At 38.3% G+C, this 121,423-nt stretch overlaps 1 protein-coding gene and 1 non-coding gene across 2 annotated transcripts; one reads left to right on the plus strand and one right to left on the minus strand.

Annotated features, from left to right (window-relative positions):
• The first annotated feature begins 21,352 nt into the window (after positions 1-21,352).
• Ddx60 (DExD/H-box helicase 60) lies at positions 21,353-115,406 on the plus strand. Its single transcript, XM_051169803.1, is given in 37 exon segments — positions 21,353-21,377; positions 21,934-22,024; positions 22,279-22,468; positions 24,406-24,747; positions 26,641-26,757; positions 30,278-30,439; positions 32,140-32,298; positions 36,168-36,309; positions 37,220-37,375; positions 41,603-41,708; positions 42,135-42,250; positions 43,375-43,535; positions 47,363-47,615; positions 50,614-50,780; positions 51,264-51,422; positions 53,997-54,146; positions 56,475-56,594; positions 58,465-58,560; positions 61,119-61,234; positions 62,508-62,650; positions 62,760-62,869; positions 66,835-66,939; positions 67,643-67,771; positions 71,311-71,435; positions 77,184-77,342; positions 83,745-83,892; positions 86,458-86,610; positions 88,512-88,616; positions 90,238-90,438; positions 100,747-100,851; positions 101,279-101,420; positions 105,879-106,000; positions 107,361-107,508; positions 109,108-109,250; positions 111,261-111,412; positions 113,123-113,185; positions 114,684-115,406. Coding segments are annotated over 37 exon segments (5,181 nt in total). The 3' UTR covers positions 114,784-115,406.
• Positions 85,286-85,392, minus strand: LOC127210381 (U6 spliceosomal RNA). Its single transcript, XR_007833291.1, has one exon. It is a non-coding gene; the product is annotated as a U6 spliceosomal RNA (small nuclear RNA).
• Positions 115,407-121,423: the final 6,017 nt, after the last annotated feature.

The raw sequence follows: 121,423 nt of genomic DNA on the forward strand, positions 1-121,423 counted from the left end.
TCTGTTTAGATCTGCTGTTAGGTGTAACCTGTCAGAGGACAGCTATGCTGGGTTCCTGACTGAAAGCATAGAAGAGTATTGTTAATAGTGTCAGGTGTGGGCTCTCTCTCTTGGGGTGGGTCTCAGGTTGGGCTAGTCATTGGTTGACATTCCCTCAAGAAACCCTGGTCTTAAACGATTTATATTTCTTTAGCTTTTATCTACTACCATGTATGTATGTATGTATGTATGTATGTATATATGTATGTGTGATCTATCATATTATCTGTCAGTCATCTATCTATCTATCTATCTATCTATCTATCATGTATGTATGTATGTATGTATGTATGTATGTATGTATCTATCTATCATCTATCATCTATATATCTATATGTATATCTATGCCTACTATCTATCTATTATCTATCTATGCATATTTGTATCTTCTACAATCCAATCCCTCTATTATTATTCTATCCATTGTCTAACTATACCTGTTTCTCTATCAATGTATTCATTCTTTATCATCTGTACATCTGTAATTAATGTACGTTTTAGACATCTGGCTTTATGCTGATGTACAACATGACTTCCACATTTGACTTATTGGTACACATTCTTCTCACTTATCAGTCCATGTATGCTGTCTGACTGTGTACCATATGATAAATATTTGTGCCTCAGATTTGACCACGTCCCCTGGATGGGGAGACCTGATGGCACTCAGAGGAAGGATAACAGGCTACCAAGAAGAGACTTGATACCCTATGAGCATATACAGGGGGAGGAGGTCCCCCTCAGGCACAGTCATAGGGGAGGGGAATAAGGGGAAAATGGGAGGGAGGGAAGAATGGGAGGATACAAAGGATGGGATAACAATTGAGATGTAATATGAATAAATTAATAAAATATATAAAAAATAAATAAACGAAAGCTTAAAAAACAAGAAAAGGATAAAAAGAACAGAAAATTATGTCATTTAAAAATAAAATACCATGGTGTTAGAATCCTTGATGATGCTCAAAGGTGAAAAAAAAAAGAATCATAAGCATCTCTCAGAAAGAAGGCACCCAAGGTGTGCTATCTTTCTGAATAGTGGTGAAGTAGGCTTGCACCATTAATGTATTTCACTTTTACCTAGAAAATAAAGTACTACATTTGTTAATTAAAAAAAAAACAATTGTGTGTGTGTGTTTTTTTTTACAGGCAGATTAGAGGACAATAAAACAAACCAAACACCCTTCTCTTAACTTCCCCTCTGCAAAAGCATGTAGGTTTCACTTCAAATATATACTGGTAACTCTATTTTTGGTTGCGTATACATTATATACTTGAAATTACATTGGTTTACTGTCTTAGACAAAGGTGGCTGACTTCCAGCTCTTAAATTTCTCCATTTCCTCTTACAATACTGGTTTCACACTTACAAAATGCTTCCTGTGGTTAGCCTTCTGGCTTTTAGCAATGCAGTAGATCTCTCATTGCTTATCCTCCAGTGAGCTTGCTATCTGCGTTGAAGCCTCTATCCCTCTCCCTCCTGCAGGCTCCTTTCCTGCTCCTCTGAGCATGGAGTTCTGAGAGTCACTCTACACACACAATCCTTTTTAAGGCAGTATATGGTTATGCTGGAAATATTATTTGAAGATGTGTGGCATCTGACTTTTAATTTAAAAATTTAAAAATTATTTTAAGTTATGTGTTTGTGTCCCTTTGGGGGTGGGTGGGTGGGTCTGTGCATTTAAGGGCAGGAGTCTGTGGAGGCTAGGAGCACTGGATCTGCCTGGAGCTGGAGTTACACGCAGTTGGGAACCACCTGATGTTGGCACTGGGAACAGAATCCTGGTCCTCTGGAAGTGTAATAGTTCTCTTAACCGTTGAGTCAACTCTCCAGCCCTTACACTTTTGTTTTTATTCTTAACTCCATAGAATGTGTATCAATACATATTACTAAATTGCCATGTATGATATGGGCTGAGTAGCTGACCCTGCAAGTAAAAGTGTGTTCATTCTGCATTTCAAACCTAGTTATATTCATCTCAAGGCATCCTGCAAGGCCTTGCCTGAGGCTGAGCTGGTCCATCCAACTCTGTGACAGGGAGGGAAAAAGTGCAGCAAGAAAACTGTACCCTTAGCACAGTTAGAAGGTGAACTGTTCCCAGCTGGTGAGACTGTTGTTTATTGCATGAGATTAAAGTACCTGCAGGTGGCTGGAGAGATGGCTCAGCAGTTAAGAGCTCTTGCTGCACTTGCAGAGGACCCAGTTTGATTCCCATCACCACCGCCAGAAAGCTCAGAATTTTAACTTCAATTCCAAAGGATCTGCTGCCCCCTTCTGGCCTCCACGGACACTGCACACATGTGGTGAGCATACAGGCAAACAGATCTATACATACACACATAAAAAATAAAAATTGATTGCAGTGTGTAAGAGAAGTGGGAAGTTCAGCCATGGGATATTCAGCCTTTAGAGGCTCAACCATAGAGACAAGGCTCAATTGGGAGCTCCAACTGTTATTTTCAACTGCATGCTGTGAGCACCCAGTTAGATGATATGATCTCTATTTCTTGCTGTTTGTTATTTCCACTTGACACCTCACCCCATGGACACCCTCTCTGCCTGGGGACTCTTTCTCCTGGGAACTCCAGCTGCTTGCCTTAGATAGGACTTCCTTAGTTGATTTTTGCTGGATGTTTTGTGCTCCCGCTTTGATGATAGTTCGCTGTGTTTCTACTTAACCTATTTGCAGTTACTCTTTTAATTTGGCTTCCTGTCCTCTCACTAAGCTCACTTATTCAAACTGAAAATATGACAACTGTACACTGTCCGCCATACTGTACAGTACACCTTGCCTAGAGTCCACCAAACCTTGTTCAGTTCCATTGCTTTGCATGGTTAGATTTTAGGTTTTTGCAAGGCTGTTGTGTTCTTACTAAAGGGTCTTAATCTGAAAGGTCTGTTCTTTGGGGATTCTCTCTTTATAGGCAAGATTCTTGGTATATACATTGTCTAAGTGCAGGAGACTACTCTTGCTCCCATAGTATGCCTATCCCCAAGCACAGCACCTGGCCCATAGCAGATGCACGGTAGCTGTTGATTTTTCTACTTTCTCCCCTTTCTTACTTAGCAGTCTTGCAGCATTTTTGAGAACTAATTCTATTTCTTTTAAAAAAATAATAAATTTAATTTAATTTATTTTTATGTGCATCGATTGGTATGAGGGTGTCAGATCACCTGGACCTGTAGTTCCAGACAGTTGTGAGCTGCCATGTGGGTGCTGGGAATTGAACTCTGGTCCTTTGGAAGAGCAGACACTGATCTTAACCATCACTGAGACATTTCTCTAGCTCCAAGAGAACTAGCTTTATTTCACATTCTATCTATCTATCTACCTACCTATCTATCTATCTATCTATCTATCTATCTATCATCTATCTATCTATCTACCTACTTATCCATCTATCTGGGGGCAGGGTCTCACTATGTAGTGATAGAAGGCCTGGAATCTCTATGTTGAACAAACAGGCTTTTCACTGGGAGATACGCCTGCCTCAGCCTCCCAACTTATTTAAATTCCTAGTGGTATTTGACATGTCCTATTTAAAAACTCTTTCCATTTTAGTCTTAACGCCTCTATCTTCCAGTCTCACTGATTCTTCTTCCTCTATTTGGATCCTAAAGATTGTTTTACCGAGGTAGAAAGCAAGTTTGAAAGAAAACATTCTACAAATGAAGCCTGATGCTTTTTTAAAAACAGTTAATTAACATTTTTATTTAATTAATTTATTCAGATTACAACTAAGTTGTTATCCCATCACTTGTATCCTCCCGTTCCTCCCTCCCTCTTTCACCCCATTCCTGTTTCCTGGGTCTATGACTGAGGGGGACATCCATGCTTTTAACCAGAGTTATTACTGAATTTCTTGTGGACTGAATGCATGGGTGAAGGACTGAGTGCGTGGGTGAAGGACCGAGTGCGTGGGTGAAGGACCATTGCGTGGGTGAAGGACCAGTGTGTGGGTGAAGGACCGAGTGTGTGGGTGAAGGACCAGTGAGTGGGTGAAGGACCGAGTGCATGGGTGAAGGACCAGTGCGTGGGTGAAGGACCGAGTGCGTGGGTGAAGGACTGAATGTGTGGATGAAGGACTGAATGCCGATGCCACCACACACGTGGAACTGTGATGATATGCAAAACTACAGAAGTGATTGTTCTGGAAGTGTTCAAGTACTATTATGTAGGTTCTTCTCTGCTTCTTAACAACTCGTGCATGCCACATGAAATAAAAGACATTGCCTCAGTCTCTCTCCACTTCCAACTCTGAGTCTCAGATACAAACAAACCTAGGAAAACACGACTTTAATTTTAGGCCTTTCAATGATATTCTGACACATTCAGTACAGGGTTTCCAGGTAGTTTTACTGCGTCAGACGGTAGAAAAACTTTTATCTTGTTTCCTCTGCTTAAGCTGGTTGAAGGCAAATTCTCTCTAAGCAGTGTGAGTACAGTAGCTTGGGGAGGACTTGATGAGATCATCATTTTGGGTCATGTGCTTCTTCTCTTCCCAGTAGCTATTAATGGAGTAACTGGAAAGCAGCAAAGCCAGTGCAGTGTGTTCTGACCCGGAATGACACCCACAGCTACAGCGCCGTGCTCCTAGTTCCACCTCTGCTCTTGTGTGCTTGGGCTAGACACAGGGAATGGTTTTCTACAATATTTAAACAACTGGCTTTATTTATGAGGTATGCATCTACTTACAACCTCCATGTGTGTCATTCAAATAAGCAAATTGATCCTGCTCTGGTAGAGACCTAATCAGATTACATTGAATATATTTTTAGATAATTTTTTTTTGATTTAATACATTCTGTTCACTTTTCCTCCTCCCACAATTCCTCTCAGAGCGTCCTCCCCACTTTCCTACCCACTCAAGTTTATTCAGCCACTCCCCCCCTTACCCCAACCCCTGCACATGGAGGTATAGGAAAGACAAGCTAGAAGCATGTACCCTTTTCTGGAAAAGACAGAAAAGTATCATACCTAAAGTGAGTGCTGTTCAATGTTGTATCTGTGTCATAGATTAAAGATGTAAACAAGGTTTTAAACACCATTAGGAAGCAAAAATAAGTGTAAATATTTACTTATCTAAGTTGGCCACTAAGAGCTTAAAATAGTACATAAAGCATTTTCTTTTTTTTTTATTAATTTATTCTTGTTACATCTCAATGTTTATCCCATCCCTTGTATCCTCTCATTCCTCCCTCCCCCCATTTTCCCATTATTCCCCTCCCCTATGACTGTTCCTGAGGGGGATTACATCCCCCTATATATTCTCATAGGGTATCAAGTCTCTTCTTGGCCACTTGCTGTCCTTCCTCTGAGTGCCACCAGGTCTCCCCCTCCAGGGGACATGGGAATAGGGCTTCCTCAAGACCCAGCTATTCCACTCCTTGGAATATACCCAGAAGATGCTCCAGCACACAACAAGAAAATTTGCTCAACCATGTTCATAGCAGCCTTATTCATAATAGCCAGAACATGGAAACAGCCTAAGTGTCCCTCAGTAGAAGAGTGGATAAAGAAACTGTGGTACATATACACTATGGAATACTACTCAGCTATTAAAAACAAGGAATTCCCGAAATTTGTGGATAAATGGATTGAGCTAGAAATGATCATAATGAGTGAGTTAACCCAGAAGCAGAAAGAATCAAATGTTATATACTCACTTATATCTGCATACTAGCCCAAGGGGCATGTCCCACAAAAGCCTTCACTTACCAGGAAACTGGGACAGAGGGGAAGGCATCCTATTGGGACTCTAAATGAGAGACGCATGGGAGAACAGCAACATAAAGCATTTTCAGAAAGGAATAAAGACACGGATTTCAAAGAGATGTTGGAGATGTGTTCTTGTGGGAGAAAATGTGTCCCAAGGGGGCAGGGTGGGCTTTGAGGTTCAGAAGTATGGAAGCTCAAGCCAGGCCCACTGTCACTCCTTTCAGCCTGGTCTACAGAATGAATTCCAGTACCACCATTCTTAGCAAAGGGAACCGTTTAAAACAGAACACGGGTGAAAGTGTGTTTGAACAAGGGGGCCGTGTTCTAGCCCCAGCGAGTAGCAGAACTTGGCAGCGTTGGCCGTGTGCTTCTGGCTTTCAAGTCAAGGGACCAAGAAAGGAGTTGTGGGATCTCCCACTGCACCCAAGGAAAGCAGCTGAAGCCAGGTGTACGTCAAGAGCATTCCCTCCATGGAGGCCTAGAGAGGCCATTGTGTGTGAAGCTGTGAAGGTGAAGTCTGGATTGCCATAAAGACCCCAAGATGTTGGTGATGCCAGCCAGAGTCATGGGATACCTCCTGAGAAAAGATTCTGACAGCCAATGGGATCAGCCCGAGAGGCAGAAGTGTGCTGCAGTCTACAAAGCTGAAAGGAGCTCCGCGATCTGAAGATCATTTCGCTATCAGACATGGAGATGGGAGGTTGGAGTTTAGGCAGTTGGTGTTTTGGTTTGCTTCGGTCTGGCATTTCCTTATTACGTTCTTTTTCCTCCCATTTAGGATGATGGTTTATATCCTGTGCTGTTACATGTTGGAAGTATGTGCTATACTTTTAAATTTTGATTATATAGGAGATTGCAGTTAAGAGGTTACCATAAGCCCCAGTCTTCTCAGCCTTGTCCCTTTAAACGATGTTGAGACTGTGATAGACTATGGGGGACTATGAGCTAAATGCATTTTGCATTATGATATGGTTTCAAACCTACGGGGGCCAGGGAATGAATAAAAATGACCCTCATAGGTTCATAGGGAGCAGCACTGTTACAGGTAGGTCCTTGTTGGACTAGCTGTGGCTTTGTTGGAGGAAGTGTGTCACAAGGGCGGGCCTTGAGCTTACAGGAACTCAAGCCAGGCCCAGAGTCATTCACTCTTCCTGCTGCCTGCTGATCCCAAAGTCGAACTCTTAGTTTCCTCTCTAGCACCTTGTTTGCCTGGTACCACCATGCTTACTGCCATGATGATAATGGACTAAACCTCTGAACCTGTAAGCCAGCCCCCAAGTGAAATGTTTCCCTTTATAAGAGTTGCCATGGTCATGGTTCTCTTCACAGCAATGGAAACCCTAACTAAGTAAGACACTGACTGCCTTGGTTTCTGTCCTTGGTATTTCTTCTTATCTGTTATTTTCTGGTACGTTTCCTGTCCCAGGTTCATCTTCTTCCATGTGATTATCACAGTTACTGCTATGATATTTCTAACATGTAAATTCCATTATATTTTCACATCTATAAAACACTCACTTCTTAATTAGCTAGTATATATAACACCGTCCCTGATCCCTCCAGGGCATTAGTGCCGTTCCCTGCTGCCCTCTCTGAAAAGACTCCATCTTCCTTCAAGTGATCACTTCTCTATGGATTTCCGGACTGAGCTGCATTTACCTCTAGGGCTAGGCTTTCTGTTGGCATGTATCGCTGGTACTCATGATCTGTCAATTTGAAATCGATGTGCCCTCTGGCTTGTAATGATGTCCCCCAGGTGGCTTCTTGCCTGTTTCTTTCATCATCACTCCACTCAGCAGCATCAGAACACTGGACTCATTTAAAACACTGCGCTGTGGCTGTGTAGACTTTGCCTTCTCCTGTTGAGGTCTTCTACAATAAGAACTAAGCACATTTCTTCCTGTATTCTCAGTGCTAGCATAGTTTCCAGAAAGTGGTAGTTCTTCGCATAGAGAGACTAATTGAACCTCCTCCTCTTCACAAACATTTGTTTCAGTGTGTTTAGGGTGTTTAGCAAAGCAGGCTAGACTGAAGCAGCCCATAAGCAGCACACATTTATTTCTCATAGATTTGAAGGCTGTGGAGTTCTCCACTTCAGGGCACCAATGGGCTTGATGTTTGTGAAAGGCCCCCCTCCCAATTCATAGGTGGATATCTTCTGTGTCTGTTGTAGTGGAAACCCTAAAGGGGTTCTCCCTAACATCTCTTTTTAAGGGCACTGTTCTCATTCATGTGGGCTCCATCCATTTTGGGAGACATGAATACTTGTCTGTGCCCAAATAAGCAATTCTTGTGTCTAGGGTGGTAATGTAATAAGATTATTAGAGTTCTTACAGGATCATGGGTAAAGGGGTCACTGAGAAGAAATGTGAGTAACTCAAACAGCTGTAATAGTCTCCCATAACTTAGCACAACTGATGACATGATAGAAGTATTCTTCAGGCAGTGGAACCCAGCACCTAGGAAGCACTACCTGTTAAGACCACAATGAAGACCTAATCCACCAAAGCCTGTACTTTTCAGGGAAAGTTCCTACATCTACTAGCCTTGTTTTTTGGCTTTTGTAGTTCTGCTTCTACCTAACTGTTCTCACTAGCTGAGGTGTTCCAACCCATGATATTATTTTTGTGTGTGTTGCACATGTGTGTGTGTGTTACCTGTAAACCCCATGGCCAGCAGAGTAATGATCTCTCTATGGCAAGAAGGAAGTCCAGTTCAACACAACTCAGTAGCCAGTGTTGATTCCAACGGCTAGAGTCTGACACTAGGCAGTTTATTTTTGCTGTACATAAATACAATGCAATTTGGACAAAACGTTTCCCAGTGTACACAATCCTATGTGCACAGTCAAACTTAAGGGATAATTACATCAAAGCTCTTTTTAAAATACTTGTAACCTCTTTCATAAAGATGGGTTATGTAGATAGACAACATGTGTTGTCTTATAGGCCTGGAGGAGGATCTAATGTGGTCTTGTTAATTTAAATAACACAGAGATCACCAGGCTATTAATCATCTCCAGTCCTCTTCTTAAGGGTCTTGATTGGCTGGGGGGGGGGCACAGGACATGTGTGGCCTGATGCTATAGATAGCACAGAGGTCACCCACACTATTAACTACCTCTGGCCTTGTTTGTAAGACTAGGGGAGCCCCTATCTGTTGGCATAGTTTAAATATCTGTTTTAATGGGTTCTTATACTTCTACCTCCCTTTGGACCCTTTTTCCACCCTAACCTCTTCTAACCCCCCAACACTAGGTAGGAGAGAAAGATTAGAGGGGAAAGGGGGTTTGGACCTCTATAAGCTACATCTTGCTGATTCGACATGTAGAGCTCCTTGAGGCACGTCCAGTCTTCATCATCAGAATCTCCAGCAGTTCAGCAAACCAGCCATCCGGGAATCCAGCAATAGTAAACACAATAGCAAATAGCAGCGGGGGACAGTAGCAGTGAGAGCAGCAGCTGCCACAGGCCCTCTCAGGCCTCTTCTATCTATACCTTGTCCAGAGTCCCCAGAATTAAACTATCTGGAGCTGGCAAAGATCATGCCCCTGCTAGTGCACAAGGCAAATCATAATCGCCTGCTATGAAGCAGCCTCTTATCCAACACTTGGGATTAAAATAAAAACATATTCACACCACATAACTAGGTTTTAAAAGAAACCAACACTCTCACTATACCTAGCCATGCAGACATTGTAGAGGCCACTAGGCTACTGACCACACCCATTCCCAGGTCTCCAGGTGAGAAAAGGCTATATATCTCGTTTGAAGAGACAACCTGTGTCTTTAACATTCCCAGATTTCCTAGTGCTTGTCTGTGAGCCCCCTGCAGTTTTTGTGCTTAAAAGCCCACCCTGAGAGAGGCTCGGGTCTACACTGGGGTCCCAAACAGTGTGGTCCCTGGGTGGCTAATAAAGTGTTTCTATCAGCTTGAACCTGTGTCCAAGTGATCTTCTCTGGAAGATAGCCCACAACCCAGATGCATTACCAAAAAGCCCACTCCAGTATGGGTAAGGACCCACCATCTCTGTAGCTCTTGTGTGACTCCCTGTGGTCTCTACTCATGCCTTCTCGCCCACACAGTTGTTTATTGCATACCTGCGCCAGTAGTAGCTTTGTGAGTCTTTTAACTTCAGTGAGATTTCTGACCCTTCTAAGTTGTGTTATTTTCCTCAGTCTTTTTCTCTCCCCTCAACGCCCCCAGGAGATGATGCTTCAGATCAGAGGAAGTAATTACACAACCACACCCTAAAGACTGCCCACTGCTAACATCAGTCTCCTCAGGTTAGTTTTAAAGCATATTAACAGAAGATAAAGACATTTAGCTCAAAACGATGTTGGAATAGCTTCCTTGCCCCTTATACTACCCAGCTATTTCTTAAATATCTTCTCTAGAGAGTCAAATCAGCAGCAGTTTCCATAAAGAGGGCTAGATCTCTGTCCTAGTGAAAAGGAGAAGAGATTAATAATTGCAGGGAAAACGGGGAGGGTTTCTTTTTTTCTGACGAAGGACCATGGCTTACAGAGTAAAGATTGGGCACACAAGCGAGAAAGACTGCCAGCCCTGTGAAGGGTAGGGCATCAGGCTTTCATGTAGGGGTCCACTCCTTAGAGATGAAAGATAACATGAAAGGCTGTGACTTCTTGTGGTGGAATATTACTTTCTTTCTCTTTTGTTTTCCTTGTGATTCTGGCATCGAACTTAGGCCTGATGCATGCCAGTGAAGTACTTTCTATCTGGGCTATATTGCCAGACCTGAACATGAATCCCTATTGTTTCAAAATCTAGTCTATGTAATTGTTAAAGAAAAATTTATTTAGTGTGTATGTGTGTAAACATTTGTGCACACACACATGCTATGGCATGCACACGGAGGCCAGAGCATAGCATGTAGGAGTCAGTTTTCTCCTATCATGTGGGCTTTGTGGATTGAACTAGGTGTCAGGCTTTATGGCTGACCTTTGCCTACAGAGCCACCTTGCTGGCCTATTATATTTTTTAAATAATTTATTTGATGACATCCAGTAAATGGCTGGAAAACTGGAAAGGAGATTAGTGTATGAGGTTGAATTTATTAATTTCTTACTTTCTGAAGCTGGGATTGAGCAGGCTTTGGTGTCAGATAAGAAATACTTGTTTCTAGGAAATATGAACAACACACAGTTGTTGCACAAATAGGTTTCTCCTCTTTATCTGCAATTGGAATAATTTGGTAAGTTTTCTATAATTTTATCAGTAGATAATTTACCAAAAGAGCTCTCTTTTTGACTTCTTGGGATGTTTTTCCCAGTTCTTTTTTAAATGTTTTATTTGTTTAAATTTATTCTCATTTCATATAATACATTCCAACTGTATTTCCCCTCACTGGACTCCTCCCAGTTCCCTCCCCCACCTTCCCTCTCTCCCGGGATCCACTCCTCCTCTGTCTCCCTTCAAAAAAAAAAAAAAAAAAAAGAGCAGCCCTCCAAGGGATATGGTATAACAAGATACAATAAAGCCAGGCACAACCCCTCATATCATGGCTGGGCGGAGCCACACAGTAGATACAATAAAGCCAGGCACAACCCCTCATATCATGGCTGGGCGAAGCAACACAGTAGATACAATAAAGCCAGGCACAACCCCTCATATCATGGCTGGGCGAAGCCACACAGTAGGAAGAAGAACAAGCAAAAGAGTCAGAAGCTAACAACCATAACATATATGCAGAGCACCCAGCTTCAGTCTCTGTGAGGCCCCTATGAGCCTTCCTTGGTTGATTCTGTTGGCTGTGTTCTCCTGGTGTCCTTGACTCATCTGGCTCCTAGAATTCTTTCCCCCTTTTCCCTGGGGTTCCCTGGGAAGAACCTAAAGGAGGTCTCTGATTTGAACTCTCTCTACTGTTTGGCTGTGGCTCTCTCTGTGTCTACTCCAGTCTTCTCCCATCAGTTGCAGGAGGAAGCCTCTCTGATAACGACTGAGCTAGACACTGATCTTTGAGTATAGGAAAATATCATTAGGAAGCATGTTATTTATTTTTTCCATCTTAATTGTTACCACTCTAATTGAACCTGGGAGAGCGGAGTCTAAGAATGAGGCGGACTAAAGTCTCATGCAATAACCATCTTTATTCAGGAAACCAGACCATTTATATGCTAAGGGTTAGGCAAAGTCATATGTGCAAGGTTCACTTGAGTTCAAGCTGAAGCTGGTCACTGGGGAAGGTCACACAAGTTTAGGCTATATACAGTGAGGAGGACAAATGATGCTTAGAAACATGTTTGAATAAAAAAGTATGATGATGGATAATCTGAAGCAAATATCATTCCTGTTTACACCTCTGAGGGACACTTTCCAAGAATAACCCATGGGGGAACACACGTTATAAGACTCTTGCCTTGTTTACTGCGAGTTTTCTCTCAAGCTTTCTGAAATCTCTGCACATGAAGAGTGTTCTGGCAATGGCCAGATAAACTTATGGAGAGGCGTATTTACTATATAGTAATAATTTAGGGACTGGAGAGATGGCTCAATGGTTAAGAGCACTGACTGTTCTTCCAGAGGACCTGGGTTCAATTCCCAGCACCCACATAGCAGGTCATAACTGTCTGTAACTCCAAGATCTTACACCCTCACACAGACATACATGCAGGCAAAACATCAATGCACATAAAAGTAAAGAAATTATTTTTTAAAAAGGAGCTAGCATCTGTCTTTTAACTTCCTAATCTCATGGTGACCACATAGTGATAGGTGTTTTTTGTTTGTTTGTTTGTTTTGTGCTTTACTTCTTGAGATTTTTCTAGACAGGCTGCTACATTGTCTTCTGTAAACCTACATTGCAACTAGTGATTTTACTCCTTAAAAGAGCCCTAAGAAATGCACTTAGGGCTGCTTTATTTAACCAGGCAGTTACTGGTCACCTCTTAGGCACACTCCAATAAATATCAAGCTTGTTTTCAACTTGGTTTAAAATTGTGGTGGTGTTCTAATTCTTGCCTGGTGGAACCAACATGACCTATGTTTGGGTTCCCAGAATGCATATAAAAGCCAGACAAGGTGGGACTTGTCTCTCCAGCACTCCTACAACAAGGCAAGAAGCAGAGACTGGAGAATTCTATGGGTGTTCACAAGCCAATGCAGGAAGAGGCGTATTTGTGCTTATACAATGAATGCATTACTTAAAAATTGTCATTTTTTTTTTTTATGGCTGAAGCTTTAATGTTTAAAATTGGAGGATATAAAACTAAGGAATATATTGGATGGGATACTTGGGTTTTCCTTCAACAGAGGAGAAGGATAAACCCACCAAGGCAACTGGCTCTGTACAAGGGGCTTTGGCACTCATTTGACTTAAATCAAACCTAATGGTTTCGTTTCTCTTCCAGTTTGCTTTTCAGTCTCCTCATGGATGGACTTGGCGAGGGAATAGCTAACTCTTGGGCACGGTGGTGGTCACTGTCAGACAACTGCAGACAGCTGTGTGGGCATTTCAGTGGCTGATGCTCCCTGTGAAACCAGAAAGGAAGAGAGCGGGACAAAGAAGAAAATCAGCTGTGCAACCAAAAGTGGATTTAGATAGCAGCGACAGAGTGCCCGCCGCCATCTGGGACAGTTGCTGAGCCACGCAGCAGGGAGTCTGCCCACCCTGCTGCTTCTTTTGGCACAGCGATTTGATAAAAAACCTATTTTGGGATGGAATGTCCACAGAACTGGAGTGTCTTCAGCTCCCAAGGTTTTCTCTGAATGACTGGCTAACAGGTGTCAAAAGGGCCCTGTGGCAGAAATATTCCAGACCCACTGTCATTGTTCTAATTTTACACCTGGCCAGGTTGCATATCTTGGATGTGTTCCCTCTTAAAAAGGAAGCATTTTATTTGTTTCTGCAGGAAAAAAAGAGGCAAATAAAATGTAGACACAGTCATGTTTCCATAGATACATACATGAATGCATTTTGACTAAAGACTTTTTTCCCTGATTTTTAAGTTAAATATCGAAGTTATGTTTACACCATTCAATACTATATGAGTTTTGTATAGAGTGGGGTCTCTCTGGATGAAAAGATGTTGGCATACCTTAATTTGAACCATGTGTTGGAGATATCTTGGCTTTCTGAAAACTTGTTACAGATGCAGATCTCAATAGTATTATTATTATTTTATTTTAGTTGTAGTGCATGCCAAGGTAAGCTCCTGAAATGACAATCATCTCAGAGTGAGAAAAAAAGCAAATATGAAACAATACGGTAGGAGGTGATTAAACTCTGCAGTGCTTATAGACCTAATGAGTTTAGAGGTGGTTATCCCCCAAGTGGATTATCACCACTTTGATGCCATGGACCATGTTAAGTCCTTGTGCTTAATTCTCAATTTTCTTAAAACACTTGCTCTCTATAATCAGATCTCCTGCCAGATCACATCATGACATTGAACTACAAGGCCTTTGAAAACTAGGAGAAATTTGCTATTACAGGTCTGACTAACATATGCTGTTCATTGCCTGCTGCAACAGTCTCCCTGTTTCAGTTTGCCTTATCTGTAGAGGGAGTCAAAGAGGCCTTGATTGGATGTCTAAGGAGCAGACAAAGAAACGAGCGAATGTGTTTGTTCACATTGGTAGAGTCTTATCAAAGACTGTCAGCCCCATGATAATGGCAACCCACTGTTCCCCATCAGGCTCAGAGGGATGCCAAAGCCTTCCTCTGGTCTGAGTGCCAACCTTGGCAATGTGTGCAAAGAGTAGTACTTACATACAATTGACCAGTATGTGCAAAATCTACACCTGCGACTCCCTCCTTCTGGTTCTTTACAGCCTGAGACTGCTCATCCACACACACCTCTCACCAATCTACCAAGACAGAGCAATGATAACACCTGCAACATACCTAATAAAGGTGCTGAGGTCTGCCTTGCTTGCATAGTGGTTCTAGCTGCATCAGCCTGCACATAGCTCACCTAATGCTCTTCTGCACCTGTTTGTGTGTGTTGGTCCTTTCTTCATTCCTTTGCCATCTCTAGTCAGGATTCCAGAACCAAGCAGGGTGGGATATGCTACCTCTGAAGGGACACAAAACACATTTAACATGGGCAGTTGGCAGCTTGCCATCACACACAGATGCTCAGGCAAAATTACTGTATCCACCCTTCTCTGTAAATACACATGATATCTTGCCAACGACTTCATCCTTTAAGGGCATCAATTTGAAATACCCTTAAAGGAAGCATAATTATCTACCAGTATCCTTGCAAGGGGCCATGTTTCATACTTGTCTTAGGTGGAGTTTCTATTTCTGTGATGAAACAGCATGGTCAAAGCAACTTTGAGAGGAAAGGGCTTATTTCACTTACTCTTCTTTACCACTGTTTAGTATCAGAGTCAATCAGAGCAGGAAGATGGAGTCGGGAGCTGATGCAGAGGCTGTAGAGGAGTGCTGCTTACTGGCTTGCTCCTCATGGCTTGCTCATCCTGGGACCACCAGTCCAGGAGTGACACTACCCACAATAGGCTAGGCTCTTCCCCATTCCTCACTCATTAAGAACACGGCCTGTAGGTAAGCCCTATAGGCTTGCCTAGAGCCAGATCTTATGGAGGCAGTTTCTCAGTTAAGTTTCTTCCTTTCAGATTGTGTCAAGTTGACGTAAAACTAACCAATACAACACACAAGTGCAAGGTACTGCCAAACTGCCTACATTCATGACATTTATTTACTAAAGTGAGGGCTGTTTCATTTCTGGCACTCTCAAGATCTCACTGTTGTCTGTCTTGGGACCCACAGTGTGAAAAGTCAAGCACTGTTTAGTTATTTGATTCTTGGAGATAGTATGTTCCATATTTGTAAATCTTAGCTTATTTTACTGACAGTAGTTGTGAATCTGTTCAGGTTAAATGGGAGCCCTGTCCAACCAAATGTTATGAAAACCATCTAAACTGAAACCAGTGAGCACTCCTATTAGTGCCTTCAGAGGGTCTGTCACTGTAATGCCACTCACGGCTTCCTCTGAGGTGTCATTGAATATGCCAGAATTTGACCATGGACTTCGATAAAAAAATATGGCCTTCAACGGCCAAGTGTTACACCTTCTTGAGGGACATGAATTGGTAGTGTACTGGACGCCCCTAGACAGAAGCTTTACAGACTACAACTATGTCACCTTCTGTACCACTTGCCTATGATAATTATGAACAACTAATTTGATGGAATATAAATCAGATCTTTTTCCTCAATGGTCAGGTGTGGAAAAAAAATTGACTTATCCAGAGTACCAGATTGTAGAGAGGGAAGGTATAAAGCACAAAGTGTTGAAGGGGCTAAGTAGAGGATGGTTGAAATGTTAGCTTGTGTTATTTACCCTGACAAGACAAACACTCAAGAATTCAAGGAAGCTAAAGCACAAGACATAAAGTAAAGTCAAAATGGTATGTGTGCTTATCAAACCCCTGGGGAAAAGTACAAGGTGTGGCAAGGAGCAGATGGTGGATGTGCAGCAAAACAAACAGAAATCTCAAAGACCATGACGTAAAACTTAGTCCTTAGCTCCTATTGGGCATGTATATACTTTGGGGGTATCCTATGGTTTAAATGTGTCACCTGTAACTATGTGTTATAAACACATTTATCAGTGCAATCAAGTGGGAGTGTGGGCCCTCAATGGGAGGCGTTTGTTGCATGAATAAAGGTTCTGCCTTCAATAATGGATTAATAACAACTGAAAGGTTGTGAGTTGGGTCTCCACCCGACCCCATCAGTGGTTCTCAACGTGTGGGTTGTGATCCTGTTGTGAGTCAAACAACCCTGTCACAGGGGTTGCATTTTAGATATCCTGTATCAGATATTTACATGAAGATTCAAGCAGTAGCCAAATTACAGTTATGAAGTAGCAATGAAGATAATTTTGTGACTGTGGATCACCACAGCATGAGGAAAGTACTAAAAGAGTGTAGTTCAAGGAAGGTTGAGAAACACTGTTTCAGTTGCTACCGAGGAGGACTTTTTGTCAGATGGTGGCCTCTGGATTTCAAAGTCTCCAAAACTTTGATAAACACATTTTTCTTATAAATTAACCAGGTTGTGGTATGTTATTATAGTAACACAAAGCCGACTAAGACTAGAAAATCGAGGAGTATGAAACACAGTTTATTAAGTTCTTACCTGAAAAATTAGAAGTCACTAAAAGTCAAGACGACTAGAGAATGCCATAGTTTGCTTACCCCCCCAAACCCCCACAAAACTCTAAAGTGATAACAACAGCACACAGTTTAATAAAAAATTAATAAGTAAAATAACTAGTCTATTAGCTGGAGGAATTTCAGTTCTAGAATGAGAATCACTTGTCAAAGATTACGTAACTGAAAATTCTGTAAGCAGACTTTTAGTTTACATTAAGTTTTGAAACTTGGCACCATTTACTTTCTCTATATCACTTTAATCCTTATTTATCTAATCTATAGTGCAAGTTGAAAGTGCCCATCTTGTAAAATTGTGGTAACAATAGGATAATAAATACAAGGATAGTCTCATGTCACGGAGCTCATAGTAGCCTCCTTAGTGGTAACAATCTGTAAGTTTTCTACTAGCAAATATGTCATGGGTTTCCTACTGCATTAGCTTACAGTACTGTATTACATTTTGTTAGTTAGCTTGTTCATTTTTTTTTGGTCCCCTGTAATGAATTATTATACACTTAGTGTCTCAGAACAATTTATTCATAGACGGTTCTGAAGGCCAGATTTTACTGGGCGCAAACCAAAGTGCCATCAGAAGTGGTTTCTAGAAGATCTAGAAAAGACCATGTGTTCTGTAATACTAACTAATAGCATGACTGTTATGGAGGGAACCAGCCATGCTCTTATTTTAGGATTTTAGATCTGTTCTACAGGAGGGATTTATGCCTGGTCCTGTAAACTTAGTCCAAAGCCCATGGCTGGGGAAGGTGTAGGCCCCAAGGGGAATCTACTTCTGTTGTTTTGCTACATAGATACGATGTTAAGCTTCTGTATATTTGTATCTATACTCATGGTTTTGTGCTGCTCCTTGCTTTGATCTGAGAACCATCTATCTTCAGTGGGTGATGGTTAATGCAGAGACTAATGAGTGAATAAATGACGGCAGAGTGCTTATCATGAAATGAAAAATCTGTTTCCTCCCATCCAAGGCTAAGGGAACATCATGGAAAAGTGTGGAAAGAATGTAAGATCCCCAAATGGAAAGAGCGCTAGGAAACACTGCATTCTGGACACTACGTGGTTGTCACACCTGTGAACTTACTGCGGCAGTGCCTATCTGCTTAAGACAGTGCCCATCAATGTCCCATCATGGGTGAGAGTGGGGCTCATGAGGTTTCCCCTCTTCCTGAGGACCCCAAGCAGTTGATATTGGCTGGTAGAGTCATATTCCTCAGTTGTAGCCACAGATGATTTGTCCTTGCTCAAGCAAATAGCCTCAATCAATGCTCATGCCAGCAATCCTTGTTAAATCCCATGGGACAGGAACAACAACAAGAAGAAGACATTAAAACATGATGGAGACTTGGGAAGAAGAAAGGGTTCAGTGGGAGGGGGAGGGATTAAGAGGACAATATGATCAAACTAAGTCACATATATTTAATAAATTTGTGAAACAGTAAGTTAAAAATAATAATCATAATAGCAAAAATGAAAGAATTGACTCTGGCTGTCTCAGCAACCCAGGGCTGTGTCTCCCGTCTTCTAATCACAGGGATTTTTGTCTTCTGTAAGCCAATTAAAAGAGTCAAATAAACAATGAAAAGCAGAAAAATAAGATTTATCCAATATGGCCATAATGAAAAATTTGGCAGGAAGGTGCAGGGAGTCTCCACCTGCACCTTCAGGGTCCTTGTGTGAGGGTAGGATTGAAGCAGAAGGCAAGAGATAATGCTTAACCAAGGAATTTGGCCAAAGAATGGTTCCCTGACTTTTCTACCCTTCTCCTGCAAGCTGTCTCTTCTACACGGTCTCTTATTTTATAAGATTTAAACCTTTGGAAATCCCTGGGGACATTTTAAATTTTGGCTTCTATCTTGTTTTAATAGTCTGATAGCTTTACCCAGCACGTAAACAAATGGTAGCTCCTATATTCTAAACAAAGAAATTCCTTCTTCATTGTTGGGACCAGAGTTGGATGGATCTCAATGATCACTCCAGGATACACTCCTTGTATGGTGTTTTACTGATCCAAGGGTCCCTCCTTCTATGCTGTGGAAGGGCACATTGAAAAATACCCTGAGCCTGTGCTCTGTGTGGTGTGATTGAAGCTTTTGGACTTTCAAATCCTACCCTGATCTGTTTTCTTTACCAAGAGCTTTTCTGAGGTGCTAGCTTACTCTCAGTCAGCCTAATAAGCATGGCAGTTTGTAACTTCCAGTGGGTTATTTCAATTTGATTCCTTGGTTTGTGGTCTTTCTATTATCTTCACAGGTTATTTCTAAATGACTCCATTTGTAATCAGATTACCTGCCTGGACTCCTGCCTCTGCCATGCTAAGACCCTGATTATGATTGGTTTTGGCCCACCTGGGACAATCCACTTATATCATGATTCCTTGGTTTAGCCTGTTCTGTATAGTATCTGTTACCACAGTTACCATAACACCAGGGAATTAGGACACCGACCTCTACTGGAGGAAGCAGGAAAGGGCGGCATTCAACTTACCAATATTATTGAGAAATATTGCTTTAGAAAAGGTTGGATGTTAATTTCAAGTTCTTTTGTTTTCTTTCTCAATATTACCATGGATAACTCTCCACAATTTCCATTAAACAAAAATAAAAAATAAACATATAAATGCTTGACGGACACCATTCCTACCTTTTATTTTTTATTTTTTGAAAGATTGACTTGTCATTCACTGGGGATCCAGGCTTTTCTTTTGTGGGATTTTAATCTTATTAGTAAAGACATTTTACAAATACACTAGAAAGGAAGGTCAGTAACTATTTTGTTAGATTTTGAGAGAAAAACAACAGGATAAATGAGATGTAAATGTAGCCACGGTGGAGAGAGATGACAAAGAAAAGATGTGTTGCTCTTTTGAGTGAGAATCTGGGGGTTCAGAAGCTGCTTGAGTAAGGACTGTGAGAAGTCCAGATTGAGAGCCAGCGTGCTTAGCAGTTGAGTTTGTTTCTAAGTAGACAGAAAGGCCAAAAGAAAAACTTCAAGCGTTTGAATTAGAACACAGAAAGGCAGACACTTAAAGATTTATGAGCAACTATATAAGGATGGGGCTGTGAGAGGTACATTATCTTACGAAGGGGATGGTTACTCCCCATCTCCCTAGAATGCCCTTAGCCAAGTCAGCTCTATTGAGAGCTGGTCTTCCAGCCAAATGATACACACACACACACACACACACACACACACACACACACACACACACACAATTTTACTAATTCTTTATTTTCCAATCTTTGAGGTAGGTCAGAGCCTCACATCTCCACCTAAGGTCAGAGGTAAACTCAGCTCCCGTTGTCTCAACCAAAGGGACATAGGCTTCTGTGAATGGGTGTCAAGGAAGCCCAGGTACATCCACCTTTTCATGTAGTATTTTAATGTTAAGGGGGCTCTAGTGTGACAAAGCAAAGAGGGGAGAAGTCAAAAGCTGACCACGAGGGAGGTGTCCATCCTTAATGGCCTTCAAAGCAGTGCATGTTTGTCAAGCTTCCACACACATTTATGACTTGAAAATTTATTCTTCCCTGCATTCTGTTGCTCTTTCCTCATGGAATCGAGGTCTGTTCATTCCTTACCTAGCTGACAAAGCAGCCTTTGGCCCCACTGTGGTCAAGATCACACACATGCAAGAGTTCCCCACTTTGGAGAATTCCAATACATTTTCATAGTCCAAACCTTCCTAAAATTAAGCAGGGATACTAAGAAAGTGAGCTTTCAAATCCTAATCGCAGGAATCAATAGGTTATATATAAAAAAGAAAGAAGCAGAAAGGAAAAGAAAAAAAGAAAGAAAGAAAGAGAAAAGAAAAAAGAATCACCAAAGCAGAGCTCCATTTTCAGTTTGTTTAGTGGTGCTAATCAGCCAGAAAAGGTCCCAAATGAATCAGTTACCACTTTAATAATAACAAACTCATGTATTCTCAAATTCCTTCTGACTCCAGCTAAATATCTATGGGAACAACAGGGACCACACCCAGTGCTCTGCGTCTATAGTCTCTCCGATGTTGCCTTGCTTAGATGTTCCCAGATTTCCCTGTCACAATCAATTCCCTTCTGACTTACCTCAAGAATCCAAAAGCCTCCGTTTTCCCTAGCTCTGACTTTTTAGAAGGATGCTAATAGCCACACTTCCCAAATCAGCCTCTTTGATTGGTGATGAATGGAAATCGAAACTTAAATCTTCAGAGAGGAGAAAGGAAACTGAAAGTGTTCTCCAGGCATAAAAGGCAGCCTGGGAGGCTCAGATGCTCCCCACTTCCTGGAGCAAGTGGATCCTGCATTTCCCTGTGAGACTTCAGTGCATTCTAGGCTCCAGGAGCGCTATTTAGCCTCTCTCTGTGTTCCCAGTCTGGACTTCACGGTGAGACCAGGCTTCTGAGTCCTCCAGGGGACTGTAGCGTCTGTCAAGGTCAGAGGTGTCCAGAAATGGGGACTGGAGCAGAGCTGAGCAGTCAGGACTAGGAGGTGGTGTTCCAAGGGCTTTGGAGCACAGACCCACCTACCTCAGGGGTCAGCGCCTGGGGAAGGGGCATCAGTGGAAGCAAAAAAGAAAATGTATGGTGCAGGGTCTTGAGGGCTCTTCTTAAAGGGGGATCTGGGCTAGGGATCAATAAGCAGAGATGTTGGATGTGTGCACAGCCAATACAAGTCCAGTATTGGCATTAGCAGTCTTTCTTCTAGGTGCAGAATTGGGCGGGATCCTACTCCAGAATTGGGGAGTAGGAGCCTGAATGTGAAGATCACTTTTTCTCTTTCTTTGCAGATATCCCATTTCAGTAACAACGACCACTGAAAGGCAACAGAGTAAAGGATATTTGTATTTTTAAATATTTCCCATTTCAGGTTGGAGGCACAAAAAAGCAGCAAGAATGGGTCATTTTAAATTAAAAATAACATTTATAACATTATGAAATATATACTTCACAGTTTGAATAGTTAAAACAACTGCATTACTGTTTCTTATTTCTCAAATGAGCATGAGCTCTCTTAAAAAGACTGACTAAAAGTATTCATTGTCTTTCCCTTTTTAGAAGAATCCTGCATGGAGTTTTTAAAGGATATGTCACAATTAATCTTGGAAAAGATGCCAAAGGCTGAGTGAGTATTTTTGTGGTAATCAAGTGTTTTGAAATCATGTGTAGTATTTTTCCTTTCTGTAGAGCTACTTGGCCTTATATGATTATAGTAGTCAGCATGTGCATCTGTCTTTATGTTTAGAAAAGTAATTATATTAAACTATGTATTCAACAATTTAGGTTATTAATGATGATGAAATAATAACAACGCTCCTGTTTTGGGGTTTTATATCATCCGTATGAATTTTGTTATAATACTTTTTTGTTTTGTTTTAGCTATTCCAGCTTGTTCAATGATTTTGTTGAATCTGAGTTTTTTCTGATTGATGGAGACTCATTACTTGTCACATCTGTGTGTGAGATGTCGCTTAAGCCAGGGCAGAGTCTCCACTTCTTCTACCTGATTGAACACTGCCTCTTGGACATGATTAACAAAGGGGGGCAATTTGCCATCGTTTTCTTTAAGGTAACACAGACCAACTGATCTTTCTGTTCTCTGATGAGTGGAAGTGTAATTAAGTTAAATAATTTCTCACAAGGTCTCTTGTACCTGAAGCTGGCTTTGGACTTATGATCCTCTTGCCTCTACTTGCTAAGCGAAAGGATTTCAGGTGTGCACTGCCACATCTGTTTGTTGGAAACAATAGGCCATATGGCCAATGTTCAGCCATCTTGTCCAAGTCTGCACCTTTAAGTCTCTGTTTTTCCCAGAGCTTGCATTTCACAAGAAACTAGCTGACCCTTTTGTGGGTCAACAGTTAGACTAAAGGCAGATAGAGATGGAGCAACCCTGGTATGGTTTAGCAGTTAGACTAGACAAAGATTGAGCCAGATACCCTGTGTGTCAGGACATTATGACCTTGCCTGGAATTCCCTGTGTTTTGAGAAAAGCCTGCAGCTGGGTTGCTATGGCCATATGCTTCCCTGCCTTCTGCCTTATAAAAGCTGCTCCCTGACTAATAAAGTTTGAGAGTTTGATCAATCAGACTTGCTCTCCTTCTTTGTGTCTTTCATTTCCAACAGGTGTCCTTCCTCCCGAATTTTAGTCAAACCCTGCAGGCTGGGGCATCTGTCTATAACTAAAATTGTTTTATTTTAAGTAAAATGTTATGAATGTTTTGGCCTCTGATTGTAAAGTAAAAGGTAATTTTTAACAGTACTACAAGTGACATGGAGCCTAGGGCCAGGAGGATTGAAGTCTGAAGCCTGCCTAGACCTCACACATCGAGTCTAGCCAACCTGAAAAGATTTCTTAAAAGAAAAATAAATCCAGAGACGCATCATAAGTAGTAAAGTAGTGCACCCAAGGCTGTGCATTCAATTTCCAGTCCAAAAAAAAATAAATAAATAAACACGACAAACCAAAACAGAAAGCAGAAAAGAAAATAAACAAAAAGTCAGAATATTTAAAGGGAAATAGAGAAAAACCAATCAGCTGGAGTTGCAGTGTTCAGGAATAGACAGAATTAGATCGTTTTGTAATGTGCAATGATGGGACTTTACTAAACCAACACGGAGTCGCAAGAATGGGTGAGCCTCTCAAGAGTGGCCGTACTGACCTCAATTCTTGTCCTTCAACTCCAAGAACTACTCTGCTTTCACCACCCAGCATGCAGTTTATTAGAGCACATTGTTAGGTGTGTTTGAGCCCACACAAATTCAGTAGCCCTACTGTGGTATGTGTGCGGTGTCACAAACGCCTATGAGAGAATACCATATTTGGTCTAATTAACACAACTTGACAATTTCAAATGGACTGTATATATACCTGCCACCATATCTTCCTCTTCTTGTACTGAGAGCCTCTAATGCTCTACTTGGGGAATTTGTGTGTGGGTTTCATCAATGAGTTTGCCATTTACGTTTGCTTACATTTCTGAGCACTGCTGGCCAGCAGAACTTTGCACAGGGAGCTAGGGCTCTCACTCTGTGTTTACAAGTAATTGTACAGACCTTTGGTAGGCTGAGAAAAACCCATGCTGTTTAAGAGCTGCCACTGCACCCTGGAATCACCCTCTAGACTAACCTGATCCTATTCAGCTCCAAGATCCAGATAATTTACAATTACAAATGACTATTTTCATAGTTTTTTCCCTGTCCTTTGTCTTCTTGAAGTGAGGTTGGATGCGAGAATGTTTAGAAAAATGGAAGGCAAAGAGTGGTGAACTCTGAGAACTATGGGCTTGCTTATGGGGCTTGCATCCATGCTTTTAAGTCCAAAGTGTGATTTATAGCATTAATTCATGATACAGCAAAATTCCAGGGTCAATTTACTGATTATAGGATATAAAAGAACCTGCTGCATTATATTCCTCCAGTGACCATGATAATATGTGTTATCTGAGTGTAAAATACTAAACGATACTTTTCAAGTAACACCCGTGACCTCCTCCTCCTCCATAGGATGCTGAGTATGCATACTTCAATGCCCCTCAACTTCTTGCACTGAGAACTGCTCTAATTCTGCATCTTCAGAAGAATACCACCATTGATGTTTGGACTCAGTTTTCTGGCTGCTTGTCAGAAGAGTGGAATAGTTGCTTGGACCAGAATTGCCCGTATTTCTTGATCCTGGCCGATGAAGGCCTGAATGACCTGCAAACACACCTTTTCAACTTTTTAGTCATTCAGTCTTGGGCAGCAAAGGTCAATATTGTGCTTTTCTCAGGGCAAACATCTGACATCCTCCGGCTTTATGCATACTTTATGCAAAGCTCACATAGAAAGCAGATGTTTTTCAAGAAGGTAATGTAATTTTTAAAAACAGCTATCTTGATTCAATATTGGCTCTACCTGCAATATAGTAACTATTATAGATTTAATGGAAAGACATACAGGTTAACAGTAACAATAATTAATTGTGATAACTTTTAGTGCTTTGCTGAATATTTCTTGTCATATAGTAGTTCTTAACACATTAATTATTTACAATTAACATTCACAAAAATCAGGCTGGAGAGATGGGTCAGAGATTACAAGCATTGTCTGCTCTTCCCAGCAACCACATGGTGGCTCACAACCATCTATAAAGATATCTGGTGCCCTCTTCTGGCATGCAAGTGTACATATAATATAGGGAAAACACTGTATACCTAAATAAATACATCTTTAAAAAACATTCAGAGAAATCCCATGAGGCATGCATAAGAGTCAATCTATAATTGAAGGTTATGAAATAGATGCTCTGATAAGTAGCCTGTTCAAAATCAACACCAAATGGGTACTAGACCAGAATGTAGACTTTATGAGAAGCAGTGTTACCCTGTCCCCTGTGTCCTTAAACATTGTGTAGTATGTGAAATTCAAGTTAATGAAGGCCAGGAAGACATGAGATTGGAAGCAAAAGCATGTCTCTGTTGCTGAGATCTCCTACTGAAATGATAGGTCTTTAATGTGAATACACCAGAGCAGGTTAAAGAAAGAAAAGACAGACGGATTTATTTCTTCATAAATAACTTCAGTGGGCAACTCACTGGCTTTTCAAACAATCACAATTTAAATTCCATGATGGTATTAGTTTCCTATATTGGCATATTTGAGAACAAATTTGTTGAAAATTTCAGAGTAAAGCATGTTTACTGACTATAAATACATCTACCCTGCATATATGTTTCAATCCATATCTCATCAAAGTAGCTTTAGAACCAGTTAACATGTGTTCTTCTTGGCGAATTACATCATACCCATTGTCACACATTTGCGTGCATGCAAATGGTTGTTGTGACATGACAGGGTAGTTTATTTTGCTTTTGTTAGGATTCCTATCATTAAAGTATTCCTAACTCTGACTGGCAACTAGAAGCAGAAGCAGGCCCGGGCTTCATTTTAATACCTATGGCAAATGTTAAATACTGAATTTGTGTTGTAGTTCTTTCTTCTTTTAATGGACAGTGTCTTAGTGTATAGCTCAGGCTGGCCAGCAACTCACAGAGATCTACTTTCTTCTGCATCCCTGAGTGCTGGGATTAAAGGTGTGTGCCACCATACCAAGCCCGAGTTTACAGCATTCTATTGACAGCATTTTCTATATCTGAGTTCAGAAAAATCTTGCAAACATTATGCTAGAAAAAATTTTTACTGAGGATTTTATTTATAAAATAATTTATTCCCTAATTCATTATAGTTCTCCTTAATTATTCTTTTTTCCCCTTTCATTAACCAATTTGAGGACTACTTGAAATAGAGTAGTGGAAATGCCGTTGGAAGGGTTGGTGATGACTGTTTCCAGTGCCATAGATACCTGTGCAGAGATGCTAGTCTCTCCCTTAGTGCTTGGTTGAAATTTGTCATAATGAACTGAATTTTTTTAGAGGGGACATCTACAAGTACATTACATTATTATCATGGGTGACCAACCAGATTGATTTAGTAAGTATGTTTAAAGTAACTACATTTTATATTATTTATAACTTTGTGAAATTGATAAAAAAATAAGGTCTAGTCTAGCAATTTTGCTAGAAAGGACAACCAAGTATTGAATGAAAAGGCTTTTAAATATTGCTTACTATCTTCAATTACATTAGCGTAAAATTTAAATTGAAGACTGCATTGGATCATGATCGTATCTTAAATGTCTGAGCTTTGTCATTGGGAAATAATATTTTTATTTATGGCAACATATCACACTTTGTTTTGCAGAATAAGAGCATAATTATGACTGTTTATAAATCCCTGATCCAAAGGTTGGAAAAATATAGAGAGATGGCTATAACAACTCTGTTTGGAGATATAAAATTCAATAATATGGTGGGAGAGGTAAGAGAACTGGAAAAACACCTTTTAGTCAAACTATCTTTTAAAAAATGTGTGTGTGTGTGTGTGTGTGTGTGTGTGTGTGTGTGTGTGTGTGTGCGCGCGTGCATGCACTGTGTGTACTGTGTGTATGGATGTCAGAGTATAACATTCTGTATCACTCTTAGTGTTTCACTGTGTTTGAGACCAGCAAATTTCCAGGGATTCTCTGGTCTAATGGATATAGCAATAGGCCTATTGTAGCGGGAGAGAGTAGGAGAAATACTGGCCACCTTTCCCCTGCTCTGGGTCTGTGTAGAAATGTCTATATATCCCCCTGTTATGTAGGACTAAGAGATAGATATGTCTAGAGTCTTATGTAAAGAATATGACCCCCATGGAGCTCTGATGTCATAATGCTGAGCATGCTTGGAGTGTTTCTTTATAGAATTCCTTGGGTAGGAATGAAAGCTCGTGACAGAATGCTTGCCTTTTCTTCTCTTGGCAACATCAACACCAGTATATTGCTGGTAGCTATTGTATTAAGAAAAATAAAGATATTTTCACTATCAAAAAAAATAACATAACCCTGAGCTTCTCCTATTGTTTATATCATGAATGTACTAGTGTAAATGCACCACAATACTTTTGTTTTGTCCTTAAATGCCTTGTTGTCATGCTGCCCTGACACATTTTCAAATACCGCCTTCCTGGTATACAAATACATCATCTTTGTGTATTGTTTTGTTAACTTGGTCCTCGGTTCTGTTGGTTGTATTGGATGACATCAGTGATACTTTAATTTTCATTCTTTGTATTGTCTTACATTTATTTGTAAGGCTTTATGTACTTCATATATTACAATGTTAGCAATTCCTTTTTAATATTCTGAAATACTGTCTAGATCAGTGGAATTGTTCATTCTTTGAAAAATTGGAAGAGTTCTCTGGCTGAAAGATGGTGTGTATTTGTTGGAATGATTTTGATGACACCTTACCAACCTCATGGATATTGGTTTACTTAAGTCTAATAATTCTAAGAGAACCAGTTTTATGATTTGTCCTGGAGTATTAGCAATTACAGTTTTCCATGTTTGTTTCCATAGAAGTTTCTGAAGTAGACTTTGAAAAAAACTATGAAATGTTTTCTGTTTCATTGTTATTCTCTTATTTTTATTTCATACCTTTATGACTTTTATTTGTTTAATAATGTTTGTAGAGTTTCAGCTTGAGTTTGGAATTAACAACTAGATCTAGACTTTTATTCTCTTAGGTTATGATTTTATCTTTTATTTTTTATTTACTTGATTCTTTTATGTGTTTGAGCAGAACATTTTCTCACTTTTGGTGTTTAGTATGATGTAGTTTTCTCCGAACACTGCTTTCATTGGATCACATAGATTTTGATATAGAGACAACAATTTTCAATGTATTCTATTGGTTATGGTATTTAGTGGTTTTATTATAATTTTTAAAAAAGTATATAAATTGAGTCTACATTTTTTTTCACATGAATGACTTAATAGAAGAATGAAAATCTGGGACTGGAATTATGGGCCCATGGTTAAGAGCATTAGCTACTCTTGTAGAGGGCTTGGGTTTTATTCCCAGCACCCACATGGTGGCTCACAACCATCCAATCTTCCAGTTATAGGAGATCGGATGGCCTTTTCTGATATCTGTGGGCTACAAGAATACATGAGGTATAATAATATATGCAGGCAGTACACTCACTCTTAAAAGTAAAATGAATAAACCTAAAATTAATAAAGAAAATTAAACATTTTAGATTAAAAGATTACTTTTAAAAATGGCATTTGCATATCTAGGGCAGATTCAGCATTTCTTGTGATGGTTCTAACTCTTTAATAATACTGATCCTTTATACTTCTCACAAGATTTTAGTATCTTTCCTTGGTCACTACAAAGTCTTGAAGTGGAACAAGTATGACATGGGAGATTGACGCTATGTTATTTTTCCCTTCCATATTTTCAGCATCGCTGTTTTCCAGTACTACTATTTTCCTTTTTAACTAATGCAGAAGAGGTATTTGGTGTAGAATAGTCATAAAAACACCCCACACCTTCAGAAAGTTGATGCTTATGATATGTGTTGCTTCTAATCATGTGAATTACTCACAAAACTATGTGTGCATGTGTTTGAAGAAAATGCCTGGAGTGTTTTGGGTCAGTGATAAAAGAACTTACTTGCTTGTAGAGGATCCAGGTTTCATCTTCGGTACCCACATGAGAGCTCACAACCCATCTATAACTCCAGTCTCAGGGCATCTGTTTCTGACCTTGGTGGGCACCCAACACACTCATGGTTCACATATATACATACAGGAAAAACATGTATAACCATAAATTAATACAAAATCAAGTCTAAAAAGCATAAAAATCTCTTGCGAGTAATCCAGTGCCTTGGTCCACATGGGAATACGGGGGACAGTACCGCTAACTTTCATGAGTAGATTTGTAGTATTTAGATTCAAGAAAGTGACAGTCTTGTTACTCTGAACAGCCTTTCTTTCTCTTATGTCTGGGCTGCTTATAGTGGCAGTACTTAGAGGCAAGACTCACACATTCTGAGTGTATCCTTTAAGGGACATCAATGCATTTTGCAGTATTGAGGTGTGCTGGATATTCACCCTTTTCATGTTTTAAACATTGCTACGTACATGTTTTCTGACTTCGTTAGAATTCTTACTAGTGTGATTTTGATGGATATATAACATTTCTTGAATGATGAACTTTTATATTGTTTGGAAGTTTGCTTTTACAAATAATTCTGTGACAAACACCTTGGTGCATTTGGAGCAGATTTTGGATTGTTCCTCTAGGTTAGATCTCTAGAACTTGAATGAAAAACATTAGTATAGTGAATGTCAATTAAATATGTTGTCATATATCTCTGCTTAAGCCTTTGCCTATTTATAATATCATTAGCAAAGCGTTAAGAGGAATGACATAGCATAATTTCTGGTACCACCTGTTATTAAAGTATTAAAAGATGAAAAAGCACTTTGATAACATGAAAGTAAAAAAAACCCCACAGTTGTTATATTTCTGAAGAATATAATTTTTTCTGTTTTCTCATTATTTATGTTTCATTAGAAAATTACTTTTTAAAGTATCATGAATTTTTTCATTGATTTACAGATTTTTATATGCATATTTTAAAAACAGTTTTGTCAAAAAATCGAAACAATTTTACCATTCAAAATTTTTGCTCATAATTGCTTTTTCAGTGGAAATAAGCTATAGTTTTCATATGGTCATATCAACTCATCACTTACTATACAATCACTTATGAATAAATATAGTTTTATAAATATTATGATATGTTATAATTTTCTTTTTTTAATATATTTTATTAATTCATTCATATTACATCTCAATTGTTATCCCATCCTTTGTATCCCCCCATTCTTCCCTCCCTCCCATTTTCCCCTTACTCCCCTCCCCTATGGCTGTGACTGAGGGGACCTCTTCCCCCTATATATGCTCATAGAGTATCAAGTCTTCTTTTTCTACCATGACAGGCATGTGAGACTATATCTCTGCTTAAGCAACTCTGGCCAGAAGGATCTGACATCTGACGTGTCCTTTGCGTCACTTCATGCTCTTTGTCCTTGGAGATGTACCACTGCTTTTTAGAAAACAGAGATAAGGAAGCATCCCAGCAAGCACCGGAAGTCAAGCAGGTGTAGTTGTTACACTACTGCTTTCCCCCATTGCTATTATTATTATTATTATTATTATTATTATTATTATTATTATTTTGGTTTTTGTAGTTTTTTTTACTTTTTTTTTTTTTTACTAATTTATTCTTGTTACATCTCAATGGTTATCCCATCCCTTGTATCCTCCCATTCTTCCCTCCCTCCCCCATTTTCCCCTTATTCCCCTCCCCTATGACTGTTCCTGAGGGGGATTTCCTCCCCCTGTATATGCTCATAGGGTATCAAGTCTCTTCTTGGTAACCTGCTGTCCTTCTTCTGAGTGCCACCAGGTCTCCCCTCTAGGGAACATGGTCAGGGTCCTGCTCAAACTATGGCATCAGCCAAGGACAATACAGGCCCTATTTTATTATTTTCACCTACCATTTCTCCCATGTGGCACTGGCATTTCCCCTTGTTTATATGAACTTCAAAAAAAAAATAGGGAAATCCCTACAATCACGGGATAAAGAAGTGTGCTGTTCCATGGATTAGTGTGTTACCTACAGGTGTTTCACGTAGGATATTTTTAGCCTCAGCCACCCACAGGCAGGCCAATGGAGAACCACCTACAATCCTACTGTGCTTTGGCCTTTTTCTGTGCACATGGCATGAAATGCTCACAGACACTTTTCATGAAAGGCTTTGTGATTTCTATTCCACCTCTTAAAGCACTGACTTTCAACTTTTGAGAGTAACTGTCCTCCAACCCAAGGTATTAAATAGTAATGTAGATTGAATTCATGGTTATCTATTGCAAATTTGTCCGCAAGCTTAAAGATACTCTCACATTGTGGTGTCTTGGTGTCCTACCAGCTTGTAAGAGACTGCTGTTCTTAGGTTTCTTTATTGCAAAAAAGGTCAATAATCTGGTGGCCAGTTGAGATTTAGCTATGACAAATACTCCTCTCTGCACACCTGTGTTCACGGCCACATAAGTACACTGCGCACATATGTGTACATAGACTGTTTTATATATAAACTGAGTATTATGAAGACTCGGCTAAAGAGTTCTATTAACTTTCTTGATTCCAGAAATGGACAGACTAGATTTTAATATTTTGCTTTTCAGTATCTCCTTAAATACAGTTTTTAATAAAATCTTTATACATGATTACACACCCTATTTTAAATAATCCCCAAATCACGATGGTAAGCCAAACTTTTCTCTCTGAAACTTCTAACTACTAGATCCTGTCTGACATCCTAGAGGTGACCCAGGGAAGTCCTCTTGTTCCCCCAACAAGCCACGATGTCCTCTTCCCATGATGCTAACTACATCTACTTGTGTATGCCTGTAGTCACTGTGCAGTTACACCATTTAGATACACGGCTACCCAGTTGTGCCCATGCTGGAAGTTCATAGTATCACCTTCAGTGTATGCTACATGGACAGAAGGGAGTGTTTAGCATATAGCTTCACATACCCAAGGCCTGCAAAACCATCCATTCATTACCTGGTTTATTAGCTTAAACAAAGCATCCCCAAAATGCTGAATCATGCCACACACCAACTACTACAAAGCTAGAAGCTCCCTTTTCCCTTTACCTCAAACATGTTGAAATTCAGTCTAGTTTCTGGGTAAACTATGATACTGTCTCAGAATTAGAGACTGTACTTCCAAAAATTGAGTGTGTAGTCCCCCAGTCTGCTGTCCTCTGCTCACCTTTTTTCTTTTCTTCAGAAAGAAGATAGTTGCTTAACCCTGAAGGACATGGAAGACTTTTGTAGGCTACATTGCCTCAGTGTGAGTTTTCTGCTCCATTTGCCTCTCTCCCAGAGAGCTCGCTCAAGATTCATCACTTCTAACTGGATTAAGGGCCTTAAGACTGTCTTTAAAGTGGTAAATATCCTCTCCATTCGTCTATACCTTTGCTTTAACTCCATGGCACATAAAAAACCACAGTTACCTTCAAGACAGATTCATACAGGGCAGTGTTAGATGTTGAGCTCTTCAGAGGTCTCCTTGTTTCTATCAGTCACCTGGATCAGTTTCAACAATTGCATCAGGTAGCAATAGCGAGCATCATGGTATGTATCCAACCCAAGGAGCAGCTTCTAGAAACTATCCTTCTTAAAATTCTTAGGGTCCTATGTTGTTAAGTAGGAAGTTCCAGTGACTGCTACATTACGCTGAGAAAGAGATGAAATCGTTGCAATGCTTTATTATTTTTTTCCCATTACTGATTATGGATAGGAGGAATCTGAAGACCTAAAGAAAACAGAAAATAAATATTTCTCTAGAGTCTTTTATGCAAACCAATGCTGGAACCTGTTCATCCTTCAGTTTAATCTTAATTTTAAATGCACAGATTTTTCGGTTGGAAAAGTGAAGCATTCCATAAATTAAAAATTGATTCAAAGATGAATTTAAGCTGGATGAGGTCATGCTATAATCCCAGCACTTGGGAGGCTAAGGCAGGAGGACAGCTGCAAGTTTGAGGCCAATAGATGCTACACAGTTAATCTCAGACCAACCGGGTTTATACAGTGAGACCTTGTGTCAAAATATTTCTTTTTATTATGAGTTATAAATATCTATGCACTTACTATTGATTGTTTCCTCCCATTGTGGTCTAATATCTCAAAAACTACATATTTCCTTAGCCTTTGAATGTGCTTCTGTTCTTTACTTAGGTTGTCAGGAGTAGGACTGCTAAGCGTATCGATATATGTTTTCTTCTTTTCACACTTTCCTATTTTTCTTTCCAATATTGGATGGCATTATCTTTAATGACTTCTAGTTACATTTTAAGATAATGCACATGGATTAGCCTTGTATAGTTTTTTTTAGCATCATGAGATAGTCAAGGAAAGTGTCTTTTTAAAAAATATTTTATTAATTTATTCATATTACATCTCAATTTTTGTCCCATCCATTGTATCCTCTCATTCCTCCCTCCCTCCTCTTTTCCCCTTACTCGTCTCCCCTATGACTGTGACTGAGGGGGACCTCCTGCCCCTGTATATGCTCATAGGGTTTCAAGTCTCTTCTTGGTAGCCTGCTGTCCTTCCTCTGAGTGCCACCAGGCCTCCCCATCTAGGGGACGTGGTCAAATATGGGGCACTAGAGTTCGTGTAAAAGTCATACCCCACTCTCCACTCAACTGAAGAACGTCCTGTTCATTGGGTAGATCTGGGTAGGGGTTTGAAGTTTACTGCATGTATTGTCCTTGGCTGGTGCCATAGTATGAGCAGAACCCCTGGGCCTAGATCTGCCCATCATAATGTTCTTTTTGTAGGTTTCTAGGACCCTCTGGATCCTTCTATTTCCCCATTCTCCCATACTTCTCTCATCTAGAGTCCCAATAGGATGTCCTACACAGTGACATATGCTCAACCATGTTCATAGTGGCCTTATTCATAACAGCCAGAACATGGAAACACCCTAAGTGTCCCTCAGTAGAAGAATGGATAAAGAAACTGTGGTACATTGACACTATGGAATACTACTCAGCTATTGAAAAAAAAAAAAAGAATTCCCAAAATTTGTGGGCAAATGGATGGAACTAGAAAGAATCATAATGCATGAGTTAACCCAGAAGCAGAAAGAGTCAAATGGCATATACTCACTTATATCTGGAGACTAGCCCAAGGGGCATGTCCCATGAAAGTCTTCAATTACCAGGAAAGTGGGTCAGAGGGAAGGAAAGTGTCTTATTCCCACTGGAATTAGGAATGTATTCTTCCAACCTGGAGACAGAGTGAGGAGAACACTTGTCATTCCTAACCTAGCTCTTTCAGACAGTCACATTTTATAGAGAAGACACATGGAATTTTAACAATTATGGTGAAGGAAGAACTAGATTATTTTATAATCTGATAACGAGGAGATTTAACAAAATTTGTAAGGTGTTTTCTTAAGAAGTTATATGACCCAAGTCCTGAAGTAGGAATAACAGAGAATGGAAACCAATTCTTGAAGAAGAAACCATTTGTGTGATTGTCCTGAATATAGACAGCATGGCCAAGGAACTGAGCTCCATCAAATGTATCAAGGATAGAAAGATTATGGGGCTAGTGCAGAAGCTGATGAAGTCCATGAGAGACAGGCCATGTAGCATCCTACAGGTCAGGATAAATAAGATCATCATAGGTTAATTGGAAACCTACTAAATGAGTTTAAGCAGGCTAATGGTACTTCTTTTCTTTTTTTTTTTTAAATGTGTTTGACTTGCAATGTAGACCAAAGAGTGTAGATACAGAACTGGATTTGGGGATTTGGAGGACTATTTAGCTACATAGCTGTTGATGGTGTTAGACACTAAGGAAGGAATTACTGAGGGCTCTTATGGCTCCAAGAAGGCTTCTATAGTATTCTTAAGAGTGGTTAAGCTTATGGAGTTAGGTCACCTGCATGGTGAGTGTCTTTTTCTTAGTCAAGGAGGGATAGTCCTTGCATACATGCTTCTGTGAAAGTCCAGCCTGGACAATGTGGAGGGAGTTCATGAAGTGTATTGATTTGAATGTGAATAAAGAGGTCATTAGGTTACAATATTTTTACTTGATAGTGCTTGCATTCATTACATTTACCATTTACAGAAACTTTTCAGTTTCATGAGGTCCCATTTGTTAATTGTTGATCTTAGGGCCTGAGCTGTTGAAATTCTGTTCAGGAAGTTTTCTCCTGTGCTTATGAGCACAGGAGTTTTCCAAGAATTTTCTTCTAACAGATTTAGTGTGTCTGGTTTTATGTTGAGGTCTTTAATCTGTTTGGATTTTATTTTTGTGCAGGGCAATAAACAAGAATCTATTTGCATTTTTCTATGTAGCCATGCAGTTAGACCAGCACCATTTGTTGACGAGGCTATCTTTTTCCATTCTATGGCTTTGGCCTCCTTGTCAAAAAATCAAATGTTCTTGGTGTGTGGGTTTATTTCTGGGTCTTTGATTTGATTCCATTGATCCACCTGTCTGTTTCTACGCCAGTTTTCATTACTGATGCTCTATAGTACAGCTTGAGATCAGGGATGGACGTAACTTCAGAAGATCTTTTATTGTATAGGATTGTCTTAGCTATTCGGGGTTTTTTGTTTTTCCATATGAAGTTGAGAATTGTTCTTTCAAGGTCTATAAAGAATTCTGTTGGTATTTTGGTAGGAATTGGTAAGATGGCCATGTTAATCTTACTGATCCATGAGCATGGGAGATTTTTCCATCTTCTGATATCTTCTTCAATTTCTTCAGAGTCTTGAAGTTTTTCTCATACAGGTCTTTCACTTGATTGGTTAGAGTTACACCAAGATATTTTATGGTTGTGTGTATGTGTGTGTGTGTGTGTGTGTCTATTGTGAAGGGTGTTGTTTTCTTAATTTCTTTCTTAACCTATTTGTCTTTTGTATAAAGGAGGGCTACTGGTTGTTTTGAGTTGATTTTGTATCCAGACCCTGTGTAGGCCAAGTTGGTCTGAGACTGACTGTGTAACATACACTGTCCTCCGATTTGCAGTGACCTCACACTTTAGCCTCTCCAGTGCTGGGATTATAGCATGGCCACATCCAGTTTAAATTCCTTCTTAAATCACTTCTTATTTTATGTAATGCCTCAATTTTCAAAGAACAAAGCACGATCCTTATTTGGTCTAAATGGGTTTACACTGCTAATGAGAATTGGGACATCCCTGCCATTTGTTATAAATGTGTATGAAGTCACTCTACATATTACTGTGGACATGAAAGCTGTCAATATACTTGTTTTATTTTTAATTTTCAGAAAAAGTGGTGTGAATATTTCATCCTAAGTAACGTGCACATGTTTGAATTCTGGAGTCTGAATTTCCTTCACCTTTCTGATTTAAGTGATGAGCCTTTGTTGAAGAATATTGCTTTTTACTATGAAAATGAAAATACAGAAGGTATCAGTTTACCATATAATAAACATCACCTTTCTTTAGAGAGAAATCTCATAAAGAGTCCACCGCTTCAAAATAATTTCTTTAATGTTTGTTGTATAAATAGAAATTATTTTCTGCTTTCACAGTCTTTGTTTATAATTTTTATATAGTGGAAGACAGAATGAATATAACAATTTAAAATATTTTTCAACTTAATATTAGTACATAAATATTATTGCTAAAAGCACATGTTTATGTGTTTGGCAATGCATAGCAGCTCATTTTCACATGTGGTGCATGTTTATAAATAAAATTGCTCCTTTTAATAGAAACATTTCACCATTATCTGATATTTTAAGTTTTTCCAAGAGATAATCCCTATATTTTCTTTGTATAAGTTGGTTTTTATTTTGTTAGAATATTTTTTCTTGTGTTTTTATAGTCAAAGAAAAATAAAATAGTACTTGAGTATTATGTAAATGTCTCTGACAACAATATTTGTCTCCTTCATAGTGTACACATTAGAATAAATTAGCTACTTATAAACTAATGATTCTTTGTTAATTTTTATTTTAGTGTTATTCAGGGTTAATATTTATCAGGTTATATGTGATATAAAATTTTTATTCTCTTAATAATTAAATCTCCACTGTTGGTTATTATTAATATATTCATTCTTAATATTAAGTCATCAAGCAGAAAAGCAAGACCAGCTTTAAGGTGTTGTGGGCGTTGTCTATGAAGTGACCATTTTCCTTTAGATTCATTGGGAGGCCTACTGAAAATTCTACTGTTTGCCTCATCTTTCAGAACTTGATGACTTAAGTGAAGATGTGTGTGTGTGTGTGTGTGTGTGTGTGTGTGTGTGTGTGTGTGTGTGAATACATTGGCCAGTGCTTCTTAATACTGAGTATTTTTAATTCTGACCCAGGCCTGGATTTGAATGTAGGAGATGCCATCATGAAGGAGTATGACCATCTCTGGAGCACTGTGTCAAAGTTGGTCACAAAATTTAATGTCGGGAATCCATTTCCTTTGAGAACAACAAAGCTTCATTTCCTTCAGAAGACCCCATCACCAATCAAAGGTAATTTATTCCCAATTTAATTTGATGGAAAAAAAATGTGAAAACTCCGAGTAGAAATTATTACCTGGCATTTGTGTGTTTAAATAGTCGTCATGTTCACGTGGTTGTGTGATTTGAATACTACTGAAACTTTATATATATATATATATATATATATATATATATATATATATATATATATATTTGTAATTTATGTTGCCAATTAAATAAATCAGATCTGAGTGAGTTTTATTTCTAGCAATGTGACAATTTTCTTTGTGTAATAATGGTTGACAGAAGATACTCAATATCCTATAGCATAGTGATAGTTCCACTCAAAGCAATAGAATGGGTGAAGGCTGCAATGCAACTCTGGGAAAGCTGAGAACCACGGAAGCCATTTTAGGACTAGTGTGGTGTCATATGCACATAGGCATGTGTTAGAGGGGGAGTATGAGATGCCAATGAATAAAAAGAAGCCAGAAGTCTCTTTAGAAAGTCTTTTGCCCAATCACTGCGTTGGCCTATTCTGAGCTTCACCTGTATAGGTGATTGTGTCTTTTCTAGGGTCAAGCACAGGAGACAAGGCCAGAGCCAGGTGGTAGCAGGACTAACAGTTGCCACACAGCCTTTCAACAAATGGAAGTGACAAAGGAGTCATCTTGGGTCTGGTGCACAATGCAAAGCTGCTTTACTCCAAAATATGAAAGTGATTGGAGAGATCTGGCAAATTATTATGAGGAACAAATTGTAAACATTTGTTTTATGAGATTATATGTCAAGATGAGTACTGATAGAATTTATGAAAGAGCCAAAAAAAAAAAAAAAAAAAAAAACCAAAACAAAACTAAGAACACAATTAGCTGCATACAGAACTGATAACTTCTGGTTTTTAAATCATCACAATTACTACATTCTTTCTGAATAAAATTTGAAAATATTTAAGATATTAAATGTGAAACTTGAAATAAGAAAAATAACAAAAAACTCTAAAACAATATTTACTTCAATAATCAATTTTGTAGAGAATCAAAATACTGAGTGGGTTTAAACGATGATTGGATATTAATAATGGGGGAGTTGTGCATAATAGATAGAAATAGGATCACATTTAGAGTTGAAGACTTGCCTCATTGGTAATGTGTCCTCGCATGTGTGAGGCTGTGGGCTCCGTTTCCAGTGCAGAAAAGCAAAACAGGTGGAAAATACTATTATGTCAAATAAAATAAGCTAGTTACAGAAAGAAAAACACTATGTGACACTATTTACACACACAGTCTAAAAACACATAGAAATAGAGTGAAATAAATAGGTAGTTATTGCAGGAGCGGTGTTCGGAGAAAATGTAGGCCAAAGGGTAAAATTTTACACCTATGGAAGAAAATAGGTCTAGATTTGATGTACAAAAAGAGGGTAACACAAAGCATGAAGGATAACATTCATTATTCTAAATATTCTATCATATACACTAATGATTTGGAAAAATAAAGGATTGTAGGTAATCTGAACACCAAGGTCAAAACACAAAAACATACAAGAGAAGCTACAGATAATCATTTGATATAGTAGGCATGTTAATTTTCCTGACTGTGTCTCTAGTTTTCTCTGTGTATCCTTTTTGTTTTAATGTGTGTGTGTGTGTGTTTCTTGGGATAAGGTGCTATGTTGTCTGGGCTAGCCTTGAATTCACTAGGTAGCTGAGGATGATAGCTCCTGAACTTTGTGCATCCGCTTTTCCAGTGTGATATTACAGGCATGCACCATGAGGCCCAGCTAACACCACACACACACACATACACACACACACACACACACACACACACACACACACACACAGAGAGAGAGAGAGAGAGAGAGAGAGAGAGAGAGAGAGAGAGAGAGAGAGAGAGAGAGAAGAGAGAGAGAGAGAGAGAGAGAGAGAGAGAGAGAGAGAGAGAGAGAGAGACTAAACAAGGTCTAAACATATAGAAAGACGTGGAGAGTGAAAGCCAGCCTTTGGTTCATTTGGAAACAGAAGAAAAGAATGAAAAGATGTGAATGGCATGATTGAAAAAGTAATGACCTAACATTTACCTGGATTGATACAAATTTACAACCTCAAATGTGATAAATCAAATGCAGGAACATATTTATCAGACAAATACATTCCCTAGACACACAAAGTCAAATTGTAAGATGAGAAATAAGAACATCACAAAAGAATCAACCAACTATAAAGGAAGAAAAATTATGATTAATTCAGAATGTAACAGAGTTATTTGTAGTTCATAAACTGTCCAAGGATGGAGGGTAGTATGCACATTTGCAGAAGAACAAAAATTTGTTTTATATAATAACATTCTTGATATTACAATGAATTTCAGAAAAAATTATTAAGAGGAAGTATAAAAAGAAAGTTTACTGAGAACTTAGCATCCATCCATCCATCCATCCATCTATCCATCCATATATACATTTAAACATACATACATGCAGTGTGTGTGTGTGTGTGTGTGTGTGTGTGTGTGTGTGTGTGTGTGTGTTTGTATTCTTGCCTTCTATGACAAACCATAGACCACTGGTACAAGGAGTTTATTGGGCCAGTCTGGGAATTGTTAGAAATAGATTAGGGCAGAAAGTAAAGAGCACTTTACAGATCCTGTTAATGAGCAGGTTTCTACTTGGGAGACAAGTGGTGAACTGCATTGGAAATCTTGGGGTGGAGTACATACTAACTTCTGTGAGGAGCAAGAGAGCTGGGGTACTTATTCTTCAGTTACTATTATGACTTTGACTGAGGGTTATTCTCAGTGATTCTGGATTCATCTCTGTAGATGATAAGGAGAAAAGTATTTACAGTAGTTTTTTACAGAAGGCATTTGGGAAAACACAGGAATAGAGAGCACCAGGAGGCTTGTGTACCATATACTAATTAAAGAATATTCATTTTGCCAGTTATCACAGCTTTAAGATGTATCTGATCTCTTCATCTATCTATCTATCTATCTATCTATCTATCTATCTATCTATCTATCATCTATCTATAATCTCATTGTTTTTAAATTATATGTATTATCAGTATCAATATGCCCAGCTAGCAATCAATTAAGACACTGACATTAGTTATATTTTAAAATAGTCTTAGTTAACCTGGGGCAGGGCAGACATTAGTCCTCTAAACTATTTCCCATAGTGTGGCAGGTATCCCATGCCATCTGCTTCTAATACCTTCTATCAAGCTACCTCCCATCCATAATCCCAAATACTTATTAATGTTCTTTATCTGGGCAGGATTCTCCATCCATGCTGGCCATGTGCTGCTTCTCCTCCATCTAACCTATGGCAGCCTTCCTCTCTTCACTTCAGGTCTCTCTCCTTCCTCCTTGTGGCCTTTCTTTCTTTCTTTCTTTCTTTTTTTCTTTTCTTCTTCTTCTTCTTCTTCTTCTTCTTCTTCTTCTTCTTCTTCTTCTTCTTCTTCTTCTTCTTCCCAGGATTCCTCTCTCTCCTCCTTGAGCCCCGTAGCCACTCCTGTCTCATCTTCCCTGCCTAGGTGGGATGGCTTTTCATTAATTAGCATCAAAGTACATTAGACCATCCACCCAAATCATATCTATCTATCTATCTATCTATCTATCTATCTATCTATCTATCATCTATCTTACATCTGTTTGTCATCTATTAGTCTCTGACCTACTGTTTTTGTCATCTATACATGCTTGTTTATAGACCAAAAAGAAGCTCAAAGTGAGTATTGTAATAATATCAGTCTCTTCACTTTTGTTTTTCTCTATTTTTAAGTTCATTTTTGACACTGTGTATGTGACCTCTCAAATTTCTGTCTTTAGATTATTTATCTCTTAGTAGACAACAATAAAAAGATTAAGTATTTAACAATAAACACCACAGGGTTTATCTATCTGCCATCTACTATTTATCTGTCTATCATGTGTTATCTGTCATCTTTACCATCATCATGTATCTATCAATTCATCTACCTAGCCATCCAGGCATGTACTTATTTAATCTGTTCACTTACTTGCTTAGATATTGCCTGTCTGTCTGTCTGTCTGTCTGTCTATCTATCTACCTATTATCTACTATGTTCCAAAAGACTCCATGTTGGGAATAGCTTTATATGCAGGATTGGAATTAGATTACAAATGAAGTGAATATAAAATATTTTTAAATGTGAAATTTTGGAAAACAATGTATTGTCTTCCTGTCTGAAAACTTCATATTTAAATTTATCCCATTTTTTTTTATTTACAGAAAGTTCCCGGGAGACAATGCCAAATTTGGGGTTTATTCCAATGTCATGTACTTTGGTTGATGACTTTACTGGAGACATTTTGAAAGACTTGCCTTTCCTAAAGAAGTAAGGCCTACATATGTTTCAATAAAACCTTGTTTGGAATAGATACATTATTTATTAAAGGTTCTTTTAGAAAACTTTTTCTGAATAAACTCTAAGAACATGGTACATTTAAGACAGTACATCACATGCAGCATTTTTTGTAACATGTTAATTGTTTACCATCATCATGACATTTGTATGATTTTAATTGGAGAAAAAAGTATCCCACCACTATTTTAAAATTAATAATACAAAGAATGCTTGAGACTTGTTGGAGACATGAAGTGGTCTGATATGTAAAACTCCTAATAAAATGTTCTTTAGATCCTATCACTCATGTTGTATTTAAGAAAGAGGAGAAGGAACTATGCCTTTCAAAATTTGAAAATGTGTTGGATTTGGAGGGATGGAATTTGAAATATTTTTGTATATTATTTTGTCTCCCAGTGATGATCCCACTGTCACCTCACTGGTCAAGCATAAGGAATTTGATGAGCTTGTGCACTGGCATTCCCACAGACCCCTCAGTGATGACTATGACAGGACAAAGGCCAATTTTAATGGTGAGCATGCTGATTCAGTTGAAATCATTTAATTCTACTTTATTCTGCCCTTTATTTCAAAGTGAAAAAATATTATGAACACAAATGAATACTTTTGAGGAACAACAGTTAAGAAGATATTCAGATGTACAACACGAAGGGTATTAATAGAGAATTCTCACTTTATTTCCTGGGGGTTATTCATATAGAGCTTGTAGGTGTCTTAGGTAGAGGAATGCACATATAATCTTTGTCTCATGAGCTTGACACTGTGTTGGGGGAAGATGGTTTGTAGTTTAAGGAATTGGAATGTTCTCTCAAGCCTAATATAGAGAGATTAAGCTCTCAGTTCTATGCCAGTGGCCCAGGATAAGGGCTTTATATTTTCCTACCCCTTAATTCAAGGGAACCAGAATATCTTAGGTAGTTTTCTTCTTTATTCTGCCTTCTTAGGCTCATTCACAGGGTTATGCTTAGAGTCTGTCTCAAGCAAACAAACAATGAAACAAAACAAAACAAAACAAAACCCAACCTCCTGGAAGGGTACTCATGGAGTTCTACTCATCACTGCTAAATGATTAAATACTGATGGATCCTAGATGAGGGATAGCCATTCTCTTCAGTTGTGTACCACTGATAGTTGTTTCAAAACCAATAGCTATGATTAAAATTCATGAGTCATGAATTAAAACAAAAAGTTATGAGTTTGAAAAAGACAACTTTATGGAGGTAGGGGAGATGACAGGATAAAATGGATATAAAAGAGAATGACAGTTGTCAAAGAACACATTTAATCAACACAATTAAATAACATTCTTGGTATTTCTTTTGGAAATAGGCCATGAAAATTGCTTTGGAAGTGTTGGAGCAGCTGGACGTTATTACCCAGTGGTAGAACCATTGATCTGGGTCCATGACATACTAGGTTTAATTCCATAGGAAAAAAAAGTTTAAAAATTTACCACTTTTATTCTATGGATGAGATAGACTAATTTAAGATACAATCTCAGGTCAAACAGATTAGCTAAAAATAACGTTCTATACTAGAAAGAATAGTGCCTATATGCAGAATAGTGTGAACAGTTTGAGAGACGCTACTGGGAAATCACAGTAATACTACATTTTAAGTTTTTTCCCTCCTTCAGAACATTCAAGAGACCCCAAACATCTTAGAAGCGTGCAGAAGTATCATGTTTTTCAGCGATTTTATGGGAACTCATTAGATTCAGTCTCTTCAAAGGTCATCACAACTCAAAGCCCTAAGCCAAAGAAGGATTGTGTCAAGTCCAAGAGCACAAAGACACATGTAAGTTTCTGTAATTTTTATTATCATAAAAAAGCTTCTGCTTCTATTTTTTTTATTATATCGATGCTTGCTCATTCTATTGATGGCTTCTTTCCATAGATGTCTTCCTTTCTTACATATGTGGGTACAGCATGTTGAAAGTGGTGTATCCATAGTCACAGGTGTTTGAATGTGAGGCTCCCAGTTGCAGTGAGTAGGATGGCCTTGTTGGTGGAAGTGTATCACTGGGGGCAGGGTTTGAGCATTTAAAGACTTGCCACTTTGAGTTTGCTGTCTACTTCCTGTTTGTAGTTTAAGATGTAAACTTTCAGATTCTACCTCTAGGTGCCATGCTTCTGCACTGCCATCATTCATTGCCTTTAGTGTTTTATTGCAGCACAAAAAAGTAACAAACACAAAAAGAATCATGTTTATTATCATACCTGCTAAGAAATTCTAACATGCATATACATTGTTACATATGACCCACTCTATATAATGACATAATCCTTATTTAGAGAAGCAAATGAAATGTTAAGGGTTGACTTAAAATTCACATTAATATTAAAATATAGTTTATCAGTTAGTAATAATCAGAATATTTTTATAAATGCAACAAAAATAAACACGAAACCCATGGATTTCTTTCCTTGACTTATGTAGATTTTCTGCACTTTTCCTCAAGTATTTAAATAGTTAATTCATTCATCATTTTCTTCAGCTACAAAGTTAAAGCTGCTCATTTCCTTTTCCTGTACAGACTACAACCCCTTAATTTTACCACTGATATTACTGCTATTATAATTACTTTTTAATCAATTTGTTTACAAAGAACATTAATTAACAGTAAAATACAGTGGATGAAAGCTCAATTTATCTCTAGAATAAAAAATGATATGTGAAAATTATATGTTAGCATTATGATAATATTACTCTGCAAATATAGATTATTTTTAAAAACTAGACTTACTAATTTTATGATGTTAGATGAAGGTCATACTTAAAAATTTTGTCTACATATTTGCATTAGTGGACCCCAATGCTAAAGATTAGAAGGTACTAATTTCATGGGAACTCGCCTAAATACCAGTTGTTCGAAAATATAACATGTTAGCACACCCAACTGCAGCGGAACTGTGACAGCTCTCGACCTTGTCCAAGGAGGTTAGCATGGCAAAGTCATCAGAAGTGAAGCCTGTGAAGACCCCATACAAAGATTTTAAAGTTTTTATTTCTGGATGCGAATGGTTGGGAGAATTTTAGCAAAATTTTAAAACAAAACAAACAAGCAAACAAATCAAAAACCAAAAGACATGCTATTTCTTTGCCAGGTATACAACTAATTAACAAGCAGGGGGTTCAAGCTTTACAACTCTCAAGGACAGCTGCCAGCTGGGTGATTAACAAACAGCGCTCCCAAATAATAGTTAAAATAACACGCAGCATTGCAGTACCTGATGTTGACGCCAGGGGGAGTCCTCTCTCCTCAAATTTCTTCACAGGTCCACTGAGGAATGGATACAGGCTGTTTGCCCTGCTTATGAAAAGCAAGCCTAATCAACTCCTGTTTGACATTACTGCCTCTTTGTCATGGTCAGGACCATCTCAGTTTTTATCCAAATCAGTGAAAACTTTGCCTGATCATTTAGGAACATCCGGAGGAGGTGGAGGAGAAAAGGAAGAATCCTCTCTTCCTATTGCTCTTTATTTATCTCTTTCACCTTCTTTTCCTCCACTTCTTCTTCCTCCTTTCCCTTCCCCTCCTCCACTTCCTCCTCTCTTTGACGGTCTTCCTCTCTGCTCCAAAATGGCAAACTGACAAAAGTTCTCACCATACAGCACAAAACAGCTAAAAAAAAAAAAAAAAAGTATAAGCTTCAATATTCCTCATATTAAAAATCTAATGCGTCATCAAAAATTCAACACCATAAGTGCTTTATAAATGCACTGTAAGACCAACAGGGTAACGAGTCTTTACATTTGAGATAAAGGGAACATGGTACCTGACAAAAGTTTAGGGCTTCCCATTGTCTTATGTAGAAAAACTATGGCAAATGGACCAATGGGAACACTTACTTGCAAGTTTAAATGATGGGAAACTGTAAAGGTTATTGATTGTAATTAATCAGTTTGAGAATGTGACCGTTAATGTGACCTTATTACAGGTAAATGTTTAAACATTACTTCCGTGACAAACCTGAAAATGGAAAGCCTTTGTCAGAATTCTTTTGCTAACACAATTCTCTATTTTTTCTTTTAAGATTATTTTATTATTTCTGTGGGTTTGCATGATGAGTATGTGGGGGTGCTATGGTGTGTGTGTGGAGGTCAACGGGGGCCTCTAGGGTATGCATGCAGACCTCAGTAGTGGGGGAAATGCTATGGTGTGTCTGTGGAAGTCAATGGGGGACACTGTGTTGTGGGTATGAAGGTCAGAAGAAAGTTTTGTGGAGTCCTCGCCTTGCACATTTACATGGAGTCCAGGGACTGAACTTGAGCATCATACTTGCAAGGCAAGCACCTTTGCTTGTTGAACCATGTCACTGGCCCTCTAATTTGTCCATGTAAAGTGAAATAAATCAGGGTAATAAAAACCTCAGTAAAAATAGGTCCATATTGTATTTAAATCAGTTGAAAATATTTTTTAAGTAAAGCAAATATATATATATATATATATATAGTTTATGTGTAATATATAATCTCTACATATACATACATAATATGGTATATATTTGTATATGTAATGATTTTTATATGCTCCTTGCTTTCAACCCCTTTTTATTATTTACTTATTAGACGTTATGGACTAAATGTCTTTGGCCTTAGGTAATCCAGGCAACTTTCTTGCAGTTTTCATCCCAAGGACCTCGGTATAGAGAAGAACACTGATGCATGTAGGAACAGATATAGTAATCCATGTGTAGTTTGATAGATGCTTGGCAGAGGAATGACACATGATACAGGCATGAGGTTTGGAGAGGGATCATGATAGAAATATCATGGTCACATAGGGAGAAGGAAGTTTACTTGGTAGGAAAGGCAGCAGAAAGTCCCACAGTGAATAGCAAGTTTCACTGCATAGAGTCATGAACGAATCTTTGCAAGGTCACTTTGAGTTTCATTACACTTTTCTTTATATTTAACTCTACCTAGACATTTAGGAAATTATCTACAGCAAATCCTTATATTCACTGAGTTGAATTATTATATTTTCTCAATCAATAGAATCTTTTTTTTTTACTTTTTTTTATTAATTTATTCTTGTTACATCTCAATGTTTATCCCATCCCTTGTATCCTCCCATTCCTCCCCCCCCCATTTTCCCATTATTCCCCTCCCCTATGACTGTTCCTGAGGGGGATTACCTCCCCCTATATATTCTCATAGGGTATCAAGTCTCTTCTTGGTAACCTGCTGTCCTTCCTCTGAGTGCCACCAGGTCTCCCCCTCCAGGGGACATGGTCAAATGTGAGGCACCAGAGTACGTGAGAAAGTCATATCACACTCTCCACTCAACTGTGGAGAATATTCTGACCATTGGCTAGATCTGGGAAGGGGTTTAAAGTTTACCTCCTGTATTGTCCTTGGCTGGTGCCTTAGTTTGAGCGTGACCCCTGGGCCCAAATCTGCCTATCATATTGTTCTACTTGTAGATTTCTAGGACCCTCTGTATCCTTTTATTTTGCTATTCTTCCATGTGTCTCATTAAAAACACATTTTTTTATGACTGTTCAGTATGAGATGATGGTAAAAATCATCAATGTACTTGAAATATCATTCCATTTATGAAATGTCAATCTGGGATAATTCTATCTTGTCATAAGATGCGTTTCTTTCCATTTGGGCAGGAGACCAAGGCTGACATAATTGCTAGAGAGAATAAGAAAAGGTTACTTGCCAATGAAGAACAGAAAGAAGAACAAAGATGGAAGGTCCTGTCATTTTCTATTGAGCAGGAGATGAAAAAAAACTTAAACTCTGGAATAAAGAAGCTGGAAGAGTTCTTGAAGTCATGTAAAAGTAACTCAGTCAAAGTTCAGGCTGAAAAAGTAGGGTTAAAGGCTTGCTTGGCAGTGTGGAAGGAGCACTGCCGAGCTGAAGGTATGCTGTGTGCAATTAATCCTTGTGGCTTGATGAACTAGAGATATAATGACAGTGGTTTGTCACCCGTTAACTAGACACGTGTATTGTAAGACGCACAAAGGAACATTGCCTCCATTTTTACCAATGAGCAAAAAAATCTCAACAAGATGGCAAGAGCGAAGACATAGACCATCCATAAGCACGATTAAAGATAGGTTTAAGCCAACTGCTAACCAGGTACAGAGCACTGTTAATAGGACCAATAACAGCGAGGCACTTTTGCATTCCCGAAGTAAACATTTTCTTTCTGGATAAGTTAGTGTTTGTGCTTGCCTACTAACTTAGTTTTCCTTAGTCGCTGTGATATAATACTTTGATCAAAGCAACTTAATCGAGAAAGGGTTTATTCTGTCCATCAGCCCAAGGAGGATGTATCAAAGCAGCAGGAGCTTCAAGCTCTTGGTCTTATCATATTCACAGTAGGAAGGCAGAGAGTGATGGAGGAAGACATGCTCAGCTTAGTTTCTATTTTATATAGGCCAGGATTCCTGCAGAGGCCATGGCTCCACCCACAGATAAGATGGGTCAATCAGTCTAATAAAGATAGGAATCCCTTACAAGCATGTTCAGAGGCCCATCTTCCAGGGGAGTCTCTAGATCCTGTAAGACTCACAGTCAACGCCAACCATATAGTCTTCGGCGCTCATCATCCCTACTGTACAGACTTCTTCCAAAGTCAGGGAGGTTTCCACATATCCTCCTTTACAGTTTCTATGGAGGGAAAGAGGGAAAACATAGAAAGAGGAAGAGAAGGATGAACTAAGGCTGGGTAGGTAGAGACGTATACACTGGTTAGAGGTGTATGGCTTACCTTAGCATATATTTATCTTTCTCTCCAACCAAACCACTGAATCAAGATTTATAGGTGAATGCTGCCAACAGAGAGATCAGAATTTAGAGTGGCTTAAAGGATATACAACATGCTTTATTTAATTTAGAGATTGCCTAAAAGCACTGTAGATTCATATCAGAGTCCTTGGTCGATTTCCAGGTTCTTCTGTCTGGCAACAAAAAAATTGTACAGGGCCCATGGTTAGTGGTAGAGGCAGAGGCAGGTTGTTAAAGAACAAAGTGCTTCCAGGAAAGGTCATAAGTGCAATGTTCTTGTTCCCAAGGCCAGAGTTGTGACCTTTAGTATGCCACTTACATTCCAGCTTACTCTCCATTGGCATGCTGAAGCTCTTTCAGATTGGTTTTTTATTTGTGTGTGTGCATGTGTGTGTACGCATGCATGTGTGTGCATGTGCGCACATGTGTGTGTGTGTGTGTTGTTCACAGATGCAGAAGAAAACATCAAGTTCCCTGAAAATGGAGTTCCTGATTGTGAGGTTTCTGACATTGTTTCTGGGAATCCCATTCTCTTAGAGAGGCAGCTCTCTTACCACTGAGCCATCTCTTCAGCTCCCTTTCTCTCCTTTAATGTACTTTCATGGCTACCAAAGTCTTTTGATTAGGTATCATTAGAACTTAGTCATACGCCACTTTAACCCTAAGGGGTTCCAGTAAACACATAATTTTGCTGAGGTATTTGGAATTCCCAATACCACAGAGACATAAATAAGGATTTTCTGGAACTACACGGTGGACAGAGAAATTAAGAATTGTAGCTGCCACAAATGCCATTGTTTTTATTTTTCATTCTTTTTTTATTGGTGTTTATTTTATTTCATTTTTATTAAATATTTTTTATTCTTTACATAAACCTTTATATTATTACACATATTACAATAAAGTACCTACATCAAGAAGAATCATGACACAATCAGGAATTACATAAATTTTACATTCTTAGTGTTTTGCCTATTTGTATTTGGCAGCCTTGAAGAGAACATCTTTCCTATCTTGGTGAGTCTAAAATTCTGAATGTTAATCAATATCTATCACATCACCTCATTATCGTCTATCTAGACCTAAAAACATCTTAACCCCTAAACAACTAAGCTTAATTGCCAAACTAAACTATCTGGTCTTCAACCCCATCAGAGACTTGGGAAGGAATAAAATTAATTACTTGAGTATACAGGGAGTGCAGGTCAGCAGCTTCCCAAATGAGAAGATGACAGAGATGTTTTGCTACCTGAGCAGTCACCCAAAACTCTATAATGTTGGAGCATCATCTTTAGCCTTCTGGCCCAATATATCTAACAGATGTATTTATGAGGCAGGAAATATTGAGGACTTGCTTATTTTCATTTTTCATACAACCAAAACTTACTTATTCTCTACATTCAATTCATAAAATATCTTTCCATGAAGGTTTCCTTAGGAATCAGATTCATAACAACTATAGTTTCTAAAGCTCAGTGTGAACCCATCACATACTGTATATTCTGTAAGTGAACTGAACGCTCCTGAGGAGGTGAGGTAAGACCTCTATTAAGTTTGCTTGGTAGGCTCTTGTATAATATCTTTCAGTATAGGGTTGGCAATACTATACTCTAACTAAAAGAAAAGGAGAAACAAAGTAGATGTGAGAATGAAAAGGTTAGCAGAGGGAAGAAATAAACAATGTAGATGATTCTAGGGAAATTGACAGGTTTTTGAAATTTGGCTTTGACAGCTGGAAGGGATGGATTGAATTGAATAAATGGACTCAGGACATACATTCAGTATTTCTGTGGACTACAATAGAGCTAAATAAATTTTGCTAAGATTATAATTTGATATTTAAAATTATACAATATTTTCCTTGAACAGAAGAGACATGGCAATATGAGGCACAGAAAAGATGTATAATTCACTATAAAATTGTACAGTGGAGTTTTTAATAATATTTTAATTTTGAACGGCAAAACTTTTATCTAGTCTCTTCTACTCTAAAATTCTCATTAATGGTGATAAAGATAGTGAGTGTTATTAAGTGTAGAAGATTTATGAACTTGATAATTGAACTTGGTTAACATTTGTTAATTTGATTGCCTTTGTAACAATTTTAATATTTATATTCTGTACCAAGGTGAAACTATGAAAGACTTAAGTGTAGCTGTTGAAATGATGAAGAGAATCCATTCCTTGTTGGACAAACATTCTGAACTTCTGCAAGAAGCAGACAAGAAACTCATAGCCAGATGTCTTACATATTTAGGATTTGATGAGCTAGCAAATTCTATATATCCAACTCAGGTACGCCTTGTGATAGCTTCATTTTAACTAAGCTGTTATTTGCTACATACAAAGCAACTGTCAAATACAGTCATCTCTTTTAGGTGAAATTTTAATAGAAAATAGCATCTTAGTTACTCCAACTGCCAAAAATTGAATTAATCAGCAATAAGAAATATTTTATAAAACTTGACGATGCACACTAACTATCAGATGGTTTATATAGACTTTTAAAACTAACCATATACTTAAATCTAGCAAAACAACTCAAACCTATAATGGTTGTTTACTTGTTTTAAATATTTCATGTTGTAGTCATTAGAGTAAGCATTTGAAAATCTTGAAATATACTGATTTATTTGTACCCCATAAAAGTGGTAATGCCTTCATGATGTTAAAGGAGATTTAAACTGTTTTCATATAGAAGAAACTCAGTCCTAAACATTTTAATCACTGAAAGGCCAATATAACGTACATTGCTTTCAAAATAATCTTTTAAAACAGAATGCAGAAGATGACATAAAAATGACAAAAAAGAATAAATATTCAGTTGGGATTGGGCCAGCTCGCCTCCAACTACAATATATGGGTCACTATTTGATACGAGAAGAAAGGAAAGATCCAGACCCCAGAGTTCAGGATTTTATTCCGGACACATGGCAGGTAAAATATGAATAAAAATAATTATTTTATTTTTTACTCCAGTGTGAGTCAAAGAGTATCTTATTGTTCCAGTCCTCTATTTTTGTATTCATATTTATATTTATCATGAACTTCATAATATTGAGTTATTTCATTTAAGGTCATTTCACTTAAAATACTTTGCTATTTAAAATGTCTCATTTGAACTAATTTTTTTTTTCATTTAAAGAATTTAAAATTTTCATTTACTATGTAGACTACTTCCTTGGAAAGGTATTGTGAGAATTCATACAAATAGAATCAACACTTGTAAATGTTTGTGCTAGGCAGCTAATATCATTTGGTACCAGCCTCCAGGTTTTCTCTCTGTCAATAGAATTTTATATGTAAACGATATAAATACACATGAAGAAATATGGGTAGTTTAAAAAGTGATAAATTGCTTATTATTTACAACCTGTAAACACTACCATTCTAGCTATTTTTGTAACATACATAAGATAAATATTAAGGCAACAAAATTAGGAAGTAACAACTACTACACACATTGAAATATCTATCTATCTATCTATCTATCTATCTATCTACCTGGGCTTAGATTTCCCAAAAACCTACTTTACTTAGGGTTCTTAGATGCTTCTACCTCCCTTTAAACCCACTGACCACAGGTAGAGGAGAAAGAAGGTTATTAGGAGAAAGGAGTTGTAGAACTGTTTAGATGTAATTCTTTGGGGGCAGTTCTGCCCTTCATTGGCAGGATACCAGCAGTCCAGTCAAACAGCAAACAGCAAACAGCAACACAAATCAGCAGCAGTGGCACAATTGAGCAGATACAGTCTTGTCAAAGCGACAAGACTCAGCTGGAGGGCCAAGAGAAGTTCTCTGGAGTACTGCTCTCTGTGAAGTGCAGTGTAGAAAGATGAAGACCAGCGAGGCCATGTGAACCATTGCAAAACTTAGCAATGAAAAAGCATTGTCTCCCTGTCTGTAGGCTCCTCTTTATCTCTTCTCAGAGTCCACACAAGGATATTTTTCAGCTGGCAAAAACCATGCCCCTCTAATGAGACAGCTTCTAGCAAAACACCATGTGCCTACTCATTAGCCTAATTTCTCACTTTTTAGCTTAAAAAGGCAAAGAGTCTGTCTTGTGTGGTGGAAAAATACTCCCACATCCCACACTTGGGACCAAACAAAAAACACATTCATATGACACAAATGAGTCTTCAAAGAAACCACAAACTTCAATATAAATACATACATACAAAATGTGAAATGCTGATAATTTGAGCATTATTTACTTAAAGAAATGCAATTTTTAGGTTCAGTCTGACTAGTTGTCCCGTTCACTTCAGATTGTGTGAGCTATTTCTCATTAGTGTTATGAGAAACTTGAGGCAGCCTAGCTTTAAGATGAAGATGTTTACTTACTTTTCCATTTCTGGAGTTTCAACACAAGACAGTTAAAATATATCCTACCTTCCATGCATCTTCTAATTATTTCATGCTGTTTTCACTCTGAAGCAAGGGAGGAAGACTAGATTCACAGGGAAGGCAGGTTGAGATTTGGGAATAGTTTGTATCTTCTGTACTTCACAAAGGTCTTCCATTCTTTTGACTAATCATCATCTCGATTCTTTTTTTTTATTTTATTAATTTATTCATATTACATCTCAATGGTTATCCCATCCCTTGTATCCTCTCATTCCTCCCTCCCTCCCATTTTTCCCCTTACTCCCCTCCCTTATGACTGTGACTGAGTGGGACTTCCTCCCCCTTTATATGCTCATAGAGTATCAAGTCTCTTCTTGGTAGCCTGCTATCCTTCCTCTGAGTGCCACCAGGTCTCCCCATCCAGGGGACATGGTCAAATATGGGGCACCAGAGTTCATGTGAAAGTCAGACCCCACTCTCCACTCAACTGTGGAGAATGTCCTTAGGGGTTTATCATCTCGACTCTTGATGAATAAAATCACAGGGTTTGAGATGACGCCCTCATATAGTCCTCCATAGAGGGTAACAAGCAAAATGAAGACTCTTTGCTATTTCAGCTCTTCATCCATTTGCTTATTGCCAAAAAATATGGATTGGCTGGTTCCACCAATTGTATTCTCAAAGGCACTCTGGACTTGTAACCATTCAAAACTATCTTGCTAATAATATCTTAATCTGGCACTATGTTTGACTGATTTATCTTTTATTATTATATATTAGTTGCACAAAACCAGGTTTAATTGTGGTCTTTTCTTCCAGGTATGTTGTGTACTTTGATCATATTTCTGTAATAGACACATTTGATTCACTGCCCTCCTCAATGGTTCCTTATTTTTCCCGATTAGTCTTCCTTCTCTGTGAAGCTCATTTTTTTATACTCTATTTTCACACATCAAACTCATCTCTTGTCTCTCAAAGGCAAAAAAGAAAATGGCATCCTTTGAGAGAATGAGTAGTTCATCAGATTCTACATTTAATTTTTCTGTGTGTCTGCAGCTTCTTTATTACTGTGACTCACAAAACTCAGAATGGAAACAGACTGAGCTGTCTGTCTCAGTAACACGGCTTATTTGAGTGATACAAACCATGCTCACACCCTTACAGAGAGAGCTCCTGGATGTGGTGGATAACTATGAGTCTGCAGTCATTGTTGCCCCAACATCCTCTGGCAAAACTTATGCTTCCTACTACTGCATGGAGAAGGTGCTGAAGGAGAGTGATGAAGGCGTGGTTGTGTATGTTGCACCAACAAAGGTAGGGATTTAGTGAACGTAAAATTTTTCTTCATTCTAGAACATAATCAGAAATATTTAGGCATGGCCATGTGACAGATCTAGTTTCCTTTATTTATTTTCAGTAGCTATATATTAGTGTACAAAACAATGGGGTACATAATAGAATGTTCATGTGTGGTGTTCAATTTTTGGCCCTCCTTTACCACTACAGTCTCCTATGCTATAGTCCCCCAATACTGCCTCCTTTGTTCTCCGGTAGCCCCCTTTCCATGTATTCTATTAAATTATATTGTCACATATATTCTATTACTTTTTTCCTTTCCTCCCTTCATGGCTTATTTTCCATCTCATGATCTCCGTTCTAGATGTTAACTGTACTCATTCTCACCCACATAAATAAACATATATTTTACATATATAATTATACATATACGTATACATATATACATGGATATACATCATAGTCATAAAACTAAAATTTTGATAAAATATAGGAGAAAATATGTGGTATTTTTCTTTCTGAGTCTGTCTTATTTTGCTTATGACAATTCCCAGCTCTATCCATTTTTCTGCGAACATGTTTTCATTTTTTAAATAGTTGAATAGAATTATGTATTTGTGACACATTTTCTTTATCTACTAATGTGTTGATGAGTGTTGAGGCTGTTTCCATTTCCTAGCTATCCTAATAGTGAAAATATGAACATGGATGTGCAAGTATCCCTGTAGGAACACCTTTGTGTACATACTCAGGAGTGATATAGCTAAGTCGTGAGGTAGGTTTTTTTTTTTTTTTGTTTGTTGGTTGGTTGGTTTTTAGTATTTTGTGAAACCTCAGTAATGATTTCTATAATGAATATAACAGCTTACACTCTCACCAGTAGTGATTAAGGATTCCACTTTCCGCATATTTTCCCAGAATGTTAACATTTGTGTTCTTGATATAACCATTCTAATTTGAGTGAGGTGGGATCTCAATTTTTTTCTCATTGTTCCTGCTGCTATTTTTTTATTACACTCAGAGGTAAAAATCTGTTTGTATTTAGATATGCATTTCTATGATTAGTGATTTGGGTTATATTATTATGCATGACTTTTGATCTGTGATATTTCTTTGTTCAAGATCTACTTGAGGATATATTTGCCTACTTCTATAATAACCTTTTTACTAATTCATCAAAATTTGTGCAATGCATAATACATCTTTTTCTGAACAAGAATGAAATATACATTCATGGATCAGGTTTTTACTCTAGCTTATTAGGGTTATTTATTCCAATGATAATGTTAAAATGTCTGTGCAATCACAACTATCCATGTTTTTATATGGGGTTATTCCTTAGTGTTCCTATTGCTGTGATAGCATACCATGAACACACAAAATAAACTTGGGAAGCAAAGGGTTTACTTCAGTTTAAACTTCCACAACATAGTCCACCACTGAGGGAATCAGAGTAGGAAGTCAAACTGGGTAGACCCTAGACGTGGGAATTGATACAGAGGCAATGAAGAAGTATTGGATACTGGCTAACTCCCTCATGTCTTGCTCATTCTGCTTTGTTATGGCGTCCAGGACCATTAGACTAGGACGACACTGTCCACAGTGAGCTGTGTCTGGCCCACATCAATTATTAATTATGAAAGTGCACCATAGGCTAATCTGAAAGAAACCTTTTCGCTGTTGAAGTTTCCTCTTCCCAAATGACTTAAGCTTTGGGTCAAGTTGGCACAAAACTAGCCAGCACAAGGGGGGTGTGTGTTCAAATACGTTAAAACAACTTAAATGTCACTTTTAAATAATATCATGGTTATATTATAAATTTTACATTTTCATCTCTATTGTGTTTACACTTGGGGGTTATAAAGCGTGAAATGGATGCTTGAAAGTTTAGAGTCCACTGACCACACTACCTGATTGGCCTAAGTGAGACTGTACAGAATCATATATGTATTCAAACTTCTGACACCTGGAGGAGGTTCTAAAATATGAGATACAAATCTAGTTGAACTTTCTTCTATGATAGACTAAGATTGTAAGTGGCGATCATTCAGTTGTTGTGCTATGCATGTTAATTTTTCTGTTATAAAGGACATTTTTGCTATTTTACTTTCAGAAAAGTACTTTCCATTTCTGTTTTACTTAAGATTGTTGCTAATCAAAGAAGTTCAGATTTATAGTTCAGTTGCTCAAAGAGAAAGCCTATTCATGTGGAGTGGGTAGGGGGAAGGCCTTGCTAAAATTTCTGCATTCATAGCAGAACAGTTTTTGACATCGCCAGCATTCCATTAAAATTTGATGATATACACTCTGTTATGTAAGTAATACATCTGTGTCTTTGTCAACCAGGCTCTTGTTAACCAAGTGGCAGCAACTGTTCAAAGTCGTTATACCAAAACTCTGCCAGCTGGTGAAGTTCTGTGTGGTGTTTTCACGAGGGACTACCGTCACGATGCCCTCAACTGTCAGGTTTGACGTGCTATTTAATAATTTCTTATTAAGTTAGATAACAGTGTTTTATCTTTCTGACTACAGATCTAACATCTTCACAAGGCCTGGAAAAATAATTCCCTTTAATTTGTGAGGAACAAAAGTGCTTCAGAGAAAATATAATCGTGTTTCATTGTAACAAACGTGAAAAATAGAACTCATGTTTTGTAAAGACGCCTTCATTTTGATTCAAACTTTCGGTTTGAATACTGTTAGGTTTATAGCTCACTCATCGTGTTATTTTACAATGAGATTCAAAATGATCTAAAGATCTTTACAAACTACAAAACTTAGTGAATAACAACATATAATCATAATTATTTTCTCTTGGTAAAGATACTCATTAGTTAAAAATGTTGCATTGTAGCAAATAAATTTATGTTCATAAAGTCAGAGTTTTCTTTCTTACTGAATTTTCAGGTTACTAACTAGGATAAAATGGAAAAAAACTTAACACCTGGTTTTAGAACATTACATGGCAGAACATGTGCTGCCTGAATTGCCTTTCAAAGAAGCATCTTTGGACACAAATTCTGCTAGTGTTAGATTGGAAAACAATCAATATGGTTAAAATGAATGACTTTGATTTTTATATCTTTTTCTTTTCCAAAATATTCATTGAGTTAAAACATTTTTGTTTATTCTTTGATACTTTCCTATATGTTTGAGGTGTTTTATGAACATATCTTCCCACTTCCATTTTCTTCTTCTAGCTCCCGTTTCTCCCTCTAACCCATACCCCCTCCTACAGCCACATTCTTTTCCCAGCAGCTATCAACTGCCAAGAACTACCCTGCTGGGGTGGAGTCTTGGAGCTGTTTCCTCATTCTTGCTGGAAGGTTGATTGGTTTGATTTTCTGCAGGTTTTGCACAAATAACCACAGCTGCTGTGAGTTCATGAGCAGGACTGCCCTGCCTTGTTCAGAAGATGGCAGTTTGTTAGTGGTAATTTTAAAAACGGTGTTATGTTGCAATTCAGCCTTCACTCAAATAATTGAGACTGGACTATTATTTTATTTAATATGCTTTATGGCAAAACAACTGAGTAGTTATTACTCTATATTTACCCTCTAAGCTAGTCTGAGTCCCTGTTTGCTAAAATTCCTGAGATACTTGCATTTTATGGCTATCTCTGCTTAGCCGCTCTCTTCTGATGTCGCCATGAGCTCTGCCCGTGGCTGAATCTCTGCTTTTTCTCTCTATCTCCTCCTCTCCTGGCTGGCAGGAAGTCTATCATTGTTCTCTTGCCTGCTCAGTGATTGGCGGTAAACTGCTTTGTTGGAATATTGGGGTACAATTGGGAAGCAGTGTTTATACAGCAGTGAGACAGGAGAGTCTCAGAACAAGGATTGCAAGCAGATACTGAGGGAGTACAGAAACCAGCATCTGGATCTTTCCACTGTACAGAATAACGTCATGCCTACAGCAGTCCAAAGGACTCTACCCTGGCTTTCATGCTCTTCCCGTCTCCTTTTCTGATCACTTCCCAAAGGGGTTTGGAAATAGGTCATTATAGCTGTTCAATTTAGTGTTGGGCACAGTTGGAATGTCCATAAACAAGAATATGCACTTCAAAATTTATATTTTACTCTTTTGTCCTATAAAGACAGAAGTTTCATACATTTCAAACTGATAAATACATCACAAGGGTAATGAAACCTATTCTTAGAAATAGTCTCAGATCTTAATTATGAGAAGACACATTCAGGACTCCTTACCCTTTTGATGTATTTACCAGTTTGAACCATGTGAAACTTGTATTTTCATGGGACAAAGCAATAAACTATCATGAAGTTTTATAACTGTGTGAATACTAAGGATTACTTCACATAATACTGTTACTTTTTAGGTGCTCGTTACCGTGCCTGTCTGCTTTGAAATTCTTCTACTAGCTCCTCATCGCCAAAATTGGGTGAAGAGGATCAGATATGTTATCTTTGATGAAGTAGGTTCGATCACTTCGCAGGCTAACTTCTGAGTGTTTATAAACTTGTATGAAAGTCTTTGCAGCTTTGTGACATCTGTCCCTTGGGTGGAGTTCAGATTGGGAGGCAGTTTTCTTCTGAGCATTTCCTCCAGCTCAGTTACCCTTCTGGCTTGCTTCTTCTGATGTGACTCAACAGTGTTTATTGCTGAGAGTTCTGGATATGTAAAGAACGGGTCTTCATTGGGGATGCTGTTGTAGAGGGAACAAAGTTAGATAACCTCTCATGAAATTCAAAATCCTATCTGATTCCCAAATAAAGTTTAAAAAACATTTTTTTGGTAAATTTCACATTGTGCACCCCAATTTCACCGTTCTCTCCACCCCCTCATACCTGCCCTCACCCTTGCAACCCACCCTGAAAGGACAAAATAATTATTGTGGAAGTTGGGGTGTGTCACAGTGTGTCCCACAGTATACCCTTTTGTCTCCCACCCCCCCTTTTTTTTTTTGCCTGCAAATGTTCAGGAATAGGCCTATGGCTTGTGCCACACCATAGATACTGGAACTTCACTGGGTTCTTCATGGATATCGTGTTGTTTCATGTGTCATGCAGATCATGTAGTTTTGTATCTGTCTCCTTCATGCACTACAGTAGTTCACCGGTGTTGGGGCGGGCCGATTCAAAGCCCCGGATCTGGGTCTGTTCAGCCTCCCAGCTCTCCCACACCCACACCACCAGAGTGAGCTCTCCTGCTCTACCCTGGATGGCCCCTCCAGTGCTGCAGCTGGCAAGGGGCAGAGCCATCTCTCCCAGTCTCATGCCCTTGAGGCTGGCTCATTCATACCCACACCAGTCAAGGCCAGCTCTACTGTGCTGCCCAGGCAAATTGCAGGGCTCCCCTTCCCAAGTTCTACAACAGGTGAGGGGGCAGGGCAGTTCTTCTGCTCTCACACTCTCTGGCTGACTTACTGCAACCTCTACAACTATGGAAGTTTCTACCCTGCTGTGCAGTCAAGGGGCAGAGCCCCACTCCCAAGAGTGTTGCAGTTGGTGAGAAATAGGGTAAGTTCTTCTACTCCTTCATGATACAAACTTGAAATTACCAGACAAGCAGTGTTTTCCAAAAATTTGTTTGATACTCATTTATTATGTTTATTTTTAGTTAACCTGTATATTTTGTATCCTGAGAGTTTTGCAAAGTCTCATTTAAGCAATGCAAGGCGGTACACACATGTATGTAAAACATTCAATATACATAAAAATTTAAAATATTAAAAGTACAAGGCAACTTAAAACACCAAGTTGTAGCTTGGATTCCAGCTTCTGAAATGATATAACACTGTATACCTCAGTTGTGCCATTTTGTATGAAGACAACCACTAGAGGCTTTGAAAGCTAATATATATTCTGCCAGAGTCAGGTAAAAATGTTACATATTGCAAATCTTATAGTCAATATTTAACAGAGTGGTTTGTTATCTGACCAAGGCAAAGTCAGACAGGCAGAAGAAAAAATATCTATACATCCCTTTATACATGTATGTAAAGCTCCCTAGCTGATATCTTCAAGGTGTCAAATTTAACCTGCTTACTTAATGTTATATTCAAGAATCTTTCTTGTATCTAATTTAACTTGGTCGTGCATTCATTTACTCAATCTCCTCTGAGAAATGCCACCTTAGAACCAAGCATTGTGACAATGCTAGAATAATCCAGATTTGAAGGTACACATTAAGTGACAAAGGTAATTTAACCCAGAGGACACAAATGCTTATAAACTGACACTAGTGCTTACAGTGAAGACCAAGAATGTCAATCAAAATTGCAACAATAGCAGAAGGCAGGCTGGAGGACCACTCACTCCAGAAGAGATGGTCAGCAAATCTTTTTAAAATAGCAACGCCAAGATGAACTTCAAAGATTAATAGGCCGTGGTTGTATTTTTTCTGGCTTTGTGTTTTATTGGTAAGAATACTGTGTACAAGAGAGACATCCTTGTGAAAGCTGTATGGTGGGAGGTGTGTGCCGAGGAACAAAGAAATGGCTGGTGTGTATGGGTGGAAGTAAGATGGGTTGAGTGACCTTACATGAAGCTGGACCAGCAGCAATGGCTAAATATGCCAAGCATTATGTATCCCATTAAATGCTTAAATTTATTCTACAAGGAATGGGAAAACACTGACTAGTGACGTGGCTAGATAAGGCTTATATTTGAAGCACGTCATTTTGTGTGTGATGTCAAGAATGTAGCTGTCCTGTTAGGGCAATAGTCACTGAATTGTGACTCAGATGTGCTGCTGGTTTGATTGTCAGTAGACATGGCTAGGAACACATAGGTCTGAAAGAAAGCTTTGAAAGTGAATCAAAAGGAGTCACAAGTGTTTGGTTAAAATATTAAGGGAAATTCAACCAAATATGTCCTCCATCTGGATTTTTCCCAATCCTTATTTAAGCTTGGCATGTTCCATTAAAGGTGATGGAAAACACCTATGGTCAATTTAAGATTACATTTGTCATTTAAAATTTGCCATTCTTAAAACTAACTTGTCAATTGAAACCATTCCTTTCTTTTATAGGTTCATTGTCTTGGTGGAGAAATTGGAGCAGAAATCTGGGAACATCTCCTGGTCATGATCCGCTGTCCCTTTTTGGCCCTGTCAGCTACCATAAGTAACCCTCAGCACCTCACCGAGTATGAATTCGGTTTTGTTTTGGATGGAAAGTTTATCTGTTTTGAAAGTCTGAATTTCATATACATCTTTTATGGGTTTTTGAGTTACCTAAATTTCTGGTTAACTGAATGCAATCCCTGAATCTTTAAGTTACTGTCTGTTTAGCTCTTTCCGATAAGTCTTGGTCAGATATGCAGTTGAATAGCAAGTATCATGTTATAACTCAAAAAATAAAATGAGAGCTGTATATTCCTTTTCTTTTCACCCCTCCCTTTACTAAAAAAAAAACAAAAACAAAAACAAAAAACAACAACAACAACAACAACAAAAAAAAAAACAAAAAGGAAGGTGATAGAATATAACATTCGCCCATAGTTTCCAAGATCAACATTTTGATGATGCATTTGGAAAGAGAGCAAACCTTTATTAGTTGTAAACCACACATCTTCTTGTCACTGGGCTTGACTGTTGAATACAGATAAAAACATATTCCATAAGACTGTTGATTACAGATAAGAACATATTCTATAAGCTCTATCACATATTACACTCCTTTCTAAGTACCTTGCATATAGTAATTTATTGGAAATATAATCAAGATTTGACGCACCACTACTTCCATTGTTATCATTAGATACAATACTTTTACTTTTATATTAATTTTTAAACATGAAAGGCAAAGCATGGAAATATTAAATGATTCATTCAGGATCAGAATTAATAGTGAGGAGGCCAGAATTTTATTTCAGGTTGTGTGGCTCTAGAAGTAATTCTCTTATGAAAAAATTTTAAGACATAAAAATTTTCCTTCTAATTATTTAATTAAATAAATAGCAATTAGTTTAATTATTTCCTTTTATGTAAATTATTTCTGTTTTCTGTTTAAATTATGTATGAGTTATTTTTGTGTCGACGTGACCAGAAAATACCTTCTGAGAGGAATACTTTCATTTAGATTCATGGTTTTAGAAAGATTTTGGCTCCTCATCGGGGGAAGTCAAGGAGGGGAGTGGGAGCCTGAGGTGGCAGCTTGCTCACATGGCAACAGACAGGAAGCAGAGAGCACTAGGTGAGAAACAGTAGCGGATATAACCTCAGCAGTAGCTGATGTTGGTTGTTTAAGTATGCTTTAAAGTCCCATTGCTAGAGACTGACCTCCGCTATTCAGTTCCCAGCTTCCAATAGCTCCTCAGCTTTCAAAATCATACCAAAGGCTGAGACCGTGCACTCAAACATGAACCACTGGGGGGCACTGATGATTAAAATCATAGATAATATGTCTGTCATTCTAAGGTGGCTCCAGTCAGTAAAGAGGTATTGGAAACAAGTAGACAGTGCCATGGAAGAAAGAACTTTTTCCGAAAGAAGTGCTGGCTCCCGTGGCAGTTACCACAAAGACCGAGTGCGAGCCAGACAGTCATACAAAGTTAGACTTGGTATGTGTGCTCTGTGTATTTGTATGGCATTTTTGTCTACTTTGGCTTGGTTAATCACCTTAAAATTATTCTAATTACATTTCTGGTAATTTGGAATATCCCTTTGCAGTGCTCTATGAGGAGAGATACAATGATCTGGAGAAATATTTGTGTTCTGTGAGAGAGGACGATGTTTGCTTTGATCATTTTCACCCTTGCGCTGCCCTAACCATAGATCATGTAAGTAGCCACCTTTGCCACAGCTGTTCCAGGTAGCAGCACTGTCTGGCTTATAACTGTTCAGAATGTCACTAGGGTGAAGGGCTGATGCTGGAATACAGAGGAAGGACCACAACTTTGATTTTTAACATGAACAGCCGTGTGATAGCTGCCTTAGTTTCTCCAGTTCATGATGTTCTCGGGACCTTCAAAGCTTAAAAACTACTAAATATTTTAACTTGATGACTTTGTTAGGTTGGCGACATTACTTTTGCCCATTTTCCTCTCCTTCCTTTCATTAATACCTATGTCTGCCTGTCTCTCTAAACTAGGTCACTACTGCATCACCGATGAAGTGTCAAGGAGAAGCTTTAACCTCTCCTTTCATTGTAGCTACAGCTTTCTGTGGCTAAGATTCATGCGTGAGAACATGATTAATGTGTATGATCTTAAGCCAGGAGCAGATGCTTTCCTTCACCATAACAATCAAGTCACGACTCGACAGATACCTTGAAACAATGGCAGCAGGGCCTGTGGAATGGTTAATGGGGATAATTTCTTAAATATCTCCAGCATATACCTCTCTTCCTTTCTCCTTCCACTCCCTTGGAGGGCTCATTTAAACTGCCACTGGCCATCAAAATGACAGCCATTCTTTTCTCTTCCTCCCAAAAACCTGAAAAAAAAGAAGTATATTCTACATTATTGTACTATAATAATCGCCCCTTAATTATAGTTCTGTTCTTTAAATGACTTTATTGGACTTCTTTAAAAATGGCTAAGTACACAGCCTGTGACAACTAAGGATCCAGGAGCTTGTTTTACATTGCATTTATTGAATGTGTTTTGGTTGGAGGCCTTCATGCTCATCCCAAATGCCAATGCTAATACCTAGATCTTCATTTTTCTTTTGCACCTCTCATAATGTGAAGCTTTTTAAAGAATCCTGTGCCCTTCCCAACTGTTATATAAACTTCTCCATAGCACTTTGTGTTCATGTGCCAGTAAAGTCAGATCATCACTGAACCTTCACCCATGTGCCTTTCAGTGTTCTGAAATAACCACCTCAGGACGGATATCATGTGCTTCCAGCTACTAATGCATTGTGTGAATACTACTGCTTACTGGCTGTTTTTAAAAGATAGATGACTAGAGGTTACCAAGAAGAGACTTGATACCCTATGAGCATATACAGGGGGAGGTAATCCCCCTCAGGAACAGTCATAGGGGAGGGGAATAGGGTAAAAGTGGGAGGGAGGGAGGAACAGGAGGATACAAGGGATGGGATAACAATTGAGATGTAATATGAACAAATTAATAAAAAAATAACTAGAAAAATAAAAAAAATAAAAATAAAAAAATAAAAAGAATTCACACGCTTCATCTCTTTTAAGCACCACAACAATTGTATAATGGAGGTCCTACTACAATTTTTTTAAAGTTTTTTCCTTATTTTTTATTATTAATTTATTCAAATTACATCTCAGTTGTTAGTCCATCCCTTGTATCTTCCCATTCCCCCCCCCCGCCTCCCACTTCCTCCCTACTCCCCTCCCCTATGTCTGTGACTGAGGGGGACCTCCTCCCCCTGTATATGCTCATAGGGTATCAAGTCTCTGCTTGGTGGCACTCAGAGGAAAGATAATAGGTCACCAAGAAGAGACTCGATACCCTACTACAATTTAAAAAAAAAAAGATCTATTTATTATTTATACAGTATTCTGCCTGCATATATGCTTGCACAACAGAAGAGGGCACAAGATCTCATTAAATATGGTTGTGGGCCATCCTGTGGTTGCTGAGTATTGAACTCAGGACCTTTGGGTGAGCAGACAGTGTTCTTAACCTTTGAGCCATCTCTTCGGACAACTAACTCACTACTACAGCACTAAGTAAATGGTTCAAACCAATCATAATCTCAGACCTGTTGATTGACTCCATGTTGATTGGAAAGATCTATCCATCATATATATGAATGAGTGAAAGATTTGTCTATCTTATATATGAATGAGTGAAAGACTTGTCTATCATAAATATGAACAGGTGAAAGACTTGTCTATCATAAATATGAACAGGTGAAAGACTTGTCTATCATAAATATATCCATGAGTGAGCACCACATGATAGTATTTGGCTGTATGTTGCAATGTCTTCTAAAAACAGTGAAATGAATCTGAAATGGAGTTTTTCTAGTAAAACTAGTTTTCTAGTGCGTGAAGAAAGCTTCTTTTGCTGGTGATAATGGACCAATTCAAACCCAAAATTCAATTGAAATATTATATTAAGAATAGAGATGATAAAATATCATTAATAAAGAAATCCTTTTGTTTCCTCCCTCTCTTTTCTTCTTTTCCCCTTTTTTCCCTTCCTGGTCTTTCCACTTCTTTTTTATAGCTATATGCTGTCAGACATTTGCAACATTATCCAGTATCTTTAAAAAACAGCATAGTACTTTACAAATCACGTGTTTTTGTAAAGTGATCAAGGCAGGTTACCTTTAAACAACTTCAAGTATACTGGTTCGGTGCTTGCTCCAAGTACCTTCGCTCTCCTATTTGTAGCTATTAATGGAGTACCTGGAAAGCAATAGAGTAGCTGCAGTGTGACCAATCCTATGTGACTTTTGCAAAGGCCACATGCTCTTGTATGATCTTTAGAACTAGGTAGCAAGGATATAGAGTAGATGCTAGCCTTAAGTATTGTTAAATGAATTTTTAAAAATCACTTGCATAACATGTATTTATATAGGCTGTTTCCTAAAGTAGAAGAATAGAAGTGAATGGAACTTCCGAATGAGTAAATAATTCTAAACTCTGTTTATTATACTTGGATTAAATAAAAGAGCTGAGTGGCTTAAAAACATCCCGAAATATGATAAACTATAGCAACATAAAAAAAAAAAAAAAAAAGATTTACAAAGGAAAGAGATGGTAGAGGGCAAATGACCTGGCCTTAACCCAACAGAAGCAAGGGATCACCAATGAGGGATTGCCCTCGGCCATTTATGTTTTGTTCCTGGCAAACTGCAGCCTTTTTTGATCTTTGCCGTCAATTATCATGCCACCCAGATACAGCTGTTGCTGTCTTGGGGGCTGTCAGCCCCAGGAAATGCTTGGAGGAACTGCCATCCTTTGCTCAGCACAGATTGGTTGTTAATGTGACCTGTGGTACTAGGGACACCTGCATTTACAAAATGATGTAAGGACAGCAGATACCACCATTTCATGATGAACTGTTACTTCTCTTAGTTCTCTGGCCGGATTGATTCAGGTTTTAGCAGTTTACCAGTTTGTAATGGGAAACAACTAGATTGAAACCCAGCTTGGACTACAGAATTGTTAATTACTTCCTTTAAAATCATTATCTAATTCCTTAAAAGTTATAAAGTATGACCTTATTAACTCATAAACCCTAGTGATCATGCGCCAATGGTGTTCCAGAATTCAGCCAAGGTTTATATCCGTTATCTAATTTATTTCTCACAACAACTTAGTGCCACAGACAGAACTAATTTTTCTATTTCTGAAGTGAAGAAACTGCAGCCGCTGTAAAGGGGTTAGTGACACAGGAAACCACAAGTCTGTGACCCAAACAGAAGCTTTGTGTTATAGTTTGGCTAAAAAAGTAGCCACTCTTAAGCGATAATTAAAAAGAGAAAGAAGGCTAGTAATAGGGGGTGAGAGCAGAGAAATGTCTCTGCAGTAAAGGGACCCCAGCAGAGGACCTGATTTCATTTCCCAGTGCTCTCAGCAGGTGGTTCACAGCAGCCTATACAGGGGGTCTATGGGCCTCTTTTGGCATCTAAGGGACAGAATCCTCCCCCACATACGCATAATTTAAAAATTTCTTTTTTAAAAGACAATATTCTCAAGGCAATCTTAACCAATTTCCCACTTTTTAATGCTCAAAGTAACCATTTCTTATAGGTGTTTATATTCTGTAGATAAAATAAAATATTAATAAGTTTGATTTTATTTTAATCATAGATTGAAAAGTATGGATTTCCTTCTGATCTCACCTTGTCACCCCGAGAAAGCATCCAGCTATATGACACTATGTGTCAGGTCTGGGAGAGATGGCCCCGGGCCCAGGTAAAGAGTCTCATGGCGTTTATGCCTTTTTGATAGAACCCACCTTTGCTATTCTGAAACATACTGTTGCCATTTCTATCCTTGCATTTGGTGATTTAAAACGATTAGTTGAGCTGGGCAGGTGGTGGCACATGCCTTCAATCCCAGCACTTGGGAGGCAGAGGCAGAGGCAGAGGCAGGCGGGTTGCTGTGAGTTTGAGGCCAGCCTGGTCTACAAAGTGAGTCTAGGACAGCCAAGGGTGCACAGAGAAACCCTGTCTCGAAAAACAAAAAAACAAAAAACAAAAAACAAAAAAAAGGGGGGGGGGAGATTAGCTGACAGTTCCTAAAAAGAAATCGCCTCCTGCCTTCTCAGTTTAATGGGCTAGAAATGGTGTTTTATGTCAATTCCTGAAAACATCTCTTCTACCTCCTTTCTAGACACTGTGGTCTGGCTCTCCTACTGTAGTCTGGGTTCCTAGTTCTCATACTCTTCCCATGATGCATTGCTCTCTGTGTCCTGAGTGCTGTTTGATTTCGTCAGAGGCCCACACGCTCTGACTGCTTGCCTTTGAAGAGTTCACAAATAGTTTTATATGCTAGAATATATGGGGAGATATGAGAAGTCTCTGACCATAAGAGCGTATCAAACTGTTCATGAAAACTATAATTGAAAAGTCTCCTTAGGTTTTCTTGCATTATCTTTATGGTCTTTCTTTCCCAGAACCTGTGTCCAGAGAACTTCACTCATTTTAAGGATAAAATAGTCATTAAAAAGTCGGATGCTAGAGAATATGAAAAAAGCCTAAAGGAAGAATTCAGGAATTGGATTAAAAATGGGAATGAGGAGGAGGTAATTTCACACATTTTGGACAAAGCACTCTATTTTTTTTTAATTGTATGGCTTAATCAATAATACCATTTCTTTCCTTTGCAGTTTTCAACTTTTATCTTAGATTTTCCTATTTATTTATTTAATCACTTTCCAGCCTGATCCCAGTCCCCTCCTTTCTTTCCTCCCAGCCCCATCCTCATGCCTCCTTCTCCCATTCCCCCCTCTCCTTCCTCTCAGCAGGCCCCCAAGTGATACCAACCCACTCTGGCAGCTCACATTGCAGCAGGACTAGGCATATCCTTTTTCTTTTTTTCTTTATTTAAAATTTTATACTTTTCTTTTATTACACATGTATAAAACAAACTACATACAGCAGGGGGAACCATGTGACAATCATAAGAATGAGTTCTATATATGTTACATTCATAGTGACTTGGCCATCTGCATTCGTCTTGTTTGAAGTGTTTTTCCTGTCTTGTTGGGTCTAGATTTCCGAATGAGATTCAATATCTATCTTATCTCAACTCTAATAGCTTAACTTCTTTATCTTCATCTAAAACGATCTTGTCCCCTAACCAGCTAAACTTGGTATAGAACTATATTATCTTGTCTTCAATGCCCCTCAGAGACTTGAGAAGGAATAAAACTTAAATTCCTGAGTGAATCAGCAGTGTGGGTTAGCAGTTTCCAAAATGTACAAATTGACTTAAGACAGTTTACTGCCTGACCAGTCACCCAATACACTTTATAACGTTGGAGCCTCATCTTCAGCTTTCTGGCCTAATATCTCTGCCAGACATGTTTGCAGGGCAGGAACTATTGAGGAATTGCTTACCCTGACTTGGCAGAGTACGGATGTCGACTCTGCCTGCATCTAAATTGCCCATATTTAGGCAGATTCTGTTAGTGGCGGAACGAGGACATTTTGCCCAGTGGTTATTTTGCCACCTTTGAAGCCATGTCCATAAGGAGGCTCTTTGATGCTCATCATCTTCTTTGAGGTCAGCTGGGTGTTGTCAGGAGTTAACTTGTCTTGTTGTCAAAGAAATTTAGGATTGTGAGAACAATTTTAAATGCCGTATTCTGTGTGTCTCTGAGGCCTTTGAAGACCTTATTCAACTATTTTACCTCATATTTCGATAGAGTCATATCTACCTGTTAGACTTAGGATATATATTCTTGTGTTAAAATCTGCCAGTTATTTGATATGCCCATGTTTTGTATCAATATATTAAATTCTATAGCAATGACTTAGGCGTAACCTTCATTATAAGTAGCAATTAAGGCCTTGAGTTAAGGAGAAGGTTCAGTCATCTAGCTTTTGGCATACCCTTTTCTACTAACAGCAGACAAGGCAGGCCAGATAGGAGAAGGGATCCAGAGGCAGGCAACAGAGACAGCCCCTACTCCCATCGTTAGGAGACCCACAAGATGACCAAGCTACACATCTGCTATATATGTGTAGGGGGCTCTAGTTTGAGCCTGTGAAAGCTCTTTGGTTGGTGGTTTAGTCTCTGTGAGCTCCATGAGCCCAGGTTAGATTATTCTGTAGGTTTTATTGTGGTGTCCTTGACTCCCCCATGGCTCCCCCTTTCCTTCTTCTTCCCACTCTTCTCCAACACTTCTCAGCCCAGCCTATTGTTTGGCTATGGGTCTCTGCATCTGTTTCCATCAGCTGCTGGAGAAAACCTCTCAGAAGACTGTTATACTAAACTCCTGTTTGCAAGCATAGCAAAGTATCATTAATAGTGACAGAAGTTGCTCTATCCCATGGGGTGGGTTTCAAGCTAGGCCAGCCAGTGGTTTGCCATTCCCTCAATCTCTGTTCCAACTTTACCCTTCTCTCCCCAACACAGTTCTTGAAGGCAAGACAAAATCTGAGTTGAATGTTTTATGGGTGGTTTGGTGTTTTCCTCCCTCTAGCAGAAGTCCCACCTGGCTATAGGAGGTGGCTGTTTTAAGGTCCATATCCCCTACTTCCAGGAGTCTCACCTAAGGTCACTCCCATAAACTTCCAGGAGTCTAAATTTGACTTTGATGTATAGCGATTCTGAGATAGAACAAGAAAAAGGAAGAAAGAAAATTAATCTTTTAGAATCTCTTCTTCAATGTACCTTTAAAACATAGGCAAGTTGCTACCAGGTCCTCCTGGGTTTGATGAGCAACATGAGAGAGCACAGGGTTCATGTTTGGGATTATTGAATTTTGGAGGGCAGCATAGAGATGGGACTCAAGTAGCTGAAACAAATTTTTACCTTTATTCTCTCTTAGTTTCATGTTTTATGTACTTGCATGTAATGTGTTTTCGAACCCACTTCCCAATTCTGCTCCAATGCCTTCCATATTCCTCCTGCCATTGTCTCCTTCCACTTCCAAACCCACTGATTCCATATAGTGCTGGCAGTGTGTGCCTGGGTTGGGAGCTATCCCCTGGAACCTGGGCAGCCTATAAGTGAAGAACACTGACTTTTCCCTCCCATAGCAGCAATTGTTTGGCAAGAGCTCCTCAGGTAGAGGTGAGACTTTGTGAGCCCCTTCTCACTCATGCTTGATATTATTTAGGGCTTGATCTCATATAAAGCTTTTTTGCAAGTATCCACAGTTGCTGTGAGCTCATGTGTTCAGTGTCACTGTCATATCTTGTGACACTGGTTTGCAGCAGTCTTCATGATTTTAAATTTATTTTAAATTGAATGAACTATTGAAATACTAAAATCTTATCCTGGAACTATATTCTTACAAATTTATTTTGATTAATTGTATAGTTTTAATTTAACATAGAAATTGAGATTTCTGATTTTATTTTGGGGGGGATGACCTTCCCAATGCTGCAACCTTTTAATTCAGTTACTCATGTATTGGTGACCCCCAATCATAAAGATATTTCATTGGTATGCATAACTGTAATTTTGTGATCTGAAGAGAAACCAGGGTATATAACTGTAATTTTGCTAATGTTAAGAATGAAAATATAAATATCTGGTATGCAGATTCTTTAATAAATACCTCCCAAAGGGGTTGAGACCTGTAACTTGAGAACCACATACATTATATTCTTATCATGTGACCTCCCCCTCCTCCATTTTATACTTTGATTTGTTTTTATTACATTTGGAAACACAATACAGTTAAGTTACATTTTCCTTTGGTTATCTTGTCATTCAAAACCTCTTAGGCAGACTTGAGTATCCTTTTCTATGCAGCATGAAGAGGACTCCTTCCTTCTGCTACCATGGAGACAGCACCACTGACTGAGCAATTCTTTTCCTGCTGGTTTCATGTTATCTCAGCAATTGCTGGTGTGTGTGTGTGTGTGTGTGTGTGTGTGTGTGTGTGTGTGTGTGTGTGTATACAGTACACTGGAAGTTTGTTATCAAGCATGTGGTCTATAGTAGTCTTGTGCTTACCATAGTCCTCTGGTATATTCTCATAGGATTACATTTCAAAGAATGACCAAAGCAAAGATTAGACAACTCTGAAAATATTCTAGTCAGTATGGCCATTCCTTTCTTTGCTGTGCACAATCCCATACAAATGCTTTCCATTCACTGTCACAGGCCAGGATGGTGCTGAAGAAACTGAGTCCTAGTTTCCATGACTACCCAGGGCGGATGCTGGACTTCTTTCCATGTCTTGTTGAGAAGCTAAGCAAAATGGGGAAGCTGCCTGCAATATTCTTTCTGTAAGATATTTAACTTTGTGAAGTAATTTATGTTAGGCCCCTTCCTTTAAGGTAGAGGAAATTATATACACTTTATTGTTGTGGTCTCATGTTTATTATTACTTTGGGTACTCATTCATTTCTCAAAATCATATGATTTATTTAAAGTAATAACATTTTCTAGTCTAACTTAAAAAGGTTTATTTATTTATTACTATGTATGCAGTATTCTGCTTGCATGTACACCTGCACACCAGAAGAGGTTACCAGATCTCATTATAGATGGTTGGGAGCTACCTTGTAGTTCCTGGGAACTGAACTCATGACCTTTGTGCAGATAGTGCTCTTAACCTCTGAGCCATCTCTCTAGCCCCTTACTCAACTTTTTGTTGTTCTGGTTGTTTGTAGTGGATTAGCCATGCTTTTATTTTTATCACAAGTGTGGGATGTGAAACAAACTTGTGTTAGGGTATGTGGTGTTTTTCTGCTAAAAACAGAGTTGTGAGAGAACAGGTGATGTTTGTCCACTGGAAGAGGAATTGCCCATAGGGTAATGGTTATCACATCTGCTTTACAACAGAAGGTCCTGGTTTTGAGCCCTATTTTGGGTGCCAATTGTTAAAATTAATTTTATACAACTGTGCTTCTTTGTTTTTAGTTTATTTTTTTTTTGTTTTGGCTATCACACAAATAATTGAGACCCTTATAACACAAGGCTTCACAACACAATCAGAGCAGTCTAAGTCTGTTCTTAACCCTCTAAGCTATTTTGTCTTACTCCCAGCCAACATTTCAGAGATACTTGCACTTTTGTAGCTTTCCTCAGCTCCAGCTCATTCTTCAACTTCACCTCCTCCCTTTGCCTCAATTCCTAACTCCTCCCCATGGCTGGCAGGAAGTCCCACCCTATTCTCTTTCCTGCTCATCAATTGGCTGTAAGCTGCCTTATTGACATAACAGAGGGACAATTGGGGAGCAGAGTTTGCACAACATTTAGACAGAAAATCAGAATTTAAACCACACAGTAACCTTATGCCTAGAGCTGTTTTTTTTTTGCTTGTTTGTTTGATTGTTTTGAGACAGGATCTTGATACGTGACCTAGGCTGGCTATCCTGTCTCAGCTTCCTCCAAACTGGGATTATAGATAGTCATTTACCATTATGCCCAGTTATAGTTAACTTCTTTAAAAATGTTGTTTCTATTAAAATTTTCTTCATTAATTTTGATACCTCATGTTTTGTTATTACTATAAACTATTATTATTATTATTATTATTTTGCTTTAGGTCTTACTAATAAATTCTAGTACAAATCTTGGTTCCTCACAGGACTCATTGAGCATATCCATCAACATTATTGTCAGCACAAAATTCAAGATTTTATGAAATATGACACAGAGCCAGTGATATATTGCTAAATTACATGTTATAGAGTCAATCATTTAAAACTGAGCCTACTAGTAATGGATCCAGTTCTGATGAAATGGCACCAAGGAAAACTTGCTAGTGGATAAAAGTATGTAAAGAAACCTTGTTAACTATGTAACAAGAATAGAATGCTTTACTTACTATAGATAATTTCAAATTACTCTCAAGCCATGGGCTCATTAAATAAATAAAACTACAGAATTATAAAGTTTAATACTTATTCACTTTCACTGTGCTAAAACATAGAGTAATAATTAATAATTGGTGACAGATACTCAAAATAATGATGGTAGGTGATGCAAGGTTCTATGGGAATATATATATTTGTAGTAAAAGTACTTGTTTTTTGCTTTGTATGTAAGACAAAGAAAAACTGTTTAGTGCCAAGAATAATTTATACAGTTTATCTACATCACTTCCAAGCACAGCTATGGATGTTAGAAGCAAGAGCCATTCTCTGTCTCTGAGTTATGTCTGCAAGCTTAACTGCAGTGTTGAAGTCAGAAAACTGTTCTTTATTTATACATACATGAATATGAGCATATGCAATTTTTCCTCTATCCTTTTGAGAGAATTAAAGTGGTCAACAGGTGAAAAGCCTACACACTGATTTAGAATAAGTAATATATGATGTGGGAGCATTGTAAGGAAATTATTTCCCAGTGACTTTAAAAGTGGACATTTAACCCTGAACTGAACAAGGCAGCAAGTTGTAAAACCATGACACAGCAAATGGGCCTGCTACATTGTATTTAATGGAAGGGAGCACTGTCTAGGAAGAAAAAGCTTGTACAGATTTCTCTTGTTCTCAACTGCTCTACCATGATCATAGCAGCCTTTTTCATAATAGCCAGAACATGGAAACAGCCTAAGTTTCCCTCAGTAGAAGAATGGATAAAGAAACTGTGGTACATATACACTATGGATACTACTCAGCTATTAAAAACAAGGAGTTCTCAACTTCTCATCCTTAATAAGGATGGCTGTTGTCCTTTCAGTATAGGATGGCATGTTCTGAGCTGTGTGTTCATAAGGTATCTGAAAAGGTTAATATTAACAAAATACAATAGGCAAATTTCTACTTCTGGAGTTCTCTCTTGGTCCCTTTTAAAGGAGCAATGGGCTGTCTTGTAAGAGAAACTGTTAAAATCCTTTCATGTATGCAGTCTTTAGTAGTTCAGGTCACCAAAAGATCAAAGATTAGTCAGGGACTAAGCTTTAATTTTCAGTGTTTACTTATCACATTAATAGTAATAACCCTAATTTTCTGTACCTGACCGGAGAAAACTGGGTAGAAAGCATTTAGAGGCTGAGAATTTTCATATGTGCTTAAGGGCATACTTAAGGGCATCTGCTTTCTTGTCCTTTGGCTGTGTCGTTGATTGACAACTACTTACTGACTGTGCCATCATACATAGCATTTTGGTAAGACTAAAATAAAAAGTTCCAGTGCTATAAAATATTAATCACCTACGTACAATTTCTAGGTCACTTTAATTACATGTAGTTTTGTATCAGAGAGGTTTAGGAGGCACAGTTATTTCCGAGTGATAGGGATTTTAAAGAAAGATGTACACTATGATGGTAATGAGTGATGGGTATTTTAAAGAAAGATGTACACTATGATGGAAATGACTCTATTTAATGAAGTATGCTGTACACTTCCTCGGGAACTTGCATGGCATTAAAAAATACCACAGCAATACAGTTAGAAACATGGATTAAAAGACACTCTTTTACATACAGGCTATGTGCACTCATGGGTAGGGTCCTTAATCTCTTTAAATCTCCATTTCCAGCAAGTTGGCATAATGCTTGCTGTAATGGTTGTTGTATCAACTAAGATATTACATTCAAGTCTTTTAGAATCGTACCTGAGAACAATAACTATACTATGTTTATTCTTCTTATTGTAGTATCTGATGTAGCCGAGCTTCACAATTTCTTAAGTACTAGTTTTATAAAGTTTTACTTAAAAATTTTAATTTATTATAATTTATTCAGATACATCCCGATTGTTATCCCCTCACTTGTATCTTCCTGTTCCCACCTTCCCTCCCTCTTTTGCCTTATGCCCTGTCCCTAGATCTCTGACAGAAGCGGACATCCTTCCCCAACATATGGCCACAGCCTATTAGGTCTCATCCAGATAGCCTGCTTCCCCTTCCTCTGTGTGCCACCAGGCCTACCTACCAAGGGAAAGTGAACAAATCAAGGGCACCAGAGTTCATGTCAAAGGCAGTCCCACTCTCCACACAACCTTGGAGAATGAGCTGTCCATTGGCTGTATCTTAACAGGGGGTGTAGGTTTACTGCCATGCATTGTCCTTGGTTGGTGCAACAGTTTCTGCAGGCCCCCTGGGTCCAGCTTTGCTGGCTTTGATGATCTTTTTGTGGGGCTCCTGACCCCCCTAGGTCCTTCTATTTACCCATTCTTCCATACCACTCTCAATATTCTGTGCAGAGTCCAACAGTGAGTCCCAGCATCTGTCCTCTGAAAGTTTTACATTTTAAAAGAAAATCTTTGCCTCATACTTTAAGCTTAAACTTTATTATAAAGTTTTGACCTGCTATTTGTTATAATATAATAAATATAATATAATATAATATAATATAATATAATATAATATAATATAATATAATATAATACATAAAGATGTTTCCCAGTAGCTACTTCAGACACAGCTTTTGGCTCCTAGCCAGAATGGTGAAATGAAGTGGTCCCCCTGCCACCCCCTCCGCAAGCCTGCTTGGTATCAAAAGCGCTACATTCCAGACACTGTGAAATTCATGTGATGCAAACTTAAGGTGTGTTTGCTTTTACGCTCCCTGAAGACAAAATTTGACCGATGCTGTTCCTTGTTTAGCTCTGAGACCTCTTAATGATTCAGGTCCAGAATAGGTTCATGGGCTAGGCCCCAAGGTTCGAAGAAGCCTATGCTATTATAGTGCTAGGTATTTACATTTTAAGAGTATAAAGGCCAGGTCTAGGAGACTTTCTGGATTGTAAAAGTCATGATCTGGGACTTTATACCCTGTAGAGAGAAGTGATCATGTAACTGTGAGAAATTATGCCTCTTTCCACTTTGCCAAAAGAACAACTTTTTGGTTCACCAAAAACCTTCTCGTTTTTCAGGAGGGTGTGTGGAAGGTGGTGGTGATTTTTCTTTTGTTTAAAAATTATTGATTCCCTTGTGCCTGGGCATGTCTGTCCTGTGAAGGGTTCCAGTATTACAGGAATATGGAACTGAGGAAAACTTAAATGCCACTTCATGGTAGTTAATTAGGATAGTATGGGGACCTAGAGTACCCAGAATTCAGAATAAATTTCATAAAGATGGGCTTCAAAGACATAGGAGTTATATGCCACTGTTGTGGTTTGGGTGTGACTTGCTTAGCATGTGTTCAGACAGTTGGTACTAGTTGGCAGTGTGGATGGTTGTAGAAAGATTAGATCCCACCTTATCCACAGACCTAGTCTGCGATGTCACCATTTATACTTCTCAGATCAGAGCTAGAAATCAAACAACAGGCTACAGATTAAATGTCTCCAGATCTGTAAGCCTTACTGGGTAGCTTAGTTACTTTTCTATTGCTGTGAAGAGACACCATGACCAAGACAACTTGTAGAAGAAAAGAATTTACTTGGGCTCACAGTTCCAGAGAGTTAAAGTCCATGACCATCATGGTGGTGGCAGTGGGAGGCAGCATGGCAACACGTAGGAAGACATGATGCTCTAGTGGAGAGATTATGTCCTTATCAGCAAGGAGAGAGAGAGAGAGAGAGAGAGAGAGAGAGAGAGAGAGAGAGAGAGAGAGAGAGAGAGAGAGAGAGCATACGGACTTTTAAAAACCTCAAAGCCTGACCCCAGTGGTATACCTCTTCCAACAAGGTTATGCCTCCTAATACATCCCAAACAATTTCACTAACTGTGGACTAAGTATTCACATACCTGTGCCTATGGGAGGCATTTTCATTGAAATTATCATACTGGGCCACTAGGGTCAAGCCTTGAAGTTTTATAGCCAGCCCAACTTTCTGTTGTGCTCTGTTTCCTAACATAATGTGAATAGTCACTTTTTAACTTTTGCCATACTGTGTCCTTTGGAAGGAGCTGTGTCCTTCCAAAGTGGAAACCAGTTAAAACCCTTTTGTAATTGCATCTTGCCTGAATCTCTCTCTCTCTCTCTCTCTCTCTCTCTCTCTCTCTCTCTCTCTCTCTCTCTCTCTCTCTCTCTCGCCTTTTTTTTATGAGACAGTTTCTCTGTGTAATCTTGGCTGTCCTGGACTCACTTTATAGACCAGGCTGGTCTTGAACTTAATGCATATTCATTTGTTTAGATTTAGATTACGTGATGTAGAAAATTGTGCTGAGGAGTCTTGCATATTCCTAGAGAAGAAACAGGAGGAGAAAAAGCCTCCCAAAGCTGATAAAGAAGCTCACGTCATGGCTACCAAACTTCGAAAAATTAAAAAATCATTGGAGAAAGAAAAGATATTGTAAGTATTTAACGAATGAAATTGGCTACATAAGGGTTTGTATAACCCAAATGTCCTAGTAGGAAGTACCCATTGAAAATGCTCAATAATGAAATTCTAATTGCTGCTTGGACTGTTTTGTTTTAAATTTTACAGGAAGAATTTGGTGAAGACCCAGCGACCAGTATCATATATTCTTTACCTGAGTAGATCAGTTCAGTTTGTGATTGTTAGAAAGAGGCTTCTGTCAGTCTATGCGTATTGCAAAACAAGACATGATGATCCTGCATTGTCTATGTGCTCTGTCTTGACTCATGACATGCCATCACAGTGTGAGCCATAGAATGCATTTGGGACTGGATTGCAATGACAGCTTTGCACTTGGAAGATCAGCAAGTAGTTCTGCCCACTCTAGGGCCAAAATCTGTTCTCCTTATGGTCCTTTCCTCTTTCAGTGACTGTGTGGCTTGGAAACTCATTATATTTACCCTGTATGATCTTAGAGGTCTTTTTGGACTTGAGTGTCTCCAGAGGACTCCAGTCTCCATTCACCACTCTCCAACCTAACTAACATTTTTTCTTTATAAACTTTAAAATTGGTTAAACTACCTCATTTGATATTCTTTGTCCATTGCTCAGCTGATGGAGTCTAACTCCTGTTGTTGATCAGCCAGCAAGTTTGCTCTTTACTTTTTCTACTTTTTCTACTTTTTCTACTCATTTCCTTCAAATTCCCTTTAGGGTATTTATTACTCTATTCACTTTAATTATTCTTCCATCTCTTCCCCCTGCCCCCCCCCCACATCAACCCAACTATCTGCCTCTTCAGTACCTTAACCCTTACCACTCCCATATTGTGTACTCAGAAATTTATTATCTTTTTTCCAGAATCTTGTACTGATTGCTCAACTTAGACATATACTTTCTCCTACATTCTACTTTGTTTAGTTAGGAGATAAATTATTGTGCAGTTTTAGAAATATACACACTGAGCATTCATTAGCTGAAGAATATAAAATCCAAAGTCCTTTAAAACCTTTATCTCTGGGTGCTCATGTGACATTGTATGTGGAAATTTTACATAAAACAAGGTTTTATGTATAAATTTATTTGAAATGTGCATACAATTGTCTTCAGACTCTATTTAGGAGTCTGATATATAAAAATCTAAATAAAATTTCTGGTTTAGACTTGGGTGCTATGCCAAATATTGTTACTTATTGGCTAATAGTCCAAAATCCAAAAACTAAAACTCAGTTCCCAAGCTCTTTGAATAAGGAACACTAAATCTTTATTAGTTTACGTATATTCTAAGTTTCTTTAGAACAAGAGACAAACATTTATTTTTCTCTTTTCATCCCCATAGCCTGGCAGATGATAGTTGTTCTAGAGATTTTTAATTTAAAACTATCTTTAAAAATTATCATTATTATTGAGAAATTGATACATCAGTATTTTATTTACATCTCTTCCCCACAGTCTTTCCTCTCCTGTCCCTTTCTTCTCTAATTCATAATCTCTATACAATTTTTATTGAATATTTTTACATACTCATTCTCATACACATTTATTTTATTATATATGCATAAAACAAACTATATATAGTAGGGAGAATCATGTGACAATCATGAGTTCTATAAATGTTACATTCATAGTGATTTGGCTATTTGTATTTGTCAAACTTGAAGTAAACATCTTTCCTGTCTTGTTGGGTCTAAATTTCTGAAGGAAATTCAGTATCTATACTACCTAACTTATCTCTATTAACTCCTTTATCTTGATCTAAAAAGATCTTATCCCCTAACCAACCAAACCTGATTGTAGAACTAAACTATCTGTTCTTCAACACCCCTCAGAGACCTTAGAAGGAATAAGACTTAAATGCCTGAGTGAACCTGCAGTGCAAGTTAGCAGCTTCCAAAGTGAACAAAATGACTGAGTCAATTTACTACCTGAACAATCACCCAATACTCTCTAGAACACTGGAGCCTTCTGGCCCACTGTCTCTGCCAGACTTATTCACAAGGCAGGGACTGTTGAGGACTTGCTTACCCTCTCTTGGCAGAATTCAGCTGTCAACTCTGTCTGCATCCAAGCTGCCCATTTTCAGGCGGTATTCTGTTTGTGACAGGAACAAGGGCATTATTCACAGTGGCTGGTTCGCCACCTTTGAAGCCATCCCATAAGGAGGTCTTTGATGCTCATCATCTTCTTTGAGGTCATCTGTATGTTGTCAGGAGTTAACTTGTCTTGTTGCCAAAGAAACTTTAGGATAATAAAACATTTTTAAATGCCATATTCTGTGTGTCTCTGAGGCTTTTGAAGACCTTATTTAGCTATTTTACCTCATGTATCTATAGAGTCGTATGTACCTATTAGACTTAGGATATATATTCTTGTACTAGAATGACAGGTATTTGACATGCCCATGTTTTCTATCAATACACTAAATTCTATACCAATGACTTAGACATAACCTTCATTATGAGTAACAATTAAGGCCTTGACTTAAAGAGTAGGTTCAATCACCTACCCTTTGTTCTATCCTCCCTCTATATTTCTTTTGTTTTGTTTTGTTTTGTTAAATAATTTATTCAAACTGCAAACCTCAGCCGCTGCTGCCTCTGCTGCTCCAATCTGAGAAAATCTGCACTCCTCCTGTGTGCAGGCGCACGCAGGTCCTCTGCACCCTGGTCCCTTCGAACCGTGGAGCACTCCTGCTGCTGTGGTGTGGAGACCTCGGTGTTCCTGGTTCAGAAATCTGGGCAATTCCCTGAATTGTTTACTGGAGCTTCTAAACACAGTCCACACTGCTCACCACCATAATTGTTATCCCATCACTTGAATCCTCCTGTTCCTCCCTCCCTCCTACTTTCACCCTATTCCCCTCCCCAAGGTCTAAGACCAAGGGGGACCTCCTCCCCCACTATATGGTCATAGGCTATCAAGTCTCATCTTGGTAGCCTGCTTATTCTTTCTTTGAGTGCCACGAAGTCTCCCCACCAAGGAGAGGTGGTCAAATATGGGGCACCAGAGTTCATGTCAGAATCAGTCCCCACTCTCCACATAACTGTGGAGAATGTCCTGTCTATTGGGTAGATCAGAGTAGGGGTTCGATGTTTACTACTTGTATTGTCCTTAGTTAGTGCAATAGTTTGAGCAGAACCCCTTGGTCCCTGATCCACCCATCACGATGTTCTTCTTGTTGGTTTCTATGACCCTCTGGGACCTTCTATTTCTCCATCGCCTATATTTCTTTCTCCTAGAGTCCCAGTAGGATGTCCTCACATTTATCCCATTCTCCTGTGAAGTGAAGACTTTCGTGGCACATGCCTTTTGGGCTAGTGCCCACTTATAAGTGAGTATGTACCATGTCAGTCTTTTCATTCTGGGTTAATTCACTCAGTATGATCATTTCTAGTTCCATCCATTTGTTCACAAATTTCGGGAATTTCTTGTTTTTAATAGCTGAGTAGTATTCCATAGTGTAAATGTACCACAGTTTCTTTATCCATTCTTCAACTGAGGAACAATACATATAGTAAACATTGAACCCTCACTCAGATCTAGCCAATGGACAGGACATTCTCCACAGTTGTGTGGAGAGTGGGGACTGACTCTGACATGAACTCTGATGCCCCATATTTGGCTACTTCCCCTTGGTGGGGAGGCCTGGTAGCACTCAGAGAAAGTATAGGAAGGTACCAAGATGAGACTTGATAGGCTGTGACCATGTGGTTGAGGAGGAGGTCCTCTTCTGTCACAGACCTAGGGGAGGGGAACAGGGTGAAAGAGGGAGGGAGAGAGGAATGGGAGGAGAAAGCAAGGGGATAACAATTGAGATGTAATCTGAATAAATTAATAAAGAATAAAAATATAATTAATGAAAATGTGTCCCTGAATAAAAAAAAAATGAACAAGGAGGGTATATTGGAGGGTTTGGAAGGAAGAAGGAAAAAGTAGAAGCAATGTAATTATATTAATCTTGAAATATAAGAAAATAATGAAACAAATAGAATGTGTGTCCCTGGCCCTCCTCTCCTTACTTTACTGTAAAGGACACTTCTTTTTGCTTCCTTCTTCAAAGGCAGCGATTCTTTTCTTTACTGCACATGTATGAAATTAAATAACTTTTAGTGCATTATTATTATTATTATTACTATTATTATTACTATTACTATTATTATTTTTCTATGACTTTAAGAAATTGGTTTTGCTAATTATGGGGCTATGGTTTTTTTAAAAAATTTTTTTATTAATTTATTCTTGTTACATCTCAATGTTTATCCCATCCCTTGTATCCTCCCATTCTTCCCCTCCCCTATGACTGTTCCTGAGGGGGATTACTTCCCCCTGTATCTGCTCATAGGATATCAAGTCTCTTTTTGGTATGGTTTTGATGTGTAAAGTAAAGGTTTGTAGATTTAGAAATGATTTTAGACACACACCATGAAACACACACACACACACACACACACACACACACACACACACCACACCACACACCACATCACAAATACAAAATCATACACACCATAATATACACTTCATAAAATGAAAGAAAAGCCCATGACCTTTAAGATGTATTCTGAAACTGTCAAGTTTTGCATTTTTACTATTTAGTTCAGAACATGGACTCCACTTGAATTCCTGAATGTCTTTCCTCAATAGGATGACAGGGACATTCAAAAGTAGACATAAACTAAATGGCAATTACACTTTAAAATATTGCTCTTATTACAGTGCGAACATGGGGAATGTTTGCCATGGTACTCTTGCAGTTTATAGGCTTCAAAGATGGATGAGACTTTTCATTGCTTTGTTCCCTTGGCAGCTTGTAAGTTCTTTAAGGTGCTATGAAAGCAAGTTCTTAGGGAGGCCTAGGGAGGTGAAGAGCTAGGAATTTCCTTTGAAGTGCAAAAAATGTCTAGAGCATCTCTGATTCAAGTATTCCAAATTCTAGAAGAAGCCAGAACTTGCTGTGGATCTCTTCATTCATAATACCTCTGACTGAGCAGTGTCTTGGATGGAGGCTGTGAACTGCAAGGGGAACATGTGTGGAAAGTGTGAGGCATCTTGGTAAATGAGCCTCCTCAGGGTACCTACGCTTCAGGCTTTTAAGAGCTGAGTGTCATGTGTGTTAGTGAACAGCAGCTCACACTGTCAAAATGAAAGGCGTCTGGTCTCCTCAGCCCTCTCATTGTAAGGAGGATGGGGACCCTGCTTCAGGCTTTATGCATTGGAAAGAAACAGTGATTCTTCTCTCTCTCTCTCCATCCATTTCTATAACATGGAAAACTCCCAAATAAACATGCATACCAAGAGGTCACTCTTATGGGGTCATGTTTGAGGACCTAGAAGGACATTTTGTCTATTTTCTTTAGTATTTTTATTTATTAACTGCATTTTATTTAGTAGTATAATTGAATTTGACAACAATCTGTGCTCCTCTCTAAGTGCTTTAGGACACGTTTTGAAAACACGGGGCTCTTGAATAGTCACGACATTTCCCTCCTCATTAAAGTTAATGCTAGCTGTAGGTTGTGTATTCTGGATGTATGATATATACCACCATATATCACTATATGGTAGACTACAATTGACATAATCTTATGCTCAGAAATATCTTATTTGCATAGACAAGAAATGTAAAGAAAGTTTACATGACCTTAGTGACTGTAAATGGCTGGTGCATTCAGGGCATCCAGAGCAATTACTTGGGGGCCTCTGCTAGGGTTATGCAGGTGTGTCTTAGGTTCGAGTCCCTTGTAGCCCATGCTGAGAAGGGCTGTTCATGTCCCTGCCTTAGTGAAGGGGTGTGTTCATAAGGAAACCATAAGGAAGAAAGGGAGGGAGACAGGGAACCAAAGTTAAGAAGACATGGCTTCTGCTAGAATACACCCTGAACTTGGTCCCTATGGGATCTCTAGAGTGCTAAAACTGTCCCACTGATTGTTATGGTTCCTGGCAGTCAGTCTCTCAGAAGAGCTTTTATTAACTTAGGCCAACTCTCCAGAGAATGGTACATCTGAGCACCTTTGTCAAAGCATTCAGAGCGGCTGCAGTGTCCATAACGAGGAAGGAGAATGGCCTGAACTGTCAAAGCAGTGTGGAGAGGAGCACACATTGCTCCAATCTGTGTGCCAGAAAGGCTGAAGTAGAAAAAAATGATCATCATATTAGCAAGATGAAGGGGGGTCATCTGGGGAAAGAGAAACAGTGGTGGAGAACATCACAGAAGGAAAATCACATTCATAATCGAATTATCTTGAGGGTTCATAGGCTCCAAGGGCTGAGGAACAAGCACATTAGGTGCAGGCGATGGAGTCATGATAGTATAAACACATGACCTCATATACTTTAGTCTTACCCTAGTAGCTGGATACAAATATTGGTTTCTTAAAATTTTATTCTTAAATGAAGGGATGAAAAAAGCCAGAAATCCCCTAGAAGATCGGATCAAGTGCTCATGTATCAAACTGAACACGATTACCTCCTGAAGAATCTGGAGAAGAATCTGGAGATTCCCAAGGACTGCACATATGCTGATCAGAAAGCAATAGATGATAAGGTTGGTATCCAGAAGGGACTAGTGTTTGTGGAGAATAGGCTGTTCATTAGAAGAGCCTCTTCCATATAGACAGTGTCAGCAATACCATATTACAATATTTACCACAAGGGACGTCTGCATGAGCTGGAGATGCAGCTACATACATCACTCAAGGACCTTTAAGTCCATACTTTGAAAGGATAGGTTTGGAATTTGTAGATTGATTTTGTCTTCTTCACAAAATCTTGGGTGATTACCTGTGTCTGTTCTTTTTAAAAATTTTTTTTAAGTCTTTTTACACTACATTTATATTATTATACATAAATACAATAAACTGCCTACAGCAAGAAGAACAATGAAACAATCAGGATTATATAAATGTTAGGTTATTAGTGTTTTGACTATTTGAATTTGGCAGCCTTGAAGAAAACATTGTTCCTATCTTGGCGCGTCTAAAATTCTGAACGTAAATCAATATCTATCATATCACATCTCTATCAACTTAAAACACCTATCTAGACCTAAAAACATCTTAACCCCTAGACAACTAAGCTTAATTGTAAAACTAAACTATCTGGTTTTCAACCCCATCAGAGACCTGAGAAGGAATAAAATTAATGTCCTGAGTATATAGGGAGTACAGGTTAGCTGCTTCCCAAATGAGAGGATGACAGAGACATTTTGCTACTTGAGCAGTCATTCAATGCTCTCTATAGCAATGGAGCATCATCTTTAGACTTCTGGCCCAATATGTCTGACAGACATATTTGTGAGGCAGGAACTATCAAAGACTTGCTTACCCTGTCTTGGCAGAGTTTGCCCGTTGACTCTGCCTGTATCCAAGCTTGTCCATTTTGAGAAAGAATTCTGTCTGTGGCAGAAATGAGGACATTTTACCTAGTGGCTGGTTTGCCACATTTGAAGCCATCTCCATAAGGAGGTTCTTTGATGCCCGTCATCCTCTTTGAAGTAGGCTGGGTGTTGCTAGAAGTTAACTTGTCTTGTTGTAAAAACATCTTTAAAATAAAATAAAAAAATCTTTAAATGTCATATTCTGTAGGTCTCTGAAGACCATATCTAACTATTTTACCTTATATATCTATAGAATCATATCTATCTGTTAAACCTAGGATGTGTATTCTTGTGATAAAAATAGACTAGTAATTGACATGACCATGATCTGCTCAACTAACAATTAGCTTAAGTAGCTTTAATTATCCTAAATAGTAAACCTTGCATTATAATTGAGTTACATGAGTACAGTACCTCATATGAGAGTAGAAATATATATAGTGTGAAGAATAATCTTAAACTGTAATTCTATACCAGTGTATCAAAATTAAACTTATTTTGTATCAATATACAAAATTCTATACCAATGAATTAAAAATAACCTTAGTTATGAGCAACAGTTAAAAATGTGGAATGCTTCATGAACTTGCATATCATCCTTTAGCAGGGGCCATACTAATCTTCTTTGTATCATTCCGATTTTACTATATGTGCTGCCGAAGTGAGAACCCTGTGTCTGTTCTTGCATTATGTCTTTTATAAGAGACCGTATATTATAGTCAAAAATTCTAAACTTATATTTCATCTGCCCCATTGAAAACTTGATCCCCTGTAGATTAATATATTTACTTCCTGACAGTGTTTATTCTTTCTATAATTCAGCTAAAAAGTTCACCAAAGAGTCATCAGCATGTCTAAAATTGGTTTGCCTCATTATTTCAAAACTTTTTGTCTTTTAAACTATTCCTGTTTATAGACAACATATTCAACAATACAACCAGTTTTGATATAAGCAATGTCATTACACACATTCACATACACGCACACACAGACACATACTTACATATACATACATGCTTTCGTGTATGTATATTTTAACACATACATATATTTTTATTATATCATGAATATTATTTTGTCAGCTTCATAATCTGTCTAGTTTTAATGACTATGTATGTATGCCATTGTTTTAATTGATCCTTGACATTCTGTCTCTTAAATAGTAATACACTCAAAGTAGCTAGGTACTAGCCTTTTACTCTTGGAGACTTAAACATCTCCCTTCTCTCCAAGTGTTGATTTGTATATCTATTATAACACTGGACACAACTGGATTCCCTCCTTAGGACATGGGTATTTTTAAGGCCATTAGTATGTCATTGCAGTGGGAAGTAGGCATTTCTTGATCTTATAGTATAAAGGGTTTGTTTTACTTTCTGGAGGGGGTGGCACTTTAGAAAAAACCCACAGAATTAGGTCTTGTTCAGGTGGGAGTGGGCCCCAGTCTTGGGAGTTCTCTTGGGCTTTGGTCTACTACTTTGGCAGAGTTTTCTATTCCAGAACTGATATGAGGCTGAGTTGGTCCATGCCAAGAACAAGGAAGACTTTTCTTGTGGAGACTGTTGTTGCCATAAAATGTTCTTTTTGTTGTTGCTGTGTAGAGGAAGGGCCTAAGGGTCTAACAGGGACATCACTTGGCCATATTATTATGTAATATGTATACTATTTTCATTAAACATTTTTGTTTGATTTAGAATTAGGTAAGCAATATTCTAAATCTCTTGTTTCTTTTAGTCATTGCAGATGGTGTTTGATCGAGTGAAATATCAAAGAAAAGAGGACATACTGAAGAATTTGGCAAGACGGGGCATTGGCTATCACCACAGCTCCATGACAGCGAAAGAAAAGCAGTTAGTTGAAATTCTCTTTAGAAAAGGATTCATCAGGGTGCGTCAGTTTTTCATTGTAGAATTTGAAAATGTGAATATGAAGGAAAATGTTAATAAAGTGAGGAAATATAGCCACCCATTTACTCCCTGTTTTGCCCCCCCCCCCCCCCCCCCCCGTGTAGCTATGTCTGTTGGGCTGTAGATTTTGTTTCCTGAATGTGATGTCTTTGCGCATGCCCCATGTCATTCAACTGGGGAGGAGAGTTTAATTGATGTCACTCACTCCATGCTTTTTCACGAGAAAGTGAAGCATCTCTATGCTGTTCTCAGTACTGTGTCTTACTCTTTTGTTGTCATATGTAGGGCTTGTTGATGTGGTTTTGTTGCAGATAGTCTCTCCAAGATTTGGAGGGTGTTTATCTTCCAGTTTGGGGCAGATCTTTTCCTAATGTGGTAGCTGACATCAAAGCAAGGCTACCTGCTTCCTTAGGGCTTCAGCTTATCCCAGCTTTGTAAATAGGCCAGTACTGATGCTGTCTCTCCTGTTACTGAGGGGGAACAGGAGGGTAGATAGGCCGGTCCGATGCTGTCTCTTCTGTTACTGATGGAAAACAGGAGGGAGATGGCTGTAAAAACTTGTGGGCTGCATCCTTGTCATGCTTTGTTTAGGGGGCCCATGACAATAATTCAGACAGGTATACAGAGGGCCTTAGATCATTATTAAGCAAAGCTGAATTTTGACTCATATTTAAACATTGACCCTGACTATTAGACATTAGGCACCTTAAATTTTGTGTGGCATAGACTAAAAGAAAGAGAAGATGGAAGAGGGAGAGATAAAGAGAGAGAGAGAGAGAGAGAGAGAGAGAGAGAGAGAGAGAGAGAGAGAGAGAGAGAGAGAGAGAGACAGATAGACAGACAGACAGACATGTGGCTAAAATAGTAAGTAACTTTTTAGTCACTAAAAGATTATTAATAATTAGACCAATTTAGAGCACTTACTAGGGAAATAGTGCTAGCTCTATCAGAGAACACATTTTAGGAAGATATTTGTTCTATTCATTTTCTAAATGTAAAGCTCCTATTCTCGCAATGTTTGTTCTTGTTAAAGAGATTTGAAAGCTTTAACAAGTAGCATGTTTTATTTTGACAGAGGCATAAACCTCAGTTACAAAACAATTAGAAAACATTATTTCACACCATTAAGCATCATCACAAAGTAGCACAAACAGCAGTTGGTATAAAGAGACAGCACAAGTCAACACATACTAACTATATCGGGAAAAAATGACCAAGAAGTTAGATTATGTGAATAAACTTTACACTCTTCTGTTTCTGACTAGTGGTCATGCAAATTCATGACAGGAAAAGAAACCTACTTCAGTTTTATTTCACTCGTCAGTGAACTTTAGTAGATCAAATAAATGCCAGGAAGAAGGCTTGTAGATGATTTACTGCTCTCTCACAGAGAAATTCCTCTTCTAATGTTTTATTTACCATGTTTACTGTAACACTTATCACATGCTGGATGTCCTTCATGGCTATGGCCACACAGCAGTGGATGATGCTTTCAATTTTGTATTTGAACGGTAGACAAAACTAAAAGAAATGATACTGTGGGACACTGAGGTAATACTACAGAGAGCAGAGAGGTAGATGAGGATGCGAGAAGATAATTGTTCTAAATGTGGCCCAGAAGTTCATCTGTGACATTTGCACCACACAATTGAGGTTAAAGTATATAGAGAGGCCGTGTTAAGCAGTATGTGTTATAATAGTCTCCATTAGAGAATGTTCTGTCTGTGTTTGCAAAATAAGAGGCAACTTTACATGTCTTGTCACATTACTTTAACAACTGTAATTTAATTAAGATTTCAATACAGTCTTGAGCAATTGCACCGAACACTTGCGTTCTCCCAAGATGCTGGTGTGAGGAATCACTGTTTCGTTCCTTTTTAGGTGGTGACAGCTACTGGAACACTCGCTTTAGGAGTCAACATGCCTTGTAAATCTGTGGTGTTTGCTCAAAACTCAGTCTATTTGGATGCTTTAAATTTTAGACAGGTACTACAATTTGCACTAACTTAATCAATGTACTAATACCGTATAATTGTGAAATAGTAAAAAAAAAAACCACTTTATTAATTTCCTAACTTGGTCCAGTTCATGGCAGAGCACTGTAGGTACCTGTCTGGTATTGAGGAAGCGTAGGGCTGTAAGATGGTGCAATCACTGCTGAGCATGTGTGTAATCTTGAGTAAGACATCCAATTTCCTCTCCTACTAGCAGATGCTGGGTGACCATCACTACCCCACGACAGTCACCCACAGTAAATCAAGTGATCTGCACAAAAGCATCCATATCAAAGATAATTGGGAAACATTTACTTTCTTATTTCCTGAGCATGAGTTTTTCCTGTTCTAGAGCCATCTTCAATACATTTCTCGACCCATGATACACAATGTTTCCAAACCATCTTCCATACTCTCCTGAGGTGGCATTTGATGGTTGATCTATAATCTGTGTGTCTAATACTCCCATGCTCTGCCTAGTTCCAGGGACTGACCTCACTAGGATGGCAGGTAATGAGAAAAGGACAGACAGACAGACAGACAGACAGACAGACACACACACACACACACACACACACACACACACACACACACACATTGAAATTAGGTGACCTTGGCTCTCTGATGGAGAAACTGTATCACTTGGAAGCTCAGTGTGTTTTTTTACATACAGCTGAATCTGGAAATGGGGTTATTGCAGATAGCTGAACAAGGAGGCAGGTTTAAATAATCTCCTTAGGAGCAGTCTCTGTAGCAGAGCAGTATTCAGGTATAAATATATGGGAGGAGAAAGCTACAGTAGACAATTTCTGCACACACTATCAACATCTGAACATGACCCACAGGAAGGAGCTTTGCCATTTCTGTGGGGTTGAGGCATTGGACCTTGATATATCTGCTTCTATTCAATTATTCACATTCGTATTGGACTCCATTCACTTCACCCCAGGGCTTCCTCAACTCTCCACACATTTATCTATCACTACAAAGTCTTCACCTTATATATTACAGCATTTCTTTGCTTTTGATTCTTGTTCTATTATGTTCTACAGAGGGCAAAGCTTGTGTCCATATAATTCACTTTCTTAGAAATGTTTATTCATTATTTCTACTGGCAACCTCAAATTTAGATATATCTCTAACATTCAATTTATATGTAACATTTATAATTATTATTAAAAATACATTATTACAGAGTCTTACAGCATATAATGTAATAGCACATATTATATAATATTATATATCAGAGATAGAAATTATATTAAGTAAGTAATTGCCAGTAAATGGCAATTATACATATACATATATATATACACATTATATATATTATACTCATAATATTAATTATGCAATTTTATAACTATGTGCAGTTCTGTACAGCATTATACAAATACTTGATATTATTGATACCCAGAAATGACAGATATATTATTTAAAATAGCTCTGCTTCAGACATGATGCGTATTTTAGATTTTAAACAGAAGGATAGTCATTAGTTAACCTCCAGGTGCAGCAAACTTGCTCAAAAGTAATGTAAAAGATGTCATCTTTTTACCCTCTCTTGGGAAAAACACTCAGGTGATTCACACAACATGATTCTGCTGTATTTCCAGATGTCCGGTCGGGCTGGAAGACGAGGGCAAGACCTGCTGGGGGACGTCTACTTCTTTGATATTCCACTGCCCAAAGTAGGAAAACTCATAAAGTCCAAAGTTCCGGAGCTGAGGGGCCAGTTTCCCCTCAGTGTCTCACTCATCCTAAGACTCTTGCTGCTGGCTTCGAAGGCAGATGACCCAGAGGACGGCAAGGCAAAGGTGCTGTGTCCCCATTTGGGCCTCAGCCTTCACCACTGGCCTGGCTGAACAGCTCCATTGTGCTGATCAGGCTCTCCATGCCTTGCAGTGTTCTCTAGAGAGGGGTGAAGGAAAGAATGGGGAAAGAATGATAAATGGTAATTTTTTTCAGGATCAGACAGAATTGATGACTGTGAGCACTAAGGTGTACCCATTTTTTGTTGGCTGTAACATAATATCACAGACAGAGTGAGTTATGAAGAAAGGTCTGTTTTGGCTCATGACTCCAGAAGTTCAATGCTGAAGGGTGACGTACACTGAAAGACATTTGTTTTTTCAAGTGTCCCAAATTAGAAGACATCACATGCTAAACAGGTAGCATGTATGTCTGCCCCCAATTACCTCCCTTTCCCCATTATATTGAAAATCATACTTTTCGCACTTCTTCTGGTTTGTATTCACTTTTCTAAGTCTCAGGCCTTGGTATGATAGCCAGCATGGAAATTAGATTTCGACTTGATCTAGTGACCACATTCAGACCACCTATTCATCCCTAATTCTGTGTATTAATTATTATAACCAGTTAAATCAGAAATTTGCTTTGGCATATTTGAGAATACTGATACAAAGCCTCTGCTTACTTGTGCTCATTTTTAAGTCTGGGCATAAACTCTTCAGAATCTGCTTCTTTAAACTGTGTGTTCTTCATACAAATGGGTTTTATCACGATGCGTATTATCATGACATTTGATGACTATATGTCATATGCTTTGTCCATATGCTCTCCTCCATTTCTCTGTTGTGTTTCTCAGTATCCTACCACTGTCCTCTTCCTCCAACCCAAACATTCTCTCTTTTATTTTCACACACATACATGCTTACATCTAGAGTTTTTTTTCTTTTTAAAACCTATTTTACTTGGGTTTCTTTTTTTAAATTATATTTCTTTTTATTTTTAAAATATATTTTATCAATTTATTCATATTATATCTCAATTGTTATCCCATCCCTTGTATCCTCCCATCCCTTGCTCCATCCTGTTTTCTCCCTACTCTGACTGAGGGGGACCTCCTCCCCCTGTATATGCTCATAGGGTATCAAGTCTCTTCTTGGTAGCCTGCTATCTTTCCTCTGAGTGCCACTGGCCCTCCCCACCAAGGGGAAGTGATCAAATATGGGGGCACCAGAGTTCATGTCAGAGTAGTCCACACTCTCCACACAACTGTGGAGAATGTTCTGTTCATTGCCTAGATCAGAGTAGGGGTTCGATGTTTACCACATGTATTGTCCTTGATCGGTGCAGTAGTTTGATCACACCCCTCTGGGCCCAGATCTACCTGTCATGGTGTACTTCTTGTAGGTTTCTAAGGCCCTTTGGAATCTTCCATTTCCCCATTTTCCTATACTTCTCTCACCTATAGTCCCAATAGGAGGTCCCCACATCTGTCATAATCTCCTGGTAATTGAAGACTTTCAGGGGACATCCTGTTGGGCTAGTGTCCAATTATGAGTGAGTATATACCATCTGAGTCTTTCTGAGTGTGGGTTAACTCAGTGTGATCATTTCTAGTTCCATCCATTTGCCCACAATTTCAGGATTTCCTTGTTTTTAATAGCTGAGTAGTATTCCATAGTGTAAATGTACCACAGTTTCTTTTTTTTTTTTTTTGTTTTTTCGAGACAGGGTTTCTCCGTGTAGCCTTGGCCATCCTGGACTCACTTTGTAGACCAGGCTGGCTTCGAACTCACAGCAATCCGCCTGCCTCTGCCTCCCGAGTGCTGGGATTAAAGGCATGCACCACCACGCCCGGCCGTACCACAGTTTCTTAATCCATTCTTCTACTGAGGGACATTTAGGTTGTTTCCAGGTTCTGGCTATTACAAATAAGGCTGCTATGATCATGGCTGAGCATATGTCCATGTTGCGTGGTGGAGCAACTTCTAGGTATATTCTAAGGAGTGGAATAGCTGGGTCTTGAGGTAGCCCTATACCCACTATTCTGAAATAGCACCATATTCATTTCTAAGGTGGTTGTACAAGTTTGCATTCCCACCAGCAATGAAGGAGTGCTCCCCTCTCTCCACATCCTCACCAGCATGTGCTGTCACTTGAAGTTTTGATCGTAGTCATTCTGATGGGTGTAAGATGGAATCTCAGAGTCATTTTGTTTTGCATTTCTCTGTTGACTAAATATGTTGAGCATTTCTTTAAGTGTTTCTCAGACATTTGGTAATCCTCTGTTGAGAATTCTCTGTTTAGTTCTAAGCCCCATTTCTTAATTGGGTTTTTCGGTTTGGTGATGTTTAATTTCTTGAGCTTTTTATGTATTTTGGATATTAGACCTTTGTCAGATGTAGGGTTGGTGAAGATCTTTTCCCAGTCTATAGGCTGTTGCTTTGTTCTGTTGAGTGTCTTCTGCCTTGCAGAAGCTTCTCAGCCTCATGAGGTACCATTTATTAATTGTTGACCTTAGAAGCCTGGGCTATTGGTTTTTTGTCCAGGAAGATGTCTTCTGTGCCAATGTGTTCCAGGCTTTTTCCTACTTTTTCTTTTTTTTAAAAAAATATATATTTTATTAATTTATTTATATTACATCTCAATTGTTATCTACTTTTTCTTCTAACAGATTTAGTGTCTCTCATTTTATGTTAAGGTCTTTAATTCACTTGGACTTGATTTTTGTGCATGGTGATAAATATGGTCTAATTTCATTTTTCTACATATAAACATCCAGTTAGACCAGCACCATTTGTTGAAGATGCTATCCTTTTTCCATTGAACAGATTTGGCTTCTTTGTCAAATATCAAGTGACCATATGTGTGTAGATTCATTTCTGGGTCTTCTATTCAATTCCATTGAGTAACCTGCCTATTGCTGTGCCAGCACCATTCTGTTTTAATTACTGTTGCTCTATAGTATAGCTTGAGATCAGGTGTGGAGAATCCTCTGGACGGTCTTTTATTGTATAAGACTGTTTTAGTTATTCTGGTTTTTTTTTCATATGAATTTGAGAATTGATCTTTCTATGCCTTTAAAAAATTGGGTAGGTATTTTCATTCTTGATTGCGTTGAATGTATAATTGCTTTTGGTAAGATGGTCATTTTTACTATGTTAATTGTCCTGATCCATGAACAAGGGAGATCTTTCCATCTTCTGATGTCATCTTCGATCTCTTTATTCAGAGTTTTGATTTTTTTTCTAACGAGTCCTTCACTTGTTTGGTTAGAGTAACTTCTAGATATTTTATATTGCTTGTGGCTATCACGAAGTGTGTAGTTTTCCTAATTTCTTCCTCTGCATGAATGCCATTTGTATACAGCAGGGCTACTGACGTTTTTGAGTTAGTTTTGTATCCAGCCATTTTGCTGAAGGTGTTTTTCAGGTGTAGAAGTTCTCTGTTGGAATTATGGGGGTCACTTATGTACACTATCATATCGTCTGCAAATAGGAATAATTTGACTTCCTCTTTTCCCATTTGGATACCCTTGATCTCCTGTTGTTGTCTTACTGCTCTGGCTAGAACTTCAAGAACTATATTGAAGAGATATGGAGAGAGTGGGCAGCCTTGCCTGGTCCCCAATTTTAGAGGAATTTCCTTGGGTATCTCTCCATTTAATTTGATGTTGGCTATTGGCTTGCTATATATAGCCTTTATTGTATTGAGGTATGTGCCTTTTATCCCCGATCTCTCCAAAACTTTAAACATGAATGGGTGTTGGATTTTGTTCAAGGTTTTGCTGCATCTAAGGAGATCATGTGTTTTTTTCTTCAGTTTGTTTATATAGTGGATAACATTGATAGATTTTCATATATTAAACCATCCTTGCATGCATGGAATAAAACCTACCTGGTCACGGTGAATGATATCTTTGATGTATTCTTATATTGGTTTTGCAAGTATTTTATTGAGTATATTTGCATCAATGTTCATAAGAGAAATTTGTCTGAAATTCTCTTTTTTGTTCTGTCTTTGTGGAGTTTAGGTATTAACGTGACTGTGGCCTCATAGAATGAGTTTGGTAATGTTCCATCCATTTCTATATTTTGGAGTAGCTTGAAGAGTACCGGTATTAGCTGTTCTTTGAAGGCCTGGTAGAATTCTGCTCTGAAACCATCTGGCCCTGGGCTGTTTTTGGTTAGGAGACTACTAATGACTGCTTCTATTTCTATAGGAGAATAGGAGTATTTAATTTGTTTGTCTAATGGTTTGTCTATCTTGTTGATTTTCTCAAAGAACCAGCTTCTGGTATTGTTGATTCTGTGAATTTTTCTCTTTGTTTCTAATTTATTTATTTCAATCCTGAGTTTTATTATTTCCAGACATTTACTCCTCTTGTGTGTTTCTGTGTCTTTTTTCCTAGGGCTTCCAGATGTGTCATTAAGGTATTTATATGGGATGTTTCTAATTTATTTATAAAGGCACTTAGTGCTATGAATGTTCCTCTTACCACCACTTTCAATGTGTCCCACAGATTTGGTTATATTGTTCTTTCATTTTCATTGAATTTCAGGAAGTCCTTAATTCCTTTCTTTATTTCCTCCCTGATCCAGATATCATTAAGTAGAGAGTTGTTTAGTTTCTGTGTGTGTGTAGGCTTTTGGAATTTTCTGTTGTTGTAGAAGTCCAGCTTTTGACCATGGTGATCTGATAGGCTATAAAGTATTATTTCAATCTCCTTGAATCTGTTGAGGCTTGCTTTGTGACCTACTATACAAACAATTTTGGGGAAGGTTCCATGGGGTGCTGAGAAGAAAGTATAACCCTTTTTGTTAGGGTAAAAAGTTCCATTGATATCTCTTAGATCCATTATTCATGACGTTGGTCAGTATCCTTCTTTCTTGGTTTAGTTTCTGTGTCACTGATCTGTCCTTTGTGAAAGTGGGATATTGAAGCCTCTCACTATTAATATGTGGGGATCAATGTGTGTTTTAAGCTTTGTTAACATTATTTTTTTTTTACAAATGTGGGTACCCTTGTATTTGGAGTGTAGATGTTCAGAATTGTGATGTCATCTTGGTTGATTTTATATTCGGTGAGTATGAAATCTCTTTTGATTAATTTTGGTTGGTAATATATTTTATTAGATATTAAAATGACTATACTATCTTGTTTCTTATGTCTGTTTGCTTGGAATACCTTTTTACAGCCTTTTACCCTGAGGTAATGTCTCTCCTTGTGGCTGAGGTACGTTTCTTGAATGCAGAAGAGCTTGGATCTTGTTTATGCATCCATTCAGTTAGTCTGTGCTATTTTATTAGAGAATTAAGACCATTGATGTTGAGGGATATTAATGACCAGTGACTGTTAGGTCCCTTGTTTTTGATGTTGGTTGCAGTAGAGTGTTTGCATGGTTATGCTTTTGCAATTGTATAGTTATCTATTTCCTGTGTAGTTTTGGTTGTAGCTTGTCACTTTGGTTTGGAGGTTTTCTTCTAGTAACTTCTATAAGGGCGGATTTGTGGATAGATACTGTTTGGTTTTGTTTTTGTCATGGAATATTTTATTTTCGCCATCAATGGTTATTGATAGTTCTTCTGGGTATGCTAATCTGGCCTTGCATCTGTGTTCTCTCAGGGCTGGCAGGCCCTCTGTCCAGGCCCTTCTGGCTATTATGGTCTCTGCTGAGAAATCAGGTGTAATTCTGATAGTTTTGCCATTACATGTTACTTGGCCTTTTTCTCTTGTGGCTTTTAACATTTTTCGTTGGTCTGTATATTTTGCGATTTTATTATTATGTGAAGGAAGATTTTCTTTTCTGGTCTATTCTATTTTGTGTTCTGTAGGCCTCTTGTATGTTTATATGCATCTCCTTCTTTAAATTGGGGAATTTTCTTCTATGATTTTGTTGAAGATATTTTCTGGGCCTTGGAGTCGGGTATCTTCTCTATTTTTCAATGCTTATTATTCTGAAGTTTCATCTTTTCATGGTATCCTTGATTTCTTGTATGTTTTGTGTCAGGAATTTTTCAGATTTAGCATTTTCTTTGATGGTTGCTTCAAATTCTACGATTGTATGTTCTGGTCTCAAGATTTATTCCTCCATCTCTTGGATTCTGTTGGAGATCACCTCTGTGTTACTTGCTTTCTTCTCTAAGGCCTTTTTATCCCTGTTTTCTTCTGTTTATGCCTTTATCATTGGTTCCAATTTCATCTTCAGATCTTGAACTGTTTTATTGATTTCCTTCATCTGTGTGTTTGTATTTCACTGCATTTCTTCCAGTGCCTTTTATGTCTTCAATCTGTTTGGTTGCATCTTCCTATATTTGTTTACAGATTTTATTCATTTCTTCCATCATCATCTTCATTACCAAGGATTTAAGGTCATTTTCTTGTATTTTGATTGTGTTTGAGTTTTCAGGGTTGTTTTCTTTGGGATAGCTGGGATCTGGAGCAGCCGATTGTGTGTGTGTGTGTGTGTGTGTGTGTGTGTGTGTGTATGTGTGGTTTGTGTTCTTATGCTGTTCTTTAGTCATCTTGCTATCTTTGATATTGGGAGGTAGCTTCTGCTTTCCTTCACTGGTCGTTGAGAGTGGATAGTTGTTGAGTAATTATATGTTTGTGCCCTTTCCTGTGGGTATCAGGGAGTTCTTCCCTGAAACAGACAGGTGACCTGGTTTCCACTCCAGGAGATTTTGCTCTACACCCTAGGCTCCTGACTGAGTCATCAGAGGTGCCTTCTCCCTGTTTTGGGGCCACTGTTTAATTTTCTGTCCTAACCTCTCAGGGCTGTCCAGCATCTCCCAAGCGCTTGGCAGACCCTGCTGGGCCATGTAGACTGGCCAGGCAGGGCTTTATCTGCCCTATTGTGCAGGCCCTGACTGTTGTGACCCACAGTCAGGTTCCTGTCCTGACTAGTCTAGATACTGCACCTTTGGCCGTTCAGTCCCTCTGAGTAGTGGCCACAGTTCAGACCTCTGCCCCGCCCCCTCAGAGCTGTCCAGCCTCTCCCAAAAGCATGGGAGACCCTGCTGGGCCATGAAGAATGGCCAGGCTGGGCTTTATCTGCCCAATTGTGCAGGCCCAGACCTCTGTGGCCCATGATCAACTTCCCACCTGAACCAGTCTAAGTAGCGGACCAGTCTAGTTAGTGAGTCTTTGGTGGTTCAGTGCCACTGAGTTTTGGCTGCTGTTCAGACCCCCATCCAGACCCATCAAGACTGTCCAACTTCTCCCAAGAGTGTGGGAGACACTGCCGGGCCATGGAAAGTGGACAGGTTTGGTTCTATCTGCCCAATTTTGCTGGCTCAGTCCACTGCAGTCATCAGCCTGGCTCCTGTCTTGTCCCATTCAGACCGCGTGCTCACTGTTGCTGGGCAAGGTGTTCATATCTGCTTGGGCTTCCTGGTAGCCTCTTAGTAGACTGGTGTGGGGCAGGTGGGGGGGGGACTGAGGACAGAATTCACCTGTTTCCCTGAGACTTCTTCATGCCAGGAGCTCTGATGTTCCACTGCCCCACACCCTGTGTTCAGGCTATACAGGCTGGCTGCAGTTAGCAGGTAGGTTCTGGTCCAGAGTCTGTGGAGTGGGTTCAGATCCTTCATGGGCTGTTTGTTGACCTGAGGTCAGACCCGCCAGTGTTCTGCTTTGTGTGGGACCCCACTCACCTAGCGTTCTCCAGTTCTTGCAGTCTGTGGCTCCCAGTCTGGTCCCTGGTCTCTGTGCCGTAGATCAGATAAAGTGCATGATAGGCGCCACCATCTTGCTCTCTCTCCAGAAAACTTTCTTAAGCATGTGTACAAGATCTTCAAGGTCCAATAATCCAAGTCCAAGTTTGTAAATCAGCAAAAATTACATCCACAGGACTGAACTCTAGGGAAGATTCTTGAGATCCTCATATAGCTTGTTTTTACATTTGGGAGGTTACATATATTCTCCACATCAGCCACATGTACAACTCACTCCATCCATTTTATAGTTTTGAGTAAAAAAAAACAAAAGCAAAAACAAAAAACAAACAAACAAAAAACCCTTAAATTATATTTTTGTCAATTGCTTCCTTTTATTCAATTTAGTCATGTTTTTTTCATATTGGAAGTCCCATTTCTCCTTTTTCTCAATGACATTTCTTATTGTGAGAGTGCATAACATTTGTCCTTTGAATTACTGACTTCGATCTTTGCCAGTTCTGTTCATTTTACCATTGTTTGATACAGGGTCTCATGTAGTCTGGGCTGCCTCTGAACTCACTACAAAGTTGAGGATGAGCTTGAATTCCTGATTCTCTTGTCTCCACCTCCTGAGCACTGGAATTACAAGCATGTGCCACTGTGTCTGGATCAGCTCATTTTTCAGTAGCACTAGAGTAGACTTTAATTATACTCTACTTCTGGGGCAACCATGGACCCCTCTCCAGAGAATTCATTTTGCATGGGTATAGCCATGATTTCAAATGTGGTGACATCATCCAGGGTGCTGAGGTCCTTGACAGAACAAGAGTTGAAGAAAGAGAAAATCTTTCAGTGCAGGCTTGCTGTGAGGTGAGCAGCATCTTCATGGTAGACCCAGTGTAATGCAGGGAGCCAGGCAATCTATGTACTGACACTACTTTTAAAACCATTTGCCAAAAATAAATTGTTTCTCATTTAAATTGTTCTTTTCATACATTTTGTGATAGCAGTGAAGGTTCTAACACACCATGCTACAATGACTTTAATGATAAGTCCCGTACCATTAGGACACTGAATCACAGTTAGTTCCTCTCCTATGCTGCCTTCCTGCTTTGCTGTTTTTCACATGCTGCCTCCTGGTGTTCCAGCACACAAGAAGTAAGCGGCAATAATAAAGGCAACTTTTGGTTCCCTTCATAACCCACTGTATAGAGATGGAAAGGCCACATCTTTTCTTTTTCCCTCTGTCATAACATTAAGTATATTGGACTTAAGTAAGCAGTAGCTTGGGATATGGCCAAGGTGTTGAGAACATGCATGGTTCTTTCAGAGGACCTGAGTTCAGTTCCCAGCATCCATACTGTGTCTCACAACAGCCTGTAACTCCAGACCTAGGAGGTCTGATGTCCTCTTCTCGATTCCTTGAGTGCTTGCATGTACTGCCCAAACACACACACACACACACACACACACACACACACACATGAATACACACAATGAAAATTATAATAGTTTTTTCCCCATGTTTTTGTTGTTTTTAAAAAGATTGCTGAGATTCATCCTGAATTCTGTGAACTTTCCAACCTAAGGGCAGACAAGATTCCCTCTGAGCGATTGTTTTTATTACGAACTCACAGATAGTTTACAGAGAAGTTGAATGCTGCACACACACAACGATGCTGCATGGCACTGAAAACAAAACAATATTTTCACTTTTTTTTTGGCTTTAGCCAAACTCCTCTACTTCTTTGTCACTAATATTGCAGATACAGAATAATATGCCTAGCCTTTCCCCCTCTACAAGACTGCGGTCTCTAAAACTGCAGTGTCCTTGATTCTCAGATTGTTTGGAAAAAGTTTTGTTTATTACAGTTTGGTTTTATGTGCTTATCTTAGTCACTTTTCTGTTGATGTAATGTGGCCATGACCAAAGCAAGGAACAGCAGATTACTCCAGACTTTAGAATCTAGACCATCAGGGCAGAAGCAGGGAAGGGAGGCAGGCACTGGAGTAGTGGCCAGAGCTCACATCCTGAGACTGCATGCCAGGGTACAGCCAGAGAGCTAATTGGAAATGTCATGGGACTTTAACAACTTAAAGCTGACACTTCCCAAGCTTTCCAAGCAGTTCCATAAACTAGGGAACAAGTAGTCAAGCATATGAACCTATGAAGTCAGTCTCACTCAAACTGCCACAGTTCTCTTTTGTGTGTTAAAGGAAATATGTGCTAAGTTAGATGATGTGCTATATAATTAAAGAAACTGCATTAAATCTAATTGAATTGTGTATAATGATGCTGTGTTTTATGATATTATTCATATCCTATATAGCGGGTGACCAAGGACACAAAAGGAGCCACCCCTTTTTTCCTTGTGTGCTGCACTCAGGGGAGACAGCATTTGGTAGTAAAGGGGGCACATACAATGTTTCACTACACTTTAAGGGTACAGACCTTAAAATTCACTATATATAATATATACACATATATGCACATATACATATGTATATATTATATATAGTGAATATATATTTCATCATATATGTGGTATCTCATATATATAGATATGTATGTCACATATGTAGATATGTCACACAAACACATATATATATGGTATGTGATATATCTATACTGTGTGATATGTAATTTAACCTATTTTATTTCTTTTAAAGAAATTTCATTCAGTTAACGCTGCTAAATCAACATGCTTGTCTTTGCAGGCACTGTCAGTGCTGAAACACTCATTGTTATCCTTCAAAAAACCCCGAACCACAGAGACATTAAAGCTTTACTTCTTATACTGTTTGCAGTTCCTGGTGAAAGAGGTAGGAGCCAATTTCTCTCTCTCTCTCTCTCTCTCTCTCTCTCTCTCTCTCTCTCTCTCTCTCTCTCTCTCCCTCCCTCCTTCCCTCTCTCTCTTTCTCCCTTCCTCTCTCCCTTTCCTCTGTCTCTGCTTGTGTGGATTCTGGAAAACTGAGCTCAGGTGCTCTGGAAGAACAGGAAGTGCTCCTCACTGCTGAACTATCTCTCCATCCCTAGATTATTGTTTTTAACCACATTGGATTATTGTGATCTTTAGAAGACAATACTCATGAGTACTATTACTTGTAATTAATGTGATTATTAAAGTTGAGCCAGTTAATAGTTATCATCTTATTAACATTATGTACTATTTAAAATGACAATGAATAATATACTTGTCAGTATTTCTGTGCGTTGAGCCAAACTAACAAATTATTTTTGTTTTTTTAGGGATATATAGATCAAGAAGGCAATCCTACAGGGTTTGCTGGCCTTGTATCACATTTACATTATCATGAACCATCTAATTTGGTTTTTGTCAGCTTTCTTGTAAAAGGTCTTTTCCATAAACTTTGTCAGCCAACTAGTAGAGGTAAGTTTGAGGACTGGGTTGTCTGTGTGTCTGTGTTTCATCAAAATTATATTAATATAATGTTATAGATATATGTAATATGTATTTTTACATATATATATAAATCATATATAAAAACAAATATGTATTACATATAAAATATAAAAATATATATTCTTACCATTTTGGGAAAAATTAACAGATTTATTGAAAAATATTACTTCAAAAAACATTTATTCAACAGTCACATAAGAGAGTATCAGTTAAGTATAAAAATGTATGCTTGCAAGTCTTATTATTATGCATTTAAACTAAAAGTTGAACAATAAAAATGAATATGATAATTATATATACAAATTGTAGGTTTCCAAATAAGATAAAATGAAGTTAATTATTAATAGAGGTTCTATTTTGTGAAAATGATTTTAAAATATTTACTATTGCAAGTCATAACTTGAAAAGTGCATTGCCACTAGGATTCAGAACACATTGAATACTATACAATAATTATAAAACATTTTCTTGTAATTAAATATAACATATGATCAGTTTTCAATAACAGCATAAGAAAGCATTGTTAAAATATAAAATTCAAAATTCTATGCACAGATGATCACTGTTAACATGTGTGAACATATGTGCAACACTATGGTCTTTGCACATAATTATATAGTATAGGTCAGTAACTGATATTGAATTAATTATGTAATTATGTCAAATGATACATATTAATTTTAGTCCATTTTGCACAAAATATTTAAAAATAAATCCCATACAGTTTTTTATGGAAAAAAATCTTTGAATTTTAGGTTTCAAAATAAATTCTTTGCAGAGTATCTCTGAAATAAATGTTGACTTCTTATAATACTTGTGCTTAATATTGTGTTATTACCCAGTACATGGTAGCTTCAATGTCTCTCACTTGGTATTCTGTCACTAGGTGATGGAAATGCTTTGCTTTTCATGACAACCCATAGTTAAAATTCATATTAAAAGAAATAATTTCAGGCAACTGAAAGTGTGGTTGTGTAGCTGGAATGCAGTGACTCAAGGGAACTGTGGCTCTGTCTGAGTGGAGGCAGGTTATCTTTGAGTTTAGTTTTGGATATTTTGTTGTTAGGCATTGAGATGTCACAAGCGATTGTTGAATAGGTGAGACAGGCTGTGATGGTTTGAATGAGAATGACCTCCATAGGCTCACTCACCAGATAGTGGCACTATCTGAAAGGATTAGGAGGTGTAGCCTTGTTGTAGGAAGTATGCCACTGGGAAGTGGGCTTTGATGTTTCCAAGTTTAGAGTCTCTCTCTTCCTGCTGTGGATCTGATGTAGAACTCTACTGTACAACGTCTGCCTGAGTGTCACCATACTCCCCACCATAATGATAACATATTAGACCTATGGAAATATAAGGAAGTCCCAATTAAATGCTTTCTTTTATAAAAGTTGTCATGGTCGTGATGTCTTTTCCCAACAATAGAACAGTAACCAAGACGGAAATTGGTACCAGAAGTGTGGTATTGCTTTGTCAGGCCTGATTATGCTGCTTGTGAGTGAAACGTGGGATTTGGACTAGGGAAGTTGTTGAGCATTTTAAGTGGGTCTAATAGGGCCATACTAGTAGGAGCAGGGAGGATGGTGGTACGAGAGCAAGGTAGATTATGACAGCCCAGCTCATCAGGTTTCAGAGGAGAAGAGTATTAGTAAGTGTCCTAGAGATTGTTTTTGTGATATTTTGGCAAAGAATTTTCTGTTCTTACCCAAAAAATATGTCAGAGAGTAAAGTTCTGGATCAATGGTGAGACTGCAATAGACTATGGGAACTTTTGAAGTTGGACTAAATTCATATTGCATTATGACATAGCTAAAGGACCAAGAAGTAAAATATGGTGGTTTGAAACCTAGAGGCTCATAGATTTGATACCTGATCAGCAGGAAATGGCACTAATTGAAAGGATTAGGCAGTGTGCCCTTTTTGGTGGAAGTGTGTCACTTGGGGTGGGGTTTGAGGTTTCAAAAGCCCCTTTGAAGTACCATAAAATAACTAATAAATTGAATTTTAAGACATATAAAGGCACAGGGAATAAGGAAGAAGAAAGGAGAATGTTTCAAAGCAGGGAGGTAAGAGGAATTAGGTGATTCATTTGCCATATTATCAACTCAGTCTTTTCTAATTGTCAAGAAAGGACTTTTAAATTACTTGAGTTAATTGAGTACATGATATAGATGTGATAATACTGATGTTTTGAACTTAAAAAAAATCAATGCTTGATTTAAATTCAATATGAAAAGGAATAGATTCATATAGTAGAATAAATGAAAAAATGTAACTAAGAAAGATTTAAATATATCCATATTAGAGAATTTATTTCAAACTCACATCTTAAACTTTGAAAAGCATTTGTTTAAAATATTATATATTTTGATTAAATTTACAATAATTTAGGAAGTTGATGTGAAGTTCTTTTTATCAGAACAGTGGTAAGGATTTTAAATTATAACAGCAGAATTTTATGGATATTTTGTTCACCAATATCCATAGGTGTATGGGGGAAAAGACACTGCAGTGGTGAGCAGTGTCTAAATTATTAAATGCTGCAGATGGATACAATGCAGCTCCTCATTAGCCTGGCAAACAGCAGTTAAAGTATCAGGATCTACATGGTGGTTTAAATAGAAATGGCCCCTACAGGCTCATATGTTTGAATGCATGGTCATTCAGACATGGAACTACTTGAGAAGGATTATGATATGCCACCTTGTTGGAGTAGGTGTGGCCTTCTTGGGGAAGTGTGTCACTAGGGCTGGGCTTTGAAGTTTTGAAAGCTCAAGCCAGGCCCAGTGACTCTCTTTCTGATCCTGTATGATTCTGGTGTATAACCCTTAACTGCTTCTCCAGCACCATGTCTCCCTGACTGTTACCATGTCTCACAGACCCGTTGCAAGATCAGAGATAGAAGGGAGAGTCTTGGTGGTTCTTAGGTAGGGAAAATTGAGCAGACAGTGAACAGCTGGTTAAGGGAAATCAACTATTTGGTTGAACAACTAGCAAAAGGAACTAGTTGTTGAGGAGACGTTGAGGAATGGAAGAGAAAATAAATATTGTCCCATACATAAATGTGGTGCAAACTGAAAGGTCTTGTAGCCCATAGAACTTTTTCTTCTGTTTTTTCCTTGTCTCCTTGGGCCAACCCCAGTACTTTATTTAAAGTGAAATTCAGTTTTTTCATTACAGATTAATCATGATTTTCTCACCTTTTACATTCCATAGAGCCTTGAAAAAAAATCAACATATCAAGAACATAATCTACCAAAGAAATATAAGCAGTTATATATAACTTTCAATAATACATACAGCAAAAATCAGTAAATTTACAAGAAGTGGTCAGCACGACCTAATTATTATTTCTTAAACAATACTCATGAAAGTTTATTCATAAGTTTCCCCAGGCTGAAACCATCAAGTTTACATGATTGCCATAGCAACATAGCTTGAAACCAAATGCTTTTAACACAAAAAACTTTTACACCCAGTCCCAAACCAATAGATGTCTTTATCCGAGCCTAGGCTAACTGCTAAGGGGTTCTATTGCAAAATATCTGTAAAGCATGACATTCCAAGCCCACCTTCTATAGCTCTCAAAACAAATTCTAAAGAAACTTTTCTACAGCTAACAGTATCTAGATGGGTACTGTTATATCAAAGTCCTAACTTTCTTTCAAGAAGTTTCTGCTTGGCTGTCCTAAAAAATCAATGTGAAGACTCATTGTTTAACACCTTGGCCAGATGCCTTCTTTCAACATTTTTTTTGGGGGAAAAGTTTTCCAGTGTAAATTTCAATAGGGCTGGGAACTAGAGAGAAAGATGGTTTTAGGAAGAAAAAATAAAATTCCAAGTAGTTTTTAGGCAAATTACACCTGGACTATACATAATATTTGAGAGCAGTAGTGATCAGCCTGTGATCATTGGAATTTTGTCAAGCAAAGCTTCAACAACTGTTTTGGATGTCTAAGGATCATGCTGGGCAGTCTATGTCTTTGAAACTTTGCTAAGCAAAGCCTCCATGCCTTGTCCTTATGTCTGTGACAATCATGCTTCTTGCCATGTCGATAATGGAATAACTCTCTGAAACTATAAACAAGGCCCAATTAAATGCTTTCTTTTATAATAGCTGCCATAGTTGTTGTGTCTCTTCACAGCAATAGAACACTAACCACGAGAGACAACATAAATTTGGTCATTCACTGGGAGATGGGTCAAAGTGATCAAAGGCTATATGAGAGCATTAGGTAATTTGTAGTTGGAAAGTCAAGGATATTATTGAAGGTAAAATTGGAACTAAAAATGCTTAGAGGAGAAACACCTGCAGCTGAAGATCATCTACACTTGCTATGAAATAAACCACAACATTTAATTTAAATGTGAAAAATTATATAATCCCTTTTTACACATGTGACATGAAACATATGTTTTGTACAGATCCAAAACGCTTTTCTGAGGATATAATGGAAAATCTGGTTTTAGTATTGGCACATCTTTTTGGAAGAAGATATATTCCAGCCAAGTTCCAAGATGCTAACATCAAGTTTTGTCAATCAAAGGTGAAACCTTCTATTAAAATGACTTAATAATAGTACACAGTTTCCATGAAAAACATCTCAGCAGTAATAGGATTTTATCAATATAGGATAGTTATTGTATTTTATACACTACTCTGCTCATTTTGGAAACTGTAACATTTATCTGTAATTCAAAAGTCCTCCTGTGAATCTATTCCAAGTTTACATGCCTTAAGGATAAATAGGATGAAAGTACATTCATGTCTTTAGTTGGTTGCATCAAAGTAAAGCATTAATGAACAGGTGTACGGGGATGGGAAGGTGTCTTAGTTGGTGAGATGTGCCTAGTGAAACACATTGTGTTCCAAGAGCTGAAGAGGCAAAGGCATGTATTCTTGGACCTCTGTGGGGCCAGATAGCCTAATGAAGAAGTACAGATATGGTGAGAGACCTTACTTCAAAAAAATGCAATGGAAAGCATCTGCACATATTACACAGTGTAGGTAATTATATATTTAAGTCTAAAAGCCACCCAGACTGTTGAGTGTGTGTCTGGAGTTATGACTGTATGTCACAGTGCAATCTGTCGGAAAGTGTTGCCAAGTCATCTGGGAAACTGTCCTTTAACTCCTAGAGTGTAAATCTTTAAAACAGTTTTTCAACTTTAGTATTTTCATCTGGCTTGGTCAATTTGGAAATGGTGCATTTGTCTATTTAATTAAAACAGTTGCATTTATATGCATGGGATCAATTGTAGCACCCCTTATCTTTTTGGTGCTTTGAGTTGGGTCTTTTCATCATATGATAATGTGAGTTTCTGATATAGCAGTGATGGCATGGCTGACAAAGGCAGAATTCTTTTCTTCACAGTTACTCAAGTCCAAAGGTCTTAAATGAAGGTGTTTTGTCAGGGTATGCTTTCTTTGTTGTAGTTTACTATATTTAAAAAAAAACTACAAAAAGAAAAAAGAAAAGTAGAGATAGAGAACTTTCATGTGTTCAGATTGAAAATATTTAACAGTGTTAGCATAGCAACTACAAGTGAGGGTTTGAAAACCTCTCAACTAGAGGCAGTCTATTCCAAGCCTGCAAATATGTTTTATCTCCCTTGCTCTGCAAAGTTGTCCCTAGATCCTTTCAAATGACTCATGAGTCCAAAGGCATCTGAGGTCACTCTTCTAATTTTAAAAAAGTCCTTTTGATTCAGTTGCTTCAGAATAAATGTTATGAGTAGAATATTTATTTTTACAAGTGAAAATAAGAAACAAAATTTAAATCTGAGTTCAACCAAGAAAAGAAAAAAAAACTGGCTTTATTGAAAACACCAGAATATACTATGTGGTTTTATTATTCTGGTTTTGAGGCCTGGATTGAACTCTCTCTGAAAACCCTTTGGTTCTAGGTGTTCCTTGATGATCTCCCTGAGGACTTCAGAGACGCCTTGCTTGAGTACAACATGCAAGTGTCAGAGGACTTTGCTTCTTTTCTGCTAATTGTGTCCCAATTGGCTGATATGAAACAGGAGTATCAACTCCCCTTGTCAAAAATTGGTAAGTATATTTTAGTTCCACCATGGGGCAATTTAGTAGTAATCTTATCCATGGACATTTCAGATGGATGTTAGGGATGCAGGTCAGTGGCAGGGCTCCAATTGTACTATGTTTATCTCTGAAGGCTGACACTCTAGAAAGGTCAGCCTGCCTTAGAATAATTTGGTTCTTTCTGCTTAAAAAAGGAAGGAAGTTGGTGATTGACAGTTAAAAAGGCAGTGGGGAATAAAACTAATACAAAACTGAATCATTTAAAACAGTTTTGATTGAGGGCTGACTCAGGGGTTAGTTCTAGAAGACTAAGCAAGGGTGTCCAAGACAAGAGAAACAGGAGGAATTCTATGAGTACTTTTTGGGAGAGGCTTGATGTTGCTTGTTACAGACTTGGGTAGATTCCCTGACTATGCTAATTCTTACCTCTGGAATTAGGGCAAGCGATGCAGTAATCATGTCCTTGCTTTATCAATGTACTTAAGATAGAGAATAGTATCATTTAGTATTATTGAACTTCAGATGATTACATTTAAATGATTAGTGCACATCAATATCCTGAAGTAGGGATTAGTATAATGGTAAAATGGTTTGCTTTTATTGTTCTTATCCATAACCAATAGATGGAAGTCTTCTAAGAGATAATAAACAGGAAACAAAAGCCACAGCCTGATATAGTGCTTAGGGTTATGGGTTAGGGAGAAATGTCTGTGATTCGCTGTACCTTAACATCTTCAATTAGGGAAATTCAAGGAAGTGGAGTCTGTATCCTCTTGGACTTTAAAATGTAGGGGCAGCATGAACAAGAGCAGGTAGTGATGGTGAGCACACAGCTCATAGGGCATGTGAAATGGGAGCAGGTGGGTACTCTGCCTCAGTGACACACCAGAATCTACCTTGATTCTATGACCTAGAGTATTTTAAAAATAGCAATGGGTAATATACATATTCTTATAACCATTTCCAAACCTACTGTTAGCAGACACTTAGAATACCATATTTAGTCTACTCCCACACCACTCTGACCATGCCCAGTCTTGTCTGATCAGGAAAGCTAAGCAAAGTTGCTCATTGTTAGTACCTGTCTGGAGAGAACCCTATGTCTGAGAGGATTCTAAGGCTAAGTATGAATTCAGTGGGGGAAATTTTTCTAAATGTAAGAGATTTAGATAAATTTCTAGTTCAATTAACTTTTGACTGATCAAAAGTTGTAGTACATATTTTGCAATAGTGATACTAGCTGTATACCCATCACAAACTTGCTAGGCTGTATATGGTATACCAATTCAGTCTTCATTATGATATGGTCCCCTCTAGGTTCAATGACTTCCCTATTAGCATGGCTTATCTCTTATGCAAGGAAATAAGGCTTGTCACTGTGGCTGGATCTAAAAATGAATCTTCCAGGCATGGTGGAGCCTGCCTTAATTCCAGCATTCAGAGGCAGGAGGACCACTATAATCAACCTGGCCTTATAAAGAGAATTCTAGGCCTCTTAGTGATGCATAATGAGACCTTGTCTCAAACATACAAACCAGCAAACAAACAAGAAGCTCAAATAACAAGAATTTAAAAAAGAATGGATCTATCTCAACTTATTCTGTTCAGAATTCACAGGCAAGGAATGTGAAGACTCTCCACTTGTGTCTCACTTGATGAACTGCATGGAAGGAAGGGGGGCAGTCTCACCATTTGTCTGTCTGTCTGGAAACTTTGATGTGGATTTGCTTCATCCAGAAGTTGCAAATGATGTAAGTAAAAAGTGATGTTTATTAGTTAGTCTCTGTGGGGGCTTTTGTTCCATGGTGAGTGGTGTCTTATGTTAGATGCTACTGACACTGTGGAACTCCAGCAGCATATAGATGATGGAAAAATATACTTCTCATAGAAAGAAAAGTAAATTTTTAAAGTTTTGATTTCTTTTTTTTTAATTGGTATGGATATCTTTAAGCAACTAACTGGTAGGCAAGAGACTGAGAAAATAATTAAAATTTAAGCACTATAGTTTTCCTTTCCCAAGAGGAAGAGTTCTAGAAATTTAAGAATTACATAATGAGCTTCAGGCAGGGCTACAGTGTGGTCCTCTTTCATGAAAAAAAGGAGGAGAAGGAGGAAGAGGAAAGAGAGGGGGAGAGCATAATAATTCCCCTTTCCATGTATTATGTAGTTGACTCAATTTAAGAAATGTAACAATCATTTTTATTTCCTTTTTACATATAATATTTCCATAGTAATTCTGAGGGGTGGTGATACAATGAGAATAGACAAGAAAATCTGTTTTCCATTGCTGCAAAGACAGGGTCAATTAGAAGAGACCTAGGCGTATACTAGAATTCATTCCCACTCATGCTTGTTGCCCACAGAGTTCAATGAAACAGTTTCTGCTTCTCTTTCTTCCATTTTTGAAGCAACTGGCATAGGTATTTTGATTCATATTAGTTGATTAGAGTCTATTTTTTTTTGCTTGGCCCATTTCACTTTATGTATATTTGTCTTACTAGCATTTTGTTGTTGTTTTGCTTTTTTTTTTTTTTTTTTTTTTTTTTTTTTTGTTTTGAGACAAGGTTTCTCTGAGGAGTCTTGGCTATCCTGAACACACTTTGTAAACCAGGCTGGCCTGGAACTCACAGAGATCTACCTGCCTCTGCATCCCAGAGTGCTGGAATTACAGATATGTGCCACCATGCCCCACAGCATAATTTTTAGTCTCTTAAATTTTCGCTTGTATTATTTATTGTGGTTCAATGTTACATTCTAATGATTCTAAATGGCTTATGAAGAGTAGGCACACAGTGGGTCCCTGTGAACTGAGGACACATAAGTATCTTCTTTATTTCATTTCCTGTGTTCCACTGAAGTTACCCCAAAATTCAAAAATCTTCTGAAAAAAAAAAAAAGGTATTTTATTTATGCTTTTGATTTATTTTCCAAAAGTGAAGGAATGGTTAATTATAGTCTCATATAAGTATCTTTTCTCATGTTTAGTTTTATGTCTGTAAGATTCATCCACATTAGATATGAGGCTCTAATTTATTTTCCACATACCACAATATGTCATAATATAGAACTATGTATTACTCTGTCTTCTGTCAATGTTTGGTATGTTTTTAATTCTTTGTTGCTACAAATAGGGTTGGTATTAATGTCTGGCACATGTGTGCAACTTTCTCTTGGGTGTAGATTATATGGGTTATAAGGAAATATAAATATGAAAATATTCAAATCTTCTACCCATGACTCACAATCCACTCTAGACTGTAGTTGGGGGCCAGATTACAGTGACACTAACCCCACTGATCATATAAGGCAGGGCTTGCAGAAATGAACAGACACAGACAAATAAGCTACTTATTTGCTTTCTTCTTCTTTATTGTTTTTTTATCCCTTCTCTACTCTTTTTATTCTTTTGTTTTATCCCCCTCTCTGAGACTCTCTGAGACTTGGAAAGGTATTTTCTGAATTATTAAGGAGACTTTATTTTTTTTTCCAATTAGCTTTTCTTTCCTAGTAGTCTTGTTACATTCCAGCAAGACAGGTGCACTTGCCATCACCATCAGCTTGCTGCAGGGGGTGGGGACAGTCATCATCACAGCTTGGGCTAAGCCACTCTCTAGGATCCACTGTCTCAGTGTGTGTTAAAGGTACCTGCTCTTCTATCAACAGAGTGTGCTTGAAAGGCATTGATGATGAAATAACTACAAGTGCTAAGTCGTAAGCCTCTGTCCATGTGAATAACCATTCAAAAACTTGTATTTGTTTAGGTCATCCTGAAAACAATTGGTATCAATCACACACAAGCCCCAGTGCTCTGGCCAGACAGAGTGGACAATCGAGGAAGAAAAATGCCACTTAATGCATATGCTCTTGACTTCTATAAGCATGGATCCCTTATGGGATTAGTCCAGGACAATAGGTATGTTCTATCCTGATAATTCCAAGAAATGGTTAGTCATGCCAAGAATACTAAATTTTCACTTCCAGACTGATAACAAAAATGGTGACATAATCTACACAATTTACTTCTAGTTCAGCAGCAAAAGTTTGGCATTTAGGTCTTGACCTCAGTTTATACTCCAAATGTTTAACTTCTTGCCAGAAGTATAAGCAGGATCAAGCATTATTTAGGTAATTCGGCACACAATAGGTATCAATTACACTCAAGATCCACTCTCGTGGCCCATAAAACTTGGACAGAAAGAAAATTGCCGCTGAACACATATGCGCTTAACTTCTATAAGCATGAATCCCTTGTGAGATTAGGCCAGATCAGTATGTGTGTTTTTTCCTCATTTCAAGAAATTGTCATGCCAAGCATACTAGATATCAGTTCTAGGGAAATATTCTGGGCAATATCCTTGGACAGAGAGTTAGTGGTCCAGGTGCTAAACACATACATCTAGAGGCAGATACACTAAGGAATTAAACAAACAGTTGACATAAAATTTTAATCAATCCTTATTTAAGTTAAAGTCTAAAAAGTTTCGGTTATTCCTCAGAAACCTAGAACACTTTTGTTTATTAAGGCTTGTTTATTATTATGAATAAATAAGTTAATATTTTGTTTGTTTTTAAAACTTACTCTCTGATAATTTTGTAACTGTGTGTAAAGCAGCATGAGTCTCCCCACATGTCTTGTATCTCTTCCCAATTGTATCCCCTAACCCCAGCTAGTCAGCCTGCCATTTTTTGTGTCTTTAATGTTGTTTAGCTTTAATTTTGAGACCCAATGAGTTTTAACAGGGCTGCTTGCATGAGCATGAAGCTATCTCCTGGAGCACAGGGAGCTCACCAGTGACAACAATAATGAAGAAAAATGACTCTCCTTTTTCTTCAGCCCGTAGGGCCCTGTGCCTCCCTTTGGAACTAGTTGTTCCGTGAGCCTATTTCTCATCCAGGACTAATATGAATGGTCCCGATCTTGATCAGACCCTGTGCAGGCAACCTTATTTGTTGTGAGTTCATGAGTCAAATCATGCCCAGAAGATAGAGTTTCACAGTACTTCCTTCCTACCCAGCTCTTAACTTTAAAAAATAATTTATTCAGACTACATCTTGATTGTTATCCTCTCACTTATTATATCTTCCTGTTTCCATGATCCCTCCCTCTTTCTCCCTATTCCCCTCCCCTAGACCTCTGACAGAAGGAGACCTACTTCCCCACCATATGACCACGGCCTGTCAAGTCTCATCCAGATAGGCTGCTTTCCTTTCCTCTGAGTGCCACTAGGCCTCAGTGGCCAAATTGGGGGCACCAGAGTTCATGTCAGAGGCAGTCCCCTCTCTCGCTACAACCATGGAAAATGTGTTGTCCATTGGCTAGGTCTAAACTGCATGCATTGTCCTTGGTTGGTACAGCATTTTATGCAGGCCCTCCTGGGTCCAGATCCTCCAGCCTTGATGGTCCAATGTTCTCTGAGCCTTGGTGGTGTGACATAGATGTTCCAAAAAGGTATTAGTGCTGAGAAGTGACTTATTCTCAGCCTGTTGTCCAATTGTAAGCCACACACTGTGAAAAAAAAAAAAACATCTTCTGTGACCATGGCTCAACCAGCCCTAGTTTATGGCTATAAACATTAATAGTAAATAATTTTATCTCATTAATTTCAGTTTTTCTTTTGTTTAGGATACATGAAGGGGAAGCCTACTATTTGTTGAAAGATTTTGGTCTTACCATTAAATCTATCAGGTACATTGCATGCTTAAGTATTTTTTTTTCAGAAATCAAATTGTCATTTAAAAATGTGAGTTTTTTTCCTAAGATCCAGGTATGTAAAAGTTTCACTAAGCTTGTTACAAAACATGCTTTTCAGTTTCTCAGAGGGTCTGTGGAATTCCAAATCTCCACAACCTCTTTTTTATGTTCTGTATAATAACTAAGTCCAAAATATTTTTAGGATTAACTTCCACCCTGACAGTATCTCAGACTCTATCATACAATGTCACCTAGTTAAATGACCACTGTCCTAAATCTACATTATCCCTCAAATCTACATTCACTTCAACACTTTAACTGTGGTGCTTTATTTTGTCACTTCAAGTGTCCATAAATTTCATCATTATGAAATTATTAAATTTCATCCTTAATAAGTAGTTCTTTGTTTTAGTTCCTTGACCAGAGCTAGATCAAGCCTATACGGATTTTTTAAAAAATATACAAACTAAATTTGAGGCATGTAAAAGCAGAAGGGAATAGCAGTGGTCCTCAACCTTCATAATGCTGTGACCTTTTAATACAATTGTGTGTTTCTTCTTCCTTTCTTCATGCCTGTTCACAAGTTTCTTAATGCTGATGTAACAACTTGCCCCTCAATGATATAAACCTATATAAATATATCATCTTATCGGTCTGGAGGTAAAAAGTCCAAAGTATCTTTCCCTGGGTGAAATTGATGCTCTAGGGGAAAACCTTGGCTCTTTTCCATCTTTGAAAGGTTACCTGCATCTTTGGTTCACAATTTCCTTCTGCCTCATAGACTAGGGATATTTAATAGTTGAGGTTACGTATCAAGTGTTCACATTTCACCCTGACAACAGACCTCTCCTTCTTCACAACCGTGAGCACTTTTGAGAATTGCATTAGTCCTACCTTGGAAATCCAGAATAATCACCTCCATTCAAGATTCACTATCCTCTATGTGTTCATCTGTGATAGTAATTCCCCTTTGTCATGGAATAGGTTATATACATGGGTAGAGGTTTCTGGGCATTTAGGTGAGGACATCTGAATTAGATGAGGTACATGATTGTACTGACTACATCACACTTTCATTTTTTCCTCACCTACCTAGAGAAAGAAAGTAAACTTTTCTTCACTGTAGGAGGCTTCAGTATATGGTAGACACAGTAGGAGAGAAAAACACAACATATGTTCATGAGATATGTAAGAGAAAGAAATGTGTGCTGTACTACCTAAGGAAGCAAGGATCAAATTACATGGAATCGCTGGCCTTTCAATCACTCTTTGGCAATAAAGGCACTGAATGGGACACCTTGTCTTATTATTTATTTATTTTTATATAAATTAATTTTGTTAATAAATTTGCTTCTCATCAGCATTCCTTGTAATTTGCTAGTGCTACCTCATCATTTTTTCAGGTCAGTCATTTGGTTTTTTTGTTTTGTTTTGTAATACTCAATGTTACTTAGTTGAATAATGGTATATATGTGTGTTCTTCTGTTTGTAGTGTTTCCTTGCGTGAACTGTGTGAAAATGAAGAAGACAATGTTGTTCTAGCATTTGAACAATTGTCTGAGTCCTTTTATGAAAAGCTTGAGAAAGTGTGAGAAGAAAAACTATGTAAACTGTCTAAAATATCACCATAGAAGCTATGCAAGTTATATATTTTTATTCTTATGTCTTTATAAGAAAATGAAAAAATTCTTATGACTTGATGAAATGAAGTGAACAAGCAGTTTGGAGTAAAAGAGTTGCCATCAAACCTGATGTTCTTGACTCTAAGCACCTTGACCAAATTACATGGTGTGCTTGCGTCTTGGTTTCTCTAAGTGAGTGACTAAAAATCCTTATGTCTCCAAATTATTCAATGATTCAGTGAATGAGAAAATACAAGTATTTTGCACATACATGTTTGAAAATGATGCTTACATTCCATGAGACCCAAATAAATGTACCATTTTAAATATTTTCACTGTTAATATATGTGAAAAGTTCATCAAACTAGAAATTATCCTGGAATTGTTACAGAATATTATTCCAGTATCCCGGAAATATAATATATTCTAGCCAATCAACATCAATGATTTCAGTGCTTAGATAGCTTGTTGTTGAAATAACACATCTTAGTAAATAAGCTATTTGTAAAAAAAAAGAATGTTTTGGTCTACTTTTTGTGGTGCTTTAAAAAAGAACATTAGTTAATGTTTTATTTCATTTTAGTTGTATATAAATGACTTGAAATAATGACTTTGTTGGTTTTATTTCTGTGAAATATATTCCTTAATTAATCCCATTGCACACTACCATTCCTTCTTCATAACTATTTGCATAGTATCAGTTCTTTAACTGAGTCCTTAGCATCAGTTCTCAGCCATAGAATTTTAAGCTCTCAATTGGAACTTACAGCATTTAACCCTCAAAACAGAGGATGAGGCTTTCTGCCACTTGGGTATCTCACTGAATGGTGCTTTTTGGTAGCACTGTAACTAGAGTATAGCCATAAAAACAGTTGTGATTCGTTTTTTTTCTCAAGCAGAAAAATTTTAATTCTTAAAATTGATCTACTATTTCATGAGGCACACTAGAAATCTTTACTTTGGTGGTGGTGTTGGGGTGTGGAACACAATTTAAACTGTTTCTATTTTTTCTTCTTTGTTTCTTTGTTTCTTTCTTTCTTTTCTTTCTTTCTTTCATTAACAGGACTTCTCTGTATAGCCCTGGATGTCCTGGAACACACTCTGTAGACCAGATACTCTCCTGCCTCTGTCTCTAGAGTGCTGGGATGGATCAAAGACATGTGCCGCCACTGCCTGGCCTGTTTTCAATAGTAAATGCTACAACAATACTGTAAACCCAAACTCTTTGAAAACTAGGATCCTGTCTAGAACCTTCTGATTTCCTAGTGGAACATTAAAAAATGTGATATTTATTGACATGTTAGTTTCAACTTAACACTTTCTAGATTTTCTTTACCTCTATATGTATGAGCAACCTGGATTCTAGATATTTAGATGATGGAGGTCATTTTTGCCATCTGGAGTCTTCTTAAAAGTGCATAATCACACCTAATATCTTTGGGGTGAGTCAAATGGGTATAGAAGAAGGATGTTTCTTTAATCTTTAGCTAAATCTAAGGAGTAAGAAGAAACAACTTTTCATGAACGACTTTATGAGATGTCCATTAGCAAGAATATAGAGCTGATATCTTGCTTCACATACTCAGAAAAACCTACAAAAACTGTGCACCACCAAGATTTTAGCCTGGAACCCTTTAAAAGCATGTAGATGTGTGAGGTGTATGGGGGAGCTTGTGGATGTGTGAGGTGTATGGGGGAGCTTGTGGATGTGTGAGGTGTATGGGGGAGCTTGTGGATGTGCGAGGTGTATGGGGGAGCTTGTGGATGTGTGAGGTATATGGGGAGCTTGTGGATGTGTGAGGTGTATGGGGAGCTTGTGGATGTGTGAGGTGTATGGGGGAGCTTGTGGATGTGTGAGGTGTATGGGGAGCTTGTGGATGTGTGAGGTGTATGGGGGAGCTTGTGGATGTGCGAGGTGTATGGGGGAGCTTGTGGATGTGCGAGGTGTATGGGGGAGCTTGTGGATGTGTGAGGTGTATGGGGGAGCTTGTGGATGTGTGAGGTGTATGGGGGAGCTTGTGGATGTGTGAGGTGTATGGGGAGCTTGTGGATGTGTGAGGTGTATGGGGAGCTTGTGGATGTGTGCGGTGTATGGGGGAGCTTGTGGATGTGTGAGGTGTATGGGGAGCTTGTGGATGTGTGAGGTGTATGGGGGAGCTTGTGATGATTCCTTGGGTCTCAGAGAAGAGAAAAAGCCCACAGAGAAGAAGAGAAATGATGTCATAACCATGATGCCCATATCTCCAATGTGGCAAGTTTCACACATGGAAAAGTGCCCAGACTTAAGTGTGTTCTGGAATTCAAGGTGGCCACACTTTACCACACCTCCCATGTCTCCTTGCATGGACTTCCATCCTACTGCCATGCGCAGAAGCAGATCTAGTGTCAGCATGGCGCTAGGTAGAGAAAGTGTGGGACATAACTCTAAAAGCAAGATGATCATAAGGTGACAAGATTATGTATAACCTTAACAGTCTGCATAGCAAATGATAGAACCAGAGAAAACACTTGTAAACTACACACCTGAAAAGGGGGTAAAATTAAAAAAAAAAAATGCAAGGTACTAAAAAAAAAAAAAAATCCTCAAACAGAAAAATTACCCTAAGCAGTCACTGAAAATAAACAAATGACCTCAATAAACATTTATCAAAGAATGTGTACTGGCACATGAAAGAAAACTCTAGTAATAACTTAAAAAATGTAAATTGGGACTACATTGAAATATGATCACATTCCAAATGGCTGTGTCAAAATGACAGAAATAAATTAGATAAAATACTGTGACAGTTCAAAGAAAAAGGAACTCACACATTTTTTTTGGGGGGGAGGTAATGTAAATTAATGCACTTACTATGAAAAAATGGATATTTCTCAAGAAAAATAGAAAGGGATTCATATCATTGCCAGATTCTAGTGCTGAGTCAGAGACATCTGTGCTTTCAGGATGCTTATAGCATTCCTCACAGTAAGACAGCTGTAGAGTACACTCAAGTTTTGGGTAAAGGAATGGATAAAAATATGTATATATATACAATAGGATGCTATTCAGTCACCAATATGTGAGATTCTATCACCTAAACAAATATGACTAGAACTGGAAGATAGTATGCTAAATGAAACAAGCGATGCATAGAAAGACATTGCATACACACGATTGCATGGGAGTGGACAAAATTATGAAAAAAAGTAAAGAATACACTAGTGGTCATTAGAAGCTGGGAAAGTTTTGCGAAGAGAATATGGGACAAGTAGAAGGGAGTCGTTGTTTGCAGAAATACATTCTTGAGCTCTATAACACAGTAAGATAACTATGATTGATGACAGTTAATTACACATTTCAAAAGACCAAGTAGGATATTAACTTCTCTCACCACAAGGAAATTACAATTGTTTGATGATGGACATGCAAGTTGCCCCAATCTGATTGTGACATATTGCAATGAAATGTCACACACACACACACACACACACACACACACACACACACAGACACACACACACACATTTAGCTAAAAATACATTTAAAACATCAGTGGCCTTTTTTTCCCTAAAATATTTATTTCTATCTTAGGTGTATGATTGTCTTCCTGAAAGGTTGTGTGGATTCCACATGCACGCCAGGTCCTGCAGAGGCTGGAAAAGGATGTTAGGGCTGTTGTGACTAGAGTTGTAGTTTTGAAACACCATGAAGGTGTTGGTACCCAAATCTAAGTCCTCTGCTAGGACACTGAGTGCCTTCAATCACTGAGCCATTACTCCAGCTCCATTCAAAGGCATGTTTTCATGATAAGTTTCCACTAAAAAATTCAGAAAATTCTGTTCACATCATCTACAAAAATAAATAAGTAGTAATGAATTCAGTGAAGGAAGAGATGATTCTCCATGATGAAATATGAAAGATGTTGAAATAGATACACATGTATGGGAAAATACAGTGTAATTATATGTTTAAAAATGAATTCTTCTTTACTTTTCATTATAAAGCTCCAACTTTTATGATCACCTTGTTCAATGTTCTAGAACTTGTTTTCCATTCTTCAAGGATAAAGTTAGGAAAAAAAAAAAACTTCCTTTGCTTTCTTCTACTAGAGGAAAATTGCTTTAAAAAAAACCAAAATGTTCACTGTTAAAGAGTATTTACCAATCAGTCAGTTGTCACAACAGTGAGAGACCCTATCTCAATGCAAAGAGATAGAAAGTGATAGAACACACTAAACATCTATTTTGCCCTCTGCATGTACTAGCATGCTTGCATTGTAACACACACACACACACACACACACACACACACACACAGAGTCATATACACAAACACACACATGTACACTCACACACACACACTCTATCACCCATACACATGCTCACACACATGCATACACACAGAAACATGCTCTCACAGACATACACTCACACACACAGAAAAGAAAACTCAACTTCAAAATGTCTTTGATGTTGATTTTAAAGCATACAGACAAAATTCAACAATAAATCCTAGTACCAGTGAATGAGGGTTCCCCTTTCCTCACATCTCCAGTGTTTTCTATTTATTGCTTTGTTGATCTTTATCATTCTGACTGTGATAAGATAGATCTCAAATATATTTTGACTTATATTTCACAAATTTATATTTATAGTGAACATATTTTGAGATGTTTCTTAGCCATTTTTTTCTTCTTTTGAGAAATCTCTGTTTAGATCCCAATCCCGGTTTGTGAATGGGTTGCTCATTTTTTGGATTATTTACATATTCTAAACACTAATTCCCAACCAGATGTACAGCTACTAAAGATTCTCATTTTGTGGGCTTCTTCATTCAACTGATGGTTTTTTTTTAGCTGTATAGAAGCGTGTTAGTGTTATGAGGTCTCACTTGTCAATTGTTGCCTCAATTCATGGATGAGGAGGAATCCCTTTCAGAAAGTCTTTTCCTACACCTATATCATGCATGTATATAATACACAATACTATTTAGCCTCACAAAAAATTAAACATTTGAAATTTGTAGATAAATTGATGAAACTAGAAAGGATCATACTGAGTGAGATAACACAGACCCATAAAGACAAAGGTCATAAGTTTCTTTCTCATCTGTTGTTCCTATGTTCAAATCTTCACATAGAAGGCTGGACCTCACCCTTACCAAAGAAATGTCTCTTTTTAATAAAGACCATTACAGAAAATCACAACGTATCAAAATATGGGGAATAAGTTATCATGTTGTGCACAGCACCAACTGACACGTCTACAACATAACTCATGTGTTTAAAGCTCTGGGATCATTACAGAAGACAGGCCCGGGGACCAGGAAGTTTGCTGTGAGATTACGTCTCCTAGAAATGTCAGATTCTACATTCATGAAATTCCATCAACATGTATGCTCTGGAAAAAGATCAAAACAAGGAGGCAACCAATGGACATGCTAACATGAAAAAAGGGAAACCTCATGGGGCCCCAGTGTACAGAAAATTTAACCCAGCAACAGGGCAACTCTGGCAAGAGATCACATCTAGACCCAGCTGGAATACAGACAGGCTCTTACTATGCACCTTTAATCCCTCCAGCTGGGACACACACTCTTAATCCTTCTGGCTGGAACTGAATATAACTTTTAATTGCAAACAATGGTGCCTAACTGATGGACAAAGTGATGAATCAGAGGAAGATTTGATGAATGGGTCAGAGATCAGAGGATACACCCAACTCTCATGAGAACAGACGTGAAAGAGAAGCTACTTAAGAAAGCACATAGACAGACAGAGAGAGAGAGAGAGAGAGAGAGAGAGAGAGAGAGAGAGAGAGAGAGAGAGAGAGAGAGAGAGAGAGAGAGAGATATTGTGGAGACAGTACAGTAGAGCAGTAGAGTTCAGGAGTATAGTACGGGACAGTTTGGTGCAGTTCAGCTGAGTGCAGCTGAATTCGTGCAGTTGTTGGTGGAGTTCACAGGCACGTTTTCCAAGCAGGGTGACACAATGGGAAGTGGAGAGAAGCCAGTTTGAATAAGTCAGTGTGGAGAGGAGAACAGCTGAATTGAGCCAGCCAGCCAGAGTTCAGAAAGAACTAGAAAGGGTGAGCTTATTTAGCAGTAAGTCTTGGGACTAATGGTATTCTAGGCCGAGGATAGCAGATGGAGGCTGGAAGCTGAAACCCATCAAGGTCCAGGGTTGCAGAAAGTTAGAGTGTGTGTAGGCTTGGGAATGGCTCTCATCCCTTCATCTGAGGAAATAAAAACAGCATTTACATGCCAGCCCTAAAAAAAGACTTTAGGCAACTAAGGAATGTTGACAGAAGGAGAAATAGGGTTTCCCTGGGAAGAACCCTCAACTAGCTATGCATGGCAAGTGGTTAGCCCTCATGTTATATATCTACAAGCCACCTTATATGGACTAAGCAGATTGTATTTATATATTTAGGAACACACACATCAATAATTAAAGAAAAAGAGATCACGAATCTTAGAGAGAACAAGCAGGGCAAGTGCATGGCTGTGCTTGGAGGGAGGAAAGAGAAGGGCTAATGATATAAGTATAATTTAAATGAAAATTTATATATATTGAGCAATGCCCTTTCTGGCATTTATCAAGCAAGTGGCTGATTTTTTATTTGTTTTGTT

This window comes from Acomys russatus, chromosome 27 (assembly GCF_903995435.1).
Source record: "Acomys russatus chromosome 27, mAcoRus1.1, whole genome shotgun sequence".
Taxonomy (NCBI): domain Eukaryota; kingdom Metazoa; phylum Chordata; class Mammalia; order Rodentia; family Muridae; genus Acomys; species Acomys russatus.